A 144,179-nucleotide genomic window follows, 5' to 3' on the forward strand; every position below is an offset into this window, starting at 1 on the left:
CTAGACTCATCTGTGGTGCTGGAAATGGCATCGTTTCATTTTTTTCACTAGCTCATATTCCATCTGTACAGGTAGCAGTTCTTCTTTGTCCACCCATCTGTCGGTGGACTTTTTGGTTACTTCCATATCTTGGCTACTGTAATACTATGCAATGCAGATTTGCGTGCCTGTGTCCTTCCAATTCTGTCTTCTTAGTTTATAGGTCCAGGAATAGGTCTGCTGGAACATATGGTAGCTCAATGTTTACCTTTTAAAGGCACCTCTATTCTGTTCTCCTTAGTGGCTCTTTCCAGGTTACGTCCCACTTAAAGTGGAGGGTATGTATTTCTTCCCAGCTCCTTCAGGATTTATTCTTTGTAGTTTTTGCTGATGGTTATTCTGAGTGGTGTGAGCTGATACCTCTTTGTGGTTGAATTTGCATGTGTCTCATAATGCGTTGAAATTGATCTTTAAGACATGTCCTTTTTATTTTTCCAGCTGTGATTAGAGCTTATTTCTTCAAAGTGTTTTCTTAAAGTATGTGTCACCATTTGAAATATTTTGGCCATTATCTCCCTCAAGACATTTTGAGGGCAGGTTTCATTTACAGCCCTGCAGTACTTGTTCATATGAAGTGACCATTAGCTCAGGCTTTAAACCTGCTTTTGCAGGTAACGGCCAGAGAGCGGCAGCCTTTCTACGTTCCCCTTGCTGGTACTAGGGAAACAGACCTACCGGCCAGTGGTGTTCTTCGGTTATAAGTTAGAGTGCCATGTGCCCGGATAAACCCACAAATGTTGATGTCTCCTTGCTTTTGTTTGTTTTTAAATTTCATTTATAGTTATTATTAGAGTAATATTCCATTGTGTACGTGGACCACTTCTTCTTGGTGCATTCCTCGGTTGATGGACATTTTCATTGCTTCCAAGTGCTGGCTATGGTAAATCTTGCTGGCGTACAGGTTTGCCAGCCTGTGACTTTTTGATTCTCATTTTCTCAGGTGATAGGCCAAGCAGTGGTTGTGATTGATTGACTGGTAGCTCAATGTTTCCCTTTTCAAAGCACCTACACTGTGTTTTCATTAGTGGCTCTTTACATGCCCCCCCTTACAACCGAGGGTACGCATTTCTCCACACTCCCTTCACCGTTTATTTTTTGCAGCATTTTTCCTAATGGCCATTCTGACTGCTGTGAGCTGATAGGTTTTTGTAATATGGGTATGCCTGTCATTAAATTTTTTAAAATTCATCATATTCCTACATCGTTCTCTTTTCTCTTAAAAGAAAAAACCGTGAGTACAGTGTAGCTCTTGAAATTGTCTTCTTCGAAGGTTGCCCTCTTTTGAATTTTTTGGTCGATTTTTGACCCCAGAAATTTTCTCGAGGGCAGGTGTCATTTACAGAACTGCAAGTTGGTGAAAATTTAGTGACCTTTCGCAGTGGGTTCAAACCTGCTGTTGTGGGAAACGGCCACAAGGAGGTAGCATTTCTCCATTCCCCAATCTGGGTACTAGGGCAGCAGAGCCTTTCTGGAAGTCATTGTCCTAGGTTGTAAATTAGAATGGAATTTGCCAGGAGAAATCCCCATAAGTTTATGTCTCATTACTTCTTCTTGGTTTTTAAAAGTTTTTTAATCTGGGTAAAGTTTAGAATATTGTTTATCCTAGGTGTACACAATCTGGTTCGTTTGTACATTATGTATGTCTATTAATGTACAGATCCTCTTCCCATGTAAAATATTACAGTGTTCCGTCAACCTCCCTTGCTATATGTTCGGTCTTTTTGATACATGTACAAAATATGTATTTGTATATGTATAGTAACACTAATCTTCATTTCTCAATTTCCCCCCTCCTTTCCTTTCAGATGAGCATAGTTTGTTTTCTCAGCCTGTGAGGGTCTTTCTCTTTGGAAATACGTTCATCTGTGCCAGTTATTAGATAATGCCATAAGTGATAATATAGGATATAGGTGTTTTGCTTTCCGACCTACTTCATGTTTTGTGATTATCTCCAGGCTCATCTATGGTGCCTCAAAGAGCAGTGCTTCAATGTTTTCCATGGCTAATATTCCATGTGTACATGGACCACTTCTTCTTGGTGCATTCCTCTGTTGATGGACATTTTCGTTGCTTCCAAGTGTTGCCTATGGTAAATATTGCTGGAGTGCAGGATTGCCAGCCTGTGATTTTTGATTTTCCTTTTCTCAGGGGATAGACCCAGCAGTGGGTATGATTGATTGACTGGTATGGTAGCTCAACGTTTACCTTTTCAAGGCACCTCAATTGTGCTTTCATTAGTGGATCTTACCACGTGCCCCTTAGAATCGAGGGTACGCATTTCTCCACAATCACGTCAGCATTTCTAGTTTGCAGCATTTTTGTTGATGGCCATTCTGACTGGTGTGAGCTGACAGGTTTTTGTAATTTGGGTTTACATGTCTGTAAAAATTCCTACAATTCATCATTTTTCCACGCCTTTTACTTTTCTGTTAAAAGAAAAAAGAAAGAAAGTGTGAGTGTAATATACCTCTTCAAATTTTCTTTTTGGAAGGTTGCACTCTAGAATTTTTTGGTCGATTTTCGACCTCAGTATTTTTTGGAGGGCCGGTGTCATTTACAGACCTGCAATTGGTGAATAATTAGTGACCTTTTGCAGTGGGTTCAAAGCTGCTGTTGTGGGAAACGGCCACAAGGATGCAGCATTTCTCGATTCCCAAATCTGGGTACTAGGGCAGCAGAGCCGTTCTGGAAGTTGTCTGCCTAGGTTTTCAATTTGGATGGAATGTGCCAGGAAAACCCCCCATAAGTTTATGTCTCATTACTCCTAGTTCGTTGTTTTAATTTTTTCAATTGGGGTAATGGTTAGAATGTTGCTTGTCCAAGGTGTACACTCTCTGGTTCATCTACATATCATATATACCGATTTATGTAGAGATCCTCTTCCCGTGTAAATTATTACAGAGTGTTCCGTAATCCTTCCTTGCTATATGGTCGGTCTTTTTGATATATGTATATAATATGTATTTGTATACATATGGTAACGCTAATCTTCATGTATCCATTCCCCCCACCTTTCCTTTTAGATAAGCATAGTTTTTTTTAATAAGTCTGTGATTGCCTTTCTCTGTGGAAATATGTTCATTTGTGTCAGTTATTAGATAACGCCTATAAGTGATATCATAGGTTATAGGACTTTTCCTTTCCGACTTACCTCATGTTCTGTGATTATCTCCAAGATCATCTATGGTGCCTCAAAGAGCAGTGTTTCATTGTTTTCCATGGCTAGTATTCATTGTGTACATGGACCACTTCTTCTTTATCCTTTCATCTGTTGATGGACATTTTGGTTGCTTCACTGTCTTGTCTATTGTGAATAAGGCTGCAGTGCAGCTTTTGCAGCCCGGGTCTTCTTCATTCTGGTCTTCTCAGGTGAGAGGCCCTTTGGTGCGCCTGCTGGATTGAATGGTACCTCAATTTTTCTTTTCAACGCAGCTTCTTTCTGTTCTCATTATTAGCGTTTAACCCTTTTACATCTCACCAGCAGCTAGAGGGTACACAGTTCTCTTAAACCTCTTCAGCATTTATTGTTTGTAGACTTTTTGCCAATGGTCAGTCGACTGGTGTGAGTTGAAAACTTTTTGTAGATTAGATTGCATGAGTCTAATACTTCCTGAGGCTGAGCTTTTATCCATTTTCCTTTTTTTAAAAAGAGAGTGAGTAAAACTTACCTCTTCATACTATCTTCGTGAACATTTTGCCTGTTTTGAATTTTTTTATCCATTCCCTACCTCAGCACAATTTTGAGGGCAGGTGTCCTTTACAGCCCTGAGTCCTTGTGAATGGTAAGTGACCATTAGCTGGGGGTTAAAAGCTGCTCTTGCGGGAATCGGCCACAAGGCGGCAGCATTTCTCCTTTACCAAATCTGGTTACTAGGGCAACAGAGCCTTACTGGAAGTGGTGTTCTAGGTTGTAAATTAGAATGGAATGTGCGAGGAAAAAGCCCTTTAAGTTTATGTCTCCTTACTTCTCGTTGGTATTTTTAACTTAATTTTTATTTTTTCTCACAGCAAACTTGATTACAATGTTTTGTTTGTTCTAGGTGTGCAAGATGTGGTTCTTTCACACATATACATATATCTATTCTTCTTCGGATCCTTTTCCCATGTAGGTTATGACACAATGTTGAGTAGTCTTCTCTTGGTATTGCGTAGGTCTTTGGTGATTCTATATTTCACATGTGTTTGTATCTCTCTGTTAACCTCAATATGGTAATGTATCCAATCCTCACACCTGTCCATTTGGTGAACCATAAGTTTTTTAATGAATCTATGAAAGTGTTTCTCTGTGGAAATATCTTTGTTTGTATCATTTTTTAGGTAACACCTATATGTGATACGATAGGATATGTGTTTTTCGCTTTCTCACTTACTCCAAGTTGCGTGATTACTTCTAGACTCATCTGTGGTGCTGGAAATGGCATCGTTTCATTTTTTTCACTAGCTCATATTCCATCTGTACAGGTAGCAGTTCTTCTTTGTCCACCCATCTGTCGGTGGACTTTTTGGTTACTTCCATATCTTGGCTACTGTAATACTATGCAATGCAGATTTGCGTGCCTGTGTCCTTCCAATTCTGTCTTCTTAGTTTATAGGTCCAGGAATAGGTCTGCTGGAACATATGGTAGCTCAATGTTTACCTTTTAAAGGCACCTCTATTCTGTTCTCCTTAGTGGCTCTTTCCAGGTTACGTCCCACTTAAAGTGGAGGGTATGTATTTCTTCCCAGCTCCTTCAGGATTTATTCTTTGTAGTTTTTGCTGATGGTTATTCTGAGTGGTGTGAGCTGATACCTCTTTGTGGTTGAATTTGCATGTGTCTCATAATGCGTTGAAATTGATCTTTAAGACATGTCCTTTTTATTTTTCCAGCTGTGATTAGAGCTTATTTCTTCAAAGTGTTTTCTTAAAGTATGTGTCACCATTTGAAATATTTTGGCCATTATCTCCCTCAAGACATTTTGAGGGCAGCTTTCATTTACAGCCCTGCAGTACTTGTTCATATGAAGTGACCATTAGCTCAGGCTTTAAACCTGCTTTTGCAGGTAACGGCCAGAGAGCGGCAGCCTTTCTACGTTCCCCTTGCTGGTACTAGGGAAACAGACCTACCGGCCAGTGGTGTTCTTCGGTTATAAGTTAGAGTGCCATGTGCCCGGATAAACCCACAAATGTTGATGTCTCCTTGCTTTTGTTTGTTTTTAAATTTCATTTATAGTTATTATTAGAGTAATATTCCATTGTGTACGTGGACCACTTCTTCTTGGTGCATTCCTCGGTTGATGGACATTTTCATTGCTTCCAAGTGCTGGCTATGGTAAATCTTGCTGGCGTACAGGTTTGCCAGCCTGTGACTTTTTGATTCTCATTTTCTCAGGTGATAGGCCAAGCAGTGGTTGTGATTGATTGACTGGTAGCTCAATGTTTCCCTTTTCAAAGCACCTACACTGTGTTTTCATTAGTGGCTCTTTACATGCCCCCCCTTACAACCGAGGGTACGCATTTCTCCACACTCCCTTCACCGTTTATTTTTTGCAGCATTTTTCCTAATGGCCATTCTGACTGCTGTGAGCTGATAGGTTTTTGTAATATGGGTATGCCTGTCATTAAATTTTTTAAAATTCATCATATTCCTACATCGTTCTCTTTTCTCTTAAAAGAAAAAACCGTGAGTACAGTGTAGCTCTTGAAATTGTCTTCTTCGAAGGTTGCCCTCTTTTGAATTTTTTGGTCGATTTTTGACCCCAGAAATTTTCTCGAGGGCAGGTGTCATTTACAGAACTGCAAGTTGGTGAAAATTTAGTGACCTTTCGCAGTGGGTTCAAACCTGCTGTTGTGGGAAACGGCCACAAGGAGGTAGCATTTCTCCATTCCCCAATCTGGGTACTAGGGCAGCAGAGCCTTTCTGGAAGTCATTGTCCTAGGTTGTAAATTAGAATGGAATTTGCCAGGAGAAATCCCCATAAGTTTATGTCTCATTACTTCTTCTTGGTTTTTAAAAGTTTTTTAATCTGGGTAAAGTTTAGAATATTGTTTATCCTAGGTGTACACAATCTGGTTCGTTTGTACATTATGTATGTCTATTAATGTACAGATCCTCTTCCCATGTAAAATATTACAGTGTTCCGTCAACCTCCCTTGCTATATGTTCGGTCTTTTTGATACATGTACAAAATATGTATTTGTATATGTATAGTAACACTAATCTTCATTTCTCAATTTCCCCCCTCCTTTCCTTTCAGATGAGCATAGTTTGTTTTCTCAGCCTGTGAGTGTCTTTCTCTTTGGAAATACGTTCATCTGTGCCAGTTATTAGATAATGCCATAAGTGATAATATAGGATATAGGTGTTTTGCTTTCCGCCCTACTTCATGTTTTGTGATTATCTCCAGGCTCATCTATGGTGCCTCAAAGAGCAGTGCTTCAATGTTTTCCATGGCTAATATTCCATGTGTACATGGACCACTTCTTCTTGGTGCATTCCTCTGTTGATGGACATTTTCGTTGCTTCCAAGTGTTGCCTATGGTAAATATTGCTGGAGTGCAGGATTGCCAGCCTGTGATTTTTGATTTTCCTTTTCTCAGGGGATAGACCCAGCAGTGGGTATGATTGATTGACTGGTATGGTAGCTCAACGTTTACCTTTTCAAGGCACCTCAATTGTGCTTTCATTAGTGGCTCTTACCACGTCGCCCTTAGAATCGAGGGTACGCATTTCTCCACAATCACGTCAGCATTTCTAGTTTGCAGCATTTTTGTTGATGGCCATTCTGACTGGTGTGAGCTGACAGGTTTTTGTAATTTGGGTTTACATGTCTGTAAAAATTCCTACAATTCATCATTTTTCCACGCCTTTTACTTTTCTGTTAAAAGAAAAAAGAAAGAAAGTGTGAGTGTAATATACCTCTTCAAATTTTCTTTTTGGAAGGTTGCACTCTAGAATTTTTTGGTCGATTTTCGACCTCAGTATTTTTTGGAGGGCCGGTGTCATTTACAGACCTGCAATTGGTGAATAATTAGTGACCTTTTGCAGTGGGTTCAAAGCTGCTGTTGTGGGAAACGGCCACAAGGATGCAGCATTTCTCGATTCCCAAATCTGGGTACTAGGGCAGCAGAGCCGTTCTGGAAGTTGTCTGCCTAGGTTTTCAATTTGGATGGAATGTGCCAGGAAAACCCCCCATAAGTTTATGTCTCATTACTCCTAGTTCGTTGTTTTAATTTTTTCAATTGGGGTAATGGTTAGAATGTTGCTTGTCCAAGGTGTACACTCTCTGGTTCATCTACATATCATATATACCGATTTATGTAGAGATCCTCTTCCCGTGTAAATTATTACAGAGTGTTCCGTAATCCTTCCTTGCTATATGGTCGGTCTTTTTGATATATGTATATAATATGTATTTGTATACATATGGTAACGCTAATCTTCATGTATCCATTCCCCCCACCTTTCCTTTTAGATAAGCATAGTTTTTTTTAATAAGTCTGTGATTGCCTTTCTCTGTGGAAATATGTTCATTTGTGTCAGTTATTAGATAACGCCTATAAGTGATATCATAGGTTATAGGACTTTTCCTTTCCGACTTACCTCATGTTCTGTGATTATCTCCAAGATCATCTATGGTGCCTCAAAGAGCAGTGTTTCATTGTTTTCCATGGCTAGTATTCATTGTGTACATGGACCACTTCTTCTTTATCCTTTCATCTGTTGATGGACATTTTGGTTGCTTCACTGTCTTGTCTATTGTGAATAAGGCTGCAGTGCAGCTTTTGCAGCCCGGGTCTTCTTCATTCTGGTCTTCTCAGGTGAGAGGCCCTTTGGTGCGCCTGCTGGATTGAATGGTACCTCAATTTTTCTTTTCAACGCAGCTTCTTTCTGTTCTCATTATTAGCGTTTAACCCTTTTACATCTCACCAGCAGCTAGAGGGTACACAGTTCTCTTAAACCTCTTCAGCATTTATTGTTTGTAGACTTTTTGCCAATGGTCAGTCGACTGGTGTGAGTTGAAAACTTTTTGTAGATTAGATTGCATGAGTCTAATACTTCCTGAGGCTGAGCTTTTATCCATTTTCCTTTTTTTAAAAAGAGAGTGAGTAAAACTTACCTCTTCATACTATCTTCGTGAACATTTTGCCTGTTTTGAATTTTTTTATCCATTCCCTACCTCAGCACAATTTTGAGGGCAGGTGTCCTTTACAGCCCTGAGTCCTTGTGAATGGTAAGTGACCATTAGCTGGGGGTTAAAAGCTGCTCTTGCGGGAATCGGCCACAAGGCGGCAGCATTTCTCCTTTACCAAATCTGGTTACTAGGGCAACAGAGCCTTACTGGAAGTGGTGTTCTAGGTTGTAAATTAGAATGGAATGTGCGAGGAAAAAGCCCTTTAAGTTTATGTCTCCTTACTTCTCGTTGGTATTTTTAACTTAATTTTTATTTTTTCTCACAGCAAACTTGATTACAATGTTTTGTTTGTTCTAGGTGTGCAAGATGTGGTTCTTTCACACATATACATATATCTATTCTTCTTCGGATCCTTTTCCCATGTAGGTTATGACACAATGTTGAGTAGTCTTCTCTTGGTATTGCGTAGGTCTTTGGTGATTCTATATTTCACATGTGTTTGTATCTCTCTGTTAACCTCAATATGGTAATGTATCCAATCCTCACACCTGTCCATTTGGTGAACCATAAGTTTTTTAATGAATCTATGAAAGTGTTTCTCTGTGGAAATATCTTTGTTTGTATCATTTTTTAGGTAACACCTATATGTGATACGATAGGATATGTGTTTTTCGCTTTCTCACTTACTCCAAGTTGCGTGATTACTTCTAGACTCATCTGTGGTGCTGGAAATGGCATCGTTTCATTTTTTTCACTAGCTCATATTCCATCTGTACAGGTAGCAGTTCTTCTTTGTCCACCCATCTGTCGGTGGACTTTTTGGTTACTTCCATATCTTGGCTACTGTAATACTATGCAATGCAGATTTGCGTGCCTGTGTCCTTCCAATTCTGTCTTCTTAGTTTATAGGTCCAGGAATAGGTCTGCTGGAACATATGGTAGCTCAATGTTTACCTTTTAAAGGCACCTCTATTCTGTTCTCCTTAGTGGCTCTTTCCAGGTTACGTCCCACTTAAAGTGGAGGGTATGTATTTCTTCCCAGCTCCTTCAGGATTTATTCTTTGTAGTTTTTGCTGATGGTTATTCTGAGTGGTGTGAGCTGATACCTCTTTGTGGTTGAATTTGCATGTGTCTCATAATGCGTTGAAATTGATCTTTAAGACATGTCCTTTTTATTTTTCCAGCTGTGATTAGAGCTTATTTCTTCAAAGTGTTTTCTTAAAGTATGTGTCACCATTTGAAATATTTTGGCCATTATCTCCCTCAAGACATTTTGAGGGCAGGTTTCATTTACAGCCCTGCAGTACTTGTTCATATGAAGTGACCATTAGCTCAGGCTTTAAACCTGCTTTTGCAGGTAACGGCCAGAGAGCGGCAGCCTTTCTACGTTCCCCTTGCTGGTACTAGGGAAACAGACCTACCGGCCAGTGGTGTTCTTCGGTTATAAGTTAGAGTGCCATGTGCCCGGATAAACCCACAAATGTTGATGTCTCCTTGCTTTTGTTTGTTTTTAAATTTCATTTATATTTATTATTAGAGTAATATTCCATTGTGTACGTGGACCACTTCTTCTTGGTGCATTCCTCGGTTGATGGACATTTTCATTGCTTCCAAGTGCTGGCTATGGTAAATCTTGCTGGCGTACAGGTTTGCCAGCCTGTGACTTTTTGATTCTCATTTTCTCAGGTGATAGGCCAAGCAGTGGTTGTGATTGATTGACTGGTAGCTCAATGTTTCCCTTTTCAAAGCACCTACACTGTGTTTTCATTAGTGGCTCTTTACATGCCCCCCCTTACAACCGAGGGTACGCATTTCTCCACACTCCCTTCACCGTTTATTTTTTGCAGCATTTTTCCTAATGGCCATTCTGACTGCTGTGAGCTGATAGGTTTTTGTAATATGGGTATGCCTGTCATTAAATTTTTTAAAATTCATCATATTCCTACATCGTTCTCTTTTCTCTTAAAAGAAAAAACCGTGAGTACAGTATAGCTCTTGAAATTGTCTTCCTCGAAGGTTGCCCTCTTTTGAATTTTCTGGTCGATTTTTGACCCCAGAAATTTTCTCGAGGGCAGGTGTCATTTACAGAACTGCAAGTTGGTGAAAATTTAGTGACCTTTCGCAGTGGGTTCAAACCTGCTGTTGTGGGAAACGGCCACAAGGAGGTAGCATTTCTCCATTCCCCAATCTGGGTACTAGGGCAGCAGAGCCTTTCTGGAAGTCATTGTCCTAGGTTGTAAATTAGAATGGAATTTGCCAGGAGAAATCCCCATAAGTTTATGTCTCATTACTTCTTCTTGGTTTTTAAAAGTTTTTTAATCTGGGTAAAGTTTAGAATATTGTTTATCCTAGGTGTACACAATCTGGTTCGTTTGTACATTATGTATGTCTATTAATGTACAGATCCTCTTCCCATGTAAAATATTACAGTGTTCCGTCAACCTCCCTTGCTATATGTTCGGTCTTTTTGATACATGTACAAAATATGTATTTGTATATGTATAGTAACACTAATCTTCATTTCTCAATTTCCCCCCTCCTTTCCTTTCAGATGAGCATAGTTTGTTTTCTCAGCCTGTGAGGGTCTTTCTCTTTGGAAATACGTTCATCTGTGCCAGTTATTAGATAATGCCATAAGTGATAATATAGGATATAGGTGTTTTGCTTTCCGACCTACTTCATGTTTTGTGATTATCTCCAGGCTCATCTATGGTGCCTCAAAGAGCAGTGCTTCAATGTTTTCCATGGCTAATATTCCATGTGTACATGGACCACTTCTTCTTGGTGCATTCCTCTGTTGATGGACATTTTCGTTGCTTCCAAGTGTTGCCTATGGTAAATATTGCTGGAGTGCAGGATTGCCAGCCTGTGATTTTTGATTTTCCTTTTCTCAGGGGATAGACCCAGCAGTGGGTATGATTGATTGACTGGTATGGTAGCTCAACGTTTACCTTTTCAAGGCACCTCAATTGTGCTTTCATTAGTGGCTCTTACCACGTGCCCCTTAGAATCGAGGGTACGCATTTCTCCACAATCACGTCAGCATTTCTAGTTTGCAGCATTTTTGTTGATGGCCATTCTGACTGGTGTGAGCTGACAGGTTTTTGTAATTTGGGTTTACATGTCTGTAAAAATTCCTACAATTCATCATTTTTCCACGCCTTTTACTTTTCTGTTAAAAGAAAAAAGAAAGAAAGTGTGAGTGTAATATACCTCTTCAAATTTTCTTTTTGGAAGGTTGCACTCTAGAATTTTTTGGTCGATTTTCGACCTCAGTATTTTTTGGAGGGCCGGTGTCATTTACAGACCTGCAATTGGTGAATAATTAGTGACCTTTTGCAGTGGGTTCAAAGCTGCTGTTGTGGGAAACGGCCACAAGGATGCAGCATTTCTCGATTCCCAAATCTGGGTACTAGGGCAGCAGAGCCGTTCTGGAAGTTGTCTGCCTAGGTTTTCAATTTGGATGGAATGTGCCAGGAAAACCCCCCATAAGTTTATGTCTCATTACTCCTAGTTCGTTGTTTTAATTTTTTCAATTGGGGTAATGGTTAGAATGTTGCTTGTCCAAGGTGTACACACTCTGGTTCATCTACATATCATATATACCGATTTATGTAGAGATCCTCTTCCCGTGTAAATTATTACAGAGTGTTCCATAATCCTTCCTTTCTATATGGTCGGTCTTTTTGATATATGTATATAATATGTATTTGTATACATATGGTAACGCTAATCTTCATGTATCCATTCCCCCCACCTTTCCTTTTAGATAAGCATAGTTTTTTTTTTTTAATAAGTCTGTGATTGCCTTTCTCTGTGGAAATATGTTCATTTGTGTCAGTTATTAGATAACGCCTATAAGTGATATCATAGGTTATAGGACTTTTCCTTTCCGACTTACCTCATGTTCTGTGATTATCTCCAAGATCATCTATGGTGCCTCAAAGAGCAGTGTTTCATTGTTTTCCATGGCTAGTATTCATTGTGTACATGGACCACTTCTTCTTTATCCTTTCGTCTGTTGATGGACATTTTGGTTGCTTCACTGTCTTGTCTATTGTGAATAAGGCTGCAGTGCAGCTTTTGCAGCCCGGGTCTTCTTCATTCTGGTCTTCTCAGGTGAGAGGCCCTTTGGTGCGCCTGCTGGATTGAATGGTACCTCAATTTTTCTTTTCAACGCAGCTTCTTTCTGTTCTCATTATTAGCGTTTAACCCTTTTACATCTCACCAGCAGCTAGAGGGTACACAGTTCTCTTAAACCTCTTCAGCATTTATTGTTTGTAGACTTTTTGCCAATGGTCAGTCGACTGGTGTGAGTTGAAAACTTTTTGTAGATTAGATTGCATGAGTCTAATACTTCCTGAGGCTGAGCTTTTATCCATTTTCCTTTTTTTAAAAAGAGAGTGAGTAAAACTTACCTCTTCATACTATCTTCGTGAACATTTTGCCTGTTTTGAATTTTTTTATCCATTCCCTACCTCAGCACAATTTTGAGGGCAGGTGTCCTTTACAGCCCTGAGTCCTTGTGAATGGTAAGTGACCATTAGCTGGGGGTTAAAAGCTGCTCTTGCGGGAATCGGCCACAAGGCGGCAGCATTTCTCCTTTACCAAATCTGGTTACTAGGGCAACAGAGCCTTACTGGAAGTGGTGTTCTAGGTTGTAAATTAGAATGGAATGTGCGAGGAAAAAGCCCTTTAAGTTTATGTCTCCTTACTTCTCGTTGGTATTTTTAACTTAATTTTTATTTTTTCTCACAGCAAACTTGATTACAATGTTTTGTTTGTTCTAGGTGTGCAAGATGTGGTTCTTTCACACATATACATATATCTATTCTTCTTCGGATCCTTTTCCCATGTAGGTTATGACACAATGTTGAGTAGTCTTCTCTTGGTATTGCGTAGGTCTTTGGTGATTCTATATTTCACATGTGTTTGTATCTCTCTGTTAACCTCAATATGGTAATGTATCCAATCCTCACACCTGTCCATTTGGTGAACCATAAGTTTTTTAATGAATCTATGAAAGTGTTTCTCTGTGGAAATATCTTTGTTTGTATCATTTTTTAGGTAACACCTATATGTGATACGATAGGATATGTGTTTTTCGCTTTCTCACTTACTCCAAGTTGCGTGATTACTTCTAGACTCATCTATGGTGCTGGAAATGGCATCGTTTCATTTTTTTCACTAGCTCATATTCCATCTGTACAGGTAGCAGTTCTTCTTTGTCCACCCATCTGTCGGTGGACTTTTTGGTTACTTCCATATCTTGGCTACTGTAATACTGTGCAATGCAGATTTGCGTGCCTGTGTCCTTCCAATTCTGTCTTCTTAGTTTATAGGTCCAGGAATAGGTCTGCTGGAACATATGGTAGCTCAATGTTTACCTTTTAAAGGCACCTCTATTCTGTTCTCCTTAGTGGCTCTTTCCAGGTTACGTCCCACTTAAAGTGGAGGGTATGTATTTCTTCCCAGCTCCTTCAGGATTTATTCTTTGTAGTTTTTGCTGATGGTTATTCTGAGTGGTGTGAGCTGATACCTCTTTGTGGTTGAATTTGCATGTGTCTCATAATGCGTTGAAATTGATCTTTAAGACATGTCCTTTTTATTTTTCCAGCTGTGATTAGAGCTTATTTCTTCAAAGTGTTTTCTTAAAGTATGTGTCACCATTTGAAATATTTTGGCCATTATCTCCCTCAAGACATTTTGAGGGCAGCTTTCATTTACAGCCCTGCAGTACTTGTTCATATGAAGTGACCATTAGCTCAGGCTTTAAACCTGCTTTTGCAGGTAACGGCCAGAGAGCGGCAGCCTTTCTACGTTCCCCTTGCTGGTACTAGGGAAACAGACCTACCGGCCAGTGGTGTTCTTCGGTTATAAGTTAGAGTGCCATGTGCCCGGATAAACCCACAAATGTTGATGTCTCCTTGCTTTTGTTTGTTTTTAAATTTCATTTATAGTTATTATTAGAGTAATATTCCATTGTGTACGTGGACCACTTCTTCTTGGTGCGTTCCTCGGTTGATGGACATTTTCATTGCTTCCAAGTGCTGGCTATGGTAAATCTTGCTGGCGTACAGGTTTGCCAGCCTGTGACTTTTTGATTCTCATTTTCTCAGGTGATAGGCCAAGCAGTGGTTGTGATTGATTGACTGGTAGCTCAATGTTTCCCTTTTCAAAGCACCTACACTGTGTTTTCATTAGTGGCTCTTTACATGCCCCCCCTTACAACCGAGGGTACGCATTTCTCCACACTCCCTTCACCGTTTATTTTTTGCAGCATTTTTCCTAATGGCCATTCTGACTGCTGTGAGCTGATAGGTTTTTGTAATATGGGTATGCCTGTCATTAAATTTTTTAAAATTCATCATATTCCTACATCGTTCTCTTTTCTCTTAAAAGAAAAAACCGTGAGTACAATGTAGCTCTTGAAATTGTCTTCTTCGAAGGTTGCCCTCTTTTGAATTTTTTGGTCGATTTTTGACCCCAGAAATTTTCTGGAGGGCAGGTGTCATTTACAGAACTGCAAGTTGGTGAAAATTTAGTGACCTTTCGCAGTGGGTTCAAACCTGCTGTTGTGGGAAACGGCCACAAGGAGGTAGCATTTCTCCATTCCCCAATCTGGGTACTAGGGCAGCAGAGCCTTTCTGGAAGTCATTGTCCTAGGTTGTAAATTAGAATGGAATTTGCCAGGAGAAATCCCCATAAGTTTATGTCTCATTACTTCTTCTTGGTTTTTAAAAGTTTTTTAATCTGGGTAAAGTTTAGAATATTGTTTATCCTAGGTGTACACAATCTGGTTCATTTGTACATTATGTATGTCTATTAATGTACAGATCCTCTTCCCATGTAAAATATTACAGTGTTCCGTCGACCTCCCTTGCTATATGTTCGGTCTTTTTGATACATGTACAAAATATGTATTTGTATATGTATAGTAACACTAATCTTCATTTCTCAATTTCCCCCCTCCTTTCCTTTCAGATGAGCATAGTTTGTTTTCTCAGCCTGTGAGGGTCTTTCTCTTTGGAAATACGTTCATCTGTGCCAGTTATTAGATAATGCCATAAGTGATAATATAGGATATAGGTGTTTTGCTTTCCGACCTACTTCATGTTTTGTGATTATCTCCAGGCTCATCTATGGTGCCTCAAAGAGCAGTGCTTCAATGTTTTCCATGGCTAATATTCCATGTGTACATGGACCACTTCTTCTTGGTGCATTCCTCTGTTGATGGACATTTTCGTTGCTTCCAAGTGTTGCCTATGGTAAATATTGCTGGAGTGCAGGATTGCCAGCCTGTGATTTTTGATTTTCCTTTTCTCAGGGGATAGACCCAGCAGTGGGTATGATTGATTGACTGGTATGGTAGCTCAACGTTTACCTTTTCAAGGCACCTCAATTGTGCTTTCATTAGTGGCTCTTACCACGTCGCCCTTAGAATCGAGGGTACGCATTTCTCCACAATCACGTCAGCATTTCTAGTTTGCAGCATTTTTGTTGATGGCCATTCTGACTGGTGTGAGCTGACAGGTTTTTGTAATTTGGGTTTACATGTCTGTAAAAATTCCTACAATTCATCATTTTTCCACGCCTTTTACTTTTCTGTTAAAAGAAAAAAGAAAGAAAGTGTGAGTGTAATATACCTCTTCAAATTTTCTTTTTGGAAGGTTGCACTCTAGAATTTTTTGGTCGATTTTCGACCTCAGTATTTTTTGGAGGGCCGGTGTCATTTACAGACCTGCAATTGGTGAATAATTAGTGACCTTTTGCAGTGGGTTCAAAGCTGCTGTTGTGGGAAACGGCCACAAGGATGCAGCATTTCTCGATTCCCAAATCTGGGTACTAGGGCAGCAGAGCCGTTCTGGAAGTTGTCTGCCTAGGTTTTCAATTTGGATGGAATGTGCCAGGAAAACCCCCCATAAGTTTATGTCTCATTACTCCTAGTTCGTTGTTTTAATTTTTTCAATTGGGGTAATGGTTAGAATGTTGCTTGTCCAAGGTGTACACTCTCTGGTTCATCTACATATCATATATACCTATTTATGTAGAGATCCTCTTCCCGTGTAAATTATTACAGAGTGTTCCGTAATCCTTCCTTGCTATATGGTCGGTCTTTTTGATATATGTATATAATATGTATTTGTATACATATGGTAACGCTAATCTTCATGTATCCATTCCCCCCACCTTTCCTTTTAGATAAGCATAGTTTTTTTTTTTAATAAGTCTGTGATTGCCTTTCTCTGTGGAAATATGTTCATTTGTGTCAGTTATTAGATAACGCCTATAAGTGATATCATAGGTTATAGGACTTTTCCTTTCCGACTTACCTCATGTTCTGTGATTATCTCCAAGATCATCTATGGTGCCTCAAAGAGCAGTGTTTCATTGTTTTCCATGGCTAGTATTCATTGTGTACATGGACCACTTCTTCTTTATCCTTTCATCTGTTGATGGACATTTTGGTTGCTTCACTGTCTTGTCTATTGTGAATAAGGCTGCAGTGCAGCTTTTGCAGCCCGGGTCTTCTTCATTCTGGTCTTCTCAGGTGAGAGGCCCTTTGGTGCGCCTGCTGGATTGAATGGTACCTCAATTTTTCTTTTCAACGCAGCTTCTTTCTGTTCTCATTATTAGCGTTTAACCCTTTTACATCTCACCAGCAGCTAGAGGGTACACAGTTCTCTTAAACCTCTTCAGCATTTATTGTTTGTAGACTTTTTGCCAATGGTCAGTCGACTGGTGTGAGTTGAAAACTTTTTGTAGATTAGATTGCATGAGTCTAATACTTCCTGAGGCTGAGCTTTTATCCATTTTCCTTTTTTTAAAAAGAGAGTGAGTAAAACTTACCTCTTCATACTATCTTCGTGAACATTTTGCCTGTTTTGAATTTTTTTATCCATTCCCTACCTCAGCACAATTTTGAGGGCAGGTGTCCTTTACAGCCCTGAGTCCTTGTGAATGGTAAGTGACCATTAGCTGGGGGTTAAAAGCTGCTCTTGCGGGAATCGGCCACAAGGCGGCAGCATTTCTCCTTTACCAAATCTGGTTACTAGGGCAACAGAGCCTTACTGGAAGTGGTGTTCTAGGTTGTAAATTAGAATGGAATGTGCGAGGAAAAAGCCCTTTAAGTTTATGTCTCCTTACTTCTCGTTGGTATTTTTAACTTAATTTTTATTTTTTCTCACAGCAAACTTGATTACAATGTTTTGTTTGTTCTAGGTGTGCAAGATGTGGTTCTTTCACACATATACATATATCTATTCTTCTTCGGATCCTTTTCCCATGTAGGTTATGACACAATGTTGAGTAGTCTTCTCTTGGTATTGCGTAGGTCTTTGGTGATTCTATATTTCACATGTGTTTGTATCTCTCTGTTAACCTCAATATGGTAATGTATCCAATCCTCACACCTGTCCATTTGGTGAACCATAAGTTTTTTAATGAATCTATGAAAGTGTTTCTCTGTGGAAATATCTTTGTTTGTATCATTTTTTAGGTAACACCTATATGTGATACGATAGGATATGTGTTTTTCGCTTTCTCACTTACTCCAAGTTGCGTGATTACTTCTAGACTCATCTGTGGTGCTGGAAATGGCATCGTTTCATTTTTTTCACTAGCTCATATTCCATCTGTACAGGTAGCAGTTCTTCTTTGTCCACCCATCTGTCGGTGGACTTTTTGGTTACTTCCATATCTTGGCTACTGTAATACTATGCAATGCAGATTTGCGTGCCTGTGTCCTTCCAATTCTGTCTTCTTAGTTTATAGGTCCAGGAATAGGTCTGCTGGAACATATGGTAGCTCAATGTTTACCTTTTAAAGGCACCTCTATTCTGTTCTCCTTAGTGGCTCTTTCCAGGTTACGTCCCACTTAAAGTGGAGGGTATGTATTTCTTCCCAGCTCCTTCAGGATTTATTCTTTGTAGTTTTTGCTGATGGTTATTCTGAGTGGTGTGAGCTGATACCTCTTTGTGGTTGAATTTGCATGTGTCTCATAATGCGTTGAAATTGATCTTTAAGACATGTCCTTTTTATTTTTCCAGCTGTGATTAGAGCTTATTTCTTCAAAGTGTTTTCTTAAAGTATGTGTCACCATTTGAAATATTTTGGCCATTATCTCCCTCAAGACATTTTGAGGGCAGGTTTCATTTACAGCCCTGCAGTACTTGTTCATATGAAGTGACCATTAGCTCAGGCTTTAAACCTGCTTTTGCAGGTAACGGCCAGAGAGCGGCAGCCTTTCTACGTTCCCCTTGCTGGTACTAGGGAAACAGACCTACCGGCCAGTGGTGTTCTTCGGTTATAAGTTAGAGTGCCATGTGCCCGGATAAACCCACAAATGTTGATGTCTCCTTGCTTTTGTTTGTTTTTAAATTTCATTTATAGTTATTATTAGAGTAATATTCCATTGTGTACGTGGACCACTTCTTCTTGGTGCATTCCTCGGTTGATGGACATTTTCATTGCTTCCAAGTGCTGGCTATGGTAAATCTTGCTGGCGTACAGGTTTGCCAGCCTGTGACTTTTTGATTCTCATTTTCTCAGGTGATAGGCCAAGCAGTGGTTGTGATTGATTGACTGGTAGCTCAATGTTTCCCTTTTCAAAGCACCTACACTGTGTTTTCATTAGTGGCTCTTTACATGCCCCCCCTTACAACCGAGGGTACGCATTTCTCCACACTCCCTTCACCGTTTATTTTTTGCAGCATTTTTCCTAATGGCCATTCTGACTGCTGTGAGCTGATAGGTTTTTGTAATATGGGTATGCCTGTCATTAAATTTTTTAAAATTCATCATATTCCTACATCGTTCTCTTTTCTCTTAAAAGAAAAAACCGTGAGTACAGTGTAGCTCTTGAAATTGTCTTCTTCGAAGGTTGCCCTCTTTTGAATTTTTTGGTCGATTTTTGACCCCAGAAATTTTCTCGAGGGCAGGTGTCATTTACAGAACTGCAAGTTGGTGAAAATTTAGTGACCTTTCGCAGTGGGTTCAAACCTGCTGTTGTGGGAAACGGCCACAAGGAGGTAGCATTTCTCCATTCCCCAATCTGGGTACTAGGGCAGCAGAGCCTTTCTGGAAGTCATTGTCCTAGGTTGTAAATTAGAATGGAATTTGCCAGGAGAAATCCCCATAAGTTTATGTCTCATTACTTCTTCTTGGTTTTTAAAAGTTTTTTAATCTGGGTAAAGTTTAGAATATTGTTTATCCTAGGTGTACACAATCTGGTTCGTTTGTACATTATGTATGTCTATTAATGTACAGATCCTCTTCCCATGTAAAATATTACAGTGTTCCGTCAACCTCCCTTGCTATATGTTCGGTCTTTTTGATACATGTACAAAATATGTATTTGTATATGTATAGTAACACTAATCTTCATTTCTCAATTTCCCCCCTCCTTTCCTTTCAGATGAGCATAGTTTGTTTTCTCAGCCTGTGAGGGTCTTTCTCTTTGGAAATACGTTCATCTGTGCCAGTTATTAGATAATGCCATAAGTGATAATATAGGATATAGGTGTTTTGCTTTCCGACCTACTTCATGTTTTGTGATTATCTCCAGGCTCATCTATGGTGCCTCAAAGAGCAGTGCTTCAATGTTTTCCATGGCTAATATTCCATGTGTACATGGACCACTTCTTCTTGGTGCATTCCTCTGTTGATGGACATTTTCGTTGCTTCCAAGTGTTGCCTATGGTAAATATTGCTGGAGTGCAGGATTGCCAGCCTGTGATTTTTGATTTTCCTTTTCTCAGGGGATAGACCCAGCAGTGGGTATGATTGATTGACTGGTATGGTAGCTCAACGTTTACCTTTTCAAGGCACCTCAATTGTGCTTTCATTAGTGGCTCTTACCACGTCGCCCTTAGAATCGAGGGTACGCATTTCTCCACAATCACGTCAGCATTTCTAGTTTGCAGCATTTTTGTTGATGGCCATTCTGACTGGTGTGAGCTGACAGGTTTTTGTAATTTGGGTTTACATGTCTGTAAAAATTCCTACAATTCATCATTTTTCCACGCCTTTTACTTTTCTGTTAAAAGAAAAAAGAAAGAAAGTGTGAGTGTAATATACCTCTTCAAATTTTCTTTTTGGAAGGTTGCACTCTAGAATTTTTTGGTCGATTTTCGACCTCAGTATTTTTTGGAGGGCCGGTGTCATTTACAGACCTGCAATTGGTGAATAATTAGTGACCTTTTGCAGTGGGTTCAAAGCTGCTGTTGTGGGAAACGGCCACAAGGATGCAGCATTTCTCGATTCCCAAATCTGGGTACTAGGGCAGCAGAGCCGTTCTGGAAGTTGTCTGCCTAGGTTTTCAATTTGGATGGAATGTGCCAGGAAAACCCCCCATAAGTTTATGTCTCATTACTCCTAGTTCGTTGTTTTAATTTTTTCAATTGGGGTAATGGTTAGAATGTTGCTTGTCCAAGGTGTACACTCTCTGGTTCATCTACATATCATATATACCTATTTATGTAGAGATCCTCTTCCCGTGTAAATTATTACAGAGTGTTCCGTAATCCTTCCTTGCTATATGGTCGGTCTTTTTGATATATGTATATAATATGTATTTGTATACATATGGTAACGCTAATCTTCATGTATCCATTCCCCCCACCTTTCCTTTTAGATAAGCATAGTTTTTTTTTAATAAGTCTGTGATTGCCTTTCTCTGTGGAAATATGTTCATTTGTGTCAGTTATTAGATAACGCCTATAAGTGATATCATAGGTTATAGGACTTTTCCTTTCCGACTTACCTCATGTTCTGTGATTATCTCCAAGATCATCTATGGTGCCTCAAAGAGCAGTGTTTCATTGTTTTCCATGGCTAGTATTCATTGTGTACATGGACCACTTCTTCTTTATCCTTTCATCTGTTGATGGACATTTTGGTTGCTTCACTGTCTTGTCTATTGTGAATAAGGCTGCAGTGCAGCTTTTGCAGCCCGGGTCTTCTTCATTCTGGTCTTCTCAGGTGAGAGGCCCTTTGGTGCGCCTGCTGGATTGAATGGTACCTCAATTTTTCTTTTCAACGCAGCTTCTTTCTGTTCTCATTATTAGCGTTTAACCCTTTTACATCTCACCAGCAGCTAGAGGGTACACAGTTCTCTTAAACCTCTTCAGCATTTATTGTTTGTAGACTTTTTGCCAATGGTCAGTCGACTGGTGTGAGTTGAAAACTTTTTGTAGATTAGATTGCATGAGTCTAATACTTCCTGAGGCTGAGCTTTTATCCATTTTCCTTTTTTTAAAAAGAGAGTGAGTAAAACTTACCTCTTCATACTATCTTCGTGAACATTTTGCCTGTTTTGAATTTTTTTATCCATTCCCTACCTCAGCACAATTTTGAGGGCAGGTGTCCTTTACAGCCCTGAGTCCTTGTGAATGGTAAGTGACCATTAGCTGGGGGTTAAAAGCTGCTCTTGCGGGAATCGGCCACAAGGCGGCAGCATTTCTCCTTTACCAAATCTGGTTACTAGGGCAACAGAGCCTTACTGGAAGTGGTGTTCTAGGTTGTAAATTAGAATGGAATGTGCGAGGAAAAAGCCCTTTAAGTTTATGTCTCCTTACTTCTCGTTGATATTTTTAACTTAATTTTTATTTTTTCTCACAGCAAACTTGATTACAATGTTTTGTTTGTTCTAGGTGTGCAAGATGTGGTTCTTTCACACATATACATATATCTATTCTTCTTCGGATCCTTTTCCCATGTAGGTTATGACACAATGTTGAGTAGTCTTCTCTTGGTATTGCGTAGGTCTTTGGTGATTCTATATTTCACATGTGTTTGTATCTCTCTGTTAACCTCAATATGGTAATGTATCCAATCCTCACACCTGTCCATTTGGTGAACCATAAGTTTTTTAATGAATCTATGAAAGTGTTTCTCTGTGGAAATATCTTTGTTTGTATCATTTTTTAGGTAACACCTATATGTGATACGATAGGATATGTGTTTTTCGCTTTCTCACTTACTCCAAGTTGCGTGATTACTTCTAGACTCATCTGTGGTGCTGGAAATGGCATCGTTTCATTTTTTTCACTAGCTCATATTCCATCTGTACAGGTAGCAGTTCTTCTTTGTCCACCCATCTGTCGGTGGACTTTTTGGTTACTTCCATATCTTGGCTACTGTAATACTATGCAATGCAGATTTGCGTGCCTGTGTCCTTCCAATTCTGTCTTCTTAGTTTATAGGTCCAGGAATAGGTCTGCTGGAACATATGGTAGCTCAATGTTTACCTTTTAAAGGCACCTCTATTCTGTTCTCCTTAGTGGCTCTTTCCAGGTTACGTCCCACTTAAAGTGGAGGGTATGTATTTCTTCCCAGCTCCTTCAGGATTTATTCTTTGTAGTTTTTGCTGATGGTTATTCTGAGTGGTGTGAGCTGATACCTCTTTGTGGTTGAATTTGCATGTGTCTCATAATGCGTTGAAATTGATCTTTAAGACATGTCCTTTTTATTTTTCCAGCTGTGATTAGAGCTTATTTCTTCAAAGTGTTTTCTTAAAGTATGTGTCACCATTTGAAATATTTTGGCCATTATCTCCCTCAAGACATTTTGAGGGCAGGTTTCATTTACAGCCCTGCAGTACTTGTTCATATGAAGTGACCATTAGCTCAGGCTTTAAACCTGCTTTTGCAGGTAACGGCCAGAGAGCGGCAGCCTTTCTACGTTCCCCTTGCTGGTACTAGGGAAACAGACCTACCGGCCAGTGGTGTTCTTCGGTTATAAGTTAGAGTGCCATGTGCCCGGATAAACCCACAAATGTTGATGTCTCCTTGCTTTTGTTTGTTTTTAAATTTCATTTATAGTTATTATTAGAGTAATATTCCATTGTGTACGTGGACCACTTCTTCTTGGTGCATTCCTCGGTTGATGGACATTTTCATTGCTTCCAAGTGCTGGCTATGGTAAATCTTGCTGGCGTACAGGTTTGCCAGCCTGTGACTTTTTGATTCTCATTTTCTCAGGTGATAGGCCAAGCAGTGGTTGTGATTGATTGACTGGTAGCTCAATGTTTCCCTTTTCAAAGCACCTACACTGTGTTTTCATTAGTGGCTCTTTACATGCCCCCCCTTACAACCGAGGGTACGCATTTCTCCACACTCCCTTCACCGTTTATTTTTTGCAGCATTTTTCCTAATGGCCATTCTGACTGCTGTGAGCTGATAGGTTTTTGTAATATGGGTATGCCTGTCATTAAATTTTTTAAAATTCATCATATTCCTACATCGTTCTCTTTTCTCTTAAAAGAAAAAACCGTGAGTACAGTGTAGCTCTTGAAATTGTCTTCTTCGAAGGTTGCCCTCTTTTGAATTTTTTGGTCGATTTTTGACCCCAGAAATTTTCTCGAGGGCAGGTGTCATTTACAGAACTGCAAGTTGGTGAAAATTTAGTGACCTTTCGCAGTGGGTTCAAACCTGCTGTTGTGGGAAACGGCCACAAGGAGGTAGCATTTCTCCATTCCCCAATCTGGGTACTAGGGCAGCAGAGCCTTTCTGGAAGTCATTGTCCTAGGTTGTAAATTAGAATGGAATTTGCCAGGAGAAATCCCCATAAGTTTATGTCTCATTACTTCTTCTTGGTTTTTAAAAGTTTTTTAATCTGGGTAAAGTTTAGAATATTGTTTATCCTAGGTGTACACAATCTGGTTCATTTGTACATTATGTATGTCTATTAATGTACAGATCCTCTTCCCATGTAAAATATTACAGTGTTCCGTCAACCTCCCTTGCTATATGTTCGGTCTTTTTGATACATGTACAAAATATGTATTTGTATATGTATAGTAACACTAATCTTCATTTCTCAATTTCCCCCCTCCTTTCCTTTCAGATGAGCATAGTTTGTTTTCTCAGCCTGTGAGTGTCTTTCTCTTTGGAAATACGTTCATCTGTGCCAGTTATTAGATAATGCCATAAGTGATAATATAGGATATAGGTGTTTTGCTTTCCGACCTACTTCATGTTTTGTGATTATCTCCAGGCTCATCTATGGTGCCTCAAAGAGCAGTGCTTCAATGTTTTCCATGGCTAATATTCCATGTGTACATGGACCACTTCTTCTTGGTGCATTCCTCTGTTGATGGACATTTTCGTTGCTTCCAAGTGTTGCCTATGGTAAATATTGCTGGAGTGCAGGATTGCCAGCCTGTGATTTTTGATTTTCCTTTTCTCAGGGGATAGACCCAGCAGTGGGTATGATTGATTGACTGGTATGGTAGCTCAACGTTTACCTTTTCAAGGCACCTCAATTGTGCTTTCATTAGTGGCTCTTACCACGTGCCCCTTAGAATCGAGGGTACGCATTTCTCCACAATCACGTCAGCATTTCTAGTTTGCAGCATTTTTGTTGATGGCCATTCTGACTGGTGTGAGCTGACAGGTTTTTGTAATTTGGGTTTACATGTCTGTAAAAATTCCTACAATTCATCATTTTTCCACGCCTTTTACTTTTCTGTTAAAAGAAAAAAGAAAGAAAGTGTGAGTGTAATATACCTCTTCAAATTTTCTTTTTGGAAGGTTGCACTCTAGAATTTTTTGGTCGATTTTCGACCTCAGTATTTTTTGGAGGGCCGGTGTCATTTACAGACCTGCAATTGGTGAATAATTAGTGACCTTTTGCAGTGGGTTCAAAGCTGCTGTTGTGGGAAACGGCCACAAGGATGCAGCATTTCTCGATTCCCAAATCTGGGTACTAGGGCAGCAGAGCCGTTCTGGAAGTTGTCTGCCTAGGTTTTCAATTTGGATGGAATGTGCCAGGAAAACCCCCCATAAGTTTATGTCTCATTACTCCTAGTTCGTTGTTTTAATTTTTTCAATTGGGGTAATGGTTAGAATGTTGCTTGTCCAAGGTGTACACTCTCTGGTTCATCTACATATCATATATACCTATTTATGTAGAGATCCTCTTCCCGTGTAAATTATTACAGAGTGTTCCGTAATCCTTCCTTGCTATATGGTCGGTCTTTTTGATATATGTATATAATATGTATTTGTATACATATGGTAACGCTAATCTTCATGTATCCATTCCCCCCACCTTTCCTTTTAGATAAGCATAGTTTTTTTTTTTAAATAAGTCTGTGATTGCCTTTCTCTGTGGAAATATGTTCATTTGTGTCAGTTATTAGATAACGCCTATAAGTGATATCATAGGTTATAGGACTTTTCCTTTCCGACTTACCTCATGTTCTGTGATTATCTCCAAGATCATCTATGGTGCCTCAAAGAGCAGTGTTTCATTGTTTTCCATGGCTAGTATTCATTGTGTACATGGACCACTTCTTCTTTATCCTTTCCTCTGTTGATGGACATTTTGGTTGCTTCACTGTCTTGTCTATTGTGAATAAGGCTGCAGTGCAGCTTTTGCAGCCCGGGTCTTCTTCATTCTGGTCTTCTCAGGTGAGAGGCCCTTTGGTGCGCCTGCTGGATTGAATGGTACCTCAATTTTTCTTTTCAACGCAGCTTCTTTCTGTTCTCATTATTAGCGTTTAACCCTTTTACATCTCACCAGCAGCTAGAGGGTACACAGTTCTCTTAAACCTCTTCAGCATTTATTGTTTGTAGACTTTTTGCCAATGGTCAGTCGACTGGTGTGAGTTGAAAACTTTTTGTAGATTAGATTGCATGAGTCTAATACTTCCTGAGGCTGAGCTTTTATCCATTTTCCTTTTTTTAAAAAGAGAGTGAGTAAAACTTACCTCTTCATACTATCTTCGTGAACATTTTGCCTGTTTTGAATTTTTTTATCCATTCCCTACCTCAGCACAATTTTGAGGGCAGGTGTCCTTTACAGCCCTGAGTCCTTGTGAATGGTAAGTGACCATTAGCTGGGGGTTAAAAGCTGCTCTTGCGGGAATCGGCCACAAGGCGGCAGCATTTCTCCTTTACCAAATCTGGTTACTAGGGCAACAGAGCCTTACTGGAAGTGGTGTTCTAGGTTGTAAATTAGAATGGAATGTGCGAGGAAAAAGCCCTTTAAGTTTATGTCTCCTTACTTCTCGTTGGTATTTTTAACTTAATTTTTATTTTTTCTCACAGCAAACTTGATTACAATGTTTTGTTTGTTCTAGGTGTGCAAGATGTGGTTCTTTCACACATATACATATATCTATTCTTCTTCGGATCCTTTTCCCATGTAGGTTATGACACAATGTTGAGTAGTCTTCTCTTGGTATTGCGTAGGTCTTTGGTGATTCTATATTTCACATGTGTTTGTATCTCTCTGTTAACCTCAATATGGTAATGTATCCAATCCTCACACCTGTCCATTTGGTGAACCATAAGTTTTTTAATGAATCTATGAAAGTGTTTCTCTGTGGAAATATCTTTGTTTGTATCATTTTTTAGGTAACACCTATATGTGATACGATAGGATATGTGTTTTTCGCTTTCTCACTTACTCCAAGTTGCGTGATTACTTCTAGACTCATCTGTGGTGCTGGAAATGGCATCGTTTCATTTTTTTCACTAGCTCATATTCCATCTGTACAGGTAGCAGTTCTTCTTTGTCCACCCATCTGTCGGTGGACTTTTTGGTTACTTCCATATCTTGGCTACTGTAATACTATGCAATGCAGATTTGCGTGCCTGTGTCCTTCCAATTCTGTCTTCTTAGTTTATAGGTCCAGGAATAGGTCTGCTGGAACATATGGTAGCTCAATGTTTACCTTTTAAAGGCACCTCTATTCTGTTCTCCTTAGTGGCTCTTTCCAGGTTACGTCCCACTTAAAGTGGAGGGTATGTATTTCTTCCCAGCTCCTTCAGGATTTATTCTTTGTAGTTTTTGCTGATGGTTATTCTGAGTGGTGTGAGCTGATACCTCTTTGTGGTTGAATTTGCATGTGTCTCATAATGCGTTGAAATTGATCTTTAAGACATGTCCTTTTTATTTTTCCAGCTGTGATTAGAGCTTATTTCTTCAAAGTGTTTTCTTAAAGTATGTGTCACCATTTGAAATATTTTGGCCATTATCTCCCTCAAGACATTTTGAGGGCAGGTTTCATTTACAGCCCTGCAGTACTTGTTCATATGAAGTGACCATTAGCTCAGGCTTTAAACCTGCTTTTGCAGGTAACGGCCAGAGAGCGGCAGCCTTTCTACGTTCCCCTTGCTGGTACTAGGGAAACAGACCTACCGGCCAGTGGTGTTCTTCGGTTATAAGTTAGAGTGCCATGTGCCCGGATAAACCCACAAATGTTGATGTCTCCTTGCTTTTGTTTGTTTTTAAATTTCATTTATATTTATTATTAGAGTAATATTCCATTGTGTACGTGGACCACTTCTTCTTGGTGCATTCCTCGGTTGATGGACATTTTCATTGCTTCCAAGTGCTGGCTATGGTAAATCTTGCTGGCGTACAGGTTTGCCAGCCTGTGACTTTTTGATTCTCATTTTCTCAGGTGATAGGCCAAGCAGTGGTTGTGATTGATTGACTGGTAGCTCAATGTTTCCCTTTTCAAAGCACCTACACTGTGTTTTCATTAGTGGCTCTTTACATGCCCCCCCTTACAACCGAGGGTACGCATTTCTCCACACTCCCTTCACCGTTTATTTTTTGCAGCATTTTTCCTAATGGCCATTCTGACTGCTGTGAGCTGATAGGTTTTTGTAATATGGGTATGCCTGTCATTAAATTTTTTAAAATTCATCATATTCCTACATCGTTCTCTTTTCTCTTAAAAGAAAAAACCGTGAGTACAGTATAGCTCTTGAAATTGTCTTCCTCGAAGGTTGCCCTCTTTTGAATTTTCTGGTCGATTTTTGACCCCAGAAATTTTCTCGAGGGCAGGTGTCATTTACAGAACTGCAAGTTGGTGAAAATTTAGTGACCTTTCGCAGTGGGTTCAAACCTGCTGTTGTGGGAAACGGCCACAAGGAGGTAGCATTTCTCCATTCCCCAATCTGGGTACTAGGGCAGCAGAGCCTTTCTGGAAGTCATTGTCCTAGGTTGTAAATTAGAATGGAATTTGCCAGGAGAAATCCCCATAAGTTTATGTCTCATTACTTCTTCTTGGTTTTTAAAAGTTTTTTAATCTGGGTAAAGTTTAGAATATTGTTTATCCTAGGTGTACACAATCTGGTTCGTTTGTACATTATGTATGTCTATTAATGTACAGATCCTCTTCCCATGTAAAATATTACAGTGTTCCGTCAACCTCCCTTGCTATATGTTCGGTCTTTTTGATACATGTACAAAATATGTATTTGTATATGTATAGTAACACTAATCTTCATTTCTCAATTTCCCCCCTCCTTTCCTTTCAGATGAGCATAGTTTGTTTTCTCAGCCTGTGAGGGTCTTTCTCTTTGGAAATACGTTCATCTGTGCCAGTTATTAGATAATGCCATAAGTGATAATATAGGATATAGGTGTTTTGCTTTCCGACCTACTTCATGTTTTGTGATTATCTCCAGGCTCATCTATGGTGCCTCAAAGAGCAGTGCTTCAATGTTTTCCATGGCTAATATTCCATGTGTACATGGACCACTTCTTCTTGGTGCATTCCTCTGTTGATGGACATTTTCGTTGCTTCCAAGTGTTGCCTATGGTAAATATTGCTGGAGTGCAGGATTGCCAGCCTGTGATTTTTGATTTTCCTTTTCTCAGGGGATAGACCCAGCAGTGGGTATGATTGATTGACTGGTATGGTAGCTCAACGTTTACCTTTTCAAGGCACCTCAATTGTGCTTTCATTAGTGGCTCTTACCACGTGCCCCTTAGAATCGAGGGTACGCATTTCTCCACAATCACGTCAGCATTTCTAGTTTGCAGCATTTTTGTTGATGGCCATTCTGACTGGTGTGAGCTGACAGGTTTTTGTAATTTGGGTTTACATGTCTGTAAAAATTCCTACAATTCATCATTTTTCCACGCCTTTTACTTTTCTGTTAAAAGAAAAAAGAAAGAAAGTGTGAGTGTAATATACCTCTTCAAATTTTCTTTTTGGAAGGTTGCACTCTAGAATTTTTTGGTCGATTTTCGACCTCAGTATTTTTTGGAGGGCCGGTGTCATTTACAGACCTGCAATTGGTGAATAATTAGTGACCTTTTGCAGTGGGTTCAAAGCTGCTGTTGTGGGAAACGGCCACAAGGATGCAGCATTTCTCGATTCCCAAATCTGGGTACTAGGGCAGCAGAGCCGTTCTGGAAGTTGTCTGCCTAGGTTTTCAATTTGGATGGAATGTGCCAGGAAAACCCCCCATAAGTTTATGTCTCATTACTCCTAGTTCGTTGTTTTAATTTTTTCAATTGGGGTAATGGTTAGAATGTTGCTTGTCCAAGGTGTACACACTCTGGTTCATCTACATATCATATATACCGATTTATGTAGAGATCCTCTTCCCGTGTAAATTATTACAGAGTGTTCCATAATCCTTCCTTTCTATATGGTCGGTCTTTTTGATATATGTATATAATATGTATTTGTATACATATGGTAACGCTAATCTTCATGTATCCATTCCCCCCACCTTTCCTTTTAGATAAGCATAGTTTTTTTTTTTTAATAAGTCTGTGATTGCCTTTCTCTGTGGAAATATGTTCATTTGTGTCAGTTATTAGATAACGCCTATAAGTGATATCATAGGTTATAGGACTTTTCCTTTCCGACTTACCTCATGTTCTGTGATTATCTCCAAGATCATCTATGGTGCCTCAAAGAGCAGTGTTTCATTGTTTTCCATGGCTAGTATTCATTGTGTACATGGACCACTTCTTCTTTATCCTTTCGTCTGTTGATGGACATTTTGGTTGCTTCACTGTCTTGTCTATTGTGAATAAGGCTGCAGTGCAGCTTTTGCAGCCCGGGTCTTCTTCATTCTGGTCTTCTCAGGTGAGAGGCCCTTTGGTGCGCCTGCTGGATTGAATGGTACCTCAATTTTTCTTTTCAACGCAGCTTCTTTCTGTTCTCATTATTAGCGTTTAACCCTTTTACATCTCACCAGCAGCTAGAGGGTACACAGTTCTCTTAAACCTCTTCAGCATTTATTGTTTGTAGACTTTTTGCCAATGGTCAGTCGACTGGTGTGAGTTGAAAACTTTTTGTAGATTAGATTGCATGAGTCTAATACTTCCTGAGGCTGAGCTTTTATCCATTTTCCTTTTTTTAAAAAGAGAGTGAGTAAAACTTACCTCTTCATACTATCTTCGTGAACATTTTGCCTGTTTTGAATTTTTTTATCCATTCCCTACCTCAGCAAAATTTTGAGGGCAGGTGTCCTTTACAGCCCTGAGTCCTTGTGAATGGTAAGTGACCATTAGCTGGGGGTTAAAAGCTGCTCTTGCGGGAATCGGCCACAAGGCGGCAGCATTTCTCCTTTACCAAATCTGGTTACTAGGGCAACAGAGCCTTACTGGAAGTGGTGTTCTAGGTTGTAAATTAGAATGGAATGTGCGAGGAAAAAGCCCTTTAAGTTTATGTCTCCTTACTTCTCGTTGGTATTTTTAACTTAATTTTTATTTTTTCTCACAGCAAACTTGATTACAATGTTTTGTTTGTTCTAGGTGTGCAAGATGTGGTTCTTTCACACATATACATATATCTATTCTTCTTCGGATCCTTTTCCCATGTAGGTTATGACACAATGTTGAGTAGTCTTCTCTTGGTATTGCGTAGGTCTTTGGTGATTCTATATTTCACATGTGTTTGTATCTCTCTGTTAACCTCAATATGGTAATGTATCCAATCCTCACACCTGTCCATTTGGTGAACCATAAGTTTTTTAATGAATCTATGAAAGTGTTTCTCTGTGGAAATATCTTTGTTTGTATCATTTTTTAGGTAACACCTATATGTGATACGATAGGATATGTGTTTTTCGCTTTCTCACTTACTCCAAGTTGCGTGATTACTTCTAGACTCATCTATGGTGCTGGAAATGGCATCGTTTCATTTTTTTCACTAGCTCATATTCCATCTGTACAGGTAGCAGTTCTTCTTTGTCCACCCATCTGTCGGTGGACTTTTTGGTTACTTCCATATCTTGGCTACTGTAATACTGTGCAATGCAGATTTGCGTGCCTGTGTCCTTCCAATTCTGTCTTCTTAGTTTATAGGTCCAGGAATAGGTCTGCTGGAACATATGGTAGCTCAATGTTTACCTTTTAAAGGCACCTCTATTCTGTTCTCCTTAGTGGCTCTTTCCAGGTTACGTCCCACTTAAAGTGGAGGGTATGTATTTCTTCCCAGCTCCTTCAGGATTTATTCTTTGTAGTTTTTGCTGATGGTTATTCTGAGTGGTGTGAGCTGATACCTCTTTGTGGTTGAATTTGCATGTGTCTCATAATGCGTTGAAATTGATCTTTAAGACATGTCCTTTTTATTTTTCCAGCTGTGATTAGAGCTTATTTCTTCAAAGTGTTTTCTTAAAGTATGTGTCACCATTTGAAATATTTTGGCCATTATCTCCCTCAAGACATTTTGAGGGCAGCTTTCATTTACAGCCCTGCAGTACTTGTTCATATGAAGTGACCATTAGCTCAGGCTTTAAACCTGCTTTTGCAGGTAACGGCCAGAGAGCGGCAGCCTTTCTACGTTCCCCTTGCTGGTACTAGGGAAACAGACCTACCGGCCAGTGGTGTTCTTCGGTTATAAGTTAGAGTGCCATGTGCCCGGATAAACCCACAAATGTTGATGTCTCCTTGCTTTTGTTTGTTTTTAAATTTCATTTATAGTTATTATTAGAGTAATATTCCATTGTGTACGTGGACCACTTCTTCTTGGTGCGTTCCTCGGTTGATGGACATTTTCATTGCTTCCAAGTGCTGGCTATGGTAAATCTTGCTGGCGTACAGGTTTGCCAGCCTGTGACTTTTTGATTCTCATTTTCTCAGGTGATAGGCCAAGCAGTGGTTGTGATTGATTGACTGGTAGCTCAATGTTTCCCTTTTCAAAGCACCTACACTGTGTTTTCATTAGTGGCTCTTTACATGCCCCCCCTTACAACCGAGGGTACGCATTTCTCCACACTCCCTTCACCGTTTATTTTTTGCAGCATTTTTCCTAATGGCCATTCTGACTGCTGTGAGCTGATAGGTTTTTGTAATATGGGTATGCCTGTCATTAAATTTTTTAAAATTCATCATATTCCTACATCGTTCTCTTTTCTCTTAAAAGAAAAAACCGTGAGTACAATGTAGCTCTTGAAATTGTCTTCTTCGAAGGTTGCCCTCTTTTGAATTTTTTGGTCGATTTTTGACCCCAGAAATTTTCTGGAGGGCAGGTGTCATTTACAGAACTGCAAGTTGGTGAAAATTTAGTGACCTTTCGCAGTGGGTTCAAACCTGCTGTTGTGGGAAACGGCCACAAGGAGGTAGCATTTCTCCATTCCCCAATCTGGGTACTAGGGCAGCAGAGCCTTTCTGGAAGTCATTGTCCTAGGTTGTAAATTAGAATGGAATTTGCCAGGAGAAATCCCCATAAGTTTATGTCTCATTACTTCTTCTTGGTTTTTAAAAGTTTTTTAATCTGGGTAAAGTTTAGAATATTGTTTATCCTAGGTGTACACAATCTGGTTCATTTGTACATTATGTATGTCTATTAATGTACAGATCCTCTTCCCATGTAAAATATTACAGTGTTCCGTCGACCTCCCTTGCTATATGTTCGGTCTTTTTGATACATGTACAAAATATGTATTTGTATATGTATAGTAACACTAATCTTCATTTCTCAATTTCCCCCCTCCTTTCCTTTCAGATGAGCATAGTTTGTTTTCTCAGCCTGTGAGGGTCTTTCTCTTTGGAAATACGTTCATCTGTGCCAGTTATTAGATAATGCCATAAGTGATAATATAGGATATAGGTGTTTTGCTTTCCGACCTACTTCATGTTTTGTGATTATCTCCAGGCTCATCTATGGTGCCTCAAAGAGCAGTGCTTCAATGTTTTCCATGGCTAATATTCCATGTGTACATGGACCACTTCTTCTTGGTGCATTCCTCTGTTGATGGACATTTTCGTTGCTTCCAAGTGTTGCCTATGGTAAATATTGCTGGAGTGCAGGATTGCCAGCCTGTGATTTTTGATTTTCCTTTTCTCAGGGGATAGACCCAGCAGTGGGTATGATTGATTGACTGGTATGGTAGCTCAACGTTTACCTTTTCAAGGCACCTCAATTGTGCTTTCATTAGTGGCTCTTACCACGTCGCCCTTAGAATCGAGGGTACGCATTTCTCCACAATCACGTCAGCATTTCTAGTTTGCAGCATTTTTGTTGATGGCCATTCTGACTGGTGTGAGCTGACAGGTTTTTGTAATTTGGGTTTACATGTCTGTAAAAATTCCTACAATTCATCATTTTTCCACGCCTTTTACTTTTCTGTTAAAAGAAAAAAGAAAGAAAGTGTGAGTGTAATATACCTCTTCAAATTTTCTTTTTGGAAGGTTGCACTCTAGAATTTTTTGGTCGATTTTCGACCTCAGTATTTTTTGGAGGGCCGGTGTCATTTACAGACCTGCAATTGGTGAATAATTAGTGACCTTTTGCAGTGGGTTCAAAGCTGCTGTTGTGGGAAACGGCCACAAGGATGCAGCATTTCTCGATTCCCAAATCTGGGTACTAGGGCAGCAGAGCCGTTCTGGAAGTTGTCTGCCTAGGTTTTCAATTTGGATGGAATGTGCCAGGAAAACCCCCCATAAGTTTATGTCTCATTACTCCTAGTTCGTTGTTTTAATTTTTTCAATTGGGGTAATGGTTAGAATGTTGCTTGTCCAAGGTGTACACTCTCTGGTTCATCTACATATCATATATACCTATTTATGTAGAGATCCTCTTCCCGTGTAAATTATTACAGAGTGTTCCGTAATCCTTCCTTGCTATATGGTCGGTCTTTTTGATATATGTATATAATATGTATTTGTATACATATGGTAACGCTAATCTTCATGTATCCATTCCCCCCACCTTTCCTTTTAGATAAGCATAGTTTTTTTTTTTAATAAGTCTGTGATTGCCTTTCTCTGTGGAAATATGTTCATTTGTGTCAGTTATTAGATAACGCCTATAAGTGATATCATAGGTTATAGGACTTTTCCTTTCCGACTTACCTCATGTTCTGTGATTATCTCCAAGATCATCTATGGTGCCTCAAAGAGCAGTGTTTCATTGTTTTCCATGGCTAGTATTCATTGTGTACATGGACCACTTCTTCTTTATCCTTTCATCTGTTGATGGACATTTTGGTTGCTTCACTGTCTTGTCTATTGTGAATAAGGCTGCAGTGCAGCTTTTGCAGCCCGGGTCTTCTTCATTCTGGTCTTCTCAGGTGAGAGGCCCTTTGGTGCGCCTGCTGGATTGAATGGTACCTCAATTTTTCTTTTCAACGCAGCTTCTTTCTGTTCTCATTATTAGCGTTTAACCCTTTTACATCTCACCAGCAGCTAGAGGGTACACAGTTCTCTTAAACCTCTTCAGCATTTATTGTTTGTAGACTTTTTGCCAATGGTCAGTCGACTGGTGTGAGTTGAAAACTTTTTGTAGATTAGATTGCATGAGTCTAATACTTCCTGAGGCTGAGCTTTTATCCATTTTCCTTTTTTTAAAAAGAGAGTGAGTAAAACTTACCTCTTCATACTATCTTCGTGAACATTTTGCCTGTTTTGAATTTTTTTATCCATTCCCTACCTCAGCACAATTTTGAGGGCAGGTGTCCTTTACAGCCCTGAGTCCTTGTGAATGGTAAGTGACCATTAGCTGGGGGTTAAAAGCTGCTCTTGCGGGAATCGGCCACAAGGCGGCAGCATTTCTCCTTTACCAAATCTGGTTACTAGGGCAACAGAGCCTTACTGGAAGTGGTGTTCTAGGTTGTAAATTAGAATGGAATGTGCGAGGAAAAAGCCCTTTAAGTTTATGTCTCCTTACTTCTCGTTGGTATTTTTAACTTAATTTTTATTTTTTCTCACAGCAAACTTGATTACAATGTTTTGTTTGTTCTAGGTGTGCAAGATGTGGTTCTTTCACACATATACATATATCTATTCTTCTTCGGATCCTTTTCCCATGTAGGTTATGACACAATGTTGAGTAGTCTTCTCTTGGTATTGCGTAGGTCTTTGGTGATTCTATATTTCACATGTGTTTGTATCTCTCTGTTAACCTCAATATGGTAATGTATCCAATCCTCACACCTGTCCATTTGGTGAACCATAAGTTTTTTAATGAATCTATGAAAGTGTTTCTCTGTGGAAATATCTTTGTTTGTATCATTTTTTAGGTAACACCTATATGTGATACGATAGGATATGTGTTTTTCGCTTTCTCACTTACTCCAAGTTGCGTGATTACTTCTAGACTCATCTGTGGTGCTGGAAATGGCATCGTTTCATTTTTTTCACTAGCTCATATTCCATCTGTACAGGTAGCAGTTCTTCTTTGTCCACCCATCTGTCGGTGGACTTTTTGGTTACTTCCATATCTTGGCTACTGTAATACTATGCAATGCAGATTTGCGTGCCTGTGTCCTTCCAATTCTGTCTTCTTAGTTTATAGGTCCAGGAATAGGTCTGCTGGAACATATGGTAGCTCAATGTTTACCTTTTAAAGGCACCTCTATTCTGTTCTCCTTAGTGGCTCTTTCCAGGTTACGTCCCACTTAAAGTGGAGGGTATGTATTTCTTCCCAGCTCCTTCAGGATTTATTCTTTGTAGTTTTTGCTGATGGTTATTCTGAGTGGTGTGAGCTGATACCTCTTTGTGGTTGAATTTGCATGTGTCTCATAATGCGTTGAAATTGATCTTTAAGACATGTCCTTTTTATTTTTCCAGCTGTGATTAGAGCTTATTTCTTCAAAGTGTTTTCTTAAAGTATGTGTCACCATTTGAAATATTTTGGCCATTATCTCCCTCAAGACATTTTGAGGGCAGGTTTCATTTACAGCCCTGCAGTACTTGTTCATATGAAGTGACCATTAGCTCAGGCTTTAAACCTGCTTTTGCAGGTAACGGCCAGAGAGCGGCAGCCTTTCTACGTTCCCCTTGCTGGTACTAGGGAAACAGACCTACCGGCCAGTGGTGTTCTTCGGTTATAAGTTAGAGTGCCATGTGCCCGGATAAACCCACAAATGTTGATGTCTCCTTGCTTTTGTTTGTTTTTAAATTTCATTTATAGTTATTATTAGAGTAATATTCCATTGTGTACGTGGACCACTTCTTCTTGGTGCATTCCTCGGTTGATGGACATTTTCATTGCTTCCAAGTGCTGGCTATGGTAAATCTTGCTGGCGTACAGGTTTGCCAGCCTGTGACTTTTTGATTCTCATTTTCTCAGGTGATAGGCCAAGCAGTGGTTGTGATTGATTGACTGGTAGCTCAATGTTTCCCTTTTCAAAGCACCTACACTGTGTTTTCATTAGTGGCTCTTTACATGCCCCCCCTTACAACCGAGGGTACGCATTTCTCCACACTCCCTTCACCGTTTATTTTTTGCAGCATTTTTCCTAATGGCCATTCTGACTGCTGTGAGCTGATAGGTTTTTGTAATATGGGTATGCCTGTCATTAAATTTTTTAAAATTCATCATATTCCTACATCGTTCTCTTTTCTCTTAAAAGAAAAAACCGTGAGTACAGTGTAGCTCTTGAAATTGTCTTCTTCGAAGGTTGCCCTCTTTTGAATTTTTTGGTCGATTTTTGACCCCAGAAATTTTCTCGAGGGCAGGTGTCATTTACAGAACTGCAAGTTGGTGAAAATTTAGTGACCTTTCGCAGTGGGTTCAAACCTGCTGTTGTGGGAAACGGCCACAAGGAGGTAGCATTTCTCCATTCCCCAATCTGGGTACTAGGGCAGCAGAGCCTTTCTGGAAGTCATTGTCCTAGGTTGTAAATTAGAATGGAATTTGCCAGGAGAAATCCCCATAAGTTTATGTCTCATTACTTCTTCTTGGTTTTTAAAAGTTTTTTAATCTGGGTAAAGTTTAGAATATTGTTTATCCTAGGTGTACACAATCTGGTTCGTTTGTACATTATGTATGTCTATTAATGTACAGATCCTCTTCCCATGTAAAATATTACAGTGTTCCGTCAACCTCCCTTGCTATATGTTCGGTCTTTTTGATACATGTACAAAATATGTATTTGTATATGTATAGTAACACTAATCTTCATTTCTCAATTTCCCCCCTCCTTTCCTTTCAGATGAGCATAGTTTGTTTTCTCAGCCTGTGAGGGTCTTTCTCTTTGGAAATACGTTCATCTGTGCCAGTTATTAGATAATGCCATAAGTGATAATATAGGATATAGGTGTTTTGCTTTCCGACCTACTTCATGTTTTGTGATTATCTCCAGGCTCATCTATGGTGCCTCAAAGAGCAGTGCTTCAATGTTTTCCATGGCTAATATTCCATGTGTACATGGACCACTTCTTCTTGGTGCATTCCTCTGTTGATGGACATTTTCGTTGCTTCCAAGTGTTGCCTATGGTAAATATTGCTGGAGTGCAGGATTGCCAGCCTGTGATTTTTGATTTTCCTTTTCTCAGGGGATAGACCCAGCAGTGGGTATGATTGATTGACTGGTATGGTAGCTCAACGTTTACCTTTTCAAGGCACCTCAATTGTGCTTTCATTAGTGGCTCTTACCACGTCGCCCTTAGAATCGAGGGTACGCATTTCTCCACAATCACGTCAGCATTTCTAGTTTGCAGCATTTTTGTTGATGGCCATTCTGACTGGTGTGAGCTGACAGGTTTTTGTAATTTGGGTTTACATGTCTGTAAAAATTCCTACAATTCATCATTTTTCCACGCCTTTTACTTTTCTGTTAAAAGAAAAAAGAAAGAAAGTGTGAGTGTAATATACCTCTTCAAATTTTCTTTTTGGAAGGTTGCACTCTAGAATTTTTTGGTCGATTTTCGACCTCAGTATTTTTTGGAGGGCCGGTGTCATTTACAGACCTGCAATTGGTGAATAATTAGTGACCTTTTGCAGTGGGTTCAAAGCTGCTGTTGTGGGAAACGGCCACAAGGATGCAGCATTTCTCGATTCCCAAATCTGGGTACTAGGGCAGCAGAGCCGTTCTGGAAGTTGTCTGCCTAGGTTTTCAATTTGGATGGAATGTGCCAGGAAAACCCCCCATAAGTTTATGTCTCATTACTCCTAGTTCGTTGTTTTAATTTTTTCAATTGGGGTAATGGTTAGAATGTTGCTTGTCCAAGGTGTACACTCTCTGGTTCATCTACATATCATATATACCTATTTATGTAGAGATCCTCTTCCCGTGTAAATTATTACAGAGTGTTCCGTAATCCTTCCTTGCTATATGGTCGGTCTTTTTGATATATGTATATAATATGTATTTGTATACATATGGTAACGCTAATCTTCATGTATCCATTCCCCCCACCTTTCCTTTTAGATAAGCATAGTTTTTTTTTAATAAGTCTGTGATTGCCTTTCTCTGTGGAAATATGTTCATTTGTGTCAGTTATTAGATAACGCCTATAAGTGATATCATAGGTTATAGGACTTTTCCTTTCCGACTTACCTCATGTTCTGTGATTATCTCCAAGATCATCTATGGTGCCTCAAAGAGCAGTGTTTCATTGTTTTCCATGGCTAGTATTCATTGTGTACATGGACCACTTCTTCTTTATCCTTTCATCTGTTGATGGACATTTTGGTTGCTTCACTGTCTTGTCTATTGTGAATAAGGCTGCAGTGCAGCTTTTGCAGCCCGGGTCTTCTTCATTCTGGTCTTCTCAGGTGAGAGGCCCTTTGGTGCGCCTGCTGGATTGAATGGTACCTCAATTTTTCTTTTCAACGCAGCTTCTTTCTGTTCTCATTATTAGCGTTTAACCCTTTTACATCTCACCAGCAGCTAGAGGGTACACAGTTCTCTTAAACCTCTTCAGCATTTATTGTTTGTAGACTTTTTGCCAATGGTCAGTCGACTGGTGTGAGTTGAAAACTTTTTGTAGATTAGATTGCATGAGTCTAATACTTCCTGAGGCTGAGCTTTTATCCATTTTCCTTTTTTTAAAAAGAGAGTGAGTAAAACTTACCTCTTCATACTATCTTCGTGAACATTTTGCCTGTTTTGAATTTTTTTATCCATTCCCTACCTCAGCACAATTTTGAGGGCAGGTGTCCTTTACAGCCCTGAGTCCTTGTGAATGGTAAGTGACCATTAGCTGGGGGTTAAAAGCTGCTCTTGCGGGAATCGGCCACAAGGCGGCAGCATTTCTCCTTTACCAAATCTGGTTACTAGGGCAACAGAGCCTTACTGGAAGTGGTGTTCTAGGTTGTAAATTAGAATGGAATGTGCGAGGAAAAAGCCCTTTAAGTTTATGTCTCCTTACTTCTCGTTGATATTTTTAACTTAATTTTTATTTTTTCTCACAGCAAACTTGATTACAATGTTTTGTTTGTTCTAGGTGTGCAAGATGTGGTTCTTTCACACATATACATATATCTATTCTTCTTCGGATCCTTTTCCCATGTAGGTTATGACACAATGTTGAGTAGTCTTCTCTTGGTATTGCGTAGGTCTTTGGTGATTCTATATTTCACATGTGTTTGTATCTCTCTGTTAACCTCAATATGGTAATGTATCCAATCCTCACACCTGTCCATTTGGTGAACCATAAGTTTTTTAATGAATCTATGAAAGTGTTTCTCTGTGGAAATATCTTTGTTTGTATCATTTTTTAGGTAACACCTATATGTGATACGATAGGATATGTGTTTTTCGCTTTCTCACTTACTCCAAGTTGCGTGATTACTTCTAGACTCATCTGTGGTGCTGGAAATGGCATCGTTTCATTTTTTTCACTAGCTCATATTCCATCTGTACAGGTAGCAGTTCTTCTTTGTCCACCCATCTGTCGGTGGACTTTTTGGTTACTTCCATATCTTGGCTACTGTAATACTATGCAATGCAGATTTGCGTGCCTGTGTCCTTCCAATTCTGTCTTCTTAGTTTATAGGTCCAGGAATAGGTCTGCTGGAACATATGGTAGCTCAATGTTTACCTTTTAAAGGCACCTCTATTCTGTTCTCCTTAGTGGCTCTTTCCAGGTTACGTCCCACTTAAAGTGGAGGGTATGTATTTCTTCCCAGCTCCTTCAGGATTTATTCTTTGTAGTTTTTGCTGATGGTTATTCTGAGTGGTGTGAGCTGATACCTCTTTGTGGTTGAATTTGCATGTGTCTCATAATGCGTTGAAATTGATCTTTAAGACATGTCCTTTTTATTTTTCCAGCTGTGATTAGAGCTTATTTCTTCAAAGTGTTTTCTTAAAGTATGTGTCACCATTTGAAATATTTTGGCCATTATCTCCCTCAAGACATTTTGAGGGCAGGTTTCATTTACAGCCCTGCAGTACTTGTTCATATGAAGTGACCATTAGCTCAGGCTTTAAACCTGCTTTTGCAGGTAACGGCCAGAGAGCGGCAGCCTTTCTACGTTCCCCTTGCTGGTACTAGGGAAACAGACCTACCGGCCAGTGGTGTTCTTCGGTTATAAGTTAGAGTGCCATGTGCCCGGATAAACCCACAAATGTTGATGTCTCCTTGCTTTTGTTTGTTTTTAAATTTCATTTATAGTTATTATTAGAGTAATATTCCATTGTGTACGTGGACCACTTCTTCTTGGTGCATTCCTCGGTTGATGGACATTTTCATTGCTTCCAAGTGCTGGCTATGGTAAATCTTGCTGGCGTACAGGTTTGCCAGCCTGTGACTTTTTGATTCTCATTTTCTCAGGTGATAGGCCAAGCAGTGGTTGTGATTGATTGACTGGTAGCTCAATGTTTCCCTTTTCAAAGCACCTACACTGTGTTTTCATTAGTGGCTCTTTACATGCCCCCCCTTACAACCGAGGGTACGCATTTCTCCACACTCCCTTCACCGTTTATTTTTTGCAGCATTTTTCCTAATGGCCATTCTGACTGCTGTGAGCTGATAGGTTTTTGTAATATGGGTATGCCTGTCATTAAATTTTTTAAAATTCATCATATTCCTACATCGTTCTCTTTTCTCTTAAAAGAAAAAACCGTGAGTACAGTGTAGCTCTTGAAATTGTCTTCTTCGAAGGTTGCCCTCTTTTGAATTTTTTGGTCGATTTTTGACCCCAGAAATTTTCTCGAGGGCAGGTGTCATTTACAGAACTGCAAGTTGGTGAAAATTTAGTGACCTTTCGCAGTGGGTTCAAACCTGCTGTTGTGGGAAACGGCCACAAGGAGGTAGCATTTCTCCATTCCCCAATCTGGGTACTAGGGCAGCAGAGCCTTTCTGGAAGTCATTGTCCTAGGTTGTAAATTAGAATGGAATTTGCCAGGAGAAATCCCCATAAGTTTATGTCTCATTACTTCTTCTTGGTTTTTAAAAGTTTTTTAATCTGGGTAAAGTTTAGAATATTGTTTATCCTAGGTGTACACAATCTGGTTCATTTGTACATTATGTATGTCTATTAATGTACAGATCCTCTTCCCATGTAAAATATTACAGTGTTCCGTCAACCTCCCTTGCTATATGTTCGGTCTTTTTGATACATGTACAAAATATGTATTTGTATATGTATAGTAACACTAATCTTCATTTCTCAATTTCCCCCCTCCTTTCCTTTCAGATGAGCATAGTTTGTTTTCTCAGCCTGTGAGTGTCTTTCTCTTTGGAAATACGTTCATCTGTGCCAGTTATTAGATAATGCCATAAGTGATAATATAGGATATAGGTGTTTTGCTTTCCGACCTACTTCATGTTTTGTGATTATCTCCAGGCTCATCTATGGTGCCTCAAAGAGCAGTGCTTCAATGTTTTCCATGGCTAATATTCCATGTGTACATGGACCACTTCTTCTTGGTGCATTCCTCTGTTGATGGACATTTTCGTTGCTTCCAAGTGTTGCCTATGGTAAATATTGCTGGAGTGCAGGATTGCCAGCCTGTGATTTTTGATTTTCCTTTTCTCAGGGGATAGACCCAGCAGTGGGTATGATTGATTGACTGGTATGGTAGCTCAACGTTTACCTTTTCAAGGCACCTCAATTGTGCTTTCATTAGTGGCTCTTACCACGTGCCCCTTAGAATCGAGGGTACGCATTTCTCCACAATCACGTCAGCATTTCTAGTTTGCAGCATTTTTGTTGATGGCCATTCTGACTGGTGTGAGCTGACAGGTTTTTGTAATTTGGGTTTACATGTCTGTAAAAATTCCTACAATTCATCATTTTTCCACGCCTTTTACTTTTCTGTTAAAAGAAAAAAGAAAGAAAGTGTGAGTGTAATATACCTCTTCAAATTTTCTTTTTGGAAGGTTGCACTCTAGAATTTTTTGGTCGATTTTCGACCTCAGTATTTTTTGGAGGGCCGGTGTCATTTACAGACCTGCAATTGGTGAATAATTAGTGACCTTTTGCAGTGGGTTCAAAGCTGCTGTTGTGGGAAACGGCCACAAGGATGCAGCATTTCTCGATTCCCAAATCTGGGTACTAGGGCAGCAGAGCCGTTCTGGAAGTTGTCTGCCTAGGTTTTCAATTTGGATGGAATGTGCCAGGAAAACCCCCCATAAGTTTATGTCTCATTACTCCTAGTTCGTTGTTTTAATTTTTTCAATTGGGGTAATGGTTAGAATGTTGCTTGTCCAAGGTGTACACTCTCTGGTTCATCTACATATCATATATACCTATTTATGTAGAGATCCTCTTCCCGTGTAAATTATTACAGAGTGTTCCGTAATCCTTCCTTGCTATATGGTCGGTCTTTTTGATATATGTATATAATATGTATTTGTATACATATGGTAACGCTAATCTTCATGTATCCATTCCCCCCACCTTTCCTTTTAGATAAGCATAGTTTTTTTTTTTTAATAAGTCTGTGATTGCCTTTCTCTGTGGAAATATGTTCATTTGTGTCAGTTATTAGATAACGCCTATAAGTGATATCATAGGTTATAGGACTTTTCCTTTCCGACTTACCTCATGTTCTGTGATTATCTCCAAGATCATCTATGGTGCCTCAAAGAGCAGTGTTTCATTGTTTTCCATGGCTAGTATTCATTGTGTACATGGACCACTTCTTCTTTATCCTTTCCTCTGTTGATGGACATTTTGGTTGCTTCACTGTCTTGTCTATTGTGAATAAGGCTGCAGTGCAGCTTTTGCAGCCCGGGTCTTCTTCATTCTGGTCTTCTCAGGTGAGAGGCCCTTTGGTGCGCCTGCTGGATTGAATGGTACCTCAATTTTTCTTTTCAACGCAGCTTCTTTCTGTTCTCATTATTAGCGTTTAACCCTTTTACATCTCACCAGCAGCTAGAGGGTACACAGTTCTCTTAAACCTCTTCAGCATTTATTGTTTGTAGACTTTTTGCCAATGGTCAGTCGACTGGTGTGAGTTGAAAACTTTTTGTAGATTAGATTGCATGAGTCTAATACTTCCTGAGGCTGAGCTTTTATCCATTTTCCTTTTTTTAAAAAGAGAGTGAGTAAAACTTACCTCTTCATACTATCTTCGTGAACATTTTGCCTGTTTTGAATTTTTTTATCCATTCCCTACCTCAGCACAATTTTGAGGGCAGGTGTCCTTTACAGCCCTGAGTCCTTGTGAATGGTAAGTGACCATTAGCTGGGGGTTAAAAGCTGCTCTTGCGGGAATCGGCCACAAGGCGGCAGCATTTCTCCTTTACCAAATCTGGTTACTAGGGCAACAGAGCCTTACTGGAAGTGGTGTTCTAGGTTGTAAATTAGAATGGAATGTGCGAGGAAAAAGCCCTTTAAGTTTATGTCTCCTTACTTCTCGTTGGTATTTTTAACTTAATTTTTATTTTTTCTCACAGCAAACTTGATTACAATGTTTTGTTTGTTCTAGGTGTGCAAGATGTGGTTCTTTCACACATATACATATATCTATTCTTCTTCGGATCCTTTTCCCATGTAGGTTATGACACAATGTTGAGTAGTCTTCTCTTGGTATTGCGTAGGTCTTTGGTGATTCTATATTTCACATGTGTTTGTATCTCTCTGTTAACCTCAATATGGTAATGTATCCAATCCTCACACCTGTCCATTTGGTGAACCATAAGTTTTTTAATGAATCTATGAAAGTGTTTCTCTGTGGAAATATCTTTGTTTGTATCATTTTTTAGGTAACACCTATATGTGATACGATAGGATATGTGTTTTTCGCTTTCTCACTTACTCCAAGTTGCGTGATTACTTCTAGACTCATCTGTGGTGCTGGAAATGGCATCGTTTCATTTTTTTCACTAGCTCATATTCCATCTGTACAGGTAGCAGTTCTTCTTTGTCCACCCATCTGTCGGTGGACTTTTTGGTTACTTCCATATCTTGGCTACTGTAATACTATGCAATGCAGATTTGCGTGCCTGTGTCCTTCCAATTCTGTCTTCTTAGTTTATAGGTCCAGGAATAGGTCTGCTGGAACATATGGTAGCTCAATGTTTACCTTTTAAAGGCACCTCTATTCTGTTCTCCTTAGTGGCTCTTTCCAGGTTACGTCCCACTTAAAGTGGAGGGTATGTATTTCTTCCCAGCTCCTTCAGGATTTATTCTTTGTAGTTTTTGCTGATGGTTATTCTGAGTGGTGTGAGCTGATACCTCTTTGTGGTTGAATTTGCATGTGTCTCATAATGCGTTGAAATTGATCTTTAAGACATGTCCTTTTTATTTTTCCAGCTGTGATTAGAGCTTATTTCTTCAAAGTGTTTTCTTAAAGTATGTGTCACCATTTGAAATATTTTGGCCATTATCTCCCTCAAGACATTTTGAGGGCAGGTTTCATTTACAGCCCTGCAGTACTTGTTCATATGAAGTGACCATTAGCTCAGGCTTTAAACCTGCTTTTGCAGGTAACGGCCAGAGAGCGGCAGCCTTTCTACGTTCCCCTTGCTGGTACTAGGGAAACAGACCTACCGGCCAGTGGTGTTCTTCGGTTATAAGTTAGAGTGCCATGTGCCCGGATAAACCCACAAATGTTGATGTCTCCTTGCTTTTGTTTGTTTTTAAATTTCATTTATATTTATTATTAGAGTAATATTCCATTGTGTACGTGGACCACTTCTTCTTGGTGCATTCCTCGGTTGATGGACATTTTCATTGCTTCCAAGTGCTGGCTATGGTAAATCTTGCTGGCGTACAGGTTTGCCAGCCTGTGACTTTTTGATTCTCATTTTCTCAGGTGATAGGCCAAGCAGTGGTTGTGATTGATTGACTGGTAGCTCAATGTTTCCCTTTTCAAAGCACCTACACTGTGTTTTCATTAGTGGCTCTTTACATGCCCCCCCTTACAACCGAGGGTACGCATTTCTCCACACTCCCTTCACCGTTTATTTTTTGCAGCATTTTTCCTAATGGCCATTCTGACTGCTGTGAGCTGATAGGTTTTTGTAATATGGGTATGCCTGTCATTAAATTTTTTAAAATTCATCATATTCCTACATCGTTCTCTTTTCTCTTAAAAGAAAAAACCGTGAGTACAGTGTAGCTCTTGAAATTGTCTTCTTCGAAGGTTGCCCTCTTTTGAATTTTTTGGTCGATTTTTGACCCCAGAAATTTTCTCGAGGGCAGGTGTCATTTACAGAACTGCAAGTTGGTGAAAATTTAGTGACCTTTCGCAGTGGGTTCAAACCTGCTGTTGTGGGAAACGGCCACAAGGAGGTAGCATTTCTCCATTCCCCAATCTGGGTACTAGGGCAGCAGAGCCTTTCTGGAAGTCATTGTCCTAGGTTGTAAATTAGAATGGAATTTGCCAGGAGAAATCCCCATAAGTTTATGTCTCATTACTTCTTCTTGGTTTTTAAAAGTTTTTTAATCTGGGTAAAGTTTAGAATATTGTTTATCCTAGGTGTACACAATCTGGTTCATTTGTACATTATGTATGTCTATTAATGTACAGATCCTCTTCCCATGTAAAATATAACAGTGTTCCGTCAACCTCCCTTGCTATATGTTCGGTCTTTTTGATACATGTACAAAATATGTATTTGTATATGTATAGTAACACTAATCTTCATTTCTCAATTTCCCCCCTCCTTTCCTTTCAGATGAGCATAGTTTGTTTTCTCAGCCTGTGAGGGTCTTTCTCTTTGGAAATACGTTCATCTGTGCCAGTTATTAGATAATGCCATAAGTGATAATATAGGATATAGGTGTTTTGCTTTCCGACCTACTTCATGTTTTGTGATTATCTCCAGGCTCATCTATGGTGCCTCAAAGAGCAGTGCTTCAATGTTTTCCATGGCTAATATTCCATGTGTACATGGCCCACTTCTTCTTTATCCTTTCCTCTGTTGATGGACATTTTGGTTGCTTCACTGTCTTGTCTATTGTGAATAAGGCTGCAGTGCAGCTTTTGCAGCCCGGGTCTTCTTCATTCTGGTCTTCTCAGGTGAGAGGCCCTTTGGTGCGCCTGCTGGATTGAATGGTACCTCAATTTTTCTTTTCAACGCAGCTTCTTTCTGTTCTCATTATTAGCGTTTAACCCTTTTACATCTCACCAGCAGCTAGAGGGTACACAGTTCTCTTAAACCTCTTCAGCATTTATTGTTTGTAGACTTTTTGCCAATGGTCAGTCGACTGGTGTGAGTTGAAAACTTTTTGTAGATTAGATTGCATGAGTCTAATACTTCCTGAGGCTGAGCTTTTATCCATTTTCCTTTTTTTAAAAAGAGAGTGAGTAAAACTTACCTCTTCATACTATCTTCGTGAACATTTTGCCTGTTTTGAATTTTTTTATCCATTCCCTACCTCAGCACAATTTTGAGGGCAGGTGTCCTTTACAGCCCTGAGTCCTTGTGAATGGTAAGTGACCATTAGCTGGGGGTTAAAAGCTGCTCTTGCGGGAATCGGCCACAAGGCGGCAGCATTTCTCCTTTACCAAATCTGGTTACTAGGGCAACAGAGCCTTACTGGAAGTGGTGTTCTAGGTTGTAAATTAGAATGGAATGTGCGAGGAAAAAGCCCTTTAAGTTTATGTCTCCTTACTTCTCGTTGGTATTTTTAACTTAATTTTTATTTTTTCTCACAGCAAACTTGATTACAATGTTTTGTTTGTTCTAGGTGTGCAAGATGTGGTTCTTTCACACATATACATATATCTATTCTTCTTCGGATCCTTTTCCCATGTAGGTTATGACACAATGTTGAGTAGTCTTCTCTTGGTATTGCGTAGGTCTTTGGTGATTCTATATTTCACATGTGTTTGTATCTCTCTGTTAACCTCAATATGGTAATGTATCCAATCCTCACACCTGTCCATTTGGTGAACCATAAGTTTTTTAATGAATCTATGAAAGTGTTTCTCTGTGGAAATATCTTTGTTTGTATCATTTTTTAGGTAACACCTATATGTGATACGATAGGATATGTGTTTTTCGCTTTCTCACTTACTCCAAGTTGCGTGATTACTTCTAGACTCATCTGTGGTGCTGGAAATGGCATCGTTTCATTTTTTTCACTAGCTCATATTCCATCTGTACAGGTAGCAGTTCTTCTTTGTCCACCCATCTGTCGGTGGACTTTTTGGTTACTTCCATATCTTGGCTACTGTAATACTATGCAATGCAGATTTGCGTGCCTGTGTCCTTCCAATTCTGTCTTCTTAGTTTATAGGTCCAGGAATAGGTCTGCTGGAACATATGGTAGCTCAATGTTTACCTTTTAAAGGCACCTCTATTCTGTTCTCCTTAGTGGCTCTTTCCAGGTTACGTCCCACTTAAAGTGGAGGGTATGTATTTCTTCCCAGCTCCTTCAGGATTTATTCTTTGTAGTTTTTGCTGATGGTTATTCTGAGTGGTGTGAGCTGATACCTCTTTGTGGTTGAATTTGCATGTGTCTCATAATGCGTTGAAATTGATCTTTAAGACATGTCCTTTTTATTTTTCCAGCTGTGATTAGAGCTTATTTCTTCAAAGTGTTTTCTTAAAGTATGTGTCACCATTTGAAATATTTTGGCCATTATCTCCCTCAAGACATTTTGAGGGCAGCTTTCATTTACAGCCCTGCAGTACTTGTTCATATGAAGTGACCATTAGCTCAGGCTTTAAACCTGCTTTTGCAGGTAACGGCCAGAGAGCGGCAGCCTTTCTACGTTCCCCTTGCTGGTACTAGGGAAACAGACCTACCGGCCAGTGGTGTTCTTCGGTTATAAGTTAGAGTGCCATGTGCCCGGATAAACCCACAAATGTTGATGTCTCCTTGCTTTTGTTTGTTTTTAAATTTCATTTATATTTATTATTAGAGTAATATTCCATTGTGTACGTGGACCACTTCTTCTTGGTGCATTCCTCGGTTGATGGACATTTTCATTGCTTCCAAGTGCTGGCTATGGTAAATCTTGCTGGCGTACAGGTTTGCCAGCCTGTGACTTTTTGATTCTCATTTTCTCAGGTGATAGGCCAAGCAGTGGTTGTGATTGATTGACTGGTAGCTCAATGTTTCCCTTTTCAAAGCACCTACACTGTGTTTTCATTAGTGGCTCTTTACATGCCCCCCCTTACAACCGAGGGTACGCATTTCTCCACACTCCCTTCACCGTTTATTTTTTGCAGCATTTTTCCTAATGGCCATTCTGACTGCTGTGAGCTGATAGGTTTTTGTAATATGGGTATGCCTGTCATTAAATTTTTTAAAATTCATCATATTCCTACATCGTTCTCTTTTCTCTTAAAAGAAAAAACCGTGAGTACAGTATAGCTCTTGAAATTGTCTTCCTCGAAGGTTGCCCTCTTTTGAATTTTCTGGTCGATTTTTGACCCCAGAAATTTTCTCGAGGGCAGGTGTCATTTACAGAACTGCAAGTTGGTGAAAATTTAGTGACCTTTCGCAGTGGGTTCAAACCTGCTGTTGTGGGAAACGGCCACAAGGAGGTAGCATTTCTCCATTCCCCAATCTGGGTACTAGGGCAGCAGAGCCTTTCTGGAAGTCATTGTCCTAGGTTGTAAATTAGAATGGAATTTGCCAGGAGAAATCCCCATAAGTTTATGTCTCATTACTTCTTCTTGGTTTTTAAAAGTTTTTTAATCTGGGTAAAGTTTAGAATATTGTTTATCCTAGGTGTACACAATCTGGTTCGTTTGTACATTATGTATGTCTATTAATGTACAGATCCTCTTCCCATGTAAAATATTACAGTGTTCCGTCAACCTCCCTTGCTATATGTTCGGTCTTTTTGATACATGTACAAAATATGTATTTGTATATGTATAGTAACACTAATCTTCATTTCTCAATTTCCCCCCTCCTTTCCTTTCAGATGAGCATAGTTTGTTTTCTCAGCCTGTGAGTGTCTTTCTCTTTGGAAATACGTTCATCTGTGCCAGTTATTAGATAATGCCATAAGTGATAATATAGGATATAGGTGTTTTGCTTTCCGACCTACTTCATGTTTTGTGATTATCTCCAGGCTCATCTATGGTGCCTCAAAGAGCAGTGCTTCAATGTTTTCCATGGCTAATATTCCATGTGTACATGGACCACTTCTTCTTGGTGCATTCCTCTGTTGATGGACATTTTCGTTGCTTCCAAGTGTTGCCTATGGTAAATATTGCTGGAGTGCAGGATTGCCAGCCTGTGATTTTTGATTTTCCTTTTCTCAGGGGATAGACCCAGCAGTGGGTATGATTGATTGACTGGTATGGTAGCTCAACGTTTACCTTTTCAAGGCACCTCAATTGTGCTTTCATTAGTGGCTCTTACCACGTGCCCCTTAGAATCGAGGGTACGCATTTCTCCACAATCACGTCAGCATTTCTAGTTTGCAGCATTTTTGTTGATGGCCATTCTGACTGGTGTGAGCTGACAGGTTTTTGTAATTTGGGTTTACATGTCTGTAAAAATTCCTACAATTCATCATTTTTCCACGCCTTTTACTTTTCTGTTAAAAGAAAAAAGAAAGAAAGTGTGAGTGTAATATACCTCTTCAAATTTTCTTTTTGGAAGGTTGCACTCTAGAATTTTTTGGTCGATTTTCGACCTCAGTATTTTTTGGAGGGCCGGTGTCATTTACAGACCTGCAATTGGTGAATAATTAGTGACCTTTTGCAGTGGGTTCAAAGCTGCTGTTGTGGGAAACGGCCACAAGGATGCAGCATTTCTCGATTCCCAAATCTGGGTACTAGGGCAGCAGAGCCGTTCTGGAAGTTGTCTGCCTAGGTTTTCAATTTGGATGGAATGTGCCAGGAAAACCCCCCATAAGTTTATGTCTCATTACTCCTAGTTCGTTGTTTTAATTTTTTCAATTGGGGTAATGGTTAGAATGTTGCTTGTCCAAGGTGTACACTCTCTGGTTCATCTACATATCATATATACCTATTTATGTAGAGATCCTCTTCCCGTGTAAATTATTACAGAGTGTTCCGTAATCCTTCCTTGCTATATGGTCGGTCTTTTTGATATATGTATATAATATGTATTTGTATACATATGGTAACGCTAATCTTCATGTATCCATTCCCCCCACCTTTCCTTTTAGATAAGCATAGTTTTTTTTTTTTAATAAGTCTGTGATTGCCTTTCTCTGTGGAAATATGTTCATTTGTGTCAGTTATTAGATAACGCCTATAAGTGATATCATAGGTTATAGGACTTTTCCTTTCCGACTTACCTCATGTTCTGTGATTATCTCCAAGATCATCTATGGTGCCTCAAAGAGCAGTGTTTCATTGTTTTCCATGGCTAGTATTCATTGTGTACATGGACCACTTCTTCTTTATCCTTTCATCTGTTGATGGACATTTTGGTTGCTTCACTGTCTTGTCTATTGTGAATAAGGCTGCAGTGCAGCTTTTGCAGCCCGGGTCTTCTTCATTCTGGTCTTCTCAGGTGAGAGGCCCTTTGGTGCGCCTGCTGGATTGAATGGTACCTCAATTTTTCTTTTCAACGCAGCTTCTTTCTGTTCTCATTATTAGCGTTTAACCCTTTTACATCTCACCAGCAGCTAGAGGGTACACAGTTCTCTTAAACCTCTTCAGCATTTATTGTTTGTAGACTTTTTGCCAATGGTCAGTCGACTGGTGTGAGTTGAAAACTTTTTGTAGATTAGATTGCATGAGTCTAATACTTCCTGAGGCTGAGCTTTTATCCATTTTCCTTTTTTTAAAAAGAGAGTGAGTAAAACTTACCTCTTCATACTATCTTCGTGAACATTTTGCCTGTTTTGAATTTTTTTATCCATTCCCTACCTCAGCACAATTTTGAGGGCAGGTGTCCTTTACAGCCCTGAGTCCTTGTGAATGGTAAGTGACCATTAGCTGGGGGTTAAAAGCTGCTCTTGCGGGAATCGGCCACAAGGCGGCAGCATTTCTCCTTTACCAAATCTGGTTACTAGGGCAACAGAGCCTTACTGGAAGTGGTGTTCTAGGTTGTAAATTAGAATGGAATGTGCGAGGAAAAAGCCCTTTAAGTTTATGTCTCCTTACTTCTCGTTGGTATTTTTAACTTAATTTTTATTTTTTCTCACAGCAAACTTGATTACAATGTTTTGTTTGTTCTAGGTGTGCAAGATGTGGTTCTTTCACACATATACATATATCTATTCTTCTTCGGATCCTTTTCCCATGTAGGTTATGACACAATGTTGAGTAGTCTTCTCTTGGTATTGCGTAGGTCTTTGGTGATTCTATATTTCACATGTGTTTGTATCTCTCTGTTAACCTCAATATGGTAATGTATCCAATCCTCACACCTGTCCATTTGGTGAACCATAAGTTTTTTAATGAATCTATGAAAGTGTTTCTCTGTGGAAATATCTTTGTTTGTATCATTTTTTAGGTAACACCTATATGTGATACGATAGGATATGTGTTTTTCGCTTTCTCACTTACTCCAAGTTGCGTGATTACTTCTAGACTCATCTGTGGTGCTGGAAATGGCATCGTTTCATTTTTTTCACTAGCTCATATTCCATCTGTACAGGTAGCAGTTCTTCTTTGTCCACCCATCTGTCGGTGGACTTTTTGGTTACTTCCATATCTTGGCTACTGTAATACTATGCAATGCAGATTTGCGTGCCTGTGTCCTTCCAATTCTGTCTTCTTAGTTTATAGGTCCAGGAATAGGTCTGCTGGAACATATGGTAGCTCAATGTTTACCTTTTAAAGGCACCTCTATTCTGTTCTCCTTAGTGGCTCTTTCCAGGTTACGTCCCACTTAAAGTGGAGGGTATGTATTTCTTCCCAGCTCCTTCAGGATTTATTCTTTGTAGTTTTTGCTGATGGTTATTCTGAGTGGTGTGAGCTGATACCTCTTTGTGGTTGAATTTGCATGTGTCTCATAATGCGTTGAAATTGATCTTTAAGACATGTCCTTTTTATTTTTCCAGCTGTGATTAGAGCTTATTTCTTCAAAGTGTTTTCTTAAAGTATGTGTCACCATTTGAAATATTTTGGCCATTATCTCCCTCAAGACATTTTGAGGGCAGGTTTCATTTACAGCCCTGCAGTACTTGTTCATATGAAGTGACCATTAGCTCAGGCTTTAAACCTGCTTTTGCAGGTAACGGCCAGAGAGCGGCAGCCTTTCTACGTTCCCCTTGCTGGTACTAGGGAAACAGACCTACCGGCCAGTGGTGTTCTTCGGTTATAAGTTAGAGTGCCATGTGCCCGGATAAACCCACAAATGTTGATGTCTCCTTGCTTTTGTTTGTTTTTAAATTTCATTTATATTTATTATTAGAGTAATATTCCATTGTGTACGTGGACCACTTCTTCTTGGTGCATTCCTCGGTTGATGGACATTTTCATTGCTTCCAAGTGCTGGCTATGGTAAATCTTGCTGGCGTACAGGTTTGCCAGCCTGTGACTTTTTGATTCTCATTTTCTCAGGTGATAGGCCAAGCAGTGGTTGTGATTGATTGACTGGTAGCTCAATGTTTCCCTTTTCAAAGCACCTACACTGTGTTTTCATTAGTGGCTCTTTACATGCCCCCCCTTACAACCGAGGGTACGCATTTCTCCACACTCCCTTCACCGTTTATTTTTTGCAGCATTTTTCCTAATGGCCATTCTGACTGCTGTGAGCTGATAGGTTTTTGTAATATGGGTATGCCTGTCATTAAATTTTTTAAAATTCATCATATTCCTACATCGTTCTCTTTTCTCTTAAAAGAAAAAACCGTGAGTACAGTGTAGCTCTTGAAATTGTCTTCTTCGAAGGTTGCCCTCTTTTGAATTTTTTGGTCGATTTTTGACCCCAGAAATTTTCTCGAGGGCAGGTGTCATTTACAGAACTGCAAGTTGGTGAAAATTTAGTGACCTTTCGCAGTGGGTTCAAACCTGCTGTTGTGGGAAACGGCCACAAGGAGGTAGCATTTCTCCATTCCCCAATCTGGGTACTAGGGCAGCAGAGCCTTTCTGGAAGTCATTGTCCTAGGTTGTAAATTAGAATGGAATTTGCCAGGAGAAATCCCCATAAGTTTATGTCTCATTACTTCTTCTTGGTTTTTAAAAGTTTTTTAATCTGGGTAAAGTTTAGAATATTGTTTATCCTAGGTGTACACAATCTGGTTCATTTGTACATTATGTATGTCTATTAATGTACAGATCCTCTTCCCATGTAAAATATTACAGTGTTCCGTCAACCTCCCTTGCTATATGTTCGGTCTTTTTGATACATGTACAAAATATGTATTTGTATATGTATAGTAACACTAATCTTCATTTCTCAATTTCCCCCCTCCTTTCCTTTCAGATGAGCATAGTTTGTTTTCTCAGCCTGTGAGTGTCTTTCTCTTTGGAAATACGTTCATCTGTGCCAGTTATTAGATAATGCCATAAGTGATAATATAGGATATAGGTGTTTTGCTTTCCGACCTACTTCATGTTTTGTGATTATCTCCAGGCTCATCTATGGTGCCTCAAAGAGCAGTGCTTCAATGTTTTCCATGGCTAATATTCCATGTGTACATGGACCACTTCTTCTTGGTGCATTCCTCTGTTGATGGACATTTTCGTTGCTTCCAAGTGTTGCCTATGGTAAATATTGCTGGAGTGCAGGATTGCCAGCCTGTGATTTTTGATTTTCCTTTTCTCAGGGGATAGACCCAGCAGTGGGTATGATTGATTGACTGGTATGGTAGCTCAACGTTTACCTTTTCAAGGCACCTCAATTGTGCTTTCATTAGTGGCTCTTACCACGTGCCCCTTAGAATCGAGGGTACGCATTTCTCCACAATCACGTCAGCATTTCTAGTTTGCAGCATTTTTGTTGATGGCCATTCTGACTGGTGTGAGCTGACAGGTTTTTGTAATTTGGGTTTACATGTCTGTAAAAATTCCTACAATTCATCATTTTTCCACGCCTTTTACTTTTCTGTTAAAAGAAAAAAGAAAGAAAGTGTGAGTGTAATATACCTCTTCAAATTTTCTTTTTGGAAGGTTGCACTCTAGAATTTTTTGGTCGATTTTCGACCTCAGTATTTTTTGGAGGGCCGGTGTCATTTACAGACCTGCAATTGGTGAATAATTAGTGACCTTTTGCAGTGGGTTCAAAGCTGCTGTTGTGGGAAACGGCCACAAGGATGCAGCATTTCTCGATTCCCAAATCTGGGTACTAGGGCAGCAGAGCCGTTCTGGAAGTTGTCTGCCTAGGTTTTCAATTTGGATGGAATGTGCCAGGAAAACCCCCCATAAGTTTATGTCTCATTACTCCTAGTTCGTTGTTTTAATTTTTTCAATTGGGGTAATGGTTAGAATGTTGCTTGTCCAAGGTGTACACTCTCTGGTTCATCTACATATCATATATACCTATTTATGTAGAGATCCTCTTCCCGTGTAAATTATTACAGAGTGTTCCGTAATCCTTCCTTGCTATATGGTCGGTCTTTTTGATATATGTATATAATATGTATTTGTATACATATGGTAACGCTAATCTTCATGTATCCATTCCCCCCACCTTTCCTTTTAGATAAGCATAGTTTTTTTTTTAATAAGTCTGTGATTGCCTTTCTCTGTGGAAATATGTTCATTTGTGTCAGTTATTAGATAACGCCTATAAGTGATATCATAGGTTATAGGACTTTTCCTTTCCGACTTACCTCATGTTCTGTGATTATCTCCAAGATCATCTATGGTGCCTCAAAGAGCAGTGTTTCATTGTTTTCCATGGCTAGTATTCATTGTGTACATGGACCACTTCTTCTTTATCCTTTCATCTGTTGATGGACATTTTGGTTGCTTCACTGTCTTGTCTATTGTGAATAAGGCTGCAGTGCAGCTTTTGCAGCCCGGGTCTTCTTCATTCTGGTCTTCTCAGGTGAGAGGCCCTTTGGTGCGCCTGCTGGATTGAATGGTACCTCAATTTTTCTTTTCAACGCAGCTTCTTTCTGTTCTCATTATTAGCGTTTAACCCTTTTACATCTCACCAGCAGCTAGAGGGTACACAGTTCTCTTAAACCTCTTCAGCATTTATTGTTTGTAGACTTTTTGCCAATGGTCAGTCGACTGGTGTGAGTTGAAAACTTTTTGTAGATTAGATTGCATGAGTCTAATACTTCCTGAGGCTGAGCTTTTATCCATTTTCCTTTTTTTAAAAAGAGAGTGAGTAAAACTTACCTCTTCATACTATCTTCGTGAACATTTTGCCTGTTTTGAATTTTTTTATCCATTCCCTACCTCAGCACAATTTTGAGGGCAGGTGTCCTTTACAGCCCTGAGTCCTTGTGAATGGTAAGTGACCATTAGCTGGGGGTTAAAAGCTGCTCTTGCGGGAATCGGCCACAAGGCGGCAGCATTTCTCCTTTACCAAATCTGGTTACTAGGGCAACAGAGCCTTACTGGAAGTGGTGTTCTAGGTTGTAAATTAGAATGGAATGTGCGAGGAAAAAGCCCTTTAAGTTTATGTCTCCTTACTTCTCGTTGGTATTTTTAACTTAATTTTTATTTTTTCTCACAGCAAACTTGATTACAATGTTTTGTTTGTTCTAGGTGTGCAAGATGTGGTTCTTTCACACATATACATATATCTATTCTTCTTCGGATCCTTTTCCCATGTAGGTTATGACACAATGTTGAGTAGTCTTCTCTTGGTATTGCGTAGGTCTTTGGTGATTCTATATTTCACATGTGTTTGTATCTCTCTGTTAACCTCAATATGGTAATGTATCCAATCCTCACACCTGTCCATTTGGTGAACCATAAGTTTTTTAATGAATCTATGAAAGTGTTTCTCTGTGGAAATATCTTTGTTTGTATCATTTTTTAGGTAACACCTATATGTGATACGATAGGATATGTGTTTTTCGCTTTCTCACTTACTCCAAGTTGCGTGATTACTTCTAGACTCATCTGTGGTGCTGGAAATGGCATCGTTTCATTTTTTTCACTAGCTCATATTCCATCTGTACAGGTAGCAGTTCTTCTTTGTCCACCCATCTGTCGGTGGACTTTTTGGTTACTTCCATATCTTGGCTACTGTAATACTATGCAATGCAGATTTGCGTGCCTGTGTCCTTCCAATTCTGTCTTCTTAGTTTATAGGTCCAGGAATAGGTCTGCTGGAACATATGGTAGCTCAATGTTTACCTTTTAAAGGCACCTCTATTCTGTTCTCCTTAGTGGCTCTTTCCAGGTTACGTCCCACTTAAAGTGGAGGGTATGTATTTCTTCCCAGCTCCTTCAGGATTTATTCTTTGTAGTTTTTGCTGATGGTTATTCTGAGTGGTGTGAGCTGATACCTCTTTGTGGTTGAATTTGCATGTGTCTCATAATGCGTTGAAATTGATCTTTAAGACATGTCCTTTTTATTTTTCCAGCTGTGATTAGAGCTTATTTCTTCAAAGTGTTTTCTTAAAGTATGTGTCACCATTTGAAATATTTTGGCCATTATCTCCCTCAAGACATTTTGAGGGCAGCTTTCATTTACAGCCCTGCAGTACTTGTTCATATGAAGTGACCATTAGCTCAGGCTTTAAACCTGCTTTTGCAGGTAACGGCCAGAGAGCGGCAGCCTTTCTACGTTCCCCTTGCTGGTACTAGGGAAACAGACCTACCGGCCAGTGGTGTTCTTCGGTTATAAGTTAGAGTGCCATGTGCCCGGATAAACCCACAAATGTTGATGTCTCCTTGCTTTTGTTTGTTTTTAAATTTCATTTATATTTATTATTAGAGTAATATTCCATTGTGTACGTGGACCACTTCTTCTTGGTGCATTCCTCGGTTGATGGACATTTTCATTGCTTCCAAGTGCTGGCTATGGTAAATCTTGCTGGCGTACAGGTTTGCCAGCCTGTGACTTTTTGATTCTCATTTTCTCAGGTGATAGGCCAAGCAGTGGTTGTGATTGATTGACTGGTAGCTCAATGTTTCCCTTTTCAAAGCACCTACACTGTGTTTTCATTAGTGGCTCTTTACATGCCCCCCCTTACAACCGAGGGTACGCATTTCTCCACACTCCCTTCACCGTTTATTTTTTGCAGCATTTTTCCTAATGGCCATTCTGACTGCTGTGAGCTGATAGGTTTTTGTAATATGGGTATGCCTGTCATTAAATTTTTTAAAATTCATCATATTCCTACATCGTTCTCTTTTCTCTTAAAAGAAAAAACCGTGAGTACAGTGTAGCTCTTGAAATTGTCTTCTTCGAAGGTTGCCCTCTTTTGAATTTTTTGGTCGATTTTTGACCCCAGAAATTTTCTCGAGGGCAGGTGTCATTTACAGAACTGCAAGTTGGTGAAAATTTAGTGACCTTTCGCAGTGGGTTCAAACCTGCTGTTGTGGGAAACGGCCACAAGGAGGTAGCATTTCTCCATTCCCCAATCTGGGTACTAGGGCAGCAGAGCCTTTCTGGAAGTCATTGTCCTAGGTTGTAAATTAGAATGGAATTTGCCAGGAGAAATCCCCATAAGTTTATGTCTCATTACTTCTTCTTGGTTTTTAAAAGTTTTTTAATCTGGGTAAAGTTTAGAATATTGTTTATCCTAGGTGTACACAATCTGGTTCATTTGTACATTATGTATGTCTATTAATGTACAGATCCTCTTCCCATGTAAAATATTACAGTGTTCCGTCAACCTCCCTTGCTATATGTTCGGTCTTTTTGATACATGTACAAAATATGTATTTGTATATGTATAGTAACACTAATCTTCATTTCTCAATTTCCCCCCTCCTTTCCTTTCAGATGAGCATAGTTTGTTTTCTCAGCCTGTGAGTGTCTTTCTCTTTGGAAATACGTTCATCTGTGCCAGTTATTAGATAATGCCATAAGTGATAATATAGGATATAGGTGTTTTGCTTTCCGACCTACTTCATGTTTTGTGATTATCTCCAGGCTCATCTATGGTGCCTCAAAGAGCAGTGCTTCAATGTTTTCCATGGCTAATATTCCATGTGTACATGGACCACTTCTTCTTGGTGCATTCCTCTGTTGATGGACATTTTCGTTGCTTCCAAGTGTTGCCTATGGTAAATATTGCTGGAGTGCAGGATTGCCAGCCTGTGATTTTTGATTTTCCTTTTCTCAGGGGATAGACCCAGCAGTGGGTATGATTGATTGACTGGTATGGTAGCTCAACGTTTACCTTTTCAAGGCACCTCAATTGTGCTTTCATTAGTGGCTCTTACCACGTGCCCCTTAGAATCGAGGGTACGCATTTCTCCACAATCACGTCAGCATTTCTAGTTTGCAGCATTTTTGTTGATGGCCATTCTGACTGGTGTGAGCTGACAGGTTTTTGTAATTTGGGTTTACATGTCTGTAAAAATTCCTACAATTCATCATTTTTCCACGCCTTTTACTTTTCTGTTAAAAGAAAAAAGAAAGAAAGTGTGAGTGTAATATACCTCTTCAAATTTTCTTTTTGGAAGGTTGCACTCTAGAATTTTTTGGTCGATTTTCGACCTCAGTATTTTTTGGAGGGCCGGTGTCATTTACAGACCTGCAATTGGTGAATAATTAGTGACCTTTTGCAGTGGGTTCAAAGCTGCTGTTGTGGGAAACGGCCACAAGGATGCAGCATTTCTCGATTCCCAAATCTGGGTACTAGGGCAGCAGAGCCGTTCTGGAAGTTGTCTGCCTAGGTTTTCAATTTGGATGGAATGTGCCAGGAAAACCCCCCATAAGTTTATGTCTCATTACTCCTAGTTCGTTGTTTTAATTTTTTCAATTGGGGTAATGGTTAGAATGTTGCTTGTCCAAGGTGTACACTCTCTGGTTCATCTACATATCATATATACCTATTTATGTAGAGATCCTCTTCCCGTGTAAATTATTACAGAGTGTTCCGTAATCCTTCCTTGCTATATGGTCGGTCTTTTTGATATATGTATATAATATGTATTTGTATACATATGGTAACGCTAATCTTCATGTATCCATTCCCCCCACCTTTCCTTTTAGATAAGCATAGTTTTTTTTTTTTAATAAGTCTGTGATTGCCTTTCTCTGTGGAAATATGTTCATTTGTGTCAGTTATTAGATAACGCCTATAAGTGATATCATAGGTTATAGGACTTTTCCTTTCCGACTTACCTCATGTTCTGTGATTATCTCCAAGATCATCTATGGTGCCTCAAAGAGCAGTGTTTCATTGTTTTCCATGGCTAGTATTCATTGTGTACATGGACCACTTCTTCTTTATCCTTTCATCTGTTGATGGACATTTTGGTTGCTTCACTGTCTTGTCTATTGTGAATAAGGCTGCAGTGCAGCTTTTGCAGCCCGGGTCTTCTTCATTCTGGTCTTCTCAGGTGAGAGGCCCTTTGGTGCGCCTGCTGGATTGAATGGTACCTCAATTTTTCTTTTCAACGCAGCTTCTTTCTGTTCTCATTATTAGCGTTTAACCCTTTTACATCTCACCAGCAGCTAGAGGGTACACAGTTCTCTTAAACCTCTTCAGCATTTATTGTTTGTAGACTTTTTGCCAATGGTCAGTCGACTGGTGTGAGTTGAAAACTTTTTGTAGATTAGATTGCATGAGTCTAATACTTCCTGAGGCTGAGCTTTTATCCATTTTCCTTTTTTTAAAAAGAGAGTGAGTAAAACTTACCTCTTCATACTATCTTCGTGAACATTTTGCCTGTTTTGAATTTTTTTATCCATTCCCTACCTCAGCACAATTTTGAGGGCAGGTGTCCTTTACAGCCCTGAGTCCTTGTGAATGGTAAGTGACCATTAGCTGGGGGTTAAAAGCTGCTCTTGCGGGAATCGGCCACAAGGCGGCAGCATTTCTCCTTTACCAAATCTGGTTACTAGGGCAACAGAGCCTTACTGGAAGTGGTGTTCTAGGTTGTAAATTAGAATGGAATGTGCGAGGAAAAAGCCCTTTAAGTTTATGTCTCCTTACTTCTTGTTGGTATTTTTAACTTAATTTTTATTTTTTCTCACAGCAAACTTGATTACAATGTTTTGTTTGTTCTAGGTGTGCAAGATGTGGTTCTTTCACACATATACATATATCTATTCTTCTTCGGATCCTTTTCCCATGTAGGTTATGACACAATGTTGAGTAGTCTTCTCTTGGTATTGCGTAGGTCTTTGGTGATTCTATATTTCACATGTGTTTGTATCTCTCTGTTAACCTCAATATGGTAATGTATCCAATCCTCACACCTGTCCATTTGGTGAACCATAAGTTTTTTAATGAATCTATGAAAGTGTTTCTCTGTGGAAATATCTTTGTTTGTATCATTTTTTAGGTAACACCTATATGTGATACGATAGGATATGTGTTTTTCGCTTTCTCACTTACTCCAAGTTGCGTGATTACTTCTAGACTCATCTGTGGTGCTGGAAATGGCATCGTTTCATTTTTTTCACTAGCTCATATTCCATCTGTACAGGTAGCAGTTCTTCTTTGTCCACCCATCTGTCGGTGGACTTTTTGGTTACTTCCATATCTTGGCTACTGTAATACTATGCAATGCAGATTTGCGTGCCTGTGTCCTTCCAATTCTGTCTTCTTAGTTTATAGGTCCAGGAATAGGTCTGCTGGAACATATGGTAGCTCAATGTTTACCTTTTAAAGGCACCTCTATTCTGTTCTCCTTAGTGGCTCTTTCCAGGTTACGTCCCACTTAAAGTGGAGGGTATGTATTTCTTCCCAGCTCCTTCAGGATTTATTCTTTGTAGTTTTTGCTGATGGTTATTCTGAGTGGTGTGAGCTGATACCTCTTTGTGGTTGAATTTGCATGTGTCTCATAATGCGTTGAAATTGATCTTTAAGACATGTCCTTTTTATTTTTCCAGCTGTGATTAGAGCTTATTTCTTCAAAGTGTTTTCTTAAAGTATGTGTCACCATTTGAAATATTTTGGCCATTATCTCCCTCAAGACATTTTGAGGGCAGGTTTCATTTACAGCCCTGCAGTACTTGTTCATATGAAGTGACCATTAGCTCAGGCTTTAAACCTGCTTTTGCAGGTAACGGCCAGAGAGCGGCAGCCTTTCTACGTTCCCCTTGCTGGTACTAGGGAAACAGACCTACCGGCCAGTGGTGTTCTTCGGTTATAAGTTAGAGTGCCATGTGCCCGGATAAACCCACAAATGTTGATGTCTCCTTGCTTTTGTTTGTTTTTAAATTTCATTTATATTTATTATTAGAGTAATATTCCATTGTGTACGTGGACCACTTCTTCTTGGTGCATTCCTCGGTTGATGGACATTTTCATTGCTTCCAAGTGCTGGCTATGGTAAATCTTGCTGGCGTACAGGTTTGCCAGCCTGTGACTTTTTGATTCTCATTTTCTCAGGTGATAGGCCAAGCAGTGGTTGTGATTGATTGACTGGTAGCTCAATGTTTCCCTTTTCAAAGCACCTACACTGTGTTTTCATTAGTGGCTCTTTACATGCCCCCCCTTACAACCGAGGGTACGCATTTCTCCACACTCCCTTCACCGTTTATTTTTTGCAGCATTTTTCCTAATGGCCATTCTGACTGCTGTGAGCTGATAGGTTTTTGTAATATGGGTATGCCTGTCATTAAATTTTTTAAAATTCATCATATTCCTACATCGTTCTCTTTTCTCTTAAAAGAAAAAACCGTGAGTACAGTATAGCTCTTGAAATTGTCTTCCTCGAAGGTTGCCCTCTTTTGAATTTTCTGGTCGATTTTTGACCCCAGAAATTTTCTCGAGGGCAGGTGTCATTTACAGAACTGCAAGTTGGTGAAAATTTAGTGACCTTTCGCAGTGGGTTCAAACCTGCTGTTGTGGGAAACGGCCACAAGGAGGTAGCATTTCTCCATTCCCCAATCTGGGTACTAGGGCAGCAGAGCCTTTCTGGAAGTCATTGTCCTAGGTTGTAAATTAGAATGGAATTTGCCAGGAGAAATCCCCATAAGTTTATGTCTCATTACTTCTTCTTGGTTTTTAAAAGTTTTTTAATCTGGGTAAAGTTTAGAATATTGTTTATCCTAGGTGTACACAATCTGGTTCGTTTGTACATTATGTATGTCTATTAATGTACAGATCCTCTTCCCATGTAAAATATTACAGTGTTCCGTCAACCTCCCTTGCTATATGTTCGGTCTTTTTGATACATGTACAAAATATGTATTTGTATATGTATAGTAACACTAATCTTCATTTCTCAATTTCCCCCCTCCTTTCCTTTCAGATGAGCATAGTTTGTTTTCTCAGCCTGTGAGGGTCTTTCTCTTTGGAAATACGTTCATCTGTGCCAGTTATTAGATAATGCCATAAGTGATAATATAGGATATAGGTGTTTTGCTTTCCGACCTACTTCATGTTTTGTGATTATCTCCAGGCTCATCTATGGTGCCTCAAAGAGCAGTGCTTCAATGTTTTCCATGGCTAATATTCCATGTGTACATGGACCACTTCTTCTTGGTGCATTCCTCTGTTGATGGACATTTTCGTTGCTTCCAAGTGTTGCCTATGGTAAATATTGCTGGAGTGCAGGATTGCCAGCCTGTGATTTTTGATTTTCCTTTTCTCAGGGGATAGACCCAGCAGTGGGTATGATTGATTGACTGGTATGGTAGCTCAACGTTTACCTTTTCAAGGCACCTCAATTGTGCTTTCATTAGTGGCTCTTACCACGTGCCCCTTAGAATCGAGGGTACGCATTTCTCCACAATCACGTCAGCATTTCTAGTTTGCAGCATTTTTGTTGATGGCCATTCTGACTGGTGTGAGCTGACAGGTTTTTGTAATTTGGGTTTACATGTCTGTAAAAATTCCTACAATTCATCATTTTTCCACGCCTTTTACTTTTCTGTTAAAAGAAAAAAGAAAGAAAGTGTGAGTGTAATATACCTCTTCAAATTTTCTTTTTGGAAGGTTGCACTCTAGAATTTTTTGGTCGATTTTCGACCTCAGTATTTTTTGGAGGGCCGGTGTCATTTACAGACCTGCAATTGGTGAATAATTAGTGACCTTTTGCAGTGGGTTCAAAGCTGCTGTTGTGGGAAACGGCCACAAGGATGCAGCATTTCTCGATTCCCAAATCTGGGTACTAGGGCAGCAGAGCCGTTCTGGAAGTTGTCTGCCTAGGTTTTCAATTTGGATGGAATGTGCCAGGAAAACCCCCCATAAGTTTATGTCTCATTACTCCTAGTTCGTTGTTTTAATTTTTTCAATTGGGGTAATGGTTAGAATGTTGCTTGTCCAAGGTGTACACACTCTGGTTCATCTACATATCATATATACCGATTTATGTAGAGATCCTCTTCCCGTGTAAATTATTACAGAGTGTTCCATAATCCTTCCTTTCTATATGGTCGGTCTTTTTGATATATGTATATAATATGTATTTGTATACATATGGTAACGCTAATCTTCATGTATCCATTCCCCCCACCTTTCCTTTTAGATAAGCATAGTTTTTTTTTTTAATAAGTCTGTGATTGCCTTTCTCTGTGGAAATATGTTCATTTGTGTCAGTTATTAGATAACGCCTATAAGTGATATCATAGGTTATAGGACTTTTCCTTTCCGACTTACCTCATGTTCTGTGATTATCTCCAAGATCATCTATGGTGCCTCAAAGAGCAGTGTTTCATTGTTTTCCATGGCTAGTATTCATTGTGTACATGGACCACTTCTTCTTTATCCTTTCGTCTGTTGATGGACATTTTGGTTGCTTCACTGTCTTGTCTATTGTGAATAAGGCTGCAGTGCAGCTTTTGCAGCCCGGGTCTTCTTCATTCTGGTCTTCTCAGGTGAGAGGCCCTTTGGTGCGCCTGCTGGATTGAATGGTACCTCAATTTTTCTTTTCAACGCAGCTTCTTTCTGTTCTCATTATTAGCGTTTAACCCTTTTACATCTCACCAGCAGCTAGAGGGTACACAGTTCTCTTAAACCTCTTCAGCATTTATTGTTTGTAGACTTTTTGCCAATGGTCAGTCGACTGGTGTGAGTTGAAAACTTTTTGTAGATTAGATTGCATGAGTCTAATACTTCCTGAGGCTGAGCTTTTATCCATTTTCCTTTTTTTAAAAAGAGAGTGAGTAAAACTTACCTCTTCATACTATCTTCGTGAACATTTTGCCTGTTTTGAATTTTTTTATCCATTCCCTACCTCAGCACAATTTTGAGGGCAGGTGTCCTTTACAGCCCTGAGTCCTTGTGAATGGTAAGTGACCATTAGCTGGGGGTTAAAAGCTGCTCTTGCGGGAATCGGCCACAAGGCGGCAGCATTTCTCCTTTACCAAATCTGGTTACTAGGGCAACAGAGCCTTACTGGAAGTGGTGTTCTAGGTTGTAAATTAGAATGGAATGTGCGAGGAAAAAGCCCTTTAAGTTTATGTCTCCTTACTTCTCGTTGGTATTTTTAACTTAATTTTTATTTTTTCTCACAGCAAACTTGATTACAATGTTTTGTTTGTTCTAGGTGTGCAAGATGTGGTTCTTTCACACATATACATATATCTATTCTTCTTCGGATCCTTTTCCCATGTAGGTTATGACACAATGTTGAGTAGTCTTCTCTTGGTATTGCGTAGGTCTTTGGTGATTCTATATTTCACATGTGTTTGTATCTCTCTGTTAACCTCAATATGGTAATGTATCCAATCCTCACACCTGTCCATTTGGTGAACCATAAGTTTTTTAATGAATCTATGAAAGTGTTTCTCTGTGGAAATATCTTTGTTTGTATCATTTTTTAGGTAACACCTATATGTGATACGATAGGATATGTGTTTTTCGCTTTCTCACTTACTCCAAGTTGCGTGATTACTTCTAGACTCATCTGTGGTGCTGGAAATGGCATCGTTTCATTTTTTTCACTAGCTCATATTCCATCTGTACAGGTAGCAGTTCTTCTTTGTCCACCCATCTGTCGGTGGACTTTTTGGTTACTTCCATATCTTGGCTACTGTAATACTATGCAATGCAGATTTGCGTGCCTGTGTCCTTCCAATTCTGTCTTCTTAGTTTATAGGTCCAGGAATAGGTCTGCTGGAACATATGGTAGCTCAATGTTTACCTTTTAAAGGCACCTCTATTCTGTTCTCCTTAGTGGCTCTTTCCAGGTTACGTCCCACTTAAAGTGGAGGGTATGTATTTCTTCCCAGCTCCTTCAGGATTTATTCTTTGTAGTTTTTGCTGATGGTTATTCTGAGTGGTGTGAGCTGATACCTCTTTGTGGTTGAATTTGCATGTGTCTCATAATGCGTTGAAATTGATCTTTAAGACATGTCCTTTTTATTTTTCCAGCTGTGATTAGAGCTTATTTCTTCAAAGTGTTTTCTTAAAGTATGTGTCACCATTTGAAATATTTTGGCCATTATCTCCCTCAAGACATTTTGAGGGCAGCTTTCATTTACAGCCCTGCAGTACTTGTTCATATGAAGTGACCATTAGCTCAGGCTTTAAACCTGCTTTTGCAGGTAACGGCCAGAGAGCGGCAGCCTTTCTACGTTCCCCTTGCTGGTACTAGGGAAACAGACCTACCGGCCAGTGGTGTTCTTCGGTTATAAGTTAGAGTGCCATGTGCCCGGATAAACCCACAAATGTTGATGTCTCCTTGCTTTTGTTTGTTTTTAAATTTCATTTATATTTATTATTAGAGTAATATTCCATTGTGTACGTGGACCACTTCTTCTTGGTGCATTCCTCGGTTGATGGACATTTTCATTGCTTCCAAGTGCTGGCTATGGTAAATCTTGCTGGCGTACAGGTTTGCCAGCCTGTGACTTTTTGATTCTCATTTTCTCAGGTGATAGGCCAAGCAGTGGTTGTGATTGATTGACTGGTAGCTCAATGTTTCCCTTTTCAAAGCACCTACACTGTGTTTTCATTAGTGGCTCTTTACATGCCCCCCCTTACAACCGAGGGTACGCATTTCTCCACACTCCCTTCACCGTTTATTTTTTGCAGCATTTTTCCTAATGGCCATTCTGACTGCTGTGAGCTGATAGGTTTTTGTAATATGGGTATGCCTGTCATTAAATTTTTTAAAATTCATCATATTCCTACATCGTTCTCTTTTCTCTTAAAAGAAAAAACCGTGAGTACAGTGTAGCTCTTGAAATTGTCTTCTTCGAAGGTTGCCCTCTTTTGAATTTTTTGGTCGATTTTTGACCCCAGAAATTTTCTCGAGGGCAGGTGTCATTTACAGAACTGCAAGTTGGTGAAAATTTAGTGACCTTTCGCAGTGGGTTCAAACCTGCTGTTGTGGGAAACGGCCACAAGGAGGTAGCATTTCTCCATTCCCCAATCTGGGTACTAGGGCAGCAGAGCCTTTCTGGAAGTCATTGTCCTAGGTTGTAAATTAGAATGGAATTTGCCAGGAGAAATCCCCATAAGTTTATGTCTCATTACTTCTTCTTGGTTTTTAAAAGTTTTTTAATCTGGGTAAAGTTTAGAATATTGTTTATCCTAGGTGTACACAATCTGGTTCATTTGTACATTATGTATGTCTATTAATGTACAGATCCTCTTCCCATGTAAAATATTACAGTGTTCCGTCAACCTCCCTTGCTATATGTTCGGTCTTTTTGATACATGTACAAAATATGTATTTGTATATGTATAGTAACACTAATCTTCATTTCTCAATTTCCCCCCTCCTTTCCTTTCAGATGAGCATAGTTTGTTTTCTCAGCCTGTGAGTGTCTTTCTCTTTGGAAATACGTTCATCTGTGCCAGTTATTAGATAATGCCATAAGTGATAATATAGGATATAGGTGTTTTGCTTTCCGCCCTACTTCATGTTTTGTGATTATCTCCAGGCTCATCTATGGTGCCTCAAAGAGCAGTGCTTCAATGTTTTCCATGGCTAATATTCCATGTGTACATGGACCACTTCTTCTTGGTGCATTCCTCTGTTGATGGACATTTTCGTTGCTTCCAAGTGTTGCCTATGGTAAATATTGCTGGAGTGCAGGATTGCCAGCCTGTGATTTTTGATTTTCCTTTTCTCAGGGGATAGACCCAGCAGTGGGTATGATTGATTGACTGGTATGGTAGCTCAACGTTTACCTTTTCAAGGCACCTCAATTGTGCTTTCATTAGTGGCTCTTACCACGTCGCCCTTAGAATCGAGGGTACGCATTTCTCCACAATCACGTCAGCATTTCTAGTTTGCAGCATTTTTGTTGATGGCCATTCTGACTGGTGTGAGCTGACAGGTTTTTGTAATTTGGGTTTACATGTCTGTAAAAATTCCTACAATTCATCATTTTTCCACGCCTTTTACTTTTCTGTTAAAAGAAAAAAGAAAGAAAGTGTGAGTGTAATATACCTCTTCAAATTTTCTTTTTGGAAGGTTGCACTCTAGAATTTTTTGGTCGATTTTCGACCTCAGTATTTTTTGGAGGGCCGGTGTCATTTACAGACCTGCAATTGGTGAATAATTAGTGACCTTTTGCAGTGGGTTCAAAGCTGCTGTTGTGGGAAACGGCCACAAGGATGCAGCATTTCTCGATTCCCAAATCTGGGTACTAGGGCAGCAGAGCCGTTCTGGAAGTTGTCTGCCTAGGTTTTCAATTTGGATGGAATGTGCCAGGAAAACCCCCCATAAGTTTATGTCTCATTACTCCTAGTTCGTTGTTTTAATTTTTTCAATTGGGGTAATGGTTAGAATGTTGCTTGTCCAAGGTGTACACTCTCTGGTTCATCTACATATCATATATACCGATTTATGTAGAGATCCTCTTCCCGTGTAAATTATTACAGAGTGTTCCGTAATCCTTCCTTGCTATATGGTCGGTCTTTTTGATATATGTATATAATATGTATTTGTATACATATGGTAACGCTAATCTTCATGTATCCATTCCCCCCACCTTTCCTTTTAGATAAGCATAGTTTTTTTTTTTAATAAGTCTGTGATTGCCTTTCTCTGTGGAAATATGTTCATTTGTGTCAGTTATTAGATAACGCCTATAAGTGATATCATAGGTTATAGGACTTTTCCTTTCCGACTTACCTCATGTTCTGTGATTATCTCCAAGATCATCTATGGTGCCTCAAAGAGCAGTGTTTCATTGTTTTCCATGGCTAGTATTCATTGTGTACATGGACCACTTCTTCTTTATCCTTTCATCTGTTGATGGACATTTTGGTTGCTTCACTGTCTTGTCTATTGTGAATAAGGCTGCAGTGCAGCTTTTGCAGCCCGGGTCTTCTTCATTCTGGTCTTCTCAGGTGAGAGGCCCTTTGGTGCGCCTGCTGGATTGAATGGTACCTCAATTTTTCTTTTCAACGCAGCTTCTTTCTGTTCTCATTATTAGCGTTTAACCCTTTTACATCTCACCAGCAGCTAGAGGGTACACAGTTCTCTTAAACCTCTTCAGCATTTATTGTTTGTAGACTTTTTGCCAATGGTCAGTCGACTGGTGTGAGTTGAAAACTTTTTGTAGATTAGATTGCATGAGTCTAATACTTCCTGAGGCTGAGCTTTTATCCATTTTCCTTTTTTTAAAAAGAGAGTGAGTAAAACTTACCTCTTCATACTATCTTCGTGAACATTTTGCCTGTTTTGAATTTTTTTATCCATTCCCTACCTCAGCACAATTTTGAGGGCAGGTGTCCTTTACAGCCCTGAGTCCTTGTGAATGGTAAGTGACCATTAGCTGGGGGTTAAAAGCTGCTCTTGCGGGAATCGGCCACAAGGCGGCAGCATTTCTCCTTTACCAAATCTGGTTACTAGGGCAACAGAGCCTTACTGGAAGTGGTGTTCTAGGTTGTAAATTAGAATGGAATGTGCGAGGAAAAAGCCCTTTAAGTTTATGTCTCCTTACTTCTCGTTGGTATTTTTAACTTAATTTTTATTTTTTCTCACAGCAAACTTGATTACAATGTTTTGTTTGTTCTAGGTGTGCAAGATGTGGTTCTTTCACACATATACATATATCTATTCTTCTTCGGATCCTTTTCCCATGTAGGTTATGACACAATGTTGAGTAGTCTTCTCTTGGTATTGCGTAGGTCTTTGGTGATTCTATATTTCACATGTGTTTGTATCTCTCTGTTAACCTCAATATGGTAATGTATCCAATCCTCACACCTGTCCATTTGGTGAACCATAAGTTTTTTAATGAATCTATGAAAGTGTTTCTCTGTGGAAATATCTTTGTTTGTATCATTTTTTAGGTAACACCTATATGTGATACGATAGGATATGTGTTTTTCGCTTTCTCACTTACTCCAAGTTGCGTGATTACTTCTAGACTCATCTGTGGTGCTGGAAATGGCATCGTTTCATTTTTTTCACTAGCTCATATTCCATCTGTACAGGTAGCAGTTCTTCTTTGTCCACCCATCTGTCGGTGGACTTTTTGGTTACTTCCATATCTTGGCTACTGTAATACTATGCAATGCAGATTTGCGTGCCTGTGTCCTTCCAATTCTGTCTTCTTAGTTTATAGGTCCAGGAATAGGTCTGCTGGAACATATGGTAGCTCAATGTTTACCTTTTAAAGGCACCTCTATTCTGTTCTCCTTAGTGGCTCTTTCCAGGTTACGTCCCACTTAAAGTGGAGGGTATGTATTTCTTCCCAGCTCCTTCAGGATTTATTCTTTGTAGTTTTTGCTGATGGTTATTCTGAGTGGTGTGAGCTGATACCTCTTTGTGGTTGAATTTGCATGTGTCTCATAATGCGTTGAAATTGATCTTTAAGACATGTCCTTTTTATTTTTCCAGCTGTGATTAGAGCTTATTTCTTCAAAGTGTTTTCTTAAAGTATGTGTCACCATTTGAAATATTTTGGCCATTATCTCCCTCAAGACATTTTGAGGGCAGGTTTCATTTACAGCCCTGCAGTACTTGTTCATATGAAGTGACCATTAGCTCAGGCTTTAAACCTGCTTTTGCAGGTAACGGCCAGAGAGCGGCAGCCTTTCTACGTTCCCCTTGCTGGTACTAGGGAAACAGACCTACCGGCCAGTGGTGTTCTTCGGTTATAAGTTAGAGTGCCATGTGCCCGGATAAACCCACAAATGTTGATGTCTCCTTGCTTTTGTTTGTTTTTAAATTTCATTTATAGTTATTATTAGAGTAATATTCCATTGTGTACGTGGACCACTTCTTCTTGGTGCATTCCTCGGTTGATGGACATTTTCATTGCTTCCAAGTGCTGGCTATGGTAAATCTTGCTGGCGTACAGGTTTGCCAGCCTGTGACTTTTTGATTCTCATTTTCTCAGGTGATAGGCCAAGCAGTGGTTGTGATTGATTGACTGGTAGCTCAATGTTTCCCTTTTCAAAGCACCTACACTGTGTTTTCATTAGTGGCTCTTTACATGCCCCCCCTTACAACCGAGGGTACGCATTTCTCCACACTCCCTTCACCGTTTATTTTTTGCAGCATTTTTCCTAATGGCCATTCTGACTGCTGTGAGCTGATAGGTTTTTGTAATATGGGTATGCCTGTCATTAAATTTTTTAAAATTCATCATATTCCTACATCGTTCTCTTTTCTCTTAAAAGAAAAAACCGTGAGTACAGTGTAGCTCTTGAAATTGTCTTCTTCGAAGGTTGCCCTCTTTTGAATTTTTTGGTCGATTTTTGACCCCAGAAATTTTCTCGAGGGCAGGTGTCATTTACAGAACTGCAAGTTGGTGAAAATTTAGTGACCTTTCGCAGTGGGTTCAAACCTGCTGTTGTGGGAAACGGCCACAAGGAGGTAGCATTTCTCCATTCCCCAATCTGGGTACTAGGGCAGCAGAGCCTTTCTGGAAGTCATTGTCCTAGGTTGTAAATTAGAATGGAATTTGCCAGGAGAAATCCCCATAAGTTTATGTCTCATTACTTCTTCTTGGTTTTTAAAAGTTTTTTAATCTGGGTAAAGTTTAGAATATTGTTTATCCTAGGTGTACACAATCTGGTTCGTTTGTACATTATGTATGTCTATTAATGTACAGATCCTCTTCCCATGTAAAATATTACAGTGTTCCGTCAACCTCCCTTGCTATATGTTCGGTCTTTTTGATACATGTACAAAATATGTATTTGTATATGTATAGTAACACTAATCTTCATTTCTCAATTTCCCCCCTCCTTTCCTTTCAGATGAGCATAGTTTGTTTTCTCAGCCTGTGAGGGTCTTTCTCTTTGGAAATACGTTCATCTGTGCCAGTTATTAGATAATGCCATAAGTGATAATATAGGATATAGGTGTTTTGCTTTCCGACCTACTTCATGTTTTGTGATTATCTCCAGGCTCATCTATGGTGCCTCAAAGAGCAGTGCTTCAATGTTTTCCATGGCTAATATTCCATGTGTACATGGACCACTTCTTCTTGGTGCATTCCTCTGTTGATGGACATTTTCGTTGCTTCCAAGTGTTGCCTATGGTAAATATTGCTGGAGTGCAGGATTGCCAGCCTGTGATTTTTGATTTTCCTTTTCTCAGGGGATAGACCCAGCAGTGGGTATGATTGATTGACTGGTATGGTAGCTCAACGTTTACCTTTTCAAGGCACCTCAATTGTGCTTTCATTAGTGGATCTTACCACGTGCCCCTTAGAATCGAGGGTACGCATTTCTCCACAATCACGTCAGCATTTCTAGTTTGCAGCATTTTTGTTGATGGCCATTCTGACTGGTGTGAGCTGACAGGTTTTTGTAATTTGGGTTTACATGTCTGTAAAAATTCCTACAATTCATCATTTTTCCACGCCTTTTACTTTTCTGTTAAAAGAAAAAAGAAAGAAAGTGTGAGTGTAATATACCTCTTCAAATTTTCTTTTTGGAAGGTTGCACTCTAGAATTTTTTGGTCGATTTTCGACCTCAGTATTTTTTGGAGGGCCGGTGTCATTTACAGACCTGCAATTGGTGAATAATTAGTGACCTTTTGCAGTGGGTTCAAAGCTGCTGTTGTGGGAAACGGCCACAAGGATGCAGCATTTCTCGATTCCCAAATCTGGGTACTAGGGCAGCAGAGCCGTTCTGGAAGTTGTCTGCCTAGGTTTTCAATTTGGATGGAATGTGCCAGGAAAACCCCCCATAAGTTTATGTCTCATTACTCCTAGTTCGTTGTTTTAATTTTTTCAATTGGGGTAATGGTTAGAATGTTGCTTGTCCAAGGTGTACACTCTCTGGTTCATCTACATATCATATATACCGATTTATGTAGAGATCCTCTTCCCGTGTAAATTATTACAGAGTGTTCCGTAATCCTTCCTTGCTATATGGTCGGTCTTTTTGATATATGTATATAATATGTATTTGTATACATATGGTAACGCTAATCTTCATGTATCCATTCCCCCCACCTTTCCTTTTAGATAAGCATAGTTTTTTTTAATAAGTCTGTGATTGCCTTTCTCTGTGGAAATATGTTCATTTGTGTCAGTTATTAGATAACGCCTATAAGTGATATCATAGGTTATAGGACTTTTCCTTTCCGACTTACCTCATGTTCTGTGATTATCTCCAAGATCATCTATGGTGCCTCAAAGAGCAGTGTTTCATTGTTTTCCATGGCTAGTATTCATTGTGTACATGGACCACTTCTTCTTTATCCTTTCATCTGTTGATGGACATTTTGGTTGCTTCACTGTCTTGTCTATTGTGAATAAGGCTGCAGTGCAGCTTTTGCAGCCCGGGTCTTCTTCATTCTGGTCTTCTCAGGTGAGAGGCCCTTTGGTGCGCCTGCTGGATTGAATGGTACCTCAATTTTTCTTTTCAACGCAGCTTCTTTCTGTTCTCATTATTAGCGTTTAACCCTTTTACATCTCACCAGCAGCTAGAGGGTACACAGTTCTCTTAAACCTCTTCAGCATTTATTGTTTGTAGACTTTTTGCCAATGGTCAGTCGACTGGTGTGAGTTGAAAACTTTTTGTAGATTAGATTGCATGAGTCTAATACTTCCTGAGGCTGAGCTTTTATCCATTTTCCTTTTTTTAAAAAGAGAGTGAGTAAAACTTACCTCTTCATACTATCTTCGTGAACATTTTGCCTGTTTTGAATTTTTTTATCCATTCCCTACCTCAGCACAATTTTGAGGGCAGGTGTCCTTTACAGCCCTGAGTCCTTGTGAATGGTAAGTGACCATTAGCTGGGGGTTAAAAGCTGCTCTTGCGGGAATCGGCCACAAGGCGGCAGCATTTCTCCTTTACCAAATCTGGTTACTAGGGCAACAGAGCCTTACTGGAAGTGGTGTTCTAGGTTGTAAATTAGAATGGAATGTGCGAGGAAAAAGCCCTTTAAGTTTATGTCTCCTTACTTCTCGTTGGTATTTTTAACTTAATTTTTATTTTTTCTCACAGCAAACTTGATTACAATGTTTTGTTTGTTCTAGGTGTGCAAGATGTGGTTCTTTCACACATATACATATATCTATTCTTCTTCGGATCCTTTTCCCATGTAGGTTATGACACAATGTTGAGTAGTCTTCTCTTGGTATTGCGTAGGTCTTTGGTGATTCTATATTTCACATGTGTTTGTATCTCTCTGTTAACCTCAATATGGTAATGTATCCAATCCTCACACCTGTCCATTTGGTGAACCATAAGTTTTTTAATGAATCTATGAAAGTGTTTCTCTGTGGAAATATCTTTGTTTGTATCATTTTTTAGGTAACACCTATATGTGATACGATAGGATATGTGTTTTTCGCTTTCTCACTTACTCCAAGTTGCGTGATTACTTCTAGACTCATCTGTGGTGCTGGAAATGGCATCGTTTCATTTTTTTCACTAGCTCATATTCCATCTGTACAGGTAGCAGTTCTTCTTTGTCCACCCATCTGTCGGTGGACTTTTTGGTTACTTCCATATCTTGGCTACTGTAATACTATGCAATGCAGATTTGCGTGCCTGTGTCCTTCCAATTCTGTCTTCTTAGTTTATAGGTCCAGGAATAGGTCTGCTGGAACATATGGTAGCTCAATGTTTACCTTTTAAAGGCACCTCTATTCTGTTCTCCTTAGTGGCTCTTTCCAGGTTACGTCCCACTTAAAGTGGAGGGTATGTATTTCTTCCCAGCTCCTTCAGGATTTATTCTTTGTAGTTTTTGCTGATGGTTATTCTGAGTGGTGTGAGCTGATACCTCTTTGTGGTTGAATTTGCATGTGTCTCATAATGCGTTGAAATTGATCTTTAAGACATGTCCTTTTTATTTTTCCAGCTGTGATTAGAGCTTATTTCTTCAAAGTGTTTTCTTAAAGTATGTGTCACCATTTGAAATATTTTGGCCATTATCTCCCTCAAGACATTTTGAGGGCAGGTTTCATTTACAGCCCTGCAGTACTTGTTCATATGAAGTGACCATTAGCTCAGGCTTTAAACCTGCTTTTGCAGGTAACGGCCAGAGAGCGGCAGCCTTTCTACGTTCCCCTTGCTGGTACTAGGGAAACAGACCTACCGGCCAGTGGTGTTCTTCGGTTATAAGTTAGAGTGCCATGTGCCCGGATAAACCCACAAATGTTGATGTCTCCTTGCTTTTGTTTGTTTTTAAATTTCATTTATATTTATTATTAGAGTAATATTCCATTGTGTACGTGGACCACTTCTTCTTGGTGCATTCCTCGGTTGATGGACATTTTCATTGCTTCCAAGTGCTGGCTATGGTAAATCTTGCTGGCGTACAGGTTTGCCAGCCTGTGACTTTTTGATTCTCATTTTCTCAGGTGATAGGCCAAGCAGTGGTTGTGATTGATTGACTGGTAGCTCAATGTTTCCCTTTTCAAAGCACCTACACTGTGTTTTCATTAGTGGCTCTTTACATGCCCCCCCTTACAACCGAGGGTACGCATTTCTCCACACTCCCTTCACCGTTTATTTTTTGCAGCATTTTTCCTAATGGCCATTCTGACTGCTGTGAGCTGATAGGTTTTTGTAATATGGGTATGCCTGTCATTAAATTTTTTAAAATTCATCATATTCCTACATCGTTCTCTTTTCTCTTAAAAGAAAAAACCGTGAGTACAGTATAGCTCTTGAAATTGTCTTCCTCGAAGGTTGCCCTCTTTTGAATTTTCTGGTCGATTTTTGACCCCAGAAATTTTCTCGAGGGCAGGTGTCATTTACAGAACTGCAAGTTGGTGAAAATTTAGTGACCTTTCGCAGTGGGTTCAAACCTGCTGTTGTGGGAAACGGCCACAAGGAGGTAGCATTTCTCCATTCCCCAATCTGGGTACTAGGGCAGCAGAGCCTTTCTGGAAGTCATTGTCCTAGGTTGTAAATTAGAATGGAATTTGCCAGGAGAAATCCCCATAAGTTTATGTCTCATTACTTCTTCTTGGTTTTTAAAAGTTTTTTAATCTGGGTAAAGTTTAGAATATTGTTTATCCTAGGTGTACACAATCTGGTTCGTTTGTACATTATGTATGTCTATTAATGTACAGATCCTCTTCCCATGTAAAATATTACAGTGTTCCGTCAACCTCCCTTGCTATATGTTCGGTCTTTTTGATACATGTACAAAATATGTATTTGTATATGTATAGTAACACTAATCTTCATTTCTCAATTTCCCCCCTCCTTTCCTTTCAGATGAGCATAGTTTGTTTTCTCAGCCTGTGAGGGTCTTTCTCTTTGGAAATACGTTCATCTGTGCCAGTTATTAGATAATGCCATAAGTGATAATATAGGATATAGGTGTTTTGCTTTCCGACCTACTTCATGTTTTGTGATTATCTCCAGGCTCATCTATGGTGCCTCAAAGAGCAGTGCTTCAATGTTTTCCATGGCTAATATTCCATGTGTACATGGACCACTTCTTCTTGGTGCATTCCTCTGTTGATGGACATTTTCGTTGCTTCCAAGTGTTGCCTATGGTAAATATTGCTGGAGTGCAGGATTGCCAGCCTGTGATTTTTGATTTTCCTTTTCTCAGGGGATAGACCCAGCAGTGGGTATGATTGATTGACTGGTATGGTAGCTCAACGTTTACCTTTTCAAGGCACCTCAATTGTGCTTTCATTAGTGGCTCTTACCACGTGCCCCTTAGAATCGAGGGTACGCATTTCTCCACAATCACGTCAGCATTTCTAGTTTGCAGCATTTTTGTTGATGGCCATTCTGACTGGTGTGAGCTGACAGGTTTTTGTAATTTGGGTTTACATGTCTGTAAAAATTCCTACAATTCATCATTTTTCCACGCCTTTTACTTTTCTGTTAAAAGAAAAAAGAAAGAAAGTGTGAGTGTAATATACCTCTTCAAATTTTCTTTTTGGAAGGTTGCACTCTAGAATTTTTTGGTCGATTTTCGACCTCAGTATTTTTTGGAGGGCCGGTGTCATTTACAGACCTGCAATTGGTGAATAATTAGTGACCTTTTGCAGTGGGTTCAAAGCTGCTGTTGTGGGAAACGGCCACAAGGATGCAGCATTTCTCGATTCCCAAATCTGGGTACTAGGGCAGCAGAGCCGTTCTGGAAGTTGTCTGCCTAGGTTTTCAATTTGGATGGAATGTGCCAGGAAAACCCCCCATAAGTTTATGTCTCATTACTCCTAGTTCGTTGTTTTAATTTTTTCAATTGGGGTAATGGTTAGAATGTTGCTTGTCCAAGGTGTACACACTCTGGTTCATCTACATATCATATATACCGATTTATGTAGAGATCCTCTTCCCGTGTAAATTATTACAGAGTGTTCCATAATCCTTCCTTTCTATATGGTCGGTCTTTTTGATATATGTATATAATATGTATTTGTATACATATGGTAACGCTAATCTTCATGTATCCATTCCCCCCACCTTTCCTTTTAGATAAGCATAGTTTTTTTTTTTTAATAAGTCTGTGATTGCCTTTCTCTGTGGAAATATGTTCATTTGTGTCAGTTATTAGATAACGCCTATAAGTGATATCATAGGTTATAGGACTTTTCCTTTCCGACTTACCTCATGTTCTGTGATTATCTCCAAGATCATCTATGGTGCCTCAAAGAGCAGTGTTTCATTGTTTTCCATGGCTAGTATTCATTGTGTACATGGACCACTTCTTCTTTATCCTTTCGTCTGTTGATGGACATTTTGGTTGCTTCACTGTCTTGTCTATTGTGAATAAGGCTGCAGTGCAGCTTTTGCAGCCCGGGTCTTCTTCATTCTGGTCTTCTCAGGTGAGAGGCCCTTTGGTGCGCCTGCTGGATTGAATGGTACCTCAATTTTTCTTTTCAACGCAGCTTCTTTCTGTTCTCATTATTAGCGTTTAACCCTTTTACATCTCACCAGCAGCTAGAGGGTACACAGTTCTCTTAAACCTCTTCAGCATTTATTGTTTGTAGACTTTTTGCCAATGGTCAGTCGACTGGTGTGAGTTGAAAACTTTTTGTAGATTAGATTGCATGAGTCTAATACTTCCTGAGGCTGAGCTTTTATCCATTTTCCTTTTTTTAAAAAGAGAGTGAGTAAAACTTACCTCTTCATACTATCTTCGTGAACATTTTGCCTGTTTTGAATTTTTTTATCCATTCCCTACCTCAGCACAATTTTGAGGGCAGGTGTCCTTTACAGCCCTGAGTCCTTGTGAATGGTAAGTGACCATTAGCTGGGGGTTAAAAGCTGCTCTTGCGGGAATCGGCCACAAGGCGGCAGCATTTCTCCTTTACCAAATCTGGTTACTAGGGCAACAGAGCCTTACTGGAAGTGGTGTTCTAGGTTGTAAATTAGAATGGAATGTGCGAGGAAAAAGCCCTTTAAGTTTATGTCTCCTTACTTCTCGTTGGTATTTTTAACTTAATTTTTATTTTTTCTCACAGCAAACTTGATTACAATGTTTTGTTTGTTCTAGGTGTGCAAGATGTGGTTCTTTCACACATATACATATATCTATTCTTCTTCGGATCCTTTTCCCATGTAGGTTATGACACAATGTTGAGTAGTCTTCTCTTGGTATTGCGTAGGTCTTTGGTGATTCTATATTTCACATGTGTTTGTATCTCTCTGTTAACCTCAATATGGTAATGTATCCAATCCTCACACCTGTCCATTTGGTGAACCATAAGTTTTTTAATGAATCTATGAAAGTGTTTCTCTGTGGAAATATCTTTGTTTGTATCATTTTTTAGGTAACACCTATATGTGATACGATAGGATATGTGTTTTTCGCTTTCTCACTTACTCCAAGTTGCGTGATTACTTCTAGACTCATCTATGGTGCTGGAAATGGCATCGTTTCATTTTTTTCACTAGCTCATATTCCATCTGTACAGGTAGCAGTTCTTCTTTGTCCACCCATCTGTCGGTGGACTTTTTGGTTACTTCCATATCTTGGCTACTGTAATACTGTGCAATGCAGATTTGCGTGCCTGTGTCCTTCCAATTCTGTCTTCTTAGTTTATAGGTCCAGGAATAGGTCTGCTGGAACATATGGTAGCTCAATGTTTACCTTTTAAAGGCACCTCTATTCTGTTCTCCTTAGTGGCTCTTTCCAGGTTACGTCCCACTTAAAGTGGAGGGTATGTATTTCTTCCCAGCTCCTTCAGGATTTATTCTTTGTAGTTTTTGCTGATGGTTATTCTGAGTGGTGTGAGCTGATACCTCTTTGTGGTTGAATTTGCATGTGTCTCATAATGCGTTGAAATTGATCTTTAAGACATGTCCTTTTTATTTTTCCAGCTGTGATTAGAGCTTATTTCTTCAAAGTGTTTTCTTAAAGTATGTGTCACCATTTGAAATATTTTGGCCATTATCTCCCTCAAGACATTTTGAGGGCAGCTTTCATTTACAGCCCTGCAGTACTTGTTCATATGAAGTGACCATTAGCTCAGGCTTTAAACCTGCTTTTGCAGGTAACGGCCAGAGAGCGGCAGCCTTTCTACGTTCCCCTTGCTGGTACTAGGGAAACAGACCTACCGGCCAGTGGTGTTCTTCGGTTATAAGTTAGAGTGCCATGTGCCCGGATAAACCCACAAATGTTGATGTCTCCTTGCTTTTGTTTGTTTTTAAATTTCATTTATAGTTATTATTAGAGTAATATTCCATTGTGTACGTGGACCACTTCTTCTTGGTGCGTTCCTCGGTTGATGGACATTTTCATTGCTTCCAAGTGCTGGCTATGGTAAATCTTGCTGGCGTACAGGTTTGCCAGCCTGTGACTTTTTGATTCTCATTTTCTCAGGTGATAGGCCAAGCAGTGGTTGTGATTGATTGACTGGTAGCTCAATGTTTCCCTTTTCAAAGCACCTACACTGTGTTTTCATTAGTGGCTCTTTACATGCCCCCCCTTACAACCGAGGGTACGCATTTCTCCACACTCCCTTCACCGTTTATTTTTTGCAGCATTTTTCCTAATGGCCATTCTGACTGCTGTGAGCTGATAGGTTTTTGTAATATGGGTATGCCTGTCATTAAATTTTTTAAAATTCATCATATTCCTACATCGTTCTCTTTTCTCTTAAAAGAAAAAACCGTGAGTACAATGTAGCTCTTGAAATTGTCTTCTTCGAAGGTTGCCCTCTTTTGAATTTTTTGGTCGATTTTTGACCCCAGAAATTTTCTGGAGGGCAGGTGTCATTTACAGAACTGCAAGTTGGTGAAAATTTAGTGACCTTTCGCAGTGGGTTCAAACCTGCTGTTGTGGGAAACGGCCACAAGGAGGTAGCATTTCTCCATTCCCCAATCTGGGTACTAGGGCAGCAGAGCCTTTCTGGAAGTCATTGTCCTAGGTTGTAAATTAGAATGGAATTTGCCAGGAGAAATCCCCATAAGTTTATGTCTCATTACTTCTTCTTGGTTTTTAAAAGTTTTTTAATCTGGGTAAAGTTTAGAATATTGTTTATCCTAGGTGTACACAATCTGGTTCATTTGTACATTATGTATGTCTATTAATGTACAGATCCTCTTCCCATGTAAAATATTACAGTGTTCCGTCGACCTCCCTTGCTATATGTTCGGTCTTTTTGATACATGTACAAAATATGTATTTGTATATGTATAGTAACACTAATCTTCATTTCTCAATTTCCCCCCTCCTTTCCTTTCAGATGAGCATAGTTTGTTTTCTCAGCCTGTGAGGGTCTTTCTCTTTGGAAATACGTTCATCTGTGCCAGTTATTAGATAATGCCATAAGTGATAATATAGGATATAGGTGTTTTGCTTTCCGACCTACTTCATGTTTTGTGATTATCTCCAGGCTCATCTATGGTGCCTCAAAGAGCAGTGCTTCAATGTTTTCCATGGCTAATATTCCATGTGTACATGGACCACTTCTTCTTGGTGCATTCCTCTGTTGATGGACATTTTCGTTGCTTCCAAGTGTTGCCTATGGTAAATATTGCTGGAGTGCAGGATTGCCAGCCTGTGATTTTTGATTTTCCTTTTCTCAGGGGATAGACCCAGCAGTGGGTATGATTGATTGACTGGTATGGTAGCTCAACGTTTACCTTTTCAAGGCACCTCAATTGTGCTTTCATTAGTGGCTCTTACCACGTCGCCCTTAGAATCGAGGGTACGCATTTCTCCACAATCACGTCAGCATTTCTAGTTTGCAGCATTTTTGTTGATGGCCATTCTGACTGGTGTGAGCTGACAGGTTTTTGTAATTTGGGTTTACATGTCTGTAAAAATTCCTACAATTCATCATTTTTCCACGCCTTTTACTTTTCTGTTAAAAGAAAAAAGAAAGAAAGTGTGAGTGTAATATACCTCTTCAAATTTTCTTTTTGGAAGGTTGCACTCTAGAATTTTTTGGTCGATTTTCGACCTCAGTATTTTTTGGAGGGCCGGTGTCATTTACAGACCTGCAATTGGTGAATAATTAGTGACCTTTTGCAGTGGGTTCAAAGCTGCTGTTGTGGGAAACGGCCACAAGGATGCAGCATTTCTCGATTCCCAAATCTGGGTACTAGGGCAGCAGAGCCGTTCTGGAAGTTGTCTGCCTAGGTTTTCAATTTGGATGGAATGTGCCAGGAAAACCCCCCATAAGTTTATGTCTCATTACTCCTAGTTCGTTGTTTTAATTTTTTCAATTGGGGTAATGGTTAGAATGTTGCTTGTCCAAGGTGTACACTCTCTGGTTCATCTACATATCATATATACCTATTTATGTAGAGATCCTCTTCCCGTGTAAATTATTACAGAGTGTTCCGTAATCCTTCCTTGCTATATGGTCGGTCTTTTTGATATATGTATATAATATGTATTTGTATACATATGGTAACGCTAATCTTCATGTATCCATTCCCCCCACCTTTCCTTTTAGATAAGCATAGTTTTTTTTTTTAATAAGTCTGTGATTGCCTTTCTCTGTGGAAATATGTTCATTTGTGTCAGTTATTAGATAACGCCTATAAGTGATATCATAGGTTATAGGACTTTTCCTTTCCGACTTACCTCATGTTCTGTGATTATCTCCAAGATCATCTATGGTGCCTCAAAGAGCAGTGTTTCATTGTTTTCCATGGCTAGTATTCATTGTGTACATGGACCACTTCTTCTTTATCCTTTCATCTGTTGATGGACATTTTGGTTGCTTCACTGTCTTGTCTATTGTGAATAAGGCTGCAGTGCAGCTTTTGCAGCCCGGGTCTTCTTCATTCTGGTCTTCTCAGGTGAGAGGCCCTTTGGTGCGCCTGCTGGATTGAATGGTACCTCAATTTTTCTTTTCAACGCAGCTTCTTTCTGTTCTCATTATTAGCGTTTAACCCTTTTACATCTCACCAGCAGCTAGAGGGTACACAGTTCTCTTAAACCTCTTCAGCATTTATTGTTTGTAGACTTTTTGCCAATGGTCAGTCGACTGGTGTGAGTTGAAAACTTTTTGTAGATTAGATTGCATGAGTCTAATACTTCCTGAGGCTGAGCTTTTATCCATTTTCCTTTTTTTAAAAAGAGAGTGAGTAAAACTTACCTCTTCATACTATCTTCGTGAACATTTTGCCTGTTTTGAATTTTTTTATCCATTCCCTACCTCAGCACAATTTTGAGGGCAGGTGTCCTTTACAGCCCTGAGTCCTTGTGAATGGTAAGTGACCATTAGCTGGGGGTTAAAAGCTGCTCTTGCGGGAATCGGCCACAAGGCGGCAGCATTTCTCCTTTACCAAATCTGGTTACTAGGGCAACAGAGCCTTACTGGAAGTGGTGTTCTAGGTTGTAAATTAGAATGGAATGTGCGAGGAAAAAGCCCTTTAAGTTTATGTCTCCTTACTTCTCGTTGGTATTTTTAACTTAATTTTTATTTTTTCTCACAGCAAACTTGATTACAATGTTTTGTTTGTTCTAGGTGTGCAAGATGTGGTTCTTTCACACATATACATATATCTATTCTTCTTCGGATCCTTTTCCCATGTAGGTTATGACACAATGTTGAGTAGTCTTCTCTTGGTATTGCGTAGGTCTTTGGTGATTCTATATTTCACATGTGTTTGTATCTCTCTGTTAACCTCAATATGGTAATGTATCCAATCCTCACACCTGTCCATTTGGTGAACCATAAGTTTTTTAATGAATCTATGAAAGTGTTTCTCTGTGGAAATATCTTTGTTTGTATCATTTTTTAGGTAACACCTATATGTGATACGATAGGATATGTGTTTTTCGCTTTCTCACTTACTCCAAGTTGCGTGATTACTTCTAGACTCATCTGTGGTGCTGGAAATGGCATCGTTTCATTTTTTTCACTAGCTCATATTCCATCTGTACAGGTAGCAGTTCTTCTTTGTCCACCCATCTGTCGGTGGACTTTTTGGTTACTTCCATATCTTGGCTACTGTAATACTATGCAATGCAGATTTGCGTGCCTGTGTCCTTCCAATTCTGTCTTCTTAGTTTATAGGTCCAGGAATAGGTCTGCTGGAACATATGGTAGCTCAATGTTTACCTTTTAAAGGCACCTCTATTCTGTTCTCCTTAGTGGCTCTTTCCAGGTTACGTCCCACTTAAAGTGGAGGGTATGTATTTCTTCCCAGCTCCTTCAGGATTTATTCTTTGTAGTTTTTGCTGATGGTTATTCTGAGTGGTGTGAGCTGATACCTCTTTGTGGTTGAATTTGCATGTGTCTCATAATGCGTTGAAATTGATCTTTAAGACATGTCCTTTTTATTTTTCCAGCTGTGATTAGAGCTTATTTCTTCAAAGTGTTTTCTTAAAGTATGTGTCACCATTTGAAATATTTTGGCCATTATCTCCCTCAAGACATTTTGAGGGCAGCTTTCATTTACAGCCCTGCAGTACTTGTTCATATGAAGTGACCATTAGCTCAGGCTTTAAACCTGCTTTTGCAGGTAACGGCCAGAGAGCGGCAGCCTTTCTACGTTCCCCTTGCTGGTACTAGGGAAACAGACCTACCGGCCAGTGGTGTTCTTCGGTTATAAGTTAGAGTGCCATGTGCCCGGATAAACCCACAAATGTTGATGTCTCCTTGCTTTTGTTTGTTTTTAAATTTCATTTATAGTTATTATTAGAGTAATATTCCATTGTGTACGTGGACCACTTCTTCTTGGTGCATTCCTCGGTTGATGGACATTTTCATTGCTTCCAAGTGCTGGCTATGGTAAATCTTGCTGGCGTACAGGTTTGCCAGCCTGTGACTTTTTGATTCTCATTTTCTCAGGTGATAGGCCAAGCAGTGGTTGTGATTGATTGACTGGTAGCTCAATGTTTCCCTTTTCAAAGCACCTACACTGTGTTTTCATTAGTGGCTCTTTACATGCCCCCCCTTACAACCGAGGGTACGCATTTCTCCACACTCCCTTCACCGTTTATTTTTTGCAGCATTTTTCCTAATGGCCATTCTGACTGCTGTGAGCTGATAGGTTTTTGTAATATGGGTATGCCTGTCATTAAATTTTTTAAAATTCATCATATTCCTACATCGTTCTCTTTTCTCTTAAAAGAAAAAACCGTGAGTACAGTGTAGCTCTTGAAATTGTCTTCTTCGAAGGTTGCCCTCTTTTGAATTTTTTGGTCGATTTTTGACCCCAGAAATTTTCTCGAGGGCAGGTGTCATTTACAGAACTGCAAGTTGGTGAAAATTTAGTGACCTTTCGCAGTGGGTTCAAACCTGCTGTTGTGGGAAACGGCCACAAGGAGGTAGCATTTCTCCATTCCCCAATCTGGGTACTAGGGCAGCAGAGCCTTTCTGGAAGTCATTGTCCTAGGTTGTAAATTAGAATGGAATTTGCCAGGAGAAATCCCCATAAGTTTATGTCTCATTACTTCTTCTTGGTTTTTAAAAGTTTTTTAATCTGGGTAAAGTTTAGAATATTGTTTATCCTAGGTGTACACAATCTGGTTCATTTGTACATTATGTATGTCTATTAATGTACAGATCCTCTTCCCATGTAAAATATTACAGTGTTCCGTCAACCTCCCTTGCTATATGTTCGGTCTTTTTGATACATGTACAAAATATGTATTTGTATATGTATAGTAACACTAATCTTCATTTCTCAATTTCCCCCCTCCTTTCCTTTCAGATGAGCATAGTTTGTTTTCTCAGCCTGTGAGTGTCTTTCTCTTTGGAAATACGTTCATCTGTGCCAGTTATTAGATAATGCCATAAGTGATAATATAGGATATAGGTGTTTTGCTTTCCGCCCTACTTCATGTTTTGTGATTATCTCCAGGCTCATCTATGGTGCCTCAAAGAGCAGTGCTTCAATGTTTTCCATGGCTAATATTCCATGTGTACATGGACCACTTCTTCTTGGTGCATTCCTCTGTTGATGGACATTTTCGTTGCTTCCAAGTGTTGCCTATGGTAAATATTGCTGGAGTGCAGGATTGCCAGCCTGTGATTTTTGATTTTCCTTTTCTCAGGGGATAGACCCAGCAGTGGGTATGATTGATTGACTGGTATGGTAGCTCAACGTTTACCTTTTCAAGGCACCTCAATTGTGCTTTCATTAGTGGCTCTTACCACGTCGCCCTTAGAATCGAGGGTACGCATTTCTCCACAATCACGTCAGCATTTCTAGTTTGCAGCATTTTTGTTGATGGCCATTCTGACTGGTGTGAGCTGACAGGTTTTTGTAATTTGGGTTTACATGTCTGTAAAAATTCCTACAATTCATCATTTTTCCACGCCTTTTACTTTTCTGTTAAAAGAAAAAAGAAAGAAAGTGTGAGTGTAATATACCTCTTCAAATTTTCTTTTTGGAAGGTTGCACTCTAGAATTTTTTGGTCGATTTTCGACCTCAGTATTTTTTGGAGGGCCGGTGTCATTTACAGACCTGCAATTGGTGAATAATTAGTGACCTTTTGCAGTGGGTTCAAAGCTGCTGTTGTGGGAAACGGCCACAAGGATGCAGCATTTCTCGATTCCCAAATCTGGGTACTAGGGCAGCAGAGCCGTTCTGGAAGTTGTCTGCCTAGGTTTTCAATTTGGATGGAATGTGCCAGGAAAACCCCCCATAAGTTTATGTCTCATTACTCCTAGTTCGTTGTTTTAATTTTTTCAATTGGGGTAATGGTTAGAATGTTGCTTGTCCAAGGTGTACACTCTCTGGTTCATCTACATATCATATATACCGATTTATGTAGAGATCCTCTTCCCGTGTAAATTATTACAGAGTGTTCCGTAATCCTTCCTTGCTATATGGTCGGTCTTTTTGATATATGTATATAATATGTATTTGTATACATATGGTAACGCTAATCTTCATGTATCCATTCCCCCCACCTTTCCTTTTAGATAAGCATAGTTTTTTTTTTTAATAAGTCTGTGATTGCCTTTCTCTGTGGAAATATGTTCATTTGTGTCAGTTATTAGATAACGCCTATAAGTGATATCATAGGTTATAGGACTTTTCCTTTCCGACTTACCTCATGTTCTGTGATTATCTCCAAGATCATCTATGGTGCCTCAAAGAGCAGTGTTTCATTGTTTTCCATGGCTAGTATTCATTGTGTACATGGACCACTTCTTCTTTATCCTTTCATCTGTTGATGGACATTTTGGTTGCTTCACTGTCTTGTCTATTGTGAATAAGGCTGCAGTGCAGCTTTTGCAGCCCGGGTCTTCTTCATTCTGGTCTTCTCAGGTGAGAGGCCCTTTGGTGCGCCTGCTGGATTGAATGGTACCTCAATTTTTCTTTTCAACGCAGCTTCTTTCTGTTCTCATTATTAGCGTTTAACCCTTTTACATCTCACCAGCAGCTAGAGGGTACACAGTTCTCTTAAACCTCTTCAGCATTTATTGTTTGTAGACTTTTTGCCAATGGTCAGTCGACTGGTGTGAGTTGAAAACTTTTTGTAGATTAGATTGCATGAGTCTAATACTTCCTGAGGCTGAGCTTTTATCCATTTTCCTTTTTTTAAAAAGAGAGTGAGTAAAACTTACCTCTTCATACTATCTTCGTGAACATTTTGCCTGTTTTGAATTTTTTTATCCATTCCCTACCTCAGCACAATTTTGAGGGCAGGTGTCCTTTACAGCCCTGAGTCCTTGTGAATGGTAAGTGACCATTAGCTGGGGGTTAAAAGCTGCTCTTGCGGGAATCGGCCACAAGGCGGCAGCATTTCTCCTTTACCAAATCTGGTTACTAGGGCAACAGAGCCTTACTGGAAGTGGTGTTCTAGGTTGTAAATTAGAATGGAATGTGCGAGGAAAAAGCCCTTTAAGTTTATGTCTCCTTACTTCTCGTTGGTATTTTTAACTTAATTTTTATTTTTTCTCACAGCAAACTTGATTACAATGTTTTGTTTGTTCTAGGTGTGCAAGATGTGGTTCTTTCACACATATACATATATCTATTCTTCTTCGGATCCTTTTCCCATGTAGGTTATGACACAATGTTGAGTAGTCTTCTCTTGGTATTGCGTAGGTCTTTGGTGATTCTATATTTCACATGTGTTTGTATCTCTCTGTTAACCTCAATATGGTAATGTATCCAATCCTCACACCTGTCCATTTGGTGAACCATAAGTTTTTTAATGAATCTATGAAAGTGTTTCTCTGTGGAAATATCTTTGTTTGTATCATTTTTTAGGTAACACCTATATGTGATACGATAGGATATGTGTTTTTCGCTTTCTCACTTACTCCAAGTTGCGTGATTACTTCTAGACTCATCTGTGGTGCTGGAAATGGCATCGTTTCATTTTTTTCACTAGCTCATATTCCATCTGTACAGGTAGCAGTTCTTCTTTGTCCACCCATCTGTCGGTGGACTTTTTGGTTACTTCCATATCTTGGCTACTGTAATACTATGCAATGCAGATTTGCGTGCCTGTGTCCTTCCAATTCTGTCTTCTTAGTTTATAGGTCCAGGAATAGGTCTGCTGGAACATATGGTAGCTCAATGTTTACCTTTTAAAGGCACCTCTATTCTGTTCTCCTTAGTGGCTCTTTCCAGGTTACGTCCCACTTAAAGTGGAGGGTATGTATTTCTTCCCAGCTCCTTCAGGATTTATTCTTTGTAGTTTTTGCTGATGGTTATTCTGAGTGGTGTGAGCTGATACCTCTTTGTGGTTGAATTTGCATGTGTCTCATAATGCGTTGAAATTGATCTTTAAGACATGTCCTTTTTATTTTTCCAGCTGTGATTAGAGCTTATTTCTTCAAAGTGTTTTCTTAAAGTATGTGTCACCATTTGAAATATTTTGGCCATTATCTCCCTCAAGACATTTTGAGGGCAGGTTTCATTTACAGCCCTGCAGTACTTGTTCATATGAAGTGACCATTAGCTCAGGCTTTAAACCTGCTTTTGCAGGTAACGGCCAGAGAGCGGCAGCCTTTCTACGTTCCCCTTGCTGGTACTAGGGAAACAGACCTACCGGCCAGTGGTGTTCTTCGGTTATAAGTTAGAGTGCCATGTGCCCGGATAAACCCACAAATGTTGATGTCTCCTTGCTTTTGTTTGTTTTTAAATTTCATTTATAGTTATTATTAGAGTAATATTCCATTGTGTACGTGGACCACTTCTTCTTGGTGCATTCCTCGGTTGATGGACATTTTCATTGCTTCCAAGTGCTGGCTATGGTAAATCTTGCTGGCGTACAGGTTTGCCAGCCTGTGACTTTTTGATTCTCATTTTCTCAGGTGATAGGCCAAGCAGTGGTTGTGATTGATTGACTGGTAGCTCAATGTTTCCCTTTTCAAAGCACCTACACTGTGTTTTCATTAGTGGCTCTTTACATGCCCCCCCTTACAACCGAGGGTACGCATTTCTCCACACTCCCTTCACCGTTTATTTTTTGCAGCATTTTTCCTAATGGCCATTCTGACTGCTGTGAGCTGATAGGTTTTTGTAATATGGGTATGCCTGTCATTAAATTTTTTAAAATTCATCATATTCCTACATCGTTCTCTTTTCTCTTAAAAGAAAAAACCGTGAGTACAGTGTAGCTCTTGAAATTGTCTTCTTCGAAGGTTGCCCTCTTTTGAATTTTTTGGTCGATTTTTGACCCCAGAAATTTTCTCGAGGGCAGGTGTCATTTACAGAACTGCAAGTTGGTGAAAATTTAGTGACCTTTCGCAGTGGGTTCAAACCTGCTGTTGTGGGAAACGGCCACAAGGAGGTAGCATTTCTCCATTCCCCAATCTGGGTACTAGGGCAGCAGAGCCTTTCTGGAAGTCATTGTCCTAGGTTGTAAATTAGAATGGAATTTGCCAGGAGAAATCCCCATAAGTTTATGTCTCATTACTTCTTCTTGGTTTTTAAAAGTTTTTTAATCTGGGTAAAGTTTAGAATATTGTTTATCCTAGGTGTACACAATCTGGTTCGTTTGTACATTATGTATGTCTATTAATGTACAGATCCTCTTCCCATGTAAAATATTACAGTGTTCCGTCAACCTCCCTTGCTATATGTTCGGTCTTTTTGATACATGTACAAAATATGTATTTGTATATGTATAGTAACACTAATCTTCATTTCTCAATTTCCCCCCTCCTTTCCTTTCAGATGAGCATAGTTTGTTTTCTCAGCCTGTGAGGGTCTTTCTCTTTGGAAATACGTTCATCTGTGCCAGTTATTAGATAATGCCATAAGTGATAATATAGGATATAGGTGTTTTGCTTTCCGACCTACTTCATGTTTTGTGATTATCTCCAGGCTCATCTATGGTGCCTCAAAGAGCAGTGCTTCAATGTTTTCCATGGCTAATATTCCATGTGTACATGGACCACTTCTTCTTGGTGCATTCCTCTGTTGATGGACATTTTCGTTGCTTCCAAGTGTTGCCTATGGTAAATATTGCTGGAGTGCAGGATTGCCAGCCTGTGATTTTTGATTTTCCTTTTCTCAGGGGATAGACCCAGCAGTGGGTATGATTGATTGACTGGTATGGTAGCTCAACGTTTACCTTTTCAAGGCACCTCAATTGTGCTTTCATTAGTGGATCTTACCACGTGCCCCTTAGAATCGAGGGTACGCATTTCTCCACAATCACGTCAGCATTTCTAGTTTGCAGCATTTTTGTTGATGGCCATTCTGACTGGTGTGAGCTGACAGGTTTTTGTAATTTGGGTTTACATGTCTGTAAAAATTCCTACAATTCATCATTTTTCCACGCCTTTTACTTTTCTGTTAAAAGAAAAAAGAAAGAAAGTGTGAGTGTAATATACCTCTTCAAATTTTCTTTTTGGAAGGTTGCACTCTAGAATTTTTTGGTCGATTTTCGACCTCAGTATTTTTTGGAGGGCCGGTGTCATTTACAGACCTGCAATTGGTGAATAATTAGTGACCTTTTGCAGTGGGTTCAAAGCTGCTGTTGTGGGAAACGGCCACAAGGATGCAGCATTTCTCGATTCCCAAATCTGGGTACTAGGGCAGCAGAGCCGTTCTGGAAGTTGTCTGCCTAGGTTTTCAATTTGGATGGAATGTGCCAGGAAAACCCCCCATAAGTTTATGTCTCATTACTCCTAGTTCGTTGTTTTAATTTTTTCAATTGGGGTAATGGTTAGAATGTTGCTTGTCCAAGGTGTACACTCTCTGGTTCATCTACATATCATATATACCGATTTATGTAGAGATCCTCTTCCCGTGTAAATTATTACAGAGTGTTCCGTAATCCTTCCTTGCTATATGGTCGGTCTTTTTGATATATGTATATAATATGTATTTGTATACATATGGTAACGCTAATCTTCATGTATCCATTCCCCCCACCTTTCCTTTTAGATAAGCATAGTTTTTTTTAATAAGTCTGTGATTGCCTTTCTCTGTGGAAATATGTTCATTTGTGTCAGTTATTAGATAACGCCTATAAGTGATATCATAGGTTATAGGACTTTTCCTTTCCGACTTACCTCATGTTCTGTGATTATCTCCAAGATCATCTATGGTGCCTCAAAGAGCAGTGTTTCATTGTTTTCCATGGCTAGTATTCATTGTGTACATGGACCACTTCTTCTTTATCCTTTCATCTGTTGATGGACATTTTGGTTGCTTCACTGTCTTGTCTATTGTGAATAAGGCTGCAGTGCAGCTTTTGCAGCCCGGGTCTTCTTCATTCTGGTCTTCTCAGGTGAGAGGCCCTTTGGTGCGCCTGCTGGATTGAATGGTACCTCAATTTTTCTTTTCAACGCAGCTTCTTTCTGTTCTCATTATTAGCGTTTAACCCTTTTACATCTCACCAGCAGCTAGAGGGTACACAGTTCTCTTAAACCTCTTCAGCATTTATTGTTTGTAGACTTTTTGCCAATGGTCAGTCGACTGGTGTGAGTTGAAAACTTTTTGTAGATTAGATTGCATGAGTCTAATACTTCCTGAGGCTGAGCTTTTATCCATTTTCCTTTTTTTAAAAAGAGAGTGAGTAAAACTTACCTCTTCATACTATCTTCGTGAACATTTTGCCTGTTTTGAATTTTTTTATCCATTCCCTACCTCAGCACAATTTTGAGGGCAGGTGTCCTTTACAGCCCTGAGTCCTTGTGAATGGTAAGTGACCATTAGCTGGGGGTTAAAAGCTGCTCTTGCGGGAATCGGCCACAAGGCGGCAGCATTTCTCCTTTACCAAATCTGGTTACTAGGGCAACAGAGCCTTACTGGAAGTGGTGTTCTAGGTTGTAAATTAGAATGGAATGTGCGAGGAAAAAGCCCTTTAAGTTTATGTCTCCTTACTTCTCGTTGGTATTTTTAACTTAATTTTTATTTTTTCTCACAGCAAACTTGATTACAATGTTTTGTTTGTTCTAGGTGTGCAAGATGTGGTTCTTTCACACATATACATATATCTATTCTTCTTCGGATCCTTTTCCCATGTAGGTTATGACACAATGTTGAGTAGTCTTCTCTTGGTATTGCGTAGGTCTTTGGTGATTCTATATTTCACATGTGTTTGTATCTCTCTGTTAACCTCAATATGGTAATGTATCCAATCCTCACACCTGTCCATTTGGTGAACCATAAGTTTTTTAATGAATCTATGAAAGTGTTTCTCTGTGGAAATATCTTTGTTTGTATCATTTTTTAGGTAACACCTATATGTGATACGATAGGATATGTGTTTTTCGCTTTCTCACTTACTCCAAGTTGCGTGATTACTTCTAGACTCATCTGTGGTGCTGGAAATGGCATCGTTTCATTTTTTTCACTAGCTCATATTCCATCTGTACAGGTAGCAGTTCTTCTTTGTCCACCCATCTGTCGGTGGACTTTTTGGTTACTTCCATATCTTGGCTACTGTAATACTATGCAATGCAGATTTGCGTGCCTGTGTCCTTCCAATTCTGTCTTCTTAGTTTATAGGTCCAGGAATAGGTCTGCTGGAACATATGGTAGCTCAATGTTTACCTTTTAAAGGCACCTCTATTCTGTTCTCCTTAGTGGCTCTTTCCAGGTTACGTCCCACTTAAAGTGGAGGGTATGTATTTCTTCCCAGCTCCTTCAGGATTTATTCTTTGTAGTTTTTGCTGATGGTTATTCTGAGTGGTGTGAGCTGATACCTCTTTGTGGTTGAATTTGCATGTGTCTCATAATGCGTTGAAATTGATCTTTAAGACATGTCCTTTTTATTTTTCCAGCTGTGATTAGAGCTTATTTCTTCAAAGTGTTTTCTTAAAGTATGTGTCACCATTTGAAATATTTTGGCCATTATCTCCCTCAAGACATTTTGAGGGCAGGTTTCATTTACAGCCCTGCAGTACTTGTTCATATGAAGTGACCATTAGCTCAGGCTTTAAACCTGCTTTTGCAGGTAACGGCCAGAGAGCGGCAGCCTTTCTACGTTCCCCTTGCTGGTACTAGGGAAACAGACCTACCGGCCAGTGGTGTTCTTCGGTTATAAGTTAGAGTGCCATGTGCCCGGATAAACCCACAAATGTTGATGTCTCCTTGCTTTTGTTTGTTTTTAAATTTCATTTATATTTATTATTAGAGTAATATTCCATTGTGTACGTGGACCACTTCTTCTTGGTGCATTCCTCGGTTGATGGACATTTTCATTGCTTCCAAGTGCTGGCTATGGTAAATCTTGCTGGCGTACAGGTTTGCCAGCCTGTGACTTTTTGATTCTCATTTTCTCAGGTGATAGGCCAAGCAGTGGTTGTGATTGATTGACTGGTAGCTCAATGTTTCCCTTTTCAAAGCACCTACACTGTGTTTTCATTAGTGGCTCTTTACATGCCCCCCCTTACAACCGAGGGTACGCATTTCTCCACACTCCCTTCACCGTTTATTTTTTGCAGCATTTTTCCTAATGGCCATTCTGACTGCTGTGAGCTGATAGGTTTTTGTAATATGGGTATGCCTGTCATTAAATTTTTTAAAATTCATCATATTCCTACATCGTTCTCTTTTCTCTTAAAAGAAAAAACCGTGAGTACAGTATAGCTCTTGAAATTGTCTTCCTCGAAGGTTGCCCTCTTTTGAATTTTCTGGTCGATTTTTGACCCCAGAAATTTTCTCGAGGGCAGGTGTCATTTACAGAACTGCAAGTTGGTGAAAATTTAGTGACCTTTCGCAGTGGGTTCAAACCTGCTGTTGTGGGAAACGGCCACAAGGAGGTAGCATTTCTCCATTCCCCAATCTGGGTACTAGGGCAGCAGAGCCTTTCTGGAAGTCATTGTCCTAGGTTGTAAATTAGAATGGAATTTGCCAGGAGAAATCCCCATAAGTTTATGTCTCATTACTTCTTCTTGGTTTTTAAAAGTTTTTTAATCTGGGTAAAGTTTAGAATATTGTTTATCCTAGGTGTACACAATCTGGTTCGTTTGTACATTATGTATGTCTATTAATGTACAGATCCTCTTCCCATGTAAAATATTACAGTGTTCCGTCAACCTCCCTTGCTATATGTTCGGTCTTTTTGATACATGTACAAAATATGTATTTGTATATGTATAGTAACACTAATCTTCATTTCTCAATTTCCCCCCTCCTTTCCTTTCAGATGAGCATAGTTTGTTTTCTCAGCCTGTGAGGGTCTTTCTCTTTGGAAATACGTTCATCTGTGCCAGTTATTAGATAATGCCATAAGTGATAATATAGGATATAGGTGTTTTGCTTTCCGACCTACTTCATGTTTTGTGATTATCTCCAGGCTCATCTATGGTGCCTCAAAGAGCAGTGCTTCAATGTTTTCCATGGCTAATATTCCATGTGTACATGGACCACTTCTTCTTGGTGCATTCCTCTGTTGATGGACATTTTCGTTGCTTCCAAGTGTTGCCTATGGTAAATATTGCTGGAGTGCAGGATTGCCAGCCTGTGATTTTTGATTTTCCTTTTCTCAGGGGATAGACCCAGCAGTGGGTATGATTGATTGACTGGTATGGTAGCTCAACGTTTACCTTTTCAAGGCACCTCAATTGTGCTTTCATTAGTGGCTCTTACCACGTGCCCCTTAGAATCGAGGGTACGCATTTCTCCACAATCACGTCAGCATTTCTAGTTTGCAGCATTTTTGTTGATGGCCATTCTGACTGGTGTGAGCTGACAGGTTTTTGTAATTTGGGTTTACATGTCTGTAAAAATTCCTACAATTCATCATTTTTCCACGCCTTTTACTTTTCTGTTAAAAGAAAAAAGAAAGAAAGTGTGAGTGTAATATACCTCTTCAAATTTTCTTTTTGGAAGGTTGCACTCTAGAATTTTTTGGTCGATTTTCGACCTCAGTATTTTTTGGAGGGCCGGTGTCATTTACAGACCTGCAATTGGTGAATAATTAGTGACCTTTTGCAGTGGGTTCAAAGCTGCTGTTGTGGGAAACGGCCACAAGGATGCAGCATTTCTCGATTCCCAAATCTGGGTACTAGGGCAGCAGAGCCGTTCTGGAAGTTGTCTGCCTAGGTTTTCAATTTGGATGGAATGTGCCAGGAAAACCCCCCATAAGTTTATGTCTCATTACTCCTAGTTCGTTGTTTTAATTTTTTCAATTGGGGTAATGGTTAGAATGTTGCTTGTCCAAGGTGTACACACTCTGGTTCATCTACATATCATATATACCGATTTATGTAGAGATCCTCTTCCCGTGTAAATTATTACAGAGTGTTCCATAATCCTTCCTTTCTATATGGTCGGTCTTTTTGATATATGTATATAATATGTATTTGTATACATATGGTAACGCTAATCTTCATGTATCCATTCCCCCCACCTTTCCTTTTAGATAAGCATAGTTTTTTTTTTTTAATAAGTCTGTGATTGCCTTTCTCTGTGGAAATATGTTCATTTGTGTCAGTTATTAGATAACGCCTATAAGTGATATCATAGGTTATAGGACTTTTCCTTTCCGACTTACCTCATGTTCTGTGATTATCTCCAAGATCATCTATGGTGCCTCAAAGAGCAGTGTTTCATTGTTTTCCATGGCTAGTATTCATTGTGTACATGGACCACTTCTTCTTTATCCTTTCGTCTGTTGATGGACATTTTGGTTGCTTCACTGTCTTGTCTATTGTGAATAAGGCTGCAGTGCAGCTTTTGCAGCCCGGGTCTTCTTCATTCTGGTCTTCTCAGGTGAGAGGCCCTTTGGTGCGCCTGCTGGATTGAATGGTACCTCAATTTTTCTTTTCAACGCAGCTTCTTTCTGTTCTCATTATTAGCGTTTAACCCTTTTACATCTCACCAGCAGCTAGAGGGTACACAGTTCTCTTAAACCTCTTCAGCATTTATTGTTTGTAGACTTTTTGCCAATGGTCAGTCGACTGGTGTGAGTTGAAAACTTTTTGTAGATTAGATTGCATGAGTCTAATACTTCCTGAGGCTGAGCTTTTATCCATTTTCCTTTTTTTAAAAAGAGAGTGAGTAAAACTTACCTCTTCATACTATCTTCGTGAACATTTTGCCTGTTTTGAATTTTTTTATCCATTCCCTACCTCAGCACAATTTTGAGGGCAGGTGTCCTTTACAGCCCTGAGTCCTTGTGAATGGTAAGTGACCATTAGCTGGGGGTTAAAAGCTGCTCTTGCGGGAATCGGCCACAAGGCGGCAGCATTTCTCCTTTACCAAATCTGGTTACTAGGGCAACAGAGCCTTACTGGAAGTGGTGTTCTAGGTTGTAAATTAGAATGGAATGTGCGAGGAAAAAGCCCTTTAAGTTTATGTCTCCTTACTTCTCGTTGGTATTTTTAACTTAATTTTTATTTTTTCTCACAGCAAACTTGATTACAATGTTTTGTTTGTTCTAGGTGTGCAAGATGTGGTTCTTTCACACATATACATATATCTATTCTTCTTCGGATCCTTTTCCCATGTAGGTTATGACACAATGTTGAGTAGTCTTCTCTTGGTATTGCGTAGGTCTTTGGTGATTCTATATTTCACATGTGTTTGTATCTCTCTGTTAACCTCAATATGGTAATGTATCCAATCCTCACACCTGTCCATTTGGTGAACCATAAGTTTTTTAATGAATCTATGAAAGTGTTTCTCTGTGGAAATATCTTTGTTTGTATCATTTTTTAGGTAACACCTATATGTGATACGATAGGATATGTGTTTTTCGCTTTCTCACTTACTCCAAGTTGCGTGATTACTTCTAGACTCATCTATGGTGCTGGAAATGGCATCGTTTCATTTTTTTCACTAGCTCATATTCCATCTGTACAGGTAGCAGTTCTTCTTTGTCCACCCATCTGTCGGTGGACTTTTTGGTTACTTCCATATCTTGGCTACTGTAATACTGTGCAATGCAGATTTGCGTGCCTGTGTCCTTCCAATTCTGTCTTCTTAGTTTATAGGTCCAGGAATAGGTCTGCTGGAACATATGGTAGCTCAATGTTTACCTTTTAAAGGCACCTCTATTCTGTTCTCCTTAGTGGCTCTTTCCAGGTTACGTCCCACTTAAAGTGGAGGGTATGTATTTCTTCCCAGCTCCTTCAGGATTTATTCTTTGTAGTTTTTGCTGATGGTTATTCTGAGTGGTGTGAGCTGATACCTCTTTGTGGTTGAATTTGCATGTGTCTCATAATGCGTTGAAATTGATCTTTAAGACATGTCCTTTTTATTTTTCCAGCTGTGATTAGAGCTTATTTCTTCAAAGTGTTTTCTTAAAGTATGTGTCACCATTTGAAATATTTTGGCCATTATCTCCCTCAAGACATTTTGAGGGCAGCTTTCATTTACAGCCCTGCAGTACTTGTTCATATGAAGTGACCATTAGCTCAGGCTTTAAACCTGCTTTTGCAGGTAACGGCCAGAGAGCGGCAGCCTTTCTACGTTCCCCTTGCTGGTACTAGGGAAACAGACCTACCGGCCAGTGGTGTTCTTCGGTTATAAGTTAGAGTGCCATGTGCCCGGATAAACCCACAAATGTTGATGTCTCCTTGCTTTTGTTTGTTTTTAAATTTCATTTATAGTTATTATTAGAGTAATATTCCATTGTGTACGTGGACCACTTCTTCTTGGTGCGTTCCTCGGTTGATGGACATTTTCATTGCTTCCAAGTGCTGGCTATGGTAAATCTTGCTGGCGTACAGGTTTGCCAGCCTGTGACTTTTTGATTCTCATTTTCTCAGGTGATAGGCCAAGCAGTGGTTGTGATTGATTGACTGGTAGCTCAATGTTTCCCTTTTCAAAGCACCTACACTGTGTTTTCATTAGTGGCTCTTTACATGCCCCCCCTTACAACCGAGGGTACGCATTTCTCCACACTCCCTTCACCGTTTATTTTTTGCAGCATTTTTCCTAATGGCCATTCTGACTGCTGTGAGCTGATAGGTTTTTGTAATATGGGTATGCCTGTCATTAAATTTTTTAAAATTCATCATATTCCTACATCGTTCTCTTTTCTCTTAAAAGAAAAAACCGTGAGTACAATGTAGCTCTTGAAATTGTCTTCTTCGAAGGTTGCCCTCTTTTGAATTTTTTGGTCGATTTTTGACCCCAGAAATTTTCTGGAGGGCAGGTGTCATTTACAGAACTGCAAGTTGGTGAAAATTTAGTGACCTTTCGCAGTGGGTTCAAACCTGCTGTTGTGGGAAACGGCCACAAGGAGGTAGCATTTCTCCATTCCCCAATCTGGGTACTAGGGCAGCAGAGCCTTTCTGGAAGTCATTGTCCTAGGTTGTAAATTAGAATGGAATTTGCCAGGAGAAATCCCCATAAGTTTATGTCTCATTACTTCTTCTTGGTTTTTAAAAGTTTTTTAATCTGGGTAAAGTTTAGAATATTGTTTATCCTAGGTGTACACAATCTGGTTCATTTGTACATTATGTATGTCTATTAATGTACAGATCCTCTTCCCATGTAAAATATTACAGTGTTCCGTCGACCTCCCTTGCTATATGTTCGGTCTTTTTGATACATGTACAAAATATGTATTTGTATATGTATAGTAACACTAATCTTCATTTCTCAATTTCCCCCCTCCTTTCCTTTCAGATGAGCATAGTTTGTTTTCTCAGCCTGTGAGGGTCTTTCTCTTTGGAAATACGTTCATCTGTGCCAGTTATTAGATAATGCCATAAGTGATAATATAGGATATAGGTGTTTTGCTTTCCGACCTACTTCATGTTTTGTGATTATCTCCAGGCTCATCTATGGTGCCTCAAAGAGCAGTGCTTCAATGTTTTCCATGGCTAATATTCCATGTGTACATGGACCACTTCTTCTTGGTGCATTCCTCTGTTGATGGACATTTTCGTTGCTTCCAAGTGTTGCCTATGGTAAATATTGCTGGAGTGCAGGATTGCCAGCCTGTGATTTTTGATTTTCCTTTTCTCAGGGGATAGACCCAGCAGTGGGTATGATTGATTGACTGGTATGGTAGCTCAACGTTTACCTTTTCAAGGCACCTCAATTGTGCTTTCATTAGTGGCTCTTACCACGTCGCCCTTAGAATCGAGGGTACGCATTTCTCCACAATCACGTCAGCATTTCTAGTTTGCAGCATTTTTGTTGATGGCCATTCTGACTGGTGTGAGCTGACAGGTTTTTGTAATTTGGGTTTACATGTCTGTAAAAATTCCTACAATTCATCATTTTTCCACGCCTTTTACTTTTCTGTTAAAAGAAAAAAGAAAGAAAGTGTGAGTGTAATATACCTCTTCAAATTTTCTTTTTGGAAGGTTGCACTCTAGAATTTTTTGGTCGATTTTCGACCTCAGTATTTTTTGGAGGGCCGGTGTCATTTACAGACCTGCAATTGGTGAATAATTAGTGACCTTTTGCAGTGGGTTCAAAGCTGCTGTTGTGGGAAACGGCCACAAGGATGCAGCATTTCTCGATTCCCAAATCTGGGTACTAGGGCAGCAGAGCCGTTCTGGAAGTTGTCTGCCTAGGTTTTCAATTTGGATGGAATGTGCCAGGAAAACCCCCCATAAGTTTATGTCTCATTACTCCTAGTTCGTTGTTTTAATTTTTTCAATTGGGGTAATGGTTAGAATGTTGCTTGTCCAAGGTGTACACTCTCTGGTTCATCTACATATCATATATACCTATTTATGTAGAGATCCTCTTCCCGTGTAAATTATTACAGAGTGTTCCGTAATCCTTCCTTGCTATATGGTCGGTCTTTTTGATATATGTATATAATATGTATTTGTATACATATGGTAACGCTAATCTTCATGTATCCATTCCCCCCACCTTTCCTTTTAGATAAGCATAGTTTTTTTTTTTAATAAGTCTGTGATTGCCTTTCTCTGTGGAAATATGTTCATTTGTGTCAGTTATTAGATAACGCCTATAAGTGATATCATAGGTTATAGGACTTTTCCTTTCCGACTTACCTCATGTTCTGTGATTATCTCCAAGATCATCTATGGTGCCTCAAAGAGCAGTGTTTCATTGTTTTCCATGGCTAGTATTCATTGTGTACATGGACCACTTCTTCTTTATCCTTTCATCTGTTGATGGACATTTTGGTTGCTTCACTGTCTTGTCTATTGTGAATAAGGCTGCAGTGCAGCTTTTGCAGCCCGGGTCTTCTTCATTCTGGTCTTCTCAGGTGAGAGGCCCTTTGGTGCGCCTGCTGGATTGAATGGTACCTCAATTTTTCTTTTCAACGCAGCTTCTTTCTGTTCTCATTATTAGCGTTTAACCCTTTTACATCTCACCAGCAGCTAGAGGGTACACAGTTCTCTTAAACCTCTTCAGCATTTATTGTTTGTAGACTTTTTGCCAATGGTCAGTCGACTGGTGTGAGTTGAAAACTTTTTGTAGATTAGATTGCATGAGTCTAATACTTCCTGAGGCTGAGCTTTTATCCATTTTCCTTTTTTTAAAAAGAGAGTGAGTAAAACTTACCTCTTCATACTATCTTCGTGAACATTTTGCCTGTTTTGAATTTTTTTATCCATTCCCTACCTCAGCACAATTTTGAGGGCAGGTGTCCTTTACAGCCCTGAGTCCTTGTGAATGGTAAGTGACCATTAGCTGGGGGTTAAAAGCTGCTCTTGCGGGAATCGGCCACAAGGCGGCAGCATTTCTCCTTTACCAAATCTGGTTACTAGGGCAACAGAGCCTTACTGGAAGTGGTGTTCTAGGTTGTAAATTAGAATGGAATGTGCGAGGAAAAAGCCCTTTAAGTTTATGTCTCCTTACTTCTCGTTGGTATTTTTAACTTAATTTTTATTTTTTCTCACAGCAAACTTGATTACAATGTTTTGTTTGTTCTAGGTGTGCAAGATGTGGTTCTTTCACACATATACATATATCTATTCTTCTTCGGATCCTTTTCCCATGTAGGTTATGACACAATGTTGAGTAGTCTTCTCTTGGTATTGCGTAGGTCTTTGGTGATTCTATATTTCACATGTGTTTGTATCTCTCTGTTAACCTCAATATGGTAATGTATCCAATCCTCACACCTGTCCATTTGGTGAACCATAAGTTTTTTAATGAATCTATGAAAGTGTTTCTCTGTGGAAATATCTTTGTTTGTATCATTTTTTAGGTAACACCTATATGTGATACGATAGGATATGTGTTTTTCGCTTTCTCACTTACTCCAAGTTGCGTGATTACTTCTAGACTCATCTGTGGTGCTGGAAATGGCATCGTTTCATTTTTTTCACTAGCTCATATTCCATCTGTACAGGTAGCAGTTCTTCTTTGTCCACCCATCTGTCGGTGGACTTTTTGGTTACTTCCATATCTTGGCTACTGTAATACTATGCAATGCAGATTTGCGTGCCTGTGTCCTTCCAATTCTGTCTTCTTAGTTTATAGGTCCAGGAATAGGTCTGCTGGAACATATGGTAGCTCAATGTTTACCTTTTAAAGGCACCTCTATTCTGTTCTCCTTAGTGGCTCTTTCCAGGTTACGTCCCACTTAAAGTGGAGGGTATGTATTTCTTCCCAGCTCCTTCAGGATTTATTCTTTGTAGTTTTTGCTGATGGTTATTCTGAGTGGTGTGAGCTGATACCTCTTTGTGGTTGAATTTGCATGTGTCTCATAATGCGTTGAAATTGATCTTTAAGACATGTCCTTTTTATTTTTCCAGCTGTGATTAGAGCTTATTTCTTCAAAGTGTTTTCTTAAAGTATGTGTCACCATTTGAAATATTTTGGCCATTATCTCCCTCAAGACATTTTGAGGGCAGGTTTCATTTACAGCCCTGCAGTACTTGTTCATATGAAGTGACCATTAGCTCAGGCTTTAAACCTGCTTTTGCAGGTAACGGCCAGAGAGCGGCAGCCTTTCTACGTTCCCCTTGCTGGTACTAGGGAAACAGACCTACCGGCCAGTGGTGTTCTTCGGTTATAAGTTAGAGTGCCATGTGCCCGGATAAACCCACAAATGTTGATGTCTCCTTGCTTTTGTTTGTTTTTAAATTTCATTTATAGTTATTATTAGAGTAATATTCCATTGTGTACGTGGACCACTTCTTCTTGGTGCATTCCTCGGTTGATGGACATTTTCATTGCTTCCAAGTGCTGGCTATGGTAAATCTTGCTGGCGTACAGGTTTGCCAGCCTGTGACTTTTTGATTCTCATTTTCTCAGGTGATAGGCCAAGCAGTGGTTGTGATTGATTGACTGGTAGCTCAATGTTTCCCTTTTCAAAGCACCTACACTGTGTTTTCATTAGTGGCTCTTTACATGCCCCCCCTTACAACCGAGGGTACGCATTTCTCCACACTCCCTTCACCGTTTATTTTTTGCAGCATTTTTCCTAATGGCCATTCTGACTGCTGTGAGCTGATAGGTTTTTGTAATATGGGTATGCCTGTCATTAAATTTTTTAAAATTCATCATATTCCTACATCGTTCTCTTTTCTCTTAAAAGAAAAAACCGTGAGTACAGTGTAGCTCTTGAAATTGTCTTCTTCGAAGGTTGCCCTCTTTTGAATTTTTTGGTCGATTTTTGACCCCAGAAATTTTCTGGAGGGCAGGTGTCATTTACAGAACTGCAAGTTGGTGAAAATTTAGTGACCTTTCGCAGTGGGTTCAAACCTGCTGTTGTGGGAAACGGCCACAAGGAGGTAGCATTTCTCCATTCCCCAATCTGGGTACTAGGGCAGCAGAGCCTTTCTGGAAGTCATTGTCCTAGGTTGTAAATTAGAATGGAATTTGCCAGGAGAAATCCCCATAAGTTTATGTCTCATTACTTCTTCTTGGTTTTTAAAAGTTTTTTAATCTGGGTAAAGTTTAGAATATTGTTTATCCTAGGTGTACACAATCTGGTTCGTTTGTACATTATGTATGTCTATTAATGTACAGATCCTCTTCCCATGTAAAATATTACAGTGTTCCGTCAACCTCCCTTGCTATATGTTCGGTCTTTTTGATACATGTACAAAATATGTATTTGTATATGTATAGTAACACTAATCTTCATTTCTCAATTTCCCCCCTCCTTTCCTTTCAGATGAGCATAGTTTGTTTTCTCAGCCTGTGAGGGTCTTTCTCTTTGGAAATACGTTCATCTGTGCCAGTTATTAGATAATGCCATAAGTGATAATATAGGATATAGGTGTTTTGCTTTCCGACCTACTTCATGTTTTGTGATTATCTCCAGGCTCATCTATGGTGCCTCAAAGAGCAGTGCTTCAATGTTTTCCATGGCTAATATTCCATGTGTACATGGACCACTTCTTCTTGGTGCATTCCTCTGTTGATGGACATTTTCGTTGCTTCCAAGTGTTGCCTATGGTAAATATTGCTGGAGTGCAGGATTGCCAGCCTGTGATTTTTGATTTTCCTTTTCTCAGGGGATAGACCCAGCAGTGGGTATGATTGATTGACTGGTATGGTAGCTCAACGTTTACCTTTTCAAGGCACCTCAATTGTGCTTTCATTAGTGGCTCTTACCACGTCGCCCTTAGAATCGAGGGTACGCATTTCTCCACAATCACGTCAGCATTTCTAGTTTGCAGCATTTTTGTTGATGGCCATTCTGACTGGTGTGAGCTGACAGGTTTTTGTAATTTGGGTTTACATGTCTGTAAAAATTCCTACAATTCATCATTTTTCCACGCCTTTTACTTTTCTGTTAAAAGAAAAAAGAAAGAAAGTGTGAGTGTAATATACCTCTTCAAATTTTCTTTTTGGAAGGTTGCACTCTAGAATTTTTTGGTCGATTTTCGACCTCAGTATTTTTTGGAGGGCCGGTGTCATTTACAGACCTGCAATTGGTGAATAATTAGTGACCTTTTGCAGTGGGTTCAAAGCTGCTGTTGTGGGAAACGGCCACAAGGATGCAGCATTTCTCGATTCCCAAATCTGGGTACTAGGGCAGCAGAGCCGTTCTGGAAGTTGTCTGCCTAGGTTTTCAATTTGGATGGAATGTGCCAGGAAAACCCCCCATAAGTTTATGTCTCATTACTCCTAGTTCGTTGTTTTAATTTTTTCAATTGGGGTAATGGTTAGAATGTTGCTTGTCCAAGGTGTACACTCTCTGGTTCATCTACATATCATATATACCTATTTATGTAGAGATCCTCTTCCCGTGTAAATTATTACAGAGTGTTCCGTAATCCTTCCTTGCTATATGGTCGGTCTTTTTGATATATGTATATAATATGTATTTGTATACATATGGTAACGCTAATCTTCATGTATCCATTCCCCCCACCTTTCCTTTTAGATAAGCATAGTTTTTTTTTAATAAGTCTGTGATTGCCTTTCTCTGTGGAAATATGTTCATTTGTGTCAGTTATTAGATAACGCCTATAAGTGATATCATAGGTTATAGGACTTTTCCTTTCCGACTTACCTCATGTTCTGTGATTATCTCCAAGATCATCTATGGTGCCTCAAAGAGCAGTGTTTCATTGTTTTCCATGGCTAGTATTCATTGTGTACATGGACCACTTCTTCTTTATCCTTTCATCTGTTGATGGACATTTTGGTTGCTTCACTGTCTTGTCTATTGTGAATAAGGCTGCAGTGCAGCTTTTGCAGCCCGGGTCTTCTTCATTCTGGTCTTCTCAGGTGAGAGGCCCTTTGGTGCGCCTGCTGGATTGAATGGTACCTCAATTTTTCTTTTCAACGCAGCTTCTTTCTGTTCTCATTATTAGCGTTTAACCCTTTTACATCTCACCAGCAGCTAGAGGGTACACAGTTCTCTTAAACCTCTTCAGCATTTATTGTTTGTAGACTTTTTGCCAATGGTCAGTCGACTGGTGTGAGTTGAAAACTTTTTGTAGATTAGATTGCATGAGTCTAATACTTCCTGAGGCTGAGCTTTTATCCATTTTCCTTTTTTTAAAAAGAGAGTGAGTAAAACTTACCTCTTCATACTATCTTCGTGAACATTTTGCCTGTTTTGAATTTTTTTATCCATTCCCTACCTCAGCACAATTTTGAGGGCAGGTGTCCTTTACAGCCCTGAGTCCTTGTGAATGGTAAGTGACCATTAGCTGGGGGTTAAAAGCTGCTCTTGCGGGAATCGGCCACAAGGCGGCAGCATTTCTCCTTTACCAAATCTGGTTACTAGGGCAACAGAGCCTTACTGGAAGTGGTGTTCTAGGTTGTAAATTAGAATGGAATGTGCGAGGAAAAAGCCCTTTAAGTTTATGTCTCCTTACTTCTCGTTGATATTTTTAACTTAATTTTTATTTTTTCTCACAGCAAACTTGATTACAATGTTTTGTTTGTTCTAGGTGTGCAAGATGTGGTTCTTTCACACATATACATATATCTATTCTTCTTCGGATCCTTTTCCCATGTAGGTTATGACACAATGTTGAGTAGTCTTCTCTTGGTATTGCGTAGGTCTTTGGTGATTCTATATTTCACATGTGTTTGTATCTCTCTGTTAACCTCAATATGGTAATGTATCCAATCCTCACACCTGTCCATTTGGTGAACCATAAGTTTTTTAATGAATCTATGAAAGTGTTTCTCTGTGGAAATATCTTTGTTTGTATCATTTTTTAGGTAACACCTATATGTGATACGATAGGATATGTGTTTTTCGCTTTCTCACTTACTCCAAGTTGCGTGATTACTTCTAGACTCATCTGTGGTGCTGGAAATGGCATCGTTTCATTTTTTTCACTAGCTCATATTCCATCTGTACAGGTAGCAGTTCTTCTTTGTCCACCCATCTGTCGGTGGACTTTTTGGTTACTTCCATATCTTGGCTACTGTAATACTATGCAATGCAGATTTGCGTGCCTGTGTCCTTCCAATTCTGTCTTCTTAGTTTATAGGTCCAGGAATAGGTCTGCTGGAACATATGGTAGCTCAATGTTTACCTTTTAAAGGCACCTCTATTCTGTTCTCCTTAGTGGCTCTTTCCAGGTTACGTCCCACTTAAAGTGGAGGGTATGTATTTCTTCCCAGCTCCTTCAGGATTTATTCTTTGTAGTTTTTGCTGATGGTTATTCTGAGTGGTGTGAGCTGATACCTCTTTGTGGTTGAATTTGCATGTGTCTCATAATGCGTTGAAATTGATCTTTAAGACATGTCCTTTTTATTTTTCCAGCTGTGATTAGAGCTTATTTCTTCAAAGTGTTTTCTTAAAGTATGTGTCACCATTTGAAATATTTTGGCCATTATCTCCCTCAAGACATTTTGAGGGCAGGTTTCATTTACAGCCCTGCAGTACTTGTTCATATGAAGTGACCATTAGCTCAGGCTTTAAACCTGCTTTTGCAGGTAACGGCCAGAGAGCGGCAGCCTTTCTACGTTCCCCTTGCTGGTACTAGGGAAACAGACCTACCGGCCAGTGGTGTTCTTCGGTTATAAGTTAGAGTGCCATGTGCCCGGATAAACCCACAAATGTTGATGTCTCCTTGCTTTTGTTTGTTTTTAAATTTCATTTATAGTTATTATTAGAGTAATATTCCATTGTGTACGTGGACCACTTCTTCTTGGTGCATTCCTCGGTTGATGGACATTTTCATTGCTTCCAAGTGCTGGCTATGGTAAATCTTGCTGGCGTACAGGTTTGCCAGCCTGTGACTTTTTGATTCTCATTTTCTCAGGTGATAGGCCAAGCAGTGGTTGTGATTGATTGACTGGTAGCTCAATGTTTCCCTTTTCAAAGCACCTACACTGTGTTTTCATTAGTGGCTCTTTACATGCCCCCCCTTACAACCGAGGGTACGCATTTCTCCACACTCCCTTCACCGTTTATTTTTTGCAGCATTTTTCCTAATGGCCATTCTGACTGCTGTGAGCTGATAGGTTTTTGTAATATGGGTATGCCTGTCATTAAATTTTTTAAAATTCATCATATTCCTACATCGTTCTCTTTTCTCTTAAAAGAAAAAACCGTGAGTACAGTGTAGCTCTTGAAATTGTCTTCTTCGAAGGTTGCCCTCTTTTGAATTTTTTGGTCGATTTTTGACCCCAGAAATTTTCTCGAGGGCAGGTGTCATTTACAGAACTGCAAGTTGGTGAAAATTTAGTGACCTTTCGCAGTGGGTTCAAACCTGCTGTTGTGGGAAACGGCCACAAGGAGGTAGCATTTCTCCATTCCCCAATCTGGGTACTAGGGCAGCAGAGCCTTTCTGGAAGTCATTGTCCTAGGTTGTAAATTAGAATGGAATTTGCCAGGAGAAATCCCCATAAGTTTATGTCTCATTACTTCTTCTTGGTTTTTAAAAGTTTTTTAATCTGGGTAAAGTTTAGAATATTGTTTATCCTAGGTGTACACAATCTGGTTCATTTGTACATTATGTATGTCTATTAATGTACAGATCCTCTTCCCATGTAAAATATTACAGTGTTCCGTCAACCTCCCTTGCTATATGTTCGGTCTTTTTGATACATGTACAAAATATGTATTTGTATATGTATAGTAACACTAATCTTCATTTCTCAATTTCCCCCCTCCTTTCCTTTCAGATGAGCATAGTTTGTTTTCTCAGCCTGTGAGTGTCTTTCTCTTTGGAAATACGTTCATCTGTGCCAGTTATTAGATAATGCCATAAGTGATAATATAGGATATAGGTGTTTTGCTTTCCGACCTACTTCATGTTTTGTGATTATCTCCAGGCTCATCTATGGTGCCTCAAAGAGCAGTGCTTCAATGTTTTCCATGGCTAATATTCCATGTGTACATGGACCACTTCTTCTTGGTGCATTCCTCTGTTGATGGACATTTTCGTTGCTTCCAAGTGTTGCCTATGGTAAATATTGCTGGAGTGCAGGATTGCCAGCCTGTGATTTTTGATTTTCCTTTTCTCAGGGGATAGACCCAGCAGTGGGTATGATTGATTGACTGGTATGGTAGCTCAACGTTTACCTTTTCAAGGCACCTCAATTGTGCTTTCATTAGTGGATCTTACCACGTGCCCCTTAGAATCGAGGGTACGCATTTCTCCACAATCACGTCAGCATTTCTAGTTTGCAGCATTTTTGTTGATGGCCATTCTGACTGGTGTGAGCTGACAGGTTTTTGTAATTTGGGTTTACATGTCTGTAAAAATTCCTACAATTCATCATTTTTCCACGCCTTTTACTTTTCTGTTAAAAGAAAAAAGAAAGAAAGTGTGAGTGTAATATACCTCTTCAAATTTTCTTTTTGGAAGGTTGCACTCTAGAATTTTTTGGTCGATTTTCGACCTCAGTATTTTTTGGAGGGCCGGTGTCATTTACAGACCTGCAATTGGTGAATAATTAGTGACCTTTTGCAGTGGGTTCAAAGCTGCTGTTGTGGGAAACGGCCACAAGGATGCAGCATTTCTCGATTCCCAAATCTGGGTACTAGGGCAGCAGAGCCGTTCTGGAAGTTGTCTGCCTAGGTTTTCAATTTGGATGGAATGTGCCAGGAAAACCCCCCATAAGTTTATGTCTCATTACTCCTAGTTCGTTGTTTTAATTTTTTCAATTGGGGTAATGGTTAGAATGTTGCTTGTCCAAGGTGTACACTCTCTGGTTCATCTACATATCATATATACCTATTTATGTAGAGATCCTCTTCCCGTGTAAATTATTACAGAGTGTTCCGTAATCCTTCCTTGCTATATGGTCGGTCTTTTTGATATATGTATATAATATGTATTTGTATACATATGGTAACGCTAATCTTCATGTATCCATTCCCCCCACCTTTCCTTTTAGATAAGCATAGTTTTTTTTTAATAAGTCTGTGATTGCCTTTCTCTGTGGAAATATGTTCATTTGTGTCAGTTATTAGATAACGCCTATAAGTGATATCATAGGTTATAGGACTTTTCCTTTCCGACTTACCTCATGTTCTGTGATTATCTCCAAGATCATCTATGGTGCCTCAAAGAGCAGTGTTTCATTGTTTTCCATGGCTAGTATTCATTGTGTACATGGACCACTTCTTCTTTATCCTTTCATCTGTTGATGGACATTTTGGTTGCTTCACTGTCTTGTCTATTGTGAATAAGGCTGCAGTGCAGCTTTTGCAGCCCGGGTCTTCTTCATTCTGGTCTTCTCAGGTGAGAGGCCCTTTGGTGCGCCTGCTGGATTGAATGGTACCTCAATTTTTCTTTTCAACGCAGCTTCTTTCTGTTCTCATTATTAGCGTTTAACCCTTTTACATCTCACCAGCAGCTAGAGGGTACACAGTTCTCTTAAACCTCTTCAGCATTTATTGTTTGTAGACTTTTTGCCAATGGTCAGTCGACTGGTGTGAGTTGAAAACTTTTTGTAGATTAGATTGCATGAGTCTAATACTTCCTGAGGCTGAGCTTTTATCCATTTTCCTTTTTTTAAAAAGAGAGTGAGTAAAACTTACCTCTTCATACTATCTTCGTGAACATTTTGCCTGTTTTGAATTTTTTTATCCATTCCCTACCTCAGCACAATTTTGAGGGCAGGTGTCCTTTACAGCCCTGAGTCCTTGTGAATGGTAAGTGACCATTAGCTGGGGGTTAAAAGCTGCTCTTGCGGGAATCGGCCACAAGGCGGCAGCATTTCTCCTTTACCAAATCTGGTTACTAGGGCAACAGAGCCTTACTGGAAGTGGTGTTCTAGGTTGTAAATTAGAATGGAATGTGCGAGGAAAAAGCCCTTTAAGTTTATGTCTCCTTACTTCTCGTTGGTATTTTTAACTTAATTTTTATTTTTTCTCACAGCAAACTTGATTACAATGTTTTGTTTGTTCTAGGTGTGCAAGATGTGGTTCTTTCACACATATACATATATCTATTCTTCTTCGGATCCTTTTCCCATGTAGGTTATGACACAATGTTGAGTAGTCTTCTCTTGGTATTGCGTAGGTCTTTGGTGATTCTATATTTCACATGTGTTTGTATCTCTCTGTTAACCTCAATATGGTAATGTATCCAATCCTCACACCTGTCCATTTGGTGAACCATAAGTTTTTTAATGAATCTATGAAAGTGTTTCTCTGTGGAAATATCTTTGTTTGTATCATTTTTTAGGTAACACCTATATGTGATACGATAGGATATGTGTTTTTCGCTTTCTCACTTACTCCAAGTTGCGTGATTACTTCTAGACTCATCTGTGGTGCTGGAAATGGCATCGTTTCATTTTTTTCACTAGCTCATATTCCATCTGTACAGGTAGCAGTTCTTCTTTGTCCACCCATCTGTCGGTGGACTTTTTGGTTACTTCCATATCTTGGCTACTGTAATACTATGCAATGCAGATTTGCGTGCCTGTGTCCTTCCAATTCTGTCTTCTTAGTTTATAGGTCCAGGAATAGGTCTGCTGGAACATATGGTAGCTCAATGTTTACCTTTTAAAGGCACCTCTATTCTGTTCTCCTTAGTGGCTCTTTCCAGGTTACGTCCCACTTAAAGTGGAGGGTATGTATTTCTTCCCAGCTCCTTCAGGATTTATTCTTTGTAGTTTTTGCTGATGGTTATTCTGAGTGGTGTGAGCTGATACCTCTTTGTGGTTGAATTTGCATGTGTCTCATAATGCGTTGAAATTGATCTTTAAGACATGTCCTTTTTATTTTTCCAGCTGTGATTAGAGCTTATTTCTTCAAAGTGTTTTCTTAAAGTATGTGTCACCATTTGAAATATTTTGGCCATTATCTCCCTCAAGACATTTTGAGGGCAGGTTTCATTTACAGCCCTGCAGTACTTGTTCATATGAAGTGACCATTAGCTCAGGCTTTAAACCTGCTTTTGCAGGTAACGGCCAGAGAGCGGCAGCCTTTCTACGTTCCCCTTGCTGGTACTAGGGAAACAGACCTACCGGCCAGTGGTGTTCTTCGGTTATAAGTTAGAGTGCCATGTGCCCGGATAAACCCACAAATGTTGATGTCTCCTTGCTTTTGTTTGTTTTTAAATTTCATTTATAGTTATTATTAGAGTAATATTCCATTGTGTACGTGGACCACTTCTTCTTGGTGCATTCCTCGGTTGATGGACATTTTCATTGCTTCCAAGTGCTGGCTATGGTAAATCTTGCTGGCGTACAGGTTTGCCAGCCTGTGACTTTTTGATTCTCATTTTCTCAGGTGATAGGCCAAGCAGTGGTTGTGATTGATTGACTGGTAGCTCAATGTTTCCCTTTTCAAAGCACCTACACTGTGTTTTCATTAGTGGCTCTTTACATGCCCCCCCTTACAACCGAGGGTACGCATTTCTCCACACTCCCTTCACCGTTTATTTTTTGCAGCATTTTTCCTAATGGCCATTCTGACTGCTGTGAGCTGATAGGTTTTTGTAATATGGGTATGCCTGTCATTAAATTTTTTAAAATTCATCATATTCCTACATCGTTCTCTTTTCTCTTAAAAGAAAAAACCGTGAGTACAGTGTAGCTCTTGAAATTGTCTTCTTCGAAGGTTGCCCTCTTTTGAATTTTTTGGTCGATTTTTGACCCCAGAAATTTTCTCGAGGGCAGGTGTCATTTACAGAACTGCAAGTTGGTGAAAATTTAGTGACCTTTCGCAGTGGGTTCAAACCTGCTGTTGTGGGAAACGGCCACAAGGAGGTAGCATTTCTCCATTCCCCAATCTGGGTACTAGGGCAGCAGAGCCTTTCTGGAAGTCATTGTCCTAGGTTGTAAATTAGAATGGAATTTGCCAGGAGAAATCCCCATAAGTTTATGTCTCATTACTTCTTCTTGGTTTTTAAAAGTTTTTTAATCTGGGTAAAGTTTAGAATATTGTTTATCCTAGGTGTACACAATCTGGTTCATTTGTACATTATGTATGTCTATTAATGTACAGATCCTCTTCCCATGTAAAATATTACAGTGTTCCATCAACCTCCCTTGCTATATGTTCGGTCTTTTTGATACATGTACAAAATATGTATTTGTATATGTATAGTAACACTAATCTTCATTTCTCAATTTCCCCCCTCCTTTCCTTTCAGATGAGCATAGTTTGTTTTCTCAGCCTGTGAGGGTCTTTCTCTTTGGAAATACGTTCATCTGTGCCAGTTATTAGATAATGCCATAAGTGATAATATAGGATATAGGTGTTTTGCTTTCCGACCTACTTCATGTTTTGTGATTATCTCCAGGCTCATCTATGGTGCCTCAAAGAGCAGTGCTTCAATGTTTTCCATGGCTAATATTCCATGTGTACATGGACCACTTCTTCTTGGTGCATTCCTCTGTTGATGGACATTTTCGTTGCTTCCAAGTGTTGCCTATGGTAAATATTGCTGGAGTGCAGGATTGCCAGCCTGTGATTTTTGATTTTCCTTTTCTCAGGGGATAGACCCAGCAGTGGGTATGATTGATTGACTGGTATGGTAGCTCAACGTTTACCTTTTCAAGGCACCTCAATTGTGCTTTCATTAGTGGATCTTACCACGTGCCCCTTAGAATCGAGGGTACGCATTTCTCCACAATCACGTCAGCATTTCTAGTTTGCAGCATTTTTGTTGATGGCCATTCTGACTGGTGTGAGCTGACAGGTTTTTGTAATTTGGGTTTACATGTCTGTAAAAATTCCTACAATTCATCATTTTTCCACGCCTTTTACTTTTCTGTTAAAAGAAAAAAGAAAGAAAGTGTGAGTGTAATATACCTCTTCAAATTTTCTTTTTGGAAGGTTGCACTCTAGAATTTTTTGGTCGATTTTCGACCTCAGTATTTTTTGGAGGGCCGGTGTCATTTACAGACCTGCAATTGGTGAATAATTAGTGACCTTTTGCAGTGGGTTCAAAGCTGCTGTTGTGGGAAACGGCCACAAGGATGCAGCATTTCTCGATTCCCAAATCTGGGTACTAGGGCAGCAGAGCCGTTCTGGAAGTTGTCTGCCTAGGTTTTCAATTTGGATGGAATGTGCCAGGAAAACCCCCCATAAGTTTATGTCTCATTACTCCTAGTTCGTTGTTTTAATTTTTTCAATTGGGGTAATGGTTAGAATGTTGCTTGTCCAAGGTGTACACTCTCTGGTTCATCTACATATCATATATACCTATTTATGTAGAGATCCTCTTCCCGTGTAAATTATTACAGAGTGTTCCGTAATCCTTCCTTGCTATATGGTCGGTCTTTTTGATATATGTATATAATATGTATTTGTATACATATGGTAACGCTAATCTTCATGTATCCATTCCCCCCACCTTTCCTTTTAGATAAGCATAGTTTTTTTTTTAATAAGTCTGTGATTGCCTTTCTCTGTGGAAATATGTTCATTTGTGTCAGTTATTAGATAACGCCTATAAGTGATATCATAGGTTATAGGACTTTTCCTTTCCGACTTACCTCATGTTCTGTGATTATCTCCAAGATCATCTATGGTGCCTCAAAGAGCAGTGTTTCATTGTTTTCCATGGCTAGTATTCATTGTGTACATGGACCACTTCTTCTTTATCCTTTCATCTGTTGATGGACATTTTGGTTGCTTCACTGTCTTGTCTATTGTGAATAAGGCTGCAGTGCAGCTTTTGCAGCCCGGGTCTTCTTCATTCTGGTCTTCTCAGGTGAGAGGCCCTTTGGTGCGCCTGCTGGATTGAATGGTACCTCAATTTTTCTTTTCAACGCAGCTTCTTTCTGTTCTCATTATTAGCGTTTAACCCTTTTACATCTCACCAGCAGCTAGAGGGTACACAGTTCTCTTAAACCTCTTCAGCATTTATTGTTTGTAGACTTTTTGCCAATGGTCAGTCGACTGGTGTGAGTTGAAAACTTTTTGTAGATTAGATTGCATGAGTCTAATACTTCCTGAGGCTGAGCTTTTATCCATTTTCCTTTTTTTAAAAAGAGAGTGAGTAAAACTTACCTCTTCATACTATCTTCGTGAACATTTTGCCTGTTTTGAATTTTTTTATCCATTCCCTACCTCAGCACAATTTTGAGGGCAGGTGTCCTTTACAGCCCTGAGTCCTTGTGAATGGTAAGTGACCATTAGCTGGGGGTTAAAAGCTGCTCTTGCGGGAATCGGCCACAAGGCGGCAGCATTTCTCCTTTACCAAATCTGGTTACTAGGGCAACAGAGCCTTACTGGAAGTGGTGTTCTAGGTTGTAAATTAGAATGGAATGTGCGAGGAAAAAGCCCTTTAAGTTTATGTCTCCTTACTTCTCGTTGGTATTTTTAACTTAATTTTTATTTTTTCTCACAGCAAACTTGATTACAATGTTTTGTTTGTTCTAGGTGTGCAAGATGTGGTTCTTTCACACATATACATATATCTATTCTTCTTCGGATCCTTTTCCCATGTAGGTTATGACACAATGTTGAGTAGTCTTCTCTTGGTATTGCGTAGGTCTTTGGTGATTCTATATTTCACATGTGTTTGTATCTCTCTGTTAACCTCAATATGGTAATGTATCCAATCCTCACACCTGTCCATTTGGTGAACCATAAGTTTTTTAATGAATCTATGAAAGTGTTTCTCTGTGGAAATATCTTTGTTTGTATCATTTTTTAGGTAACACCTATATGTGATACGATAGGATATGTGTTTTTCGCTTTCTCACTTACTCCAAGTTGCGTGATTACTTCTAGACTCATCTGTGGTGCTGGAAATGGCATCGTTTCATTTTTTTCACTAGCTCATATTCCATCTGTACAGGTAGCAGTTCTTCTTTGTCCACCCATCTGTCGGTGGACTTTTTGGTTACTTCCATATCTTGGCTACTGTAATACTATGCAATGCAGATTTGCGTGCCTGTGTCCTTCCAATTCTGTCTTCTTAGTTTATAGGTCCAGGAATAGGTCTGCTGGAACATATGGTAGCTCAATGTTTACCTTTTAAAGGCACCTCTATTCTGTTCTCCTTAGTGGCTCTTTCCAGGTTACGTCCCACTTAAAGTGGAGGGTATGTATTTCTTCCCAGCTCCTTCAGGATTTATTCTTTGTAGTTTTTGCTGATGGTTATTCTGAGTGGTGTGAGCTGATACCTCTTTGTGGTTGAATTTGCATGTGTCTCATAATGCGTTGAAATTGATCTTTAAGACATGTCCTTTTTATTTTTCCAGCTGTGATTAGAGCTTATTTCTTCAAAGTGTTTTCTTAAAGTATGTGTCACCATTTGAAATATTTTGGCCATTATCTCCCTCAAGACATTTTGAGGGCAGGTTTCATTTACAGCCCTGCAGTACTTGTTCATATGAAGTGACCATTAGCTCAGGCTTTAAACCTGCTTTTGCAGGTAACGGCCAGAGAGCGGCAGCCTTTCTACGTTCCCCTTGCTGGTACTAGGGAAACAGACCTACCGGCCAGTGGTGTTCTTCGGTTATAAGTTAGAGTGCCATGTGCCCGGATAAACCCACAAATGTTGATGTCTCCTTGCTTTTGTTTGTTTTTAAATTTCATTTATATTTATTATTAGAGTAATATTCCATTGTGTACGTGGACCACTTCTTCTTGGTGCATTCCTCGGTTGATGGACATTTTCATTGCTTCCAAGTGCTGGCTATGGTAAATCTTGCTGGCGTACAGGTTTGCCAGCCTGTGACTTTTTGATTCTCATTTTCTCAGGTGATAGGCCAAGCAGTGGTTGTGATTGATTGACTGGTAGCTCAATGTTTCCCTTTTCAAAGCACCTACACTGTGTTTTCATTAGTGGCTCTTTACATGCCCCCCCTTACAACCGAGGGTACGCATTTCTCCACACTCCCTTCACCGTTTATTTTTTGCAGCATTTTTCCTAATGGCCATTCTGACTGCTGTGAGCTGATAGGTTTTTGTAATATGGGTATGCCTGTCATTAAATTTTTTAAAATTCATCATATTCCTACATCGTTCTCTTTTCTCTTAAAAGAAAAAACCGTGAGTACAGTGTAGCTCTTGAAATTGTCTTCTTCGAAGGTTGCCCTCTTTTGAATTTTTTGGTCGATTTTTGACCCCAGAAATTTTCTCGAGGGCAGGTGTCATTTACAGAACTGCAAGTTGGTGAAAATTTAGTGACCTTTCGCAGTGGGTTCAAACCTGCTGTTGTGGGAAACGGCCACAAGGAGGTAGCATTTCTCCATTCCCCAATCTGGGTACTAGGGCAGCAGAGCCTTTCTAGAAGTCATTGTCCTAGGTTGTAAATTAGAATGGAATTTGCCAGGAGAAATCCCCATAAGTTTATGTCTCATTACTTCTTCTTGGTTTTTAAAAGTTTTTTAATCTGGGTAAAGTTTAGAATATTGTTTATCCTAGGTGTACACAATCTGGTTCATTTGTACATTATGTATGTCTATTAATGTACAGATCCTCTTCCCATGTAAAATATTACAGTGTTCCGTCAACCTCCCTTGCTATATGTTCGGTCTTTTTGATACATGTACAAAATATGTATTTGTATATGTATAGTAACACTAATCTTCATTTCTCAATTTCCCCCCTCCTTTCCTTTCAGATGAGCATAGTTTGTTTTCTCAGCCTGTGAGGGTCTTTCTCTTTGGAAATACGTTCATCTGTGCCAGTTATTAGATAATGCCATAAGTGATAATATAGGATATAGGTGTTTTGCTTTCCGACCTACTTCATGTTTTGTGATTATCTCCAGGCTCATCTATGGTGCCTCAAAGAGCAGTGCTTCAATGTTTTCCATGGCTAATATTCCATGTGTACATGGACCACTTCTTCTTGGTGCATTCCTCTGTTGATGGACATTTTCGTTGCTTCCAAGTGTTGCCTATGGTAAATATTGCTGGAGTGCAGGATTGCCAGCCTGTGATTTTTGATTTTCCTTTTCTCAGGGGATAGACCCAGCAGTGGGTATGATTGATTGACTGGTATGGTAGCTCAACGTTTACCTTTTCAAGGCACCTCAATTGTGCTTTCATTAGTGGATCTTACCACGTGCCCCTTAGAATCGAGGGTACGCATTTCTCCACAATCACGTCAGCATTTCTAGTTTGCAGCATTTTTGTTGATGGCCATTCTGACTGGTGTGAGCTGACAGGTTTTTGTAATTTGGGTTTACATGTCTGTAAAAATTCCTACAATTCATCATTTTTCCACGCCTTTTACTTTTCTGTTAAAAGAAAAAAGAAAGAAAGTGTGAGTGTAATATACCTCTTCAAATTTTCTTTTTGGAAGGTTGCACTCTAGAATTTTTTGGTCGATTTTCGACCTCAGTATTTTTTGGAGGGCCGGTGTCATTTACAGACCTGCAATTGGTGAATAATTAGTGACCTTTTGCAGTGGGTTCAAAGCTGCTGTTGTGGGAAACGGCCACAAGGATGCAGCATTTCTCGATTCCCAAATCTGGGTACTAGGGCAGCAGAGCCGTTCTGGAAGTTGTCTGCCTAGGTTTTCAATTTGGATGGAATGTGCCAGGAAAACCCCCCATAAGTTTATGTCTCATTACTCCTAGTTCGTTGTTTTAATTTTTTCAATTGGGGTAATGGTTAGAATGTTGCTTGTCCAAGGTGTACACTCTCTGGTTCATCTACATATCATATATACCTATTTATGTAGAGATCCTCTTCCCGTGTAAATTATTACAGAGTGTTCCGTAATCCTTCCTTGCTATATGGTCGGTCTTTTTGATATATGTATATAATATGTATTTGTATACATATGGTAACGCTAATCTTCATGTATCCATTCCCCCCACCTTTCCTTTTAGATAAGCATAGTTTTTTTTTTAATAAGTCTGTGATTGCCTTTCTCTGTGGAAATATGTTCATTTGTGTCAGTTATTAGATAACGCCTATAAGTGATATCATAGGTTATAGGACTTTTCCTTTCCGACTTACCTCATGTTCTGTGATTATCTCCAAGATCATCTATGGTGCCTCAAAGAGCAGTGTTTCATTGTTTTCCATGGCTAGTATTCATTGTGTACATGGACCACTTCTTCTTTATCCTTTCATCTGTTGATGGACATTTTGGTTGCTTCACTGTCTTGTCTATTGTGAATAAGGCTGCAGTGCAGCTTTTGCAGCCCGGGTCTTCTTCATTCTGGTCTTCTCAGGTGAGAGGCCCTTTGGTGCGCCTGCTGGATTGAATGGTACCTCAATTTTTCTTTTCAACGCAGCTTCTTTCTGTTCTCATTATTAGCGTTTAACCCTTTTACATCTCACCAGCAGCTAGAGGGTACACAGTTCTCTTAAACCTCTTCAGCATTTATTGTTTGTAGACTTTTTGCCAATGGTCAGTCGACTGGTGTGAGTTGAAAACTTTTTGTAGATTAGATTGCATGAGTCTAATACTTCCTGAGGCTGAGCTTTTATCCATTTTCCTTTTTTTAAAAAGAGAGTGAGTAAAACTTACCTCTTCATACTATCTTCGTGAACATTTTGCCTGTTTTGAATTTTTTTATCCATTCCCTACCTCAGCACAATTTTGAGGGCAGGTGTCCTTTACAGCCCTGAGTCCTTGTGAATGGTAAGTGACCATTAGCTGGGGGTTAAAAGCTGCTCTTGCGGGAATCGGCCACAAGGCGGCAGCATTTCTCCTTTACCAAATCTGGTTACTAGGGCAACAGAGCCTTACTGGAAGTGGTGTTCTAGGTTGTAAATTAGAATGGAATGTGCGAGGAAAAAGCCCTTTAAGTTTATGTCTCCTTACTTCTCGTTGGTATTTTTAACTTAATTTTTATTTTTTCTCACAGCAAACTTGATTACAATGTTTTGTTTGTTCTAGGTGTGCAAGATGTGGTTCTTTCACACATATACATATATCTATTCTTCTTCGGATCCTTTTCCCATGTAGGTTATGACACAATGTTGAGTAGTCTTCTCTTGGTATTGCATAGGTCTTTGGTGATTCTATATTTCACATGTGTTTGTATCTCTCTGTTAACCTCAATATGGTAATGTATCCAATCCTCACACCTGTCCATTTGGTGAACCATAAGTTTTTTAATGAATCTATGAAAGTGTTTCTCTGTGGAAATATCTTTGTTTGTATCATTTTTTAGGTAACACCTATATGTGATACGATAGGATATGTGTTTTTCGCTTTCTCACTTACTCCAAGTTGCGTGATTACTTCTAGACTCATCTGTGGTGCTGGAAATGGCATCGTTTCATTTTTTTCACTAGCTCATATTCCATCTGTACAGGTAGCAGTTCTTCTTTGTCCACCCATCTGTCGGTGGACTTTTTGGTTACTTCCATATCTTGGCTACTGTAATACTATGCAATGCAGATTTGCGTGCCTGTGTCCTTCCAATTCTGTCTTCTTAGTTTATAGGTCCAGGAATAGGTCTGCTGGAACATATGGTAGCTCAATGTTTACCTTTTAAAGGCAAATCTATTCTGTTCTCCTTAGTGGCTCTTTCCAGGTTACGTCCCACTTAAAGTGGAGGGTATGTATTTCTTCCCAGCTCCTTCAGGATTTATTCTTTGTAGTTTTTGCTGATGGTTATTCTGAGTGGTGTGAGCTGATACCTCTTTGTGGTTGAATTTGCATGTGTCTCATAATGCGTTGAAATTGATCTTTAAGACATGTCCTTTTTATTTTTCCAGCTGTGATTAGAGCTTATTTCTTCAAAGTGTTTTCTTAAAGTATGTGTCACCATTTGAAATATTTTGGCCATTATCTCCCTCAAGACATTTTGAGGGCAGGTTTCATTTACAGCCCTGCAGTACTTGTTCATATGAAGTGACCATTAGCTCAGGCTTTAAACCTGCTTTTGCAGGTAACGGCCAGAGAGCGGCAGCCTTTCTACGTTCCCCTTGCTGGTACTAGGGAAACAGACCTACCGGCCAGTGGTGTTCTTCGGTTATAAGTTAGAGTGCCATGTGCCCGGATAAACCCACAAATGTTGATGTCTCCTTGCTTTTGTTTGTTTTTAAATTTCATTTATATTTATTATTAGAGTAATATTCCATTGTGTACGTGGACCACTTCTTCTTGGTGCATTCCTCGGTTGATGGACATTTTCATTGCTTCCAAGTGCTGGCTATGGTAAATCTTGCTGGCGTACAGGTTTGCCAGCCTGTGACTTTTTGATTCTCATTTTCTCAGGTGATAGGCCAAGCAGTGGTTGTGATTGATTGACTGGTAGCTCAATGTTTCCCTTTTCAAAGCACCTACACTGTGTTTTCATTAGTGGCTCTTTACATGCCCCCCCTTACAACCGAGGGTACGCATTTCTCCACACTCCCTTCACCGTTTATTTTTTGCAGCATTTTTCCTAATGGCCATTCTGACTGCTGTGAGCTGATAGGTTTTTGTAATATGGGTATGCCTGTCATTAAATTTTTTAAAATTCATCATATTCCTACATCGTTCTCTTTTCTCTTAAAAGAAAAAACCGTGAGTACAGTGTAGCTCTTGAAATTGTCTTCTTCGAAGGTTGCCCTCTTTTGAATTTTTTGGTCGATTTTTGACCCCAGAAATTTTCTCGAGGGCAGGTGTCATTTACAGAACTGCAAGTTGGTGAAAATTTAGTGACCTTTCGCAGTGGGTTCAAACCTGCTGTTGTGGGAAACGGCCACAAGGAGGTAGCATTTCTCCATTCCCCAATCTGGGTACTAGGGCAGCAGAGCCTTTCTGGAAGTCATTGTCCTAGGTTGTAAATTAGAATGGAATTTGCCAGGAGAAATCCCCATAAGTTTATGTCTCATTACTTCTTCTTGGTTTTTAAAAGTTTTTTAATCTGGGTAAAGTTTAGAATATTGTTTATCCTAGGTGTACACAATCTGGTTCATTTGTACATTATGTATGTCTATTAATGTACAGATCCTCTTCCCATGTAAAATATTACAGTGTTCCGTCAACCTCCCTTGCTATATGTTCGGTCTTTTTGATACATGTACAAAATATGTATTTGTATATGTATAGTAACACTAATCTTCATTTCTCAATTTCCCCCCTCCTTTCCTTTCAGATGAGCATAGTTTGTTTTCTCAGCCTGTGAGGGTCTTTCTCTTTGGAAATACGTTCATCTGTGCCAGTTATTAGATAATGCCATAAGTGATAATATAGGATATAGGTGTTTTGCTTTCCGACCTACTTCATGTTTTGTGATTATCTCCAGGCTCATCTATGGTGCCTCAAAGAGCAGTGCTTCAATGTTTTCCATGGCTAATATTCCATGTGTACATGGACCACTTCTTCTTGGTGCATTCCTCTGTTGATGGACATTTTCGTTGCTTCCAAGTGTTGCCTATGGTAAATATTGCTGGAGTGCAGGATTGCCAGCCTGTGATTTTTGATTTTCCTTTTCTCAGGGGATAGACCCAGCAGTGGGTATGATTGATTGACTGGTATGGTAGCTCAACGTTTACCTTTTCAAGGCACCTCAATTGTGCTTTCATTAGTGGCTCTTACCACGTGCCCCTTAGAATCGAGGGTACGCATTTCTCCACAATCACGTCAGCATTTCTAGTTTGCAGCATTTTTGTTGATGGCCATTCTGACTGGTGTGAGCTGACAGGTTTTTGTAATTTGGGTTTACATGTCTGTAAAAATTCCTACAATTCATCATTTTTCCACGCCTTTTACTTTTCTGTTAAAAGAAAAAAGAAAGAAAGTGTGAGTGTAATATACCTCTTCAAATTTTCTTTTTGGAAGGTTGCACTCTAGAATTTTTTGGTCGATTTTCGACCTCAGTATTTTTTGGAGGGCCGGTGTCATTTACAGACCTGCAATTGGTGAATAATTAGTGACCTTTTGCAGTGGGTTCAAAGCTGCTGTTGTGGGAAACGGCCACAAGGATGCAGCATTTCTCGATTCCCAAATCTGGGTACTAGGGCAGCAGAGCCGTTCTGGAAGTTGTCTGCCTAGGTTTTCAATTTGGATGGAATGTGCCAGGAAAACCCCCCATAAGTTTATGTCTCATTACTCCTAGTTCGTTGTTTTAATTTTTTCAATTGGGGTAATGGTTAGAATGTTGCTTGTCCAAGGTGTACACTCTCTGGTTCATCTACATATCATATATACCTATTTATGTAGAGATCCTCTTCCCGTGTAAATTATTACAGAGTGTTCCGTAATCCTTCCTTGCTATATGGTCGGTCTTTTTGATATATGTATATAATATGTATTTGTATACATATGGTAACGCTAATCTTCATGTATCCATTCCCCCCACCTTTCCTTTTAGATAAGCATAGTTTTTTTTTTAATAAGTCTGTGATTGCCTTTCTCTGTGGAAATATGTTCATTTGTGTCAGTTATTAGATAACGCCTATAAGTGATATCATAGGTTATAGGACTTTTCCTTTCCGACTTACCTCATGTTCTGTGATTATCTCCAAGATCATCTATGGTGCCTCAAAGAGCAGTGTTTCATTGTTTTCCATGGCTAGTATTCATTGTGTACATGGACCACTTCTTCTTTATCCTTTCATCTGTTGATGGACATTTTGGTTGCTTCACTGTCTTGTCTATTGTGAATAAGGCTGCAGTGCAGCTTTTGCAGCCCGGGTCTTCTTCATTCTGGTCTTCTCAGGTGAGAGGCCCTTTGGTGCGCCTGCTGGATTGAATGGTACCTCAATTTTTCTTTTCAACGCAGCTTCTTTCTGTTCTCATTATTAGCGTTTAACCCTTTTACATCTCACCAGCAGCTAGAGGGTACACAGTTCTCTTAAACCTCTTCAGCATTTATTGTTTGTAGACTTTTTGCCAATGGTCAGTCGACTGGTGTGAGTTGAAAACTTTTTGTAGATTAGATTGCATGAGTCTAATACTTCCTGAGGCTGAGCTTTTATCCATTTTCCTTTTTTTAAAAAGAGAGTGAGTAAAACTTACCTCTTCATACTATCTTCGTGAACATTTTGCCTGTTTTGAATTTTTTTATCCATTCCCTACCTCAGCACAATTTTGAGGGCAGGTGTCCTTTACAGCCCTGAGTCCTTGTGAATGGTAAGTGACCATTAGCTGGGGGTTAAAAGCTGCTCTTGCGGGAATCGGCCACAAGGCGGCAGCATTTCTCCTTTACCAAATCTGGTTACTAGGGCAACAGAGCCTTACTGGAAGTGGTGTTCTAGGTTGTAAATTAGAATGGAATGTGCGAGGAAAAAGCCCTTTAAGTTTATGTCTCCTTACTTCTCGTTGGTATTTTTAACTTAATTTTTATTTTTTCTCACAGCAAACTTGATTACAATGTTTTGTTTGTTCTAGGTGTGCAAGATGTGGTTCTTTCACACATATACATATATCTATTCTTCTTCGGATCCTTTTCCCATGTAGGTTATGACACAATGTTGAGTAGTCTTCTCTTGGTATTGCGTAGGTCTTTGGTGATTCTATATTTCACATGTGTTTGTATCTCTCTGTTAACCTCAATATGGTAATGTATCCAATCCTCACACCTGTCCATTTGGTGAACCATAAGTTTTTTAATGAATCTATGAAAGTGTTTCTCTGTGGAAATATCTTTGTTTGTATCATTTTTTAGGTAACACCTATATGTGATACGATAGGATATGTGTTTTTCGCTTTCTCACTTACTCCAAGTTGCGTGATTACTTCTAGACTCATCTGTGGTGCTGGAAATGGCATCGTTTCATTTTTTTCACTAGCTCATATTCCATCTGTACAGGTAGCAGTTCTTCTTTGTCCACCCATCTGTCGGTGGACTTTTTGGTTACTTCCATATCTTGGCTACTGTAATACTATGCAATGCAGATTTGCGTGCCTGTGTCCTTCCAATTCTGTCTTCTTAGTTTATAGGTCCAGGAATAGGTCTGCTGGAACATATGGTAGCTCAATGTTTACCTTTTAAAGGCAAATCTATTCTGTTCTCCTTAGTGGCTCTTTCCAGGTTACGTCCCACTTAAAGTGGAGGGTATGTATTTCTTCCCAGCTCCTTCAGGATTTATTCTTTGTAGTTTTTGCTGATGGTTATTCTGAGTGGTGTGAGCTGATACCTCTTTGTGGTTGAATTTGCATGTGTCTCATAATGCGTTGAAATTGATCTTTAAGACATGTCCTTTTTATTTTTCCAGCTGTGATTAGAGCTTATTTCTTCAAAGTGTTTTCTTAAAGTATGTGTCACCATTTGAAATATTTTGGCCATTATCTCCCTCAAGACATTTTGAGGGCAGGTTTCATTTACAGCCCTGCAGTACTTGTTCATATGAAGTGACCATTAGCTCAGGCTTTAAACCTGCTTTTGCAGGTAACGGCCAGAGAGCGGCAGCCTTTCTACGTTCCCCTTGCTGGTACTAGGGAAACAGACCTACCGGCCAGTGGTGTTCTTCGGTTATAAGTTAGAGTGCCATGTGCCCGGATAAACCCACAAATGTTGATGTCTCCTTGCTTTTGTTTGTTTTTAAATTTCATTTATATTTATTATTAGAGTAATATTGCATTGTGTACGTGGACCGCTTCCTCTTGGTGCATTCCTCGGTTGATGGACATTTTAATTGCTTCCAAGTGCTGGCTATGGTAAATCTTGCTGGCGTACAGGTTTGCCAGCCTGTGACTTTTTGATTCTCATTTTCTCAGGTGATAGGCCAAGCAGTGGTTGTGATTGATTGACTGGTAGCTCAATGTTTCCCTTTTCAAAGCACCTACACTGTGTTTTCATTAGTGGCTCTTTACATGCCCCCCCTTACAACCGAGGGTACGCATTTCTCCACACTCCCTTCACCGTTTATTTTTTGCAGCATTTTTCCTAATGGCCATTCTGACTGCTGTGAGCTGATAGGTTTTTGTAATATGGGTATGCCTGTCATTAAATTTTTTAAAATTCATCATATTCCTACATCGTTCTCTTTTCTCTTAAAAGAAAAAACCGTGAGTACAGTGTAGCTCTTGAAATTGTCTTCTTCGAAGGTTGCCCTCTTTTGAATTTTTTGGTCGATTTTTGACCCCAGAAATTTTCTCGAGGGCAGGTGTCATTTACAGAACTGCAAGTTGGTGAAAATTTAGTGACCTTTCGCAGTGGGTTCAAACCTGCTGTTGTGGGAAACGGCCACAAGGAGGTAGCATTTCTCCATTCCCCAATCTGGGTACTAGGGCAGCAGAGCCTTTCTGGAAGTCATTGTCCTAGGTTGTAAATTAGAATGGAATTTGCCAGGAGAAATCCCCATAAGTTTATGTCTCATTACTTCTTCTTGGTTTTTAAAAGTTTTTTAATCTGGGTAAAGTTTAGAATATTGTTTATCCTAGGTGTACACAATCTGGTTCATTTGTACATTATGTATGTCTATTAATGTACAGATCCTCTTCCCATGTAAAATATTACAGTGTTCCGTCAACCTCCCTTGCTATATGTTCGGTCTTTTTGATACATGTACAAAATATGTATTTGTATATGTATAGTAACACTAATCTTCATTTCTCAATTTCCCCCCTCCTTTCCTTTCAGATGAGCATAGTTTGTTTTCTCAGCCTGTGAGGGTCTTTCTCTTTGGAAATACGTTCATCTGTGCCAGTTATTAGATAATGCCATAAGTGATAATATAGGATATAGGTGTTTTGCTTTCCGACCTACTTCATGTTTTGTGATTATCTCCAGGCTCATCTATGGTGCCTCAAAGAGCAGTGCTTCAATGTTTTCCATGGCTAATATTCCATGTGTACATGGACCACTTCTTCTTGGTGCATTCCTCTGTTGATGGACATTTTCGTTGCTTCCAAGTGTTGCCTATGGTAAATATTGCTGGAGTGCAGGATTGCCAGCCTGTGATTTTTGATTTTCCTTTTCTCAGGGGATAGACCCAGCAGTGGGTATGATTGATTGACTGGTATGGTAGCTCAACGTTTACCTTTTCAAGGCACCTCAATTGTGCTTTCATTAGTGGCTCTTACCACGTGCCCCTTAGAATCGAGGGTACGCATTTCTCCACAATCACGTCAGCATTTCTAGTTTGCAGCATTTTTGTTGATGGCCATTCTGACTGGTGTGAGCTGACAGGTTTTTGTAATTTGGGTTTACATGTCTGTAAAAATTCCTACAATTCATCATTTTTCCATGCCTTTTACTTTTCTGTTAAAAGAAAAAAGAAAGAAAGTGTGAGTGTAATATACCTCTTCAAATTTTCTTTTTGGAAGGTTGCACTCTAGAATTTTTTGGTCGATTTTCGACCTCAGTATTTTTTGGAGGGCCGGTGTCATTTACAGACCTGCAATTGGTGAATAATTAGTGACCTTTTGCAGTGGGTTCAAAGTTGCTGTTGTGGGAAACGGCCACAAGGATGCAGCATTTCTCGATTCCCAAATCTGGGTACTAGGGCAGCAGAGCCGTTCTGGAAGTTGTCTGCCTAGGTTTTCAATTTGGATGGAATGTGCCACGAAAACCCCCCATAAGTTTATGTCTCATTACTCCTAGTTCGTTGTTTTAATTTTTTCAATTGGGGTAATGGTTAGAATCTTGCTTGTCCAAGGTGTACACACTCTGGTTCATCTACATATTCTATATACCTTTTTATGTAGAGATCCTCTTCCCGTGTAAATTATTACAGAGTGTTCCATAATCCTTCCTTGCTATATGGTCGGTCTTTTTGATATATGTATATAATATGTATTTGTATACATATGGTAACGCTAATCTTCATGTATCCATTCCCCCCACCTTTCCTTTTAGATAAGCATAGTTTTTTTTTAATAAGTCTGTGATTGACTTTCTCTGTGGAAATATGTTCATTTGTGTCAGTTATTAGATAACGCCTATAAGTGATATCATAGGATATAGGACTTTTGCTTTCCGACTTACCTCATGTTCTGTGATTATCTCCAAGATCATCTATGGTGCCTCAAAGAGCAGTGTTTCGTTGTTTTCCATGGCTAGTATTCATTGTGTACATGGACCACTTCTTCTTTATCCTTTCATCTGTTGATGGACATTTTGGTTGCTTCACTGTCTTGTCTATTGTGAATAAGGCTGCAGTGCAGCTTTTGCAGCCCGGGTCTTCTTCATTCTGGTCTTCTCAGGTGAGAGGCCCTTTGGTGCGCCTGCTGGATTGAATGGTACCTCAATTTTTCCTTTTCAACGCAGCTCCTTTCTGTTCTCATTATTAGCGTTTAACCCTTTTACATCTCACCAGCAGCTAGAGGGTACACAGTTCTCTAAAACCTCTTCAGCATTTATTGTTTGTAGACTTTTTGCCAATGGTCAGTCGACTGGTGTGAGTTGAAAACATTTGGAGATTAGATTGCATGAGTCTAATTCTTGCTGAGGCTGAGCTTTTATCCTTTTTCCTTTCTTTAAAAAGAGAGTGAGTAAAACTTACCTCTTCATACTATCTTCGTGAACATTTTGCCTGTTTTGAATTTTTTTATCCATTCCCTACCTCAGCACAATTTTGAGGGCAGGTGTCCTTTACAGCCCTGAGTCCTTGTGAATGGTAAGTGACCATTAGCTGGGGGTTAAAAGCTGCTCTTGTGGGAATCGGCCACAAGGCGGCAGCATTTCTCCTTTACCAAATCTGGTTACTAGGGCAACAGAGCCTTACTGGAAGTGGTGTTCTAGGTTGTAAATTAGAATGGAATGTGCGAGGAAAAAGCCCTTTAAGTTTATGTCTCCTTACTTCTCGTTGGTATTTTTAACTTAATTTTTATTTTTTCTCACAGCAAACTTGATTACAATGTTTTGTTTGTTCTAGGTGTGCAAGATGTGGTTCTTTCACACATATACATATATCTATTCTTCTTCGGATCCTTTTCCCATGTAGGTTATGACACAATGTTGAGTAGTCTTCTCTTGGTATTGCGTAGGTCTTTGGTGATTCTATATTTCACATGTGTTTGTATCTCTCTGTTAACCTCAATATGGTAATGAATCCAATCCTCACACCTTTCCATTTGGTGAACCATAAGTTTTTTAATGAATCTTTGAAAGTGTTTCTCTGTCGAAATATCTTTGTATCATTTTTTAGGTAACACCTATATGTGATATGATAGGATATGTGTTTTTCGCTTTCTCACTTACTCCAAGTTGCGTGATTACTTCTAGACTCATCTATGGTGCTGGATATGGCATTGTTTCATTTTTTTCACTAGCTCATATTCCATCTGTACAGGTAGCAGTTCTTCTTTGTCTACCCATCTGTCGGTGGACTTTTTGGTTACTTCCATATCTTGGCTACTGTAATACTATGCAATGCAGATTTGCGTGCCTGTGTCCTTCCAATTCTGTCTTCTTAGTTTATAGGTCCAGGAATAGGTCTGCTGGATCATATGGTAGCTCAATGTTTACCTTTTAAAGGCACCTCTATTCTGTTCTCCTTAGTGGCTCTTTCCAGGTTACGTCCCACTTAAAGTGGAGGGTATGTATTTCTTCCCAGCACCTTCAGGATTTATTCTTTGTAGTTTTTGCTGATGGTTATTCTGAGTGGTGTGAGCTGATACCTCTTTGTGGTTGAATTTGCATGTGTCTCATAATGCGTTGAAATTGATCTTTAAGACATGTCCTTTTTATTTTTCCAGCTGTGATTAGAGCTTATTTCTTCAAAGTGTTTTCTTAAAGTATGTGTCACCATTTGAAATATTTTGGCCATTATCTCCCTCAAGACATTTTGAGGGCAGCTTTCATTTACAGCCCTGCAGTACTTGTTCATATGAAGTGACCATTAGCTCAGGCTTTAAACCTGCTTTTGCAGGTAACGGCCAGAGAGCGGCAGCCTTTCTACGTTCCCCTTGCTGGTACTAGGGAAGCAGACTTACCGGCCAGTGGTGTTCTTCGGATATAAATTAGAGTGCCATGTGCCCGGATAAACCCACAAATGTTGATGTCTCCTTGCTTTTGTTTGTTTTTAAATTTCATTTATATTTATTATTAGAGTAATATTGCATTGTGTACGTGGACCGCTTCTTCTTGGTGCATTCCTCGGTTGATGGACATTTTAATTGCTTCCAAGTGCTGGCTATGGTAAATCTTGCTGGCGTACAGGTTTGCCAGCCTGTGACTTTTTGATTCTCATTTTCTCAGGTGATAGGCCAAGCAGTGGTTGTGATTGATTGACTGGTAGCTCAATGTTTCCCTTTTCAAAGCACCTACACTGTGTTTTCATTAGTGGCTCTTTACATGCCCCCCCTTACAACCGAGGGTACGCATTTCTCCACACTCCCTTCACCGTTTATTTTTTGCAGCATTTTTCCTAATGGCCATTCTGACTGCTGTGAGCTGATAGGTTTTTGTAATATGGGTATGCATGTCATTAATTTTTTTACAATTCATCATATTCCTACTCCTTTTTCTTTCCTCTTAAAAGAAAAAACCGTGAGTACAATATAGCTCTTGAAATGGTCTTCTTCGAAGATTGCCCTCTTTTGAATTTTCTGGTCGATTTTTGACCCCAGAAATTTTCTGGAGGGCAGGTGTCATTTACAGAACTGCAAGTTGGTGAAAATTTCGTGACCTTTTGCAGTGGGTTCAAAGCTGCTGTTGTGGGAAACGGCCACAAGGAGGTAGCATTTCTCCATTCCCCAATCTGGGTACTAGGGCAGCAGAGCCTTTCTGGAAGTCATTTTCCTAGGTTGTAAATTAGAATGGAATTTGCCAGGAGTAATCCCCATAAGTTTATGTCTCATTACTTCTTCTTGGTTTTTAAAAGTTTTTTAATCTGGGTAAAGTTTAGAATATTGTTTGTCCTAGGTGTACTCAATCTGGTTCATTTGTACTTTATGTATGTCTACTATTAATGTACAGATCCTCTTCCTATGTAAAATATTACAGTGTTCCGTCGACCTCCCTTGCTATATGTTCGGTCTTTTTGATACATGTATATAATATGTATTTGTATATGTATAGTAACACTAATCTTCATTTCTCAATTTCCCCCCTCCTTTCCTTTCAGATGAGCATAGTTTGTTTTCTAAGCCTGTGAGTGTCTTTCTCTTTGGAAATATGTTCCTCTGTGCTAGTTATTAGATAATGCCATAAGTGATAATATAGTATATAGGTGTTTTGCTTTCCGACCTACTTCATGTTTTGTGATTATCTCCAGGCTCATCTATGGTGCCTCAAAGAGCAGTGCTTCAATGTTTTCCATGGCTAATATTCCTTTGTGTACATGGACCACTTCTTCTTGGTGCATTCCTCTGTTGATGGACATTTTTGTTGCTTCCAAGTGTTGCCTATGGTAAATATTGCTGGAGTGCAGGATTGCCAGCCTGTGATTTTTGATTTTCCTTTTCTCAGGGGATAGACCCAGCAGTGGGTATGATTGATTGAGTGGTATGGTAGCTCAACGTTTACCTTTTCAAGGCACCTCAATTGTGCTTTCATTAGTGGCTCTTACCACGTCCCCCTTAGAATCGAGGGTACGCATTTCTCCACAATCACGTCAGCATTTCTTGTTTGCAGCATTTTTGTTGATGGCCATTCTGACTGGTGTGAGCTGATAGGTTTTTGTAATTTGGGTTTACATGTCTGTAAAAATTCCAACAATTCATCATTTTTCCACGCCTTTTTCTTTTCTGTTAAAAGAAAAAAGAAAAAAAGTGTGAGTATAATATACCTCTTCAAATTTTCTTTTTGGAAGGTTGCACTCTAGAATTTTTTGTTCGATTTTCGACGTCAGTATTTTTTGGAGGGCCGGTGTCATTTACAGACCTGCAATTGGTGAATAATTAGTGACCTTTTGCAGTGGGTTCAAAGCTGCTGTTGTGGGAAATGGCCACAAGGATGCAGCATTTCTCGATTCCCAAATCTGGGTACTAGGGCAGCAGAGCCGTTCTGGAAGTTGTCTGCCTAGGTTTTCAATTTGGATGGAATGTGCCAGGAAAACCCCCCATAAGTTTATGTCTCATTACTCCTAGTTCGTTGTTTTAATTTTTTCAATTGGGGTAATGGTTAGAATGTTGCTTGTCCCAGGTGTACACACTCTGGTTCATCTACATATCATATATACCTATTTATGTAGAGATCCTCTTCCCGTGTAAATTATTACAGAGTGTTCCGTAATCCTTCCTTGCTATATGGTCGGTCTTTTTGATATATGTATATAATATGTATTTGTATACATATGGTAACGCTAATCTTCATGTATCCATTCCCCCACCTTTCCTTTTTGATAAGCATAGTTTTTTTTAATAAGTCTGTGATTGACTTTCTCTGTGGAAATATGTTCATTTGTGTCAGTTATTAGATAACGCCTATAAGTGATATCATAGGATACAGGACTTTTGCTTTCCGACTTACCTCATGTTCTGTGATTATCTCCAAGATCATCTATGGTGCCTCAAAGAGCAGTGTTTCATTGTTTTCCATGGCTAGTATTCATTGTGTACATGGACCACTTCTTCTTTATCCTTTCATCTGTTGATGGACATTTTGGTTGCTTCACTGTCTTGTCTATTGTGAATAAGGCTGCAGTGCAGCTTTTGCAGCCCGGGTCTTCTTCATTCTGGTCTTCTCAGGTGAGAGGCCCTTTGGTGCGCCTGCTGGATTGAATGGCACCTCAATTTTTCCTTTTCAACGCAGCTCCTTTCTGTTCTCATTATTAGCGTTTAACCCTTTTACATCTCACCAGCAGCTAGAGGGTACACAGTTCTCTAAAACCTCTTCAGCATTTATTGTTTGTAGACTTTTTGCCAATGGTCAGTCGACTGGTGTGAGTTGAAAACTTTTTGTAGATTAGATTGCATGAGTCTAATTCTTCCTGAGGCTGAGCTTTTATCCTTTTTCCTTTCTTTAAAAAGAGAGTGAGTAAAACTTACCTCTTCATACTATCTTCGTGAACATTTTGCCTGTTTTGAATTTTTTTATCCATTCCCTACCTCAGCACAATTTTGAGGGCAGGTGTCCTTTACAGCCCTGAGTCCTTGTGAATGGTAAGTGACCATTAGCTGTGGGTTAAAAGCTGCTCTTGCGGGAATCGGCCACAAGGCGGCAGCATTTCTCCTTTACCAAATCTGGTTACTAGGGCAACAGACCTTACTGGAAGTGGTGTTCTAGGTTGTAAATTAGAATGGAATGTGCGAGGAAAAAGCCCTTTAAGTTTATGTCTCCTTACTTCTTGTTGGTATTTTTAACTTAATTTTTATTTTTTCTCACAGCAAACTTGATTACAATGTTTTGTTTGTTCTAGGTGTGCAAGATGTGGTTCTTTCACACTTATACATATATCTATTCTTTTTCGGATCCTTTTCCCATGTAGGTTATGACACAATGTTGAGTAGTCTTCTCTTGGTATTGCGTAGGTCTTTGGTGATTCTATATTTCACATGTGTTTGTATCTCTCTGTTAACCTCAGTATGGTAATGTATCCAATCCTCACACCTGTCCATTTGGTGAACCATAAGTTTTTTAATGAATCTATGAAATTGTTTCTCTGTGGAAATATCTTTGTTTGTATCATTTTTTAGGTAACACCTATATGTGATATGATAGGATATGTGTTTTTCACTTTCTCACTTACTCCAAGTTGCGTGATTACTTCTAGACTCATCTATGGTGCTGGAAATGGCATCGTTTCATTTTTTTCACTAGCTCATATTCCATCTGTACAGGTAGCAGTTCTTCTTTGTTCACCCATCTGTCGGTGGACTTTTTGGTTACTTCCATATCTTGGCTATTGTAATACTATGCAATGCAGATTTGCGTGCCTGTGTCCTTCCAATTCTGTCTTCTTAGTTTATAGGTCCATGAATAGGTCTGCTGGATCATATAGTAGCTCAATGTTTACCTTTTAAAGGCACCTCTATTCTGTTCTCCTTAGTGGCTCTTTCCAGGTTACGTCCCACTTAAAGTGGAGGGTATGTATTTCTTCCCAGCACCTTCAGGATTTATTCTTTGTAGTTTTTGCTGATGGTTATTTTGAGTGGTGTGAGCTGATACCTCTTTGTGGTTGATTTGCATGTGTCTCATAATGCATTGAAATTGATTTTTAAGACATGTCCTTTTTATTTTTCCAGCTGTGATTAGAGCTTATTTCTTCAAAGGGTTTTCTTAAAGTATGTGTCACCATTTGAAATATTTTGGCCATTATCTCCCTCAAGACATTTTGAGGGCAGGTTTCATTTACAGCCCTGCAGTACTTGTTCATATGAAGTGACCATTAGCTCAGGCTTTAAACTTGCTTTTGCAGGTAACTGCCAGAGGGTGGCAGCCTTTCTATGTTCCCCACTCTGGTAACTAGGGAAACAGTGCTTCTGGCCAGTGGTGGTCCTGTGGTATAAATTAGCATGGAATGTGCCCCAATAAACCCACAAAAGCTGATGTCTCCTTACTTTTGTTTTTTTAATTTAATTTTTATTTTTATTTTAGTAATATTCCATTGTGTACATGGAGCACATCTTCTTTGTGCATTCCTCTGGTGATGCACATATTCATTGTTTCCAAATATTGGCTATGGTAAATTTTGCTGGAATGCAGGATTGCCAACTCCTGTCTTTTTGATCCTCATCTTCTCAGGTGATAGCCCCAGCAGTGGGCATGGAAAAATGCTCAACATCTTGAATTAATAAAGACATGCTAATGCAATCTACAAAAACATTTACCTCACAACAGTCAGAATGATCATCACCAAAAAATCTACAAACAATAAATGCTGAACGGGTATTAGAGAACTGTGTACCCTCTAGCAGCTGATTGGATGTAAACTGGTAACAGTCAGTAGTGAGAACATAATGGAGGTGAGTTTAAAGTTAAACATTGAGCTACTATATGAACTGGAAAGCCCACTGCTGGGACTATCACCTTAGAAGACCAGAATCAAAAAGACACAGGCTGGCAATCCTGCACTGCAGCAATATTTACCATAGCCAAAAGTTGGAAACAACCAAAATGTCCTTCAACAGATGAATGCACAAAGAAGAAGTTTTCATTGTACACAGTCGAATATTAGCCATGGAAAAAAATGAAACAGTGACGTTTGCAACACCATAGAAAGACCTAGAGATAATCACACAACTTGAAGTAACGAAGAAACTGAAAGACAGATATCCTATGATATCACTTTTAGGTTTTACCTAAAAATTGATACACATGAACTTATTTCCAAGACAAGGGCACTAATGGATGAAGAAAACAAAATTATATTTAACCAAATGGAAAGGTGTGAGGCATGTATAAATTAGGATATGATGGATGACAGACCTATACTAATACATATGAAAAATATAAATCACCAAAACCTAGGCTATACCTACAGAGGTCTACTCAACACTCTGTAATAACCTACGTGGGATAGGATCCAAAGATCTATAGATACATATATATAATGAACCAGATTCTGTACACCTAGAAGAAACACAACATTTTTATCAAATTTGCTCTAATAAAAAATAAATTTTAAAATCAAACAGAAAGTAAGGAGATATAAGCTGTTAGGTGTTGTCTTGGCACATTCCACTCTAATTTTCAGCCTACTAACACGATTTCCAGGCAGGCTCTGTTGCCCAAGTGCCGAGAGTTGGAAATGTAGAAATGCTGCCTCCTTGTGGCCATTTAACGCAAGACCAGCTTTAACCCCACAACTAATGGTCAGTTAATATTCAGAAGGGCTCAGGGCTGTAAAGGACACCTGCCCTCAAAAAATGTCCTGAGGCAGGGAATGGGCAAAAAACTCAACACACAGGAAATTTTTCAAGAAGATCATTGGTAAGTTTTACTCACTTATTTTTAAGGGGTAAGTTTTACTCACTTTTTCTTAAAAAGGAAAATGGATATAAACTAAACATAAAGAATTATTAGACTAATGCAAATTTAATCTACAAAAAGTTTCAACTCGCACCAGTCAAATAACCATTAGTAAAACGTCTACGAACAATAAATGCTGAAGGGGTTTTAGCCAATTCTGTGCCCTGTAGCGGCTGGTGAGATGTAAAGTGGTAAGAGCCAATAATGAGAAGAGAAAGGAGCTGCGTTTAAAAGTAAAAATTGAGCCACCATTTGATCCAGCAGGACCAGAGCTGGGCCTATCACCAGAGAAGAGCAGAATCGAGAAGACACAGGCTGCAAAAGCTGCACTGCAGCGGTATACACAATAGGCAAGACAAGGAAGCAACTAAAATGCCCATCAACATGAATAGACAAAGAAGAAGTGGTCGGGGTACACAATGGAATATTTGCCATGGGAAACAATGAAACACTGCTCTTTGCAGCACCGTAGATGAGCCTAGATATAATCACAGAATATGAGGTAATTCGGAAAGCAAAAGAAAAATATACTATGATATTACTTATAGGTATTATCTAACAACTGACAAAAATGAATATATTTATTTCCACAGAGAAAGACACTCACAGAGTTAGAAGACAAACAACTATGCTTATGTTTAATATAACAGTGAGCATACATATAGAAATACATGTTAAATACAAATATCAAAAAGACCGACCATATAGAAATGGAGGTCTATGGAACACTCTAAATAATTTACATGAGTAGGTGATCTGTACATGAAGAAATATATGTAATGTACAATTGAAACAGAATGTCTACACCAAGGAAAAACAATATACTAAAAATTAAAATAATGAACAAGAAGTAATGAGACATAAACTTCAGGGTCTTTTTCCTGGCACATTCCATTCTGATTTACAACCAAGAACACCACTTCCAGTAAGGCTCTGTTGCCCTAGTAACCAGATTTAGTAAAGGAGAAATGCTGCCACCTTGTGGCCGATTCCCGCAAGAGCAGCTTTTAACCAACAGCTAATGGTCACTTACCATTCACAAGGACTCAGGGCTATAAAGGACACCTGCCCTCAAAATTGTGCTGAGGTAGGGAATGGATAAAAAAAATTCAAAAGAGGCAAAATTTTAAAGAAGATAGTATGAAGAGGTAAGTTTTACTCACGCTCTTTTAAAAAAAAAAGGAAAATGGATAAAAGCTCAAACTCAGGGAGTGTTAGACCCATGCAATCTAATCTACAAAAAGTTTCAACTTACACCAGTCGACTGACCATCAGCAAAAAGTCTACAAACAATAAATGCTGAAGGGGTTTTACAGAACTGTGTACCCTCTACCTGCTGGTGAGACATAAAGGGGTAACAGCCAATAATTAGAACAGAAAGGAGCTGTGTTTAAAAGTAAAAATGGAGGTACCATTCAATCCAGCCGGCGCACCATTGGACGTCTCACCTGAGAAGACAAGAATCGAGAAGACACAGGCTGCAAAAGCTGCAGTGCAGCCTTATTCACAATAGCCAAGACAGTGAAGCAATCAAAATGTCCAACAACAGGTGAATGGATAAAGAAGAAGTGGTCCATGTACACAATGGAATATTAGCCATGGAAGACAATGAAGCATTGCACTCTGAGGCACCACAAATGAGTCTGGAAATAATCACGAAACATGAGGTAAGTCGGAAAGCAAAAGACCTATATTCTATGATATCACTTATAGGCGTTATCTAATAACTGACACAAATGAACATATTTCCACAGAGAAAGACACTCACAGACTTAGAAAACAAACTATGCTCATCTAAAAGGAAAGGTGGGGGGAATGGATAAATTAAGATTAGTGTTACTATATGTATACAAACACATATTTTATACATATCTCAAAAAGACCGACCATATAGCAAGGGAGGTGTGTGGAACCCTCTGTAACATTTTACATGGGAAGAGGATCTGTACTTGAATAGACATATATAATGTACAAATGAACCAGATTGTGTACATCTAGGACAAACAATATTCTAAGCTTTACCCCAATTAAAAAAAAATTTTAAAACCAAGAAGAAATAATGAGACATAAACTAATGGGGGTTTCTCCATGCATATTCCAATGTAATTTACAACCTAGGAACACGACTTCCAGAAAGGCTCTGCTGCCCTAGTACCCAGATTTGGGAATGGAGAAATGCTGCCTGCTTCAGGCCACCTCCCACAACATCACCTTTAAACCCATTGCTAAAGGTCACTAAATATTCACCAAACTTGCAGTTCGGGAAATGACACCTGCTCTCTAAAAAAATTCTGGGGTGGAAAATTGACCAAAAAATTAAACAGAGGGCAACCTTCCAAGAAGACAATTTCAAGAGTTATATTGTATTCCCAATTGTTTCCTTTTTTGAACAGAAAAGAAAACGGCGGAGAAAAATGATGAGTTTTATGATTTTTCAGACACATGCAAACCCAAATTACAAAAACCTATCAGCTCACAGCAGCCAGAAGGGCCATTAGCATAAATGCTGCAAACAATAAATGCTGAAGCGATTGTGGAGAAATGCGTACCCTCGATTCTAAGGGGGACGTGGTAAGAGCCACTAATGAAAACACAAAGTAGGTGCTTGGAAAAGGGAAACACGGTGCTACCAGTCAATGAATCACACCCACTGCTGGGCCTATCACCTGAGAAAATGAGAATCAAAAAGTCACAGGCTGGCAATCATGCACTCCAACATTATTTACCATAGCCAACAATTGGAAGCAATGAAAATGTCCATCAACCGAGGAATGCACAAAGTCGAAGTGGTCCACGTACACAGTGGAAAATTACTCCAATAAAAAATAAAAATTAAATTTAAAAATCCAACAAATGTAAAGAGACATCAGCTTGTGTGGGTTTGTCCAGGCACACTCCAGTCTAATTTATAACCGAGAAACACCACAGGCCGCAAGGGCTTTCCCCTAGTTACAAGGGTGGGGAACATAGAAAGGCTGCCACCCTCTGGCAGTTACCTGCAAAAGCAGCTTTAAAGCCTGTGCTAATGGTCATTTCATAGGAAGAAGTAATGCAGGACTGTAAATGAAACCTGCCCTCAAAATGTCTTGAGGGAGGTCATGGCCAAAACATTTCAAAATGTGACACATACTTTAAGAGAACACTTTGAAGAACTAAGGGGTAATCACAGCTTGAAAAATAAAAAGGACTTGCCTTCAAGCTCAATTTCAATGGATTATGAGGCACGTGCGAATTCAACCACAAAGAGGTATCAGAACACACTTGTCAGAATAACCATCAGCAAGAAAACTACCAACAATAAATGCTGAAGGTGTTGTAGAGAAATGCATACCCTCAACTTCAAGGGGGACGTAACTTGGAAAGGGCCACGAAATAGAACAGAATGGAGGTGCATTAAAAAGGTCAACATTAAGCTACCATATGATCCAGCAGGCCCACTCCTCGACCTATAATCTAAGAAGAGAGAATTGGAAAGACACAGGCAGGCAAATCTGCATGGCACAGTATTACAATAGCCAAGATATGGAAGGAACCAAAAAGTCCACCAACAGATGGGTGGACACAGAAGAACTCCTCCATGTACAGATGGAATATTCGCTAGTGAAAAAAATGAAACAATGCCATTTGCAGCACCATAGATGAGTCTAGACGTAATCACGCCACCTGTAGTCAGTGAGAAAGCAAAAGACACATATCCTATCATATCACTTTTTGGAGTTACTTAAAAATTGATACCAATGAAGATATTTCCACAGAGAAAGGCAATCACAGATTCATTAAAAAAACTTATGGTTCACTAAACAGAAAGGGATGAGGATTGGTTACATTACCATATTGGGGTTAACAAAGATATACAAACCATGTGAAATATATAACCACCAAAGACGTACGGAAGACCAGGAGAGGGACTACTCAACATTGTGCCATAACCTACATGGGAAAAGGATGCGAGGAAGAATAGATACACGTATATGTGTGAAAGAACCATATCTTGCACACCTAGAACAAACAAACCATTGTAATCAAATTTGCTGGGATAAAAAATAAAAAGTAAATTACAAATATGAACAAGAAGTAATGAGACATAAACTAAAGGGCTTTTTCCTGGCATATTCCATTCTAATATACAACCTAGAACACCACTTCCATTAAGGCTCTGTTTCCCTAGTAAACAAATTTGGTAAAGGAGAAATGCTGCCACCTTGTGGCCGTTTCCTGCAAGAGCAGCTTTAAACTCACAGCTAATGGTCACTTAACATTCACAAGGACTCAGGGCTGTAAAGGACACTTGCTCTAAAAATTGGTGCTGAAGTAGGGAATGGACAAAAAAATTCAAAACAGGCAAATGTTTCAAGAAGAGATTATGAAGAGTTAAGTTTTACTCACACCCTTTTTCAAAAAAAGGAAAATGGATAAAAGCTCAACCTCAGGGAGTGTTAGACGCATGCAATCTACTCTACAAAAAGTTTCCACTTACACCAGTCGACTGACCATCAGCAAAAAGTCTACAAACAATAAAGGCTGAAGGGGTTTCAGAGAACTGTGTACCCTCTACCTGCTGGTGAGACGTAAAGGGGTAACAGCCAATAATGAGAAAAGAAAGGAGCTGTTTTTAAAAGTAAAAATGGAGGCACCATTCAATCCAGCAGGCGCGTCATTGGACGTCTCACCTGAGAAGAATCGAGAAGACACAGGCCGCAAAAGCTGCAGTGCAGCCTTATTCACAATAGCCAAGACAGTGAAGCAATCAAAATGTCCAACAACAGGTGAATGGATAAAGAAGTGGTCCATGTACACAATGGAATATTAGCCATGGAAGACAATGAAGCATTGCTCTCTGAGGCACCACAAATGAGTCTGGAAATAATCACGAAACATGAGGTAAGTCGGAAAGCAAAAGACCTATATTCTATGATATCACTTATAGGCGTTATCTAATAACTGACACAAATGAACATATTTCCACAGAGAAAGAAACTCACAGACTTAGAAAACAAACTATGCTCATCTAAAAGGAAAGGTGGGGGGAATGGATAAATTAAGATTAGTGTTACTATATGTATACAAACACATATTTTATACATATCTCAAAAAGACCGACCATATAGCAAGGGAGGTGTGTGGAACCCTCTGTAACATTTTACATGGGAAGAGGATCTGTACTTGAATAGACATATATAATGTACAAATGAACCAGATTGTGTACATCTAGGACAAACAATATTCTAAGCTTTACCCCAATTAAAAAAAAAATTTAAAACCAAGAAGAAATAATGAGACATAAACTAATGGGGGTTTCTCCATGCATATTCCAATGTAATTTACAACCTAGGAACACGACTTCCAGAAAGGCTCTGCTGCCCTAATACCCAGATTTGGGAATGGACAAATGCTGCCTGCTTGAGGCCACCTCCCACAACATCACCTTTAAACCCATTGCTAAAGGTCACTAAATATTCACCAAACTTGCAGTTCGGGAAATGACACCTGCTCTCTAAAAAAATTCTGGGGTGGAAAATTGACCAAAAAATTAAACAGAGGGCAACCTTCCAAGAAGACAATTTCAAGAGTTATATTGTATTCCCAATTGTTTCCTTTTTTGAACAGAAAAGAAAACGGCTGAGAAAAATGATGAGTTTTACGAATTTTCAGACACATGCAAACCCAAATTACAAAAACCTATCAGCTCACAGCAGCCAGAAGGGCCATTAGCATAAATGCTGCAAACAATAAATGCTGAAGCGATTGTGGAGAAATGCGTACCCTCGATTCTAAGGGGGACGTGGTAAGAGCCACTAATGAAAACACAAAGTAGGTGCTTGGAAAAGGGAAACACGGTGCTACCAGTCAATGAATCACACCCACTGCTGGGCCTATCACCTGAGAAAATGAGGATCAAAAAGTCACAGGCTGGCAATCATGCACTCCAACAATATTTACCATAGCCAACAATTGGAAGCAATGAAAATGTCCATCAACCGAGGAATGCACAAAGTCGAAGTGGTCCACGTACACAGTGGAAAATTACTCCAATAAAAAATAAAAATTAAATTTAAAAATCCAACAAAAGTAAAGAGACATCAGCTTGTGTGGGTTTGTCCAGGCACGCTCCACTCTAATTTATAACCGAGAAACACCACAGGCCGCAAGGGCTTTCCCCTAGTTACAAGGGTGGGGAACATAGAAAGGCTGCCGGCCTCTGGCAGTTACCTGCAAAAGCAGCTTTAAAGCCTGTGCTAATGGTCATTTCATAGGAAGAAGTACTGCAGAACTGTAAATGAAACCTGCCTTCGAAATGTCTTGAGGGAGGTCATGGCCAAAACATTTCAAAATGTGACACATACTTTAAGAGAACACTTTGAAGAACTAAGGGGTAATCATAGCTTGAAAAATAAAAAGGACATGCCTTCAAGCTCAATTTCAACGGATTATGAGGCACGTGCTAATTCAACCACAAAGAGGTTTCAGATCACACTTGTCAGAATAACCATCAGCAAGAAAACTACAAACAATAAATGCTGAAGGTGTTGTAGAGAAATGCATACCCTCAACTTCAAGGGGGACGTAAGTTGGAATGGGCCACGAACTAGAGCAGAATGGAGGTGCCTTAAAAAGGTAAACATTGAGCTACCATATGATCCAGCAGGCCCACTCCTCGACCTATAATCTAAGAAGAGAGAATTGGAAAGACACAGGCAGGCAAATCTGCATGGCACAGTATTACAATAGCCAAGATATGGAAGTAACCAATAAGTCCACCAACAGATGGGTGGACACAGAAGAACTCCTCCATGTACAGATGGAATATTCGCTAGTGAAAAAAATGAAACAATGCCATTTGCAGCACCATAGATGAGTCTAGACGTAATCACGCCACCTGTAGTCAGTGAGAAAGCAAAAGACACATAACCTATCATATCACTTTTTGCAGTTACTTAAAAATTGATACCAATGAAGATATTTCCACAGAGAAAGGCAATCACAGATTCATTAAAAAAACTTATGGTTCACCAAATAGAAAGGGATGAGGATTGGTTACATTACCATATTGGGGTTAACAAAGATATACAAACCATGTGAAATATATAACCACCAAAGACGTACGGAAGACCAGGAGAGAGACTACTCAACATTGTGCCATAACCTACATGGGAAAAGGATGTGAGGAAGAATAGATACACGTATATGTGTGAAAGAACCACATCTTGCACACCTAGAGCAAACAAACCATTGTAATCGAATTTGCTGGGATAAAAAATAAAAAGTAAATTACAAATATGAACAAGAAGTAATGAGATATAAACTAAAGGGCTTTTTCCTGCCACATTGCATTCTAATTTACAACCTAGAACACCACCTCCATTAAGGCTCTGTTTCCCCAGTTACCAAATTTGGTAAAGGAGAAATGATGCCACCTTGTGGCCGTTTCCTGCAAGAGCAGCTTTAAAATCACAGCTAATAGTCACTTAACATTCACAAGGACTCAGGGCTGTAAAGGACACCTGCCCTAAAAAATTGTGCTGAAGTAGGGAATGGACAAAAAAATTCAAAACAGGCAAATGTTTCAAGAAGAGCGTATGAAGAGTTACGTTTTACTCACGCTCTTTTGAAAAAAAAAGGAAAATGGATAAAAGCTCAACCTCAGGGAGTGTTAGACCCATGCAATCTAATCTACAAAAAGTTTCAACTTACACCAGTCGACTGACCATCAGCAAAAAGTCTACAAACAATAAATGCTGAAGGGGTTTCAGAGAACTGTGTACCCTCTACCTGCTGGTGAGACGTAAAGGGGTAAGAGCCAATAATGAGAAAAGAAAGGAGCTGTGTTTAAAAGTAAAAACGGAGGTACCATTCAATCCAGCAGGCACGTCATTGCACGTCTCACCTGAGAAGACAAGAATCGAGAAGACACAGGCCGCAAAAGCTGCAGTGCAGCCTTATTCACAATAGCCAAGACAGTGAAGCAATCAAAATGTCCAACAACAGGTGAATGGATAAAAAAGAAGTGGTCCATGTACACAATGGAATATTAGCCATGGAAAACAATGAACCATTGCTCTTTGAGGCACCACAAATGAGTCTGGAGATAATCACGAAACATGAGGTAAGTCCGAAAGCAAAAGACCTATATTCTATGATATCACTTATAGGCGTTATCTAATAACTGACACAAATGAACATATTTCCACAGAGAAAGACACTCACAGACTTAGAAAACAAACTATGCTCATCTAAAAGGAAAGGTGGGGGGAATGGATAAATTAAGATTAGTGTACTATATGTATACAAACACATATTATATATATATCACAAAAAGACCGACCATATAGCAAGGGAGGTGTGCGGAACCCTCTGTAACATTTTACATGGGAAGAGGATCTGTACTTGAATAGACATATATAATGTACAAATGAACCAGATTGTGTACACCTAGGAGAAACAATATTCTAAGCTTTACCCCAATTAAAAAAATTTTTAAAACCAAGAAGAAATAATGAGACATAAACTTATGGGGGTTTCTCCATGCACATTCCAATGTAATTTACAACCTAGGAACACGACTTCCAGAAAGGCTCTGCTGCCCTAATACCCAGATTTGGGAATGGACAAATGCTGCCTGCTTGAGGCCACCTCCCACAACATCACCTTTAAACCCATTGCTAAAGGTCACTAAATAGTCACCAAACTTGCAGTTCGGGAAATGACACCTGCTCTCTAAAAAAATTCTGGGGTGGAAAATTGACCAAAAAATTAAACAGAGGGCAACCTTCCAAGAAGACAATTTCAAGAGTTATATTGTATTCCCAATTGTTTCCTTTTTTGAACAGAAAAGAAAACGGCGGAGAAAAATGATGAGTTTTATGATTTTTCAGAGACATGCAAACCCAAATTACAAAAACCTATCAGCTCACAGCAGCCAGAAGGGCCATTAGCATAAATGCTGCAAACAATAAATGCTGAAGCGATTGTGGAGAATTGCGTACCCTCGATTCTAAGGGGGACGTGGTAAGAGCCACTAATGAAAACACAAAGTAGGTGCTTGGAAAAGGGAAACACGGTGCTACCAGTCAATGAATCACACCCACTGCTGGGCCTATCACCTGAGAAAATGAGAATCAAAAAGTCACAGGCTGGCAATCATGCACTCCAACATTATTTACCATAGCCAACAATTGGAAGCAATGAAAATGTCCATCAACCGAGGAATGCACAAAGTCGAAGTGGTCCACGTACACAGTGGAAAATTACTCCAATAAAAAATAAAAATTAAATTTAAAAATCCAACAAATGTAAAGAGACATCAGCTTGTGTGGGTTTGTCCAGGCACACTCCACTCTAATTTATAACCGAGAAACACCACAGGCCGCAAGGGCTTTCCCCTAGTTACAAGGATGGGGAACATAGAAAGGCTGCCACCCTCTGGCAGTTACCTGCAAAAGCAGCTTTAAAGCCTGTGCTAATGGTCATTTCATAGGAAGAAGTACTGCAGAACTGTAAATGAAACCTGCCTTCGAAATGTCTTGAGGGAGGTCATGGCCAAAACATTTCAAAATGTGACACATACTTTAAGAGAACACTTTGAAGAACTAAGGGGTAATCATAGCTTGAAAAATAAAAAGGACATGCCTTCAAGCTCAATTTCAACGAATTATGAGGCACGTGCTAATTCAACCACAAAGAGGTTTCAGATCACACTTGTCAGAATAACCATCAGCAAGAAAACTACAAACAATAAATGCTGAAGGTGTTGTAGAGAAATGCATACCCTCAACTTCAAGGGGGACGTAAGTTGGAATGGGCCACGAACTAGAGCAGAATGGAGGTGCCTTAAAAAGGTCAACATTAAGCTACCATATGATCCAGCAGGCCCACTCCTCGACCTATAATCTAAGAAGAGAGAATTGGAAAGACACAGGCAGGCAAATCTGCATGGCACAGTATTACAATAGCCAAGATATGGAAGTAACCAAAAAGTCCACCAACAGATGGGTGGACACAGAAGAACTCCTCCAGGTACAGATGGAATATTCGCTAGTGAAAAAAATGAAACAATGCCATTTGCAGCACCATAGATGAGTCTAGACGTAATCACACCACCTGTAGTAAGTGAGAAAGCAAAAGACATATATCCTATCATATCACTTTTTGGAGTTACTTAAAAATTGATACCAATGAAGATATTTCCACAGGGAAAGGCAATCACAGATTCATTAAAAAACTTATGGTTCACCAAATAGAAAGGGATGAGGATTGGATACATT

Source organism: Balaenoptera borealis, assembly GCF_965194805.1.
Source record: "Balaenoptera borealis genome assembly, chromosome: 10".
NCBI lineage: Eukaryota > Metazoa > Chordata > Mammalia > Artiodactyla > Balaenopteridae > Balaenoptera > Balaenoptera borealis.